General features: G+C 31.8%; 3 protein-coding genes and 2 pseudogenes across 3 annotated transcripts in view; 1 reads left to right on the top strand and 4 right to left on the bottom strand.

Annotated features, from left to right (window-relative positions):
• The window catches only part of LOC134691017 (gamma-tubulin complex component 5-like), a 36,518-nt gene extending 13,099 nt beyond the window's left edge, over positions 1–23,419 (bottom strand). The window contains exons 1-17 of the mRNA XM_063551204.1: positions 23,311–23,419; positions 21,683–21,789; positions 18,784–18,895; positions 17,298–17,397; positions 16,222–16,301; positions 15,239–15,528; positions 14,524–14,613; positions 12,968–13,061; positions 10,850–11,072; positions 10,096–10,298; positions 9,398–9,513; positions 8,679–8,812; positions 7,812–7,943; positions 7,108–7,363; positions 3,514–3,676; positions 2,926–2,988; positions 89–180 (exon numbers count right to left, since the gene is read on the bottom strand). Of these exons, the coding sequence (XP_063407274.1) occupies positions 89–180; positions 2,926–2,988; positions 3,514–3,676; positions 7,108–7,363; positions 7,812–7,943; positions 8,679–8,812; positions 9,398–9,513; positions 10,096–10,298; positions 10,850–11,072; positions 12,968–13,061; positions 14,524–14,613; positions 15,239–15,528; positions 16,222–16,301; positions 17,298–17,397; positions 18,784–18,895; positions 21,683–21,789; positions 23,311–23,379 (2,324 nt within the window). The 5' untranslated portion in view covers positions 23,380–23,419. The remainder of the gene's footprint in view (positions 1–88; positions 181–2,925; positions 2,989–3,513; positions 3,677–7,107; positions 7,364–7,811; positions 7,944–8,678; positions 8,813–9,397; positions 9,514–10,095; positions 10,299–10,849; positions 11,073–12,967; positions 13,062–14,523; positions 14,614–15,238; positions 15,529–16,221; positions 16,302–17,297; positions 17,398–18,783; positions 18,896–21,682; positions 21,790–23,310) is intronic.
• Positions 23,420–33,606: 10,187 nt separating this feature from the next.
• Positions 33,607–36,006, bottom strand: LOC134690331 (complement C1q tumor necrosis factor-related protein 3-like; annotated as a pseudogene).
• Positions 36,007–41,943: 5,937 nt separating this feature from the next.
• LOC134689990 (complement C1q-like protein 4) lies at positions 41,944–45,214 on the bottom strand (annotated as a pseudogene).
• Positions 45,215–50,366: 5,152 nt separating this feature from the next.
• On the top strand, positions 50,367–51,206 carry LOC134689989 (tripartite motif-containing protein 2-like). Its single transcript, XM_063549961.1, has one exon. It carries the CDS (start codon positions 50,367–50,369, stop codon positions 51,204–51,206), a length of 840 nt encoding a protein of 279 aa, XP_063406031.1.
• A 3,941-nt stretch (positions 51,207–55,147) lies between these two features.
• On the bottom strand, positions 55,148–115,480 carry LOC134689988 (MAM and LDL-receptor class A domain-containing protein 1-like). The gene is made up of 45 exons (XM_063549960.1): positions 115,366–115,480; positions 114,242–114,330; positions 112,955–113,221; positions 102,215–102,289; positions 101,267–101,341; positions 100,748–100,838; positions 99,864–100,008; positions 99,226–99,322; positions 97,525–97,716; positions 95,691–95,817; positions 94,622–94,735; positions 94,134–94,240; positions 92,773–92,891; positions 92,275–92,414; positions 91,629–91,742; positions 90,216–90,310; positions 89,574–89,703; positions 88,386–88,561; positions 84,797–84,881; positions 83,405–83,524; positions 82,060–82,154; positions 80,835–80,961; positions 80,034–80,215; positions 78,440–78,521; positions 77,451–77,753; positions 76,804–76,901; positions 75,765–75,891; positions 75,147–75,337; positions 74,371–74,452; positions 71,605–71,727; positions 70,588–70,688; positions 69,869–70,001; positions 68,859–69,031; positions 68,076–68,154; positions 67,517–67,645; positions 66,566–66,672; positions 65,650–65,782; positions 65,040–65,212; positions 63,852–63,930; positions 63,181–63,300; positions 59,305–59,411; positions 58,421–58,556; positions 57,055–57,227; positions 55,983–56,061; positions 55,148–55,171 (listed from the first exon to the last, which is right to left on the bottom strand). Exons 1-45 carry the CDS (start codon positions 115,430–115,432, stop codon positions 55,167–55,169), a joined length of 5,562 nt encoding a protein of 1,853 aa, XP_063406030.1. The 5' UTR covers positions 115,433–115,480; the 3' UTR covers positions 55,148–55,166.
• Positions 115,481–144,179: the final 28,699 nt, after the last annotated feature.

Genomic DNA, 144,179 nt, shown 5'->3' with positions numbered 1-144,179 from the left:
TACACTGTAGGAGAGAAAATACCACATCACAACGTTAACGCAGATAGTAAATTTTGAATAAAAAATTTATATTATCTCTCATGCAAACCTATTTATTTCTTCTGGAAATCTGGCTTGCAGAGCTTCATGTAAACATAAATTTAATACAGAAGCATCTCTCCAATGTTCATTTAGGCGTATCTACAAAATAATCAAAGTGAACATTAAGATTAAGATTAAGTTTTATTGAAAACAAGAATGTGTCATTAGTACACAGATGCCCCATTCGAATTATCAATTTCAAATTTCAGTTGACTGTGAAATTGGGGTAAAACTCTAATTTGGCATTTAAATTAGAAAGATCCTATCATAGGGAACAAGTGTACCAAGTTACAAGTTGATTGGACTTCAACTTCATCATAAACTGCCATGAAAAAAAATTATAACCTGAAACAGGACAGATAGACTGACAGATAGACCAAAAAACATAATGCCCTTAGGTGGGGCATAAAAAAAACACAAATAAATTGAATATAATTCTTCAATGAGGAAATAAACATATGTTATATATTCTAACATGATTTCCCTCAAACACTTCGAGTACACACCCATGATCAAATATGAATATATTGTTTGGGCTGTTCCAATCGATACTCCCACATCATATGCTTTTTTTATGAATGAGCTACCCAACATCACAGAACGATGATGTCAGAATATAAACATTTTATGGGAAAATACATGCTTGTGAAACCAATAATCATCACAACAAGGAAATGTAAAAAATCGATGGTAAAATGTGTTATGTAAGCCATTTTTTGTATACATATATAAGACATATAAGAACAATTATCATTTAGATTCATCCAAACCTATCTAAATATGTTATAGTAAATAGTTTAAACATGTCACTTATTCAGTTTGCTCCGTTCTTTTACATCAATTTAATAATATGTTCATTTATGAGAAGGACAAATAATGCCTATACCTAGAGCACTTCGATCCAAAAGAAATGCTGTATTTGTCCTATTATAATTGAAAAATTCATGGGGGCTTAAATATATCATGATTTTACCACAGGTTGTCCCTTTATGCCGATATTTTACCTCTCCCAATCGTTCAGGGTAAAATGTTGGAAATAAAGGGCCAACCCGTGGTAAAATCACGATATATTCAAGCCCCCATAAATTATTTCTTAATAAGTTTACACCTCTTGATGACTTTTACCTTTTTGGTTTGTTGGGTTGCTATCTCAATGATCGTATCCTAATGATAGGAAGTAGATGACAAATGAATTGTTGACTATGTGTATTTCAATTTTTTGACAAATCGTTTTATGGTGACAAAAAGTCTGCAGCATGCTCCATGATGCTTATCATTCTTTTATCATATAGCTTAAACCCTTTCAACGCTACACAAAAAAATAGAAAAATGGTTGCTGCTGCTGCATTTTTTGTGTGTTCATTCATTAGAACAGTATATTCCATTTCAGACTGCTGTATCTTTTTTATTATAAGAGATACAGAGAAAGTTATTGCATGAAAAATGCTCAGGAGAGTATGAACTGTAATGTTAGGCAGTTATTTCAGTAAAATTTTTATCAGGTTACCTGCATTTTCAGGTAATTAACAGGTAAAAGGTGTAATTTATTACATTTGTGTTGAATTTTGAATAAAAACTACTTTTAGTCTTCATCAATTTTGTTGTTTTATCTGCCATATAATAAAGAAGACATCAATTGCTCGATTTCGTAGCGCATTGCACCATACACAATGGATTATGTAATCGTGGCACAAATCAGTGGCTCCGTTCTCAAAAATTCAGTCAACCTCCGTTTTCCCCCCTTTTTCTACGTCTCGTAATGATCGATCAAATCATATTTCCCACACGAATTGAATGTAATGAACACGTTGAGGTAACAAGAAACCTTTTAACTAATCCTCGTTGTAAGTTTCCCCATAGAAATGCTGAAATATTTCCATATTTACAGCTTCGTTTCCGATTTCCGCCATTTGCATTTGTCAAAATATTTGTTTTTATTTTCCTTCAATTATCCTTCTACTGCATGATTTTACAATAAAAATTGCCGGGATTTCAAGCGCAAATGAGACCTTGTATATCCTCGATTCATACAAGGAAAAATTAGAGAGGATCCGAATGAAAACCGAATGGTTTAACAGTCCTTACGAAAAATCCGTTGTTATCGCGGCATATGCCGCGAATAGCAGTGGCGGACGGCGTATGTCATCGCGGCATATGCCGTGTATAGCGTTGAAAGGGTTAATAAACAAATAATTCCACTTAACATTAAAGGAGAAGTATTAATTTCGGCCTAAAATTAAAGTACATCTGATGAACAATTTTTGACATTTTTTTAACACTTAAGTATCTATTTCATTTGATTCAATAGACAACTTTCGAGTTCATCTGTCACTGGAAAAAACTCGTCAATTAGGCGCGCCTTTGTGAGGTCATTTACCAGATAGAGGGGGTTGCCTGTATCCCTGCACTATCAACGTTCATCAAGCGTCTTAGTGATCATCATTGTGCAGGATAAACTAGAAATAATTTATGTTTTGTAAGTACTTAATAACAATTCCCTAATGACAGCAGTGCTAATTGTCAACTTTGAGAATTTAGTTTGCCGAATAAATCCTGCAATATAGTATTATTATTTTCCAACCACTTGCTCAACATTGGAATGGAAGTGACGATGCCCATAAACGCACAAATGATGTTCACTAAAACCAGAGTTTTTGACGGAAATTCATCGAACTCGAAAGTTGTATATTGCATATTGGTTTTTGTAAAAAAAAAATTTGACTGACTTGGTCATCAAAAACTCTCCAATTCAAACTTAAATATGAAAAATCTATCAAATATTGGGTTGCTGTCTCATCTGAATTAACCCCCAATTTTTTTGTATTGATATATACATTTACTCACCATATCAAATATTTGAGTATAGAAGTCAAACATAGTATCCCCTGCCTCCATCAGAAAGAAATGCTGTAATAAAGATGCATACAAGTTATGTTTGCTGCCTATCACATTTTTTCATTTATTGTTTTGTACATAAGACAGACAGCTTGTTTTGCTGTTTAAATTGTTTGACATTTTGTCATATCTGTGTCTAATACTTTATGACATGGAATTTGATCATTAGGTCTCAGATGGATAGCTGTCTCACTGGCTATCGTATCACATCTTCTAATTTTTTAAATTATTTTCTCCTCATTTTCTTTTCTGATATTTGCTTTTGTACTTTATTGCAGTACTGACATGACTGGTGGTTTTTGTTGTCTGTCTGGCGGATCCAGGGGGGGGGGGGTTCCGGGGGTTGGAACCCCCCCTTTTTGGGCCGATCAATGCATTTGAATGGGGACATATAGTAGGAACCCCCCCTTTGTCCTGGGTTGGGAACCCCCCTTTTTAAAATGGCTGGATCTGCTCCTGTGTCTTGTATATGTTTTACTATTTCTACTCTTACAAAGGACAATAGACAGAAATATTAAGATAATGATATAACATTACCCTCATTGTAGCGAGATATTCCATAAGATGATATTCTTCTTTCAGGATCTGTACAAGTTTAGAACAGACATGTACATATTTGTGTTTGATGTGAGGATATAAACACTTCTGTAGTAACTGATCTATTGGCTGTAATCCATCTCTTACTAAAGAGACTGTTAACCTGAAAAATTAAAAATTGGAATTCTCATTTCCATTGGCTAAGGTCAACAATTGCAGGGCATCAATTTTGTAATTGATGCCCTGAAATTTTGTGTGCACGCATGATGTGTCGTGACAGACTTTACATGTATGATTCATCTTGTTTTCTTTCAGTTGTATTTGATTAAAGACAGTCTTTGAATTTAAAGATTTGGTGGCATATATTTTTTAGTTGATGGTCACCAACATCCTTTTACTGGCTCTACGAGCTATAGGCCAGTAAAGCTAATTTGAAACAATCAATTCCAAAATAGACCTCCACAAATCGTTTGGTTTTTGGATCAACCTATTTTCTTCAAAAGCAAAAAAAAAATCATTTTCTCCTATGTTCTATTTTAGCCATAAAAGCTATGTTTCTTGACATACAAGGAAATAAAATATAAAATTTATACTCGATACTATGAAACTCATTTAGCCTAAGTTTGGCTGAAATTGATACAGCAGTTTCAAAGGAGAAGATTTTTTTAAGTAAGTCAACATGATGAACAAATTGTGAAAAAAGTCTTTAAAGGGCAATAACTCCTTAAGGCGTCAATTGACAACTTTGGTCAGATAGACTTATTTGTAGATCTTACATTGCTGAACATTATTGCTCACTTTACAGCAGGGTTTCCCCTGGGTCAATTATTTTTTTCGCCACCTCTTTCGCCAAAACAATATATTTTTCGCCACTTTATTATTTTTTTCGCCAAGTTACACAAATACATTTTTCTTTTAAAATTTAACTCCCCCCCCTAAATAAGAAGTGATTTTTAAAACAAAACGAGGCATCTTATCACTTTGAATTGATCCCTCGTGTAAGGTGTAGTCATTACATTGAAGGGTTACTCTCATGTTAACCTTTTGAATAGATTTTCTACATAACGACAGTTTTCTTTTCTAGACCATCGTAAATAAGTAAAACTATATGCTTGAAACACGTGTGTAACTGAAACGACTTTGAAGTACCCACTCAAATCAATGATCTATATGAAAGTTAAATGATAAAGTTTTAAATCGGAGACTTTTCTTGCTTTTGGACATTTTTCGTCTTAACAAAAAATTTTCTTTTCTGGACTATCATTAAAAGAAGGAGAGGAAGCGTAAAAAATTTGCTTCAAACACGTGCTTCGCAAAGTGGTTAATAAATCCCCTTTGTGACACATGACAGAAGCCATTTAACTATATCATTTTGTCATATCATATAATTATTAACACCTTTATTAATTAGTCCTTTGATGTCGATAGCTATGAATGCAATCAGCTGATTATTGATTTTCTGTCAAAATCTTAACGAGTTTAAGGTAAATTCCGAGTATTGTCTGATCGGTAAAGTCCGAGAAACCCGAAAAAAGTAAATAAACAAGATGGCTGAAAATAAATCGTTATATATATTTCTTTCGCCAAATTCTTTCGCCAATGACGAATTTTAATCGCCACAATTATTATTTTTTCGCAAATTGCGAAAATGGCGACCGCCAGCGGAAACCCTGCTTTACAGTTTATCTCTATCTATAATAATATTCAAGATAATAACCAAAAACAGCAAAATTTCCTTAAGATTATCAATTCAGGGGCAGTAACCCAACAACAGGTTGTCTGATTCATCTGAAAATTTCAGGGCAGATAAATCTTGACCTGATAAACAATGTAACCCCATGTCAGATTTGCTCTAAATGCTTTGGTTTTTGAGTTATAAGCCAAAAACTGCATTTGACCCCTATGTTCTATTTTTAGCAATGGCGACCATGTTTGTTGATAGATCAAAACTTCGGATACAATTTATAAACTAGATACCCTAAGGAACATTCAGTTAAAGTTTGGAAGTATTTGGCCAAGTAGTTTCAGAGGAGAAGATTTTTGTAAAAGATTACTAAGATTTACGAAAAATGGTAAAAAATTGACTATAAAGGGCAATAACTCCTAAAGGGGTCAACTGACCATTTCGGTCATGTTGACTTATTTGTAAATCTTGCTTTGCTGAACATTATTTCTATTTACAATTTATCTCTATCTATAATAATATTCAAGATAATATCCAAAAACAGCAAAATTTCCTTAAAATTATCAATTCAGGGGCAGCAACCTAACAACAGGTTGTCTGATTCATCTGAAAATTTCAGGGCAGATAGATCTTGACCTGATTAACAATATAACCCCATGTCCGATTTGCTCTAAATGCTTTGGTTTTTGAGTTATAAGCCAAAAACTGCATTTGACCCCTATGTTCTATTTTTAGTAATGGCGACCTTGTTTGTTGATAGATCAAAACTTTGGATACAATTTATAAACTAGATACCCTAAGGAACATTCAGTTAAAGTTTGGAAGTATTTGGCCCAGTAGTTTCAGAGGAGAAGATTTTTGTAAAAGATAACTAAGATTTACGAAAAATGGTTAAAAATTGACTATAAAGGGCAATAACTCCAAAAGGGGTCAACTGACCATTTCGGTCATGTTGACTTATTTGTAAATCTTACTTTGCTGAGCATTATTGCTGTTTACAGTTTATCTCTATCTATAATAATATTCAAGATAATAACCAAAAACAGCAAAATTTCCTTAAAATTACCAATTCAGGGGCAGCAACCCAACAACGGGTTGTCTGATTCATCTGAAAATTTCAGGGCAGATAGATCTTGACCTGATAAACAATATTACCCCATGTCAGATTTGCTCTAAATGCTTTTGGTTTTAGAGTTATAAGCCAAAAACTGCATTTGACCCCTATGTTCTATTTTTAGCAATGGCGACCATGTTTGTTGATAAATCAAAACCTCGGATACAATTTATAAACTAGATACCCTAAGGAACATTCAGTTGAAGTTTGGAAGTATTTGGCCCAGTATTTTCAGAGGAGAAGATTCTTGAAATAGTTTACGACGACAGACTACGACAACAGACGACGACGACAGACGACGACGGACGCCAAGTGATGGCATAAGCTCACTTGGCCCTTCGGGCCAGGTGAGCTAAAAACTTTATTAACCAATTATATAAGAAAATGGTGGGTAAAAACCCCAATTTATGAATTCTTATCTGGAGCTCTGACTAAGTTTCAAGTTGATTGGACTTCAACTTCATCAAAAACTACCTTGACCAAAAACTTTAACCTGAAGCGGGACAGACGGACGAACAGACAGATGAACGGACGCACAGACCAGAAAACATAATGCCACTCTACTATCGTAGGTGGGGCATAAAAATTGCCTCCCATGAAGATTGGGGAATAAACAAACATTGATATTTAAGATGTGTGTCTTACAACAAATGGAAGTTTTTAACAACCTTGACTGGCTATACAGCCCTTGCACGGTCGGTATTTTGTGTCTTAGGAACATCTTCAATGTGTATTTTGATTGGTTTTAAAATTTTGATTGTGCTCATAATATCATAAATATAAGTGTATTACTCACCAATCATTATATGAGGTATCTCCCAAAGAACTTCTCTGCAAGTTATTCACACAGGCTGAAAATATGGCTTCAAAATTTATTCTTAGCAATGGATCATAAATGCCTTTGATTTTCATCTGCTGTTCTATGTGGGGTGAAAACAGAGTATATGATTGAGTTGTCTTTTCCTGTTGGAAATCTTTTGTATTGTTTTTTGTACCTAACATATCTTGGAGTGAGTCCAGGAACATTGTGTACAATGGAGTGGCTTTGTATGCTAAAATAGAAGATAAAAGTCAATGAAGGCTAAAATAAATGTGGTTCTAGAGTTGTCATAGTTTTTAAGTTTTGCACTTAGAAAATGGTTTAGAAAACTATTCAGTTTTGTTATTAAGATAACATTTCAAAGCTTTCAATTTCAAGATATACATATTATCCTCAGATATTGAAGGAAAGTTACATCAAGAGGTCAGACAGACCTCATCTTTACTTTTCAAACTATTTGATAGGCAAGGGGTGATAACTCTACCAATAATCCTTATTTTATGCCAATTAATAATTTCATGTATCAATTTTCTATTTCATACTTAATAGTAGATAATCATGACATTAATCATTTATTCAAATTGCCTGCTATCTACATGTAGCTCTTGAGAGCCCATCTTTTACTCTATCTATCAATTGTTGTATGCGACTCTAATATATATACAGATACATGCACTCACTTATGTCCCCTTTATGTCCAACAACTTCTGCTAATTTTCCTAAATCCTGTAGGAGTTCCATGGATTTTCCAGCTAAAATAATCTCTACCAAGACAGGCTGTAAAAATTGTGGTGCCCAGTGGCTAAAGAATTCTGTAAATAAAAAAAGTAAATGTACTCTGTGCAATAAGCATAAACAGTTCTAGTTTGTTTTGTTATATATTTCAAGCTTAGAATAAGAGAATAAATGCATGGAAGTTAATACTCAAAAGGCATATAAAGAAATACAGTTTTCAGGATTGTTTTATTGTTGTTTATCAATACTTCCATCACTATTCTGGTATTTGGTGGTGAAAGCTGGAGTGCCTGGAGAGAACCACCAACCTTAAGCTTTGATGGCAAAAGGGCCTGGAGAGAACCACCAACCTTAAGCTTTGATGGCAAAAGGGCCTGGAGAGAACCACCAACCTTAAGCTTTGATGGCAAAAGGGCCTGGAGAGAACCACCAACCTTAAGCTTTGATGGCAAAAGGGCCTGGAGAGAACCACCAACCTTAAGCTTTGATGGCAAAAGGGACAATCCTAGTCAATTTAGGTTCAAGTCAAGCACACCAGTTAGGTGTGGTATAAGAAATCACAACCAATGTTGACAGGCAAGTGTTACAGCTATTGCACTAGCTTAGACCACTCGGCAACAGAGACCTTGATATCAAAAACATGACATTTAATGAACTAGCTTTCATCTAATTATAAGCTGTGCAATATTACAAGTTATAACAAGTTGTCTTGCCCTGTGAATAAGTTCTCAATCGTCAAAATAACAGTTGGAGTTTGTTGCCGATATGTGATAATTGACTTAAGTACATGCTAGATCAATATAAATACTTACCAGAAAATGTAGATGTGTCATCCAATGTATCTGTCTGGTCCTGAATCTTACTCTTTGATGGGTCATCTTCAGGAACATGTATGGTAAAAGCTATTTCCCAAAATTTCTCATCAAGGGATTTTACACTTTCATTTCTAAAAGATATTATAAAGATGTACAATTTTAGCTAACCAAGCTATCTGGCATATTTTTTTTTACTATAAAAATTAACAAGATAGTAAACATGTAAAGTTGGACTGTGTAGATTTTTGTGCTTTACATTTACCACATAATCAAAATGATTAAGAGATCTACATGATCTAGAAAGGCAACAAAAGGTGACTTTATCCCACTACATACTGTTCATACACCATATCAGGCTATCTGTAGTCCGGTAAGGTTCATGATTCTTTTTTTATCCTGATATGTTAGGTTATTCCAATATCTGTATTATCAATTCTCAGAAAGAGATTTTCAGGGCAAACATGTTTCTAAATCATTTTTCTTTTAATTGTTGAACTGTTGGATTTTTTTTTTGCAAACCAACACATAGGGTTTTTATATTCTATGTGTCATATTATAGTTTCAGTCCCCAAATCTGTATAAACCAAATTTTTTTTTTTTTTTTAAATTGTATAGACTTCTACTTGGTATGTGTTTTGCTCTTGGTTGAAGGTTGCAGGGTGATCTATTGATGTTTACATCCATGTCTTTTGGTCTTTGGTGCAATCATGATATACCTTCTGACAATAAACTCCAGTCGTGGATCACACAATACACCATTGGTTATCCAATTATCTATTATATCTATATATGGTTTAGTGGTCTGTATCCAGAGAGGCAGTAACAGATCAACCTGAAAAATACAAAAAATCAGAAATGTTTGCGATGTTTTCATCATTTAAAAAATTCCTACAGGTTTAAGTTTTGTAATAATAAATTTTGACGGAACTTTTTGTTTGTAGGACCTACTGAAATTGTCAAAATTAATGTCTTTTAAATCTTTCTAAATCACAATTTATGTGACAGACAAACTTCTGTTCTAAAGTTAACCATGTTATTACCCGTAGTTTGGAGCAGTAATATAATAACAAGTCATGTAGTAGTTGAACAAACCAACCATGACCCTCATGAGTTGTCAGGGTTGTTAAACATCTTTAAAGTTGCAAGTCATGGCCATGAGGTTAAATATCTAACAGAATAATGTATTGAATTTCTTATCAAATTGTATGGTAAAGGCTGTGATAGAAAAAGAGATCCCACTACATGCATTTTGAAATAGATCTTACTGTTGTTATGGTATTGTCTTTGCAGTATAACAACAATAGGATCTTAGGATCTCAACATTTACAATTAACAAAGTCAATATTAGACTTGGGGTAGCTTGTAAGAGCATCCTGTATATTTCTTCTAGGTTTTATCCCTTATCTCAACTTACAACATCCTTTGAGAATTCTCCCAAAGCATCAAATTCTGTAATGGCTTCATATAAAACACTGATCAGATGTGATGATTTCTGGTAGTTGCTAGGCAACCATTCTGCTTCCTTTATACCCTTTACATACACAGAATACAAGATGTCTAGTTTGTGTAACCATGGTTTCAGTGTAGCATGAAGGGACGATAATGTTATTGTTTCCTCTGAAAAACAAAAAAATACATAAAGTTTAGGTTTATTTCATTTTCAAAAAGTTACAATATACTTCAAATAAATTGATGATAAGAAAAAAAGATAGTATTTTATTTTATTATCATTATTACATTGATCATCACCTCATTCAGGAGCTCAATGCATAGACCTCATAGCTGATAATGTCAGATTTAAAAAAAAAACATAAATTCTATAAATTAAAATACCTCATGAACCATTAAACCAGGCAATTTTAACGATCATGAAGCGTTCTAAAATCATTTACAAAAGTTTCAGCTTTTGTTTGATGATGGAAAACAGGTTTTTCCAAGAAAATACTGCAAACGACTGCACACGATTTGAAATTACTGGAGTTTCATTAGACCTTTTCTAACAGTTACAAAAAGTTTTTTTACCTGAAATTACTTGGGCAAAAGGGGTTGCAGACTATGTACGTACCAGTGCTAACTATACAAGCCTGAAAATGGTACTTCAATGATAAATTTCAGGAAATGTTCACGTGTAATATGTTTAGAAAGTTTCAAATATCTACAATACAAACCTTGCTTCACTATTATTTTTTCTATTCTAGTTATCTCTTTTTTGAATGAATCCAAAAAACCCAAGGCAACAGCACTTTGGAAAGACTGATATGTTTGACTAATTATGTTATCATCACTGTTGGCATGGTAACTACATGATGTCACTTCCTGTTCAAATTGCTCAAGTTTCTGAATGTATCCTCCATACTTTGTTAAATCATAAAGAACACTGTCTACCATTTTCTGTAGAATAAAAGCAAAATATACTTGATGATTGGTTATATATGGCTTTATAGAAGTTTTTCTGTAATGTTCAAGGCATACATGTACATAAAATGATAAAATTGAGAATGGAAATGGAGAATGTGTCAAAGAGACAACAACCTGACCAAAATGCTGATAACAGCTGAAGGCCACTAATGGGTCTTCAATGCAGTGAGAATTCCCACACCCGGAGGCCTGATAGACCCTAGCATTGCTGAATCTACCTATTTGCATTCATAAAAGTAAAGCTGTCTTCAATCTAAATTAACACTATTTATCATGTATGACAAAGCCAAAAGTAAGAAGCACAAGAGTGCACACACTGAAATGTCTAGCCTTCTTTACTAATCCTTGATACTATCTTGATAGACCTAAATATAAAGCTTTATTTCAACTGTCACATAAACTCAACATTAACCAAGAAAATGAAACATTGATCAATGACCCATGAAAATGAGGTCAAGGTCAGATGAACCATGCCAGGCAGACATGTACAGCTAACAATTCTTCAATACAACAAATATAGTTGACTTATTGCTTATAAATAAAGAAAAACAGACCAAAACACCAACACTTAAAACTTAGCAATGGACCGTGAAAATGAGGTCAAGGTCAAATAATACCTGTGCAACCCCCATATAGATCATAAAATATTTCCATACACCAAATATAGTTGACCTAATGCATAAAGTATTAGAAAAATAGACCAAAGACAAAAAAACTTAACTTTGACCACCTTTGGTTACCATGAAAATGAAGTCAAGGTCAGATGACACCTGTCAGCTAGACATGTACACCCTACAATCATTTCATACACCAATTATAGTAGACCTATTGCCTATAGTATAAGAAAAACAGACCAAAACCAAAAAACTTAACTTTGACCACTGAACCATGAAAATGAGGTCAAGGTCAGATGACACCTGCCAGTTGGACATGTACACCTTACAGTCCTTCCATACACCGAATATACTAGACCTATTGCTTATAGTATCTGAGAACTGGACTTGACCACGAAAACTTAACCTTGTTCACTGATCCATGAAATGAGGACGAGGTCAAGTGAAAAATGTCTGACAGGCATAAGGACCTTGCAAGGTACGCACATACCAAATATAGTTATCCAATTATTTATAATAAGAGAGAATTTAACATTACAAAAAATCTTATCTTTTTTTTCAAGTAGTCACTGAACCATGAAAGTGAGGTCAAGGACATTGGACATGTGACTGATGGAAAGTTCCTAACATGAGGCATCTATATACAAAGTATGAAGCATCCAGGTCTTCTACCTTCTAAAATATAAAGCTTTTAAGAAGTGAGCTAACACCGCCGCCGCCGCCGCAGCCGTAGCCGCCGCCGGATCACTATCCCTATGTCGAGCTTTCTGCAACAAAAGTTGCAGGCTTGACAAAAATTATCACAAATAAAATTGGGTGAAATAAAATAAGGATTAATAATAGAACTCCCCACAACCAACTTCAGTCAACCTCCCATAAATATTTCTTTTATAAGTTCGGTACAAGCTTAATGAATTGTATAAATCATATTTGTGTTTTGATTGATGATAAATAAATATGGTCACAAAAATAACTAATTTGGCACACGATTATTCCATTCACACTTAAGCATGTAAACATAACCCAATTTACTACAGTACTGTTGATTCATTTATTTACGTGGATACCAAATTTCGTTTCAAGAAACTTGAATGCTTTTGGACATTTAATTTCATAGTTTTGTCAAAGTCTGCATATATACAGGCCTTAGAAAATATGTCATGTGTTAAACATTGTTGTGGTTTACCTGTACCAACGAAATCCATGAAAATTTGTAGCCAGCAATTAATGAAGAATCCTTAGTAATGTGCTTACCTCTGTTAAATGTGATAGTACTATACTATCTCTAATTAGGAACTTTTCTCCAGTGTACACAAATATAAATGAATCTTTCACTCCAAACAACATCCTGGAAAATAAACAACTACAAAGTATAGGCTCTCTAAAGGACAAAAGAGTATGAATGTAAATACAAAAACAATGTAACAAAGAGCCTATACAGGTTGCACTTTGTAAATACAGCTGTTTCTCAAAACAAGTCTTTTAGGGAGATCTTGAATATTCATAGATAATTAACTTTGTTTACATACTGGTTCCCAGTTATACTCTCTGTGTTCCATCTCACAGAGACATAACTTGGGGATGTTACCAGTAAATACACATGTGCATATTGTTTACATTGAAATCTGTGGTAACCTTTCATTTGAGGTAGGGGTAGTTAAGAAAATGAGTGTTAGTTTAAACTCTGAGAAGTTCAGGTCATATAAACGTTGAAAATATGCTGCACAGTCCTATATTTTGATCTTTGAAAAAAATTGTGGTGCATATGAACTTTCAATTCTAGGATAAGATTTTTTAACAAACTTCATAGTAAAAGTGGTACAGTTTACGCCGTAAAAGGAGTTCCTATGGGAAATTGCATCAATTTTGTCAATATTTACAGAAATGCAACCTACGGCACATTTTTTAAAGTTTTGATATAAACTAAACTCTTCTGTTGTTGTATAAGATTGTAAAGCAACATTTATTAAACTTGTTTATGATGAGATTTAAAAAAAAATGGAATAAGCTATACCATGTATACTGGAATGTCTAATGTTTTCTTTTTGCACTACTAATGAGTGACGAGAACACCAATCATGCATTTACACAACAACCGGAGTGGATTTTGCTTTTTCCACCTGCCCACACGTGCCCACTCTAGCTATAATCTCTTTTTTTGTAAAAATATTGATTACAAATGCTTATCTGCTTTTTCAAGTGATTGTACTTGCAAGTCATTAGATTAAATAAAAGAAAGGTAGAAGTTTTGCCCACCCAATGCCCACTCCTATGGTTGGCCGGTGGACAAAGCAAAATCCACCCGAGCTGTAGTGTAATCTGAAATAACAGAATCTAAATCACTCTACACATCAGCCATTGAAATGATGTTTTGGCATGTTAAACAGTCTGCAACAATATGGCTGACTATGCAGCATGAGCTTTGCTCATTGTTGAAGGCCGTATGATGACTTATTTAGTTGTTTATTTCTGTGTCATTTGGTCTCTTGTGAAGAGTTGTCTCATTGGCAATCAAACCACATCTTCTTTTTTATATGCACCAAAATCTTTTCCAACTACTTGTCTGAAAACACATATTCAAACCTTTTCCTGATGTGTCTTAACAAAGTTTTGCCAAATTTTACCAGTCTGTTTAAAGATGTATTATGAAATTGGACTTCTGACTTGCGGTGCAGGCTGAATTTTTGTAAGAAGCTTAACACAGAACATTTCCATAAATTATAAGGACTCCTCTATACCATGTCTACTATTCGTATATTTTTCTGTTATAAGTACACAACACTCATATGTTTACATGCATTATAATTTACCATAAGACTTCTCTAATCAGCATGGTTTCTGTGATTAATACATGGCCTGGCTCACCATACAGGGGATTACTGGCTTGTTTGTAAGCTTCCCTGAAAATAAAAACAATAAATCAATGTATATAATGTATTGGTACAATTTAATGGTGTTGATTGTAACCACTATCTAGTAAAACAAATTAAAAACTTCACATGAAACTTGTCATTTTAATCCATTAATGGTGGGAGTTGGCATTTGTCATTTCTGACCCATGGGCATTTAATAGCTACTCAATATGGCATTGTTGAAGGCTTTATACCTACAGTAATTTCTTATTTTTATACAGAGTTGGGAAAAACTTCTGTCCCTGTGGACCTTTTGAAGTACAACTGTTATTTAGTTTTATTCATAAGCCATGAAGTTGATTATACAAAACTATGACAAAACAAGTTAAGTTTTTGTATCTAAATTTTTTTGAAATCAGAGATTGAATTTGAGGGGACAGGAATGGAATGCCAAATCTACATGTGAGTGAATGTATATTAAAAATTTATATATGTCTACAAAATAAACTTATTAAAAATGAGTCAAAAGAAATTAAAGATATGTCCTTTAAATTGTTAATTAAAGCATGTTTCAAATACAAGTTCTTATAGCAAGATACAATATTTGATCTTAACAATAGAAATATATGATTCAAATATCAATTTAGTCCTTTCCTATTTCAAGAAAACTAACCAATCACGTGTCAGATTACAGGAGTCATGACCTTCTGACCCCTCCTCAGTACAGCCATGACCTCTCCAATACTGTACAACCAGATTTTTCTGTAACCAAGCAAGTCCAGTATCTGATGGTTGTACATCTTCTATCTCATAAAATGTTGTGCTGTCTGCTGCTGCTATAGTTGACAAGGTCACATCTTGTTGGGTCACATGACCTGAAAAATCTCCAGAATCTTGATCTTTTGTGCTCTTTTTGTCTTGTTCATCTTCATCTTCTGTTAATGTTTCTTCTTCTGAATCTGACTAAATAACAAGAAATGTGTGTTTATAAATAAAGTATGATCTTGAAGAATTTGTTTTGTTTTGTAAATATTTTGTTTATTTTTAGGGTTTCTGTTTGGCTCTTTGAGATGTTCATGTTTAATTTTTGTAAATTAGCATGAGTCAACTTCCACATACAGATTCATGCCATCAAGACAAGTTTGTGGTAATACACATTGTATAAGTTTTATAGAATTTGGAAGAGTCAAACTAAAGGTAGAGAACAAAAACCAAATTCAGCAAGTTTTATGTTCATAAAGGGGCTTAATTCATGAACAGCAAAAGTGATGCCACAAAATTTTTAAATTGATTTTTGTTTTGTGGTATTTTAAGCATTGTGTATAAGTTTTATAGCATTTGGTTGAAGCAAACTCAAGTTTGAAAACGGAAACCAAATTCAGCATTTTTTATGTTTATAAAGGTGCTCAGCTCATAAACAGTAAAGATGATGCCATAATTTCAAACTTGATCTGTGTTTCGTGGTAATAACCATTGTTTATATGTTTCATAACATTTGGTAGAGGCAAACTAAGGTTAGAGAATGTAAACTATTTCTGGGGATGTTCAGGATGGATGTAACTGATAGGCCAAACAAGGGTAAAACTTATATACTTATAACCCCTCAAATATATATTTATTATTTATTTGTTTTAATTTCCTAAGCCTTTAACATACCTCCAAGTCATCATACACCTGTAATGGCCTGTATTCACCATCCAGTAGAAATGCTGTCCAATCAAAATCATCCTCTGGTTCTAATCAGAAACAAAAAGGTTTTATAATGATTGCATAAAGTATATCACTATTTTGGTTTTAAAATTGGCCCTGAATTTATACCTTGATATGTATTATCAAGTGAAAATAATAAACAGCTGCTAAAACAGATGATAATACTTCTGTCATCTTGTGTGTGAAGTTTTATGCAATAATAGTAAAAGTTTTTGAGTTACAGCGCAACCTGTTAAAAAACCCTCCCCCTTTTTGTTTTACAAAAAACTCAATAACTCTAAAATAAAAATTTTGAAACATCACCAAAAAGTATACAGATCTTTAGATTAATATAACTAAGAAGTGTGTAAAGTTTTAGCAATAATCATAAATCAATTTTGAGAATTGGCCAACATGTGAAAAAAACACACCTCTGTTTTAGTAACAAAGTCCTGAAAAAAAGTTTTAATCTTAATTTCACCAAAAAGTACACAGATCGTTTGTCATCAATGCCAAATGACCTAGGTCAACTGCTGTAACTTATTACATGTAATAAAATTAAAAAAAATTGATTGGTGTATAATCACTTCAATAAAACATTGCATTCTGTGTTTTCGTCTCTAAACAGCTATTTGTTTGGTTATAACAATTGACACACAAATATCAGTATTTTGCACAAATCAATTATTGGTGAAACATCTGGAATACATGGAATATATTTCATTATAGAACACTTAATATTTTGCATTTTGCTGGACTGGTTAATTTATGCTTGAATCCATTTATATGAGATACAACAATTCTTGAGAATCAAATTATTTACACTCATTTATAAGAAACAACAGAAATACTTTTTAACTTCATCTCAGAAGAATGTAATAGTCGGGAAAAACTAAAATTGTATTTGTATTTTTGTCTCCTTGAATGGCATTTAAGTATCTTTTTTACGTTAGTTTATTTATCTAAGTTGTCATCCTTTCAAAGGTGGGTGTCCTGGTTAGGAAATTTTGCAGGTCTTCATAGTAACTAGTTACTAGACCTACCTTCAGTTTGTAGAACTAAGTCAGATCCGTCATAACTGCAATGTGTTGGAGATTCAGCTAGATGTAGCAGTAAACTCAGTAAGCCATAGTGGGTATCTGTCTGAAAATTGTCAAATATTTGACAGTATACTAGAGACATGTAGTTTATTTCATAGTCCACAATCATGACAATGTTTCACTGATGATAATAAAAATACTTAACCCTTTCACCGATTGCTGCCCAGACCTGGCTACTATTACTCAAGTTGGAGATGTTCTTGTTTGTAGTTATTTGTGTATTTGTTTCATTGACTAACACCATGTTCACATTTTTATTCATCATCATGTTTTGATATTTTTTTCTTCATCAAATATTCAAATTTTCAAATTTTCGGCATTATCTTGGTGAAATTCTCAAAATTCTGCTCTTTGACCAGTAATCATAATTTTTTAACCCAAAACGGCAAAATTTTGAAAATTTTTACGAGTCTGTACAAATTCCTCACACTGAATGATGCTGATGTCCATTCCAAGTGTTTTGTACATAAAACGACATTCAATGTCAAAAAAGTATACTATGTTGGCTTCAATTCTTCCATATATTCTTTAAAAAAAATGTTCCCTCATTTCAAATTCTAGTAAATTCCTTAAATTTCCTCTGATTTTGACATGGTTTTCAATAAACGGAAGCGCCATGTTTACACTTTCATCTGGGTATTCATCAAAGAAAGATAACTCATGTTTGCACTGTTTTGAGCGGGAAATATAAAAGAGGTATTCCGATCCCGGTAAAACAGGACTCATCGGCGAAAGGGTTAATACAAATTATCTATTTCTTTTTTTGTGCAAATAAGTAGAAAAGAAATATGTAATCATTTAGAAATATCATTTATTGTCAAATTACCATTTCATTTCATTTCCTGTCTCCTTTTACCCTTTACATTTAAAAGACTTGTAGAAATATATGACTCTCGTCAAAAGACATTGTTTCATTAGATACATTTGTAAATATTGATTTTTAACTTGATTACAATTCTAGAAAATCAGAGCATTTTCAGTATCAAATTAACTTGCAGGATTCACTACTAAATAATAACATTAGATGGATGTTTCATCATAACACTTTATTCTGATTGGCTAACTACACATCACATGTTATTCCTAAAGCAATTGCATCACTCAATGAAACTTTTCATTCATGAAAACATGTGGTCCCACAATAAAGTGCACAGGTGAATTAAATAAAACAATTATAAAAATCGTGTTTTCATGATCATAGCTAAAAAATGTAATTATAAGTATTGAATTCTTCTTTTTAAGAATTGAATGTTTTTTTTTGTAACTTCATAGTGGTGTAAAAGCGTTGACCAAAGTACATTTTATATGAAGCGCGGAAGCGCTTTTACTATTAATGTGCGCATGGTCAACGCTTTTACAACCCTTTGAAGTTACAAAAAAAAAACCATTCAATTCTTAAAATAACTACAATAACAATATATACATGTACCTTTCCTTCTTTTTTTCCTTCAAACACTGGAGTTTCTAAAAATTCATCTGTTAATGTCTTAAGTGTGTTTGCTTTCCTCTGTTCAGAATGAATCGTACACTTGTCTATAACACTACAAAAAAAATCATAGTTACAACATGTAACTGAAAATATATTTTACTAGAAGTATGATATTTTGGATATAAGGCACTTCTTTCATGACTTTGAAAGATAATTTTTGCACCTGTTCCAAGTCAGGAGCCTCTGGCCTTTGAAGGTCTTGTATGTTTTTTAATTTTAGTTCTTCATGTGCTTTTAAGTTTAGGATGGCGTCCATTTTCACTGAACAGAATCAGAACTAGTACACATTTGTATCTAGGGGCCAGCTGTAGTCCACCTCTGAGAATGGGATTGTCTTGCTGCGTTGAAGGTCCATTGGTGGCCTTCAGCTGTTTTCTGTTTTTTGGTCAGGTTGTTGTCTTTTTTTAAATATTCCCCATGTCCATTCTCAATTTTATTTTGTAAGTGTTTTCTGGATGCCCAGGTTGTTTTTTTTTTATTTACTTTTAGCATGCATGGACAACATTGTTGATTGAAAACATTGAATAATTTTGTTTAGTCTGTGATTGACGATATGGATGTTATATTGAGCCATAGTTCTATCAGCCAAATACATTATAAGGCCACGGTTTTTTATTTTGTTGGTTTACGGATCCGCCGACCCGATTTTGCCGACTTTCAGAATAAAAATAAAATTGACTTTTCATGTTTTTTTTTATTCCCGCCGACCCTTATCAATGAAATATCCCTAAAAACATAATTAAAAGTTTCTTTTTTTATAAAATGAAATGCATTAATCATTAACAAAGTTGATAACACTTTCTGTTGTGAAAAATAAAACTTCCAATTTACGTTTCTAAAAATAGACAGATCAATTATAACTGACCTTGAAATGTCTTTTGCGCAAATAATTTTGCGGAACGAAACCTGTGTTGAAAACCTATTACAAAATAAGTTCGTTTCCCTTATTTGTCATCAGTCCGTAAGATGCATCATCTCAGAGAAATAGACCTGTCCAAATGTTGACAGGTGGAAAACACAATTAAAGAACTGAATATTTACCATTCTTATGAAATTTTCTTGTTTCATAAATATCAATCATTGAAAAAAAACGGATTGCAGGACAACTGATAAACCCGATATTGTTGTTTTTCCAGTGGACGAGTCTATTACGTTTTTCGACACGTGTGTTTAAACTTATTTTTGTACGACGTTTTTACATATTTTTTTTTATTAGTTTTTGTGATTGAAGATCATTATATTTATTTACCAATTTTTCTGGAATTGATTGAGAGCTACGCTAATCTGTTTTTCTTGTTTGTTAAATGACGATTTAATTTCGTCTTTGTCCGTGCAACCCCCCTTTTTTACAGGAAGTAATTAAACGATGTCATACGATGTTCATGATCACTGATTAATAATATTTCATTGAACTAAATGCTAAAAAATGATGACAAAACAGCAAATAAGACAAACATTTTGTTAGTAAGGTGAAATATATATTTATTTTGCATATTTTTCCGTTCTGAAAGATTTTTTTTTTCTTTTTTTTTCCGACCGACCGACCCGACTTTTTTAGGGGAAAAATCCGTAAACCAACAAATAAAAAAACCGTGGCCTAACATTAAGGAAGAGAGAAACTTATTCAATCAAATTATGAAATCTATTGTGTTTATCTTTAATCAGTCACTGTCAGTTGGCAACATTCATTGTTAACCTAGTATCAACAGGTCTACCTTATCATACAATGTATACTGTAAATTAAGAAATTATTGTGTGCATTTATTATTGTGATTTTGACATTTAAGACTAAATTACAATTATGTTAATTTTTGAGATATTGAGAAAAGTCCTGTTAAGGAGGCTCGCGGGGATAAGATTTTCAGAAAAAAATCAAACATTTATTTTTCTTTACAAATTTTATTAATTACCTTTAGTAGTTGTTACTTTATCTTATGGTACAAGAATTTTTCAAAAACATCAATACATATTGGCCCTAGGTGACTTTTAAAATTTAGATATCATTGAAAAAGCTCCAAATTATCTCCCTTTGGTGTAAAAATGCCATTTTTTTGGATAAAAAATTAAATATCTTTTTTAACTCATCGGTGACCTGTATTTTTTATTGTTGTTTTCGAAAAGACATTACATAAACTGAATAATAGTATAATCTAACCAATTTCTGTAATTTTGTTCTTTTTTTATTTCGATATTACCAATATTTCTCCTATTAGTTCAACAGAAAAAAAGGACATTAACAAAAATGTATGCTTTTTTCGAAGGCAAATTGTGAGCGTAAATGCACGGTGACCCCAATTTTTTAATTCATTTTTCTATTAGGTATAAGATAAAGTTAATTTATAGAAAAATATAGAGAAATCCTATATTAAATAAAAAAATTGATTTAGACCCGCGAGCCCCCTTAAATTGAAATAATTTCAAAATGAGAGTACAAATTCTTGCTAAATTTATAATCCTGTTGCATCTTTGCAGTAATTTCTGAATTTACAGTACTGTAAATCCTAAATCCAGAAATTATTGCAAGGTTTTCAATTGTGATTATCCCAGTAATAAGAACTTGTATTCTGATATCTTATCCAGATAGATCAGATATCAGCATGCATAGACTATGCAGGTTTCCCTGAAATCTCAATAATTAATGTAGAATATTCATGATATTGTTTATTTTTCAAAAATCACAAAAATTAATATATGGACGTACATTTTTGTAAGTTGACAATAATTTCTGAATTAACAGTACCTTCATACCAAATAACAATGTACCTACAAATTCATGTGCTTTATTTAAGGTCTGTCTATAGTGACCATATAAAACTAAGTACTTATAAAATATAATTACCCTTTTAATGATTGGGTGACTTTGTGGCTGTCAACACTGAGAAATCTGTGATATTTAATATTAGAATCAGCAAACTGAAAACAGATCTTAAAATTATCTTCTTCCTCCTGAAAAAAAAGATAGCAAATCACGTTATAATCATGATATATTTGAGAAGTTCTGATAAATAATCAGTTGACATGGTTGATTGCTGTTTCAATTTTTCTCAATATTTTTCTATATTTAAACATTTTTCACAGAGACCCATGATTTCTGCATTTTTTACCTTCACTTTCAAATGGACGTCAAGTTACGAGAGAGTTCGTGGCCTCGAGACTCAATTATGCAAATATTTATATTTTGTTACCTTCGGTATAGAAAAAGTAAAATCACAAAAATACTGAACTTAGGGGAAAATCAATTCGGAAGGTCCATAATCACATGGCAAAATCATATAACAAAACGCATCAAAAACGAATGGACAAGATCTGTCATATTCCTGACTTGGTACAGGCATTTTCAAATGTAGAAAATGGTGGATTAAACCTGGTTTTGTAGCGCTAACCCTCTCACTTTAATGACAGTTTCATCAAATTCCGTTTATTTACATTGATGCGTTAAACAAAATATTCAAAACATGGGTACATCAGTCATCATCGTATAACAATTTCAAAAGGAACAATTTAACAGAACACAAACACATCTACTATCTACAAATACATTAATTGATTTAAGTGTCTGACGTCAGAAATTTTTATACGTCACATAACTTTGTCGTTTAATGAATCACAAACAATTTTAAAATTTTAAATAGGCAATGTTAGCATGCAGTTTTAGGAGATCGATGTTCAACATTTAGAAGCAACCATGTTTTTTCACCTCCTTCACAGGAGTTCGGTAACAAGCATTTAGTTCCGACCATGATAACAATCGGAAGCTCTCGGACATTTAGGTAACTTGCATCGTAAATGAACGAGGTGTTACTGTACATTATGGTCATTTGCATTGTATCTCATGGTCACTGATAATCTTTGAAAATGAAAGGCAAATTGCGGAAATCATTGGTATCTGTGAAAAATGTTAAAATATAGAAAAAAAAAGGTTTGGCAGGTAGGTGAAACTTACATAAAGGAAGAAATAAATGAAAAATGAAGAGATTGAAGCCTGCTTTATATAATTCCAAGGCCCTCAGTCAGCTCCAGAAGCGACAAAGCAGTGCATCTATTTTGAGTGGGCAAATATCCACTTTTTGATATGGGACATGCTCAGACGCCCTATGGCCCCAGCTTGTCTGGCAAAACAGCTGTCAAAGTCAGAGTAATCTCGACTAGGCTATCAGTATCAAGCTGTTGTATGGTTGTGGCCAAACAGCCAAAGTGACTAGAATTCCCACATTTGACAAATCATACCATATTTATTTAAGATATAAATTGTAGTTTGGAAACAGTTAAGTGGTCGAAACAAGTTTCTTTACCGTTTTTAGTATAGCCATAGAGAATAAATATGGTATTTTTTTAGCAAGACAGTCAGTGTCGTGAAAATGTTTTGTTTATCTTAGAAACAGGTCGTTGTGGCCTACTGTACTTATGATCTATTTAATGCATCGTACATCGTTTTATCTGGTTTAACTAAGCTACTTAAAAACATACACTAAATCCTGAAAAAAGTGTGATTAAATTTTTGATATCAGGTTCAAAATTGTTTTTCCACCGCGCCATTCCATCGGGAGTTCTCTACTGTCTTTATAAAATCCAAGTAATTCCGAAAAAGATACAGACAGAAACACCAAAATAAATGTACAAAGAGATAAGACAACAACGTACAAATATGATAACACAAACAACAGAAACAGTGCATGGACATATTTTGTTTCATATCATTTGAATTATTTTCAATATTATCGGTATTAAACTTGATTATCGACACATGAAAGTTTGTCGATAACGTAGCTAATTTTGACGGTAAAGAAACATCAATTCTATCACTTCTCTGTTACGGGCTGTAGATCTTGAATTCTTCTTACGAATGATTTTGTACAAAAGCATACAGCCAAACTTTTCAAGATTGAAAGTATAAACGATGATATTTAACGAAAAAAATAACAAAACATAAAACAATTTGATAACGTATATTATGATATACTTTTTTTACCATTGTCGGATATGAGGGGAGATGAGAGTGTATTCTTCTCCATTTGATTGCAATATTTTTTTAATGTCATGTTTTCCCCTCGATAATTCATACATGTCTAGAAATAAGAATATGTAACCTAGCTTCGCTCGGCGCTATATCTAAAATTAATCTTTAATTGCCCCATCTCCTAAAACCTGTAAACGACTTAAAAAAAGGTTGGCGATAATTATAATGTCTCAACATTATAACTGATGACCAAAATATTTCAAAAAATTTCAGCACATTAATAAACTCATCATATACTCTAGGATTCAAAATTTATGTTTACGCCTGACGCGCGTTTAGTCTACAAAAGACTAATCAGTGATGATCGAATCAAAAATTGTTAAAAGGCTAAATAAAGTAAGAAGTTGAAGAGAATTTAGGACCAAACATTCCTTAAAGTTTTGCCAAATACATCTAGGGTAATCTATATAGTTATCAAAAGTACCAGGATTATAATTTTATACGCCAGACGCGCGTTTCGTCTGCATAAGACTCATCAGTGACGCGCAGATCAAAATAGTTAAAAAGCCAAATAAATGCAAAGTCGAAGAGCATTGAGGATCCAAAATTCCAAAAAGTTGTGCCAAATATGGCTAAGGTAATCTACTCCTGGGGTAAGAAAATCCTTAGTTTTTCGAAAAATTCAAAGTTTTGTAAATAGAAAATTTATAAAAATTACCATATAATTGATATTCATGTCAACACCGACAGCAATCTATACCTGAGGTAGAAAAGCCTTAGTATTAAAAAAATCAAATGTATGTTAACAGTTAATTTATAATTATGAATATATCAATAATTTGATGTGTTTTTTTGTTTCTTTGTTATAAAAATAATTACATCTAGTAAGATATAATATCGCTCATCTTGAGCTACAACACAAATAAACGCGATCAACAGTGGGTTTTTTATGGACTAAAGATTTGAAAACTAAATAACCTATATTCTAACAAAGCGTAAACTATAACTGATAATTTACTTACATTTACAAGATTGACAGTAATGAGCAAACATAATAAACATTTTACAAGGACAGCAGAAGTTGTTTTGATTGCTGTCATAATGACTTCTATCTAAAATAAACAAGGTTTCATTCAAATAATGTAATTGTCACTAGTTAATTAAATAAAAGTCGGTCAGATCGATCATACACATTTTTAAATAACTTGAATTTTTTTTTGTTAAGATATAAAAACAGTATACATACAAGCCCTTATGAAATTTTAGTCAAAGGTAGAAACAAACATTAAATTAAACATTGTAGACTAAAGATTGTTATTAACAATTGAAAACATAAATATTATACAATATTTGTCAAACAATTGGAGAAATGTTGTTCATACAAAACAGAAAGAGGAAAAGATACTACAAGGAAAATGACAACTAAAGATCTTAGAGAAGATATAATACATATGCAAATAATTGAAATAGACGAATAGACAAATAATGTATGTTGTAAAACCCTTTGACCAGGGCAATTCTAAAGTATTCGTCGCAATATTGATCTAATACATAATTTGAACGTTGTTTTTCTCCTGACAAAAAGATAAAAAGACCGTTGCCTAGAAAAAAGCTTTAATTGGATTATGATAAATACAGCACAGCAGATTAATAAAAAAAACAGCAACACGAATTCCTTTAGACAATCGGACTGATTTAAGATGTTTCAGAACTGTAAGCAATCTCTTAGCTACGCATTGGCCAGTACAGTAAAAATTTGTGATAAAACTCATTAACCACTCCAGGTTTATGATTTATAACGCAAGACGCGCTTTTTTTTAAACCCGAGTTTTTTTCTAATGTTGTAAGGATGGGTATTAACATGAGGACCAATATCTGCCATTCCTGTCAGACCACCTGAGATTAAACCAAGTTTTGATTGGGTTCGGGTTGCGCAGTCTTTAGCTTTCTATGTTGCATTTTTGAACAGTTGTTTTTCTTTATTTTTTTTCGTTTGCCATGGTATTTTCAGTTTCTTCATTGCTAATTTGAATGACTATTGATATATTTTGCTTCTCTCATATCAGCGAGTGAAAGACAAAGCTATTGTGTTCACAACCTAGATATTCAATAATGGTCTACCAAACAACGATTGATTACGAAAGCATATGTTTGTCAGATGTTAAGGTCTTTAAAATTGAATGAAAATTTTCAAAAGATCTAGATAAAAGTGGTAGAAAATATACAAATGTACACATCGGTACCATAGATAATCATTATATAATAGGATGACTGAAAAATCGGAATAATCGAGATTTATATATTGCAGTACCGCTGCATGTGGACTGGCACTTCCAAGAAATTATAGCAAACGAGAAAAATCAGTCCTTCTGTATGGACATGATTTGTCTGCAAATCTTCTGTAGATAATAATAGTTATCAAAGGTACCAGGAATATAATTAAGAACGCCAGACGCGGGTTACGTCTACATAAGACTTATCAGTGACGCTCTTATCAAAATATTTATAAAGCCAAACAGGTACAAAGTTTAATAGAATTGAGGATCCAAAATCCCATAATTATGAAACTATGACTAAAATTGAGAAAGGAAATGGTGAATATGTCAAAGCGACAACCATCCGACCATAGAGCAAACAACAGCCGAAGGCAACCAATGGGTCTTCAATGTAGCGAGAATTCCCGCACCCGTAGGAGTCCTTCAGCTGGCCCCTAAAATATGCATAATAGTACAGTGATAATGGACGTCATACTAAACTCCGAATTATACACAAGAAACTAAAATTTAAAAATCATACAAGACTAACAAAGGCCAGAGGCTCCTGACTTGGGACAGGCGCAAAATTGCGGCAGGGTAAAACATGTTTATGAGATCTCAACCCTCCCCCTATACCTCTAGCCAATGTAGAAAAGTAAAAGAATAACAATACGCACATTAAAATTCAGTTCAAGAGAAGTCCGAGTCCGATGTCAAAAGATGTAACAAAAGAAAATAAATAAAATGACAATAATACATAAATATCAACAGACTACTAGCAGTTAACTGACATGCCAGCTCCAGACCTCAATTAAACTGATTGAAAGATTATGTCTTCATCATATGAATATCATGTACAATCCCTCCCGTTAGGGGTTTAGTATCATACTATCATAAAATATATGAGAAGAACATAACCCGTGTCATGCCAACAACTGTTTTTTTTTAGAAATAAATGTGTTTAGTTCCGACGCAAAGACCCTATCAGTGAATCAATGTTAAAGCCAAAATATGCAATCTTTAATGACCTGACAACAGTATCGTAACTATATCCCCTTTTAATAAGTCTATTTAAAGGTTTTGTTAGTTTTTGAGGAGAATACTGACATTTTTGTGCTTTATAAAGAATATTTCCATAAAATTTTGGATATGAAATACCTGAACGTATAAGATGTCTGCATGTTGAGTTATATTTACGAATTATTTCCTTATACCGGTGATAAAATTTAGTAAATGTTTTTACAAGTTTGTGATATCGAAAACCCTGGTGTAATAATTTTTCAGTAATACATAAATTTCTCTCGCTAAAATCTAATACGTTGTTACATACACGAGCGAATCGTACAAGTTGAGATATATAAACACCATAATATGCAAACATATCTACCAAAATTTTGAACATTTTGATTAATGTTTTTCGTTTACTGATTTATTGGACATCATTGTGTGTATAATTTAGTAAAATTTCTTAATGTCTTTTCAATGATTTTTTTTCGTTCAATTTCTTTTCATCCGTAAAAATTCCATTGTTTTAATATCTAGTGCCTAACTGATAATGATAATAATTTCAAAGAAAAACAACGGTCTTCTTATTGTTTAAATGTAACAGAACATTTTGTTACTGTACCTGTATCGCTTTTGAATTAATTTGAAATATGACATTTTTTGTCTAGTTAATATATTTTATTTCATTAGCAAACACGTTGTAGCATATCTTTGACTTAATTATGAGGTAATAACATTGTATACAAATGATGTGAACTTACTGTGTGTTTAAAAAAATAAAGAGCAATTAATTTTTTGAGTGAAATTATGTTCTGCATATCAGGCAGGGTTATTTGCAAAAAGTATTGAAACATTTAATCACGCCAAAGCCTCGCCGTCTCCGCATTGCCTTAAATTCAATGCTGATTGTTAATAAGTGACTTACCTTAATTTGTTAACGTTAATTCTTTAAACAGTTTAAGGATGCATGTACGAGCTCACCAAAAGATACAGGTGAATGATTGTTTGAATAAATTTCTTATTTCTTAAATACCATGGTTTTCAGTTCATTGATTTTTTAATCGCCAAAAACAAACTTCCATTTTATTTATATTTAGCAAAACTAATAATAGTTCTTACGGAAAAGATTGATCGACTTCAGAAAAAAAATGATTCCATTATATTAGCTTGCGCGTGCGTTAGTATTGAACAGTTTGTTCTGATAATCTATGTTTATAATATTAGAAATACAAAACATGCATGTGATACGGTCGATAATCATCATTAACCTATATTTAAATTTTATAAATCTAACAAAGACTGGTGTGTATGCATAGGTATGTAAATTAAAGTTCCAGATCTGGCTAAACGCTACAATGAAGAAAAATATTACATAGTGTTTTATCTTCGTGTGAACCAATTTATGGACTCGAAATTCATTTTAGATTGTCTCGTAAACAAATCCAGCATTTTTCATAATTAATTAACATGATATGTTGTAAAATTCAAAAATACCTTTTGGATTTAACAGCAATACTAAGTAAACCATGTTGTTTGCTTGAATAAGTATCTGAAAGTATGCAATTATGCTCAAATATTGTGCCTAAACGTATGACATACCATATATATTGATTTTGATATAGTTTTAAAAATATCTATTCCCTTATGAAAAAATAAATTATTGCACTTTAAGCATTGTGCATGTTGTGTGGCTTTGTAACGATTTATGTGATCTGAAATATTTTTCTATTGCACGAATGAAACAGTTTCTGAAATAATTTTCCTCGTTTATGATAGACGTTCAACAGGTTAATGTATTCAATGTAAAAAATGAGAATTTTCGCATGCCAATTTAATTTACAAAATGAATCAGTGATCAGATCGACAGGTCGACAGTTTGCCTTATCGAAACAAACGGTCCTTAAGTACACCGTCTAGTTTAACTATAACTCAAATTGAAAATAATTGATTGGCAATTCGGTTTAACTTATTTAAAATCCTCTTTTTATTGTTAATGGCCAAATCATCTAATGATTTCAGCAAACTAATTTATAAAGGTAAACAGGATAGGGTGGATATGTACCGGAACAAATATCGCATGAAGCACAAAAAAATATTAATCTCAATCCGACATAAAAGGAATCAAGTTTTGATGTTTTTTTCACACTGAAATCCCCCTCCCAAAAATATAGTTATTTTTATATTGCTTTTTAAGATTATATTTATTAGTGAAATGGAAATTAGCATATTCCGATAAAATGGCAACGATCTTCTATACAGCCTTTTCTACGATGTTTATATTTCGTTATTTTAGATTTTTTATCTTTTGTATCCATTTCTGTATTTGGTGCAAGATCGAGGTAAATATAGAAATAAGAAGATATGGCATGATTGATAATGAGACAATTCTGCACCAGAGACTAAATGACAACGAAGTTACGGTACGGCCTTCAACATTGACAAAACCCCTATTACATAGTCACTATTTAAAGACACATGAAAAACAGTTCATAGGAGAAAGAACTAACAGTCTGAATAATATACAACAAATGAACGAAAAACAATTATAATATACAGCAAACAACTGAATTACAAGATCCTTAATTGTAACAGCCATTAAGAGAATGTTGCGAGGTAGGCATGTTTGAAGGCGCTGATACTTTCCATACCTTAGCAATGCAAAAATTTAGGTATCGACATATTGTAGAGTCATGTTTTTGTGTATTTGTATAGCAATACTATTTAGTTTGGTATTTACTTACTGATATCACATTTTTTATCTTAATAAAACACAATATTCAAATGTATACTTATAGTTTTGAATTTGTAACCTTTTAGAAAAAGTTTCTTTAAAGGATCGGTGAATATACCCGGATCGACAATGAAGAAAAGCGAGTTTTTTGTGCCTATCATTTATTATTCAAATTTGAAACTGTAAATCATGTCAACTAAATTTAAAAAATCGAAATTATGTAGATGTAAAAATTAAAAATATTTAAATGTGTAGTCAAACTATAAGATTTGACTAAGAATAAGTATAGTTATTCATCTTTAATTGAGACACATATACCCCATATGCTGGTGTCACTGGGATGTTGCTACACAGAAATGGAAAGTTGACTATAGAAAGTACGTTGATTTTGTTGAACGAGGAATATACTGCTTTCTCAAAAGTTGCTAAGACAGGGCTATGCATCAATCAAATTAAGGTCATCACTTAAAAAATATTAAGGTCGCCATCATGAGCTGATTAGCCATTATGACAAAAGTGTGTCAGAAACCATATCTGATATTCTTCCTCAGTCATAATAACCCTCCATCATTACCGAATTGAACAAAGAAATAAAACGTTGGGTGCCTTATACGGTGCAGAAAATGCTCACCCTTCCGAAGCACCTGATTTCACTCCCGGTTTTTAGTGGAGATCGTGTTGTTTCTTAATTATTATTTACAACTGTTGCTGTAAATGTCCTTTGGTTTTGTGAGTCTTTTACTTTAAATTTACATTTTATTCTGTAGTTGAATATGATTTTACAAAGCGAATGTAAAGTATTTAAAAATCCATGTACTATTAAAACTCCGGTATATTTTTAAACGTCTAATACTTTTGACACCAGGTTTTTTAACTATGGTAGTGTATATCTAACTAAATCAAGTTGCTTGTCAGGAACGTTTAAAATATTTTGGTTTTTGGCTAATAAAAAATGTTGTTTAATGTGAAAGAACAAATGAAACAAGTATGAAAAAATCAAATGTAACAAAACTTTTTTATTCTGTTTTTATCTCTTTCCCTTAAATGCTTCTTTAATACCTTGTAAGTTATCCCAAAACCTGTTATCTGATAAAAGAAAGTTAAACAAATAAATGCCTGTGTTTAAATATTGAACCAGTTAATGACGAGAACTTCGTTTATTATTTTGCTTTAGTTAAATTAAAATCCCAAGACAAATGAAAAAAATGCTTCATAAATTTTTTGGTATATCAAAATTACCATTTTAGTGATTGCCGTTAATTCCTCAAGTATGAGCATTATGTCATATATTACTTTAAGTTTAATCATTTACAAAATTTGGGATTGAAACTAGAGAAGGGACTTGAAAATATATAAAGTTTTGAAATTCATTCATGTGGAAAAATTTGGTGGCATTACAAATGAGTGCCTATAGGTCAAATCAACCTAATTAAACAAGCTATTTCAAAATATCATTATAATATTTGTTTACTAGTTATTAAAATCCGTCACACTTGGTAGCACACCATGATAAGAATAAACAAGTTTTGTTTTTTTCTTTCACTTTTTTAATACTATTTTCTGTGAACATTAGTATCACTAAAAGATGTTAATCTCAAAAATGGAACTTATATCGAAAATATGAAGCGGTTAATATGAAGGTCTTTTTAAATTCCGCGGAAAATTTACCATTTGAAAGGGTAGAGATAACGGTCAAGCATGTCATTCAACTTTGTTGTTGTTATTCGTCATGCCGGTTGCTATAGATTCTCAATGTCAGAATTTTCTATACAAAATCAGAATGACACTAATAAAAATACAGTTTAATCTAAAAATGAAAAATCACAAAAGTACTGAACTCAAAGGAAAAATCCAAACGGAAAGTCCATAATCAAATGGCAAAATCAAAAGCTCAAAATCATGAAACGAATGGATTACAACTGTCATATTTTCTGACTTTGTCCAGAAATTTTCTTTTGTAGTAAATAGTGGATTACTCCTGGTTTTATAGCTAGCTAAACCTGTCACTTGTATGACATTCGCATCAAGTTTCGTTATATTGACAAAGATTTGTGAATAAAACAAGCAGACAAAATAGGTGAAAATGTCACAAATAGTGGTAAAGCAGTCGAAATTGTGTTATAATCTTAATCACTTATCAATTATGTAACAAATTAAAGAGGCACAAAAATGCGTACAAATATTAACTGTAGCACAAAAACACAATGACGGAATGAAATGCACATTAATTCATATTTACCCGAAAAGAAAAAAAAAGAAAAATAGTATATTTTCTTTTTCTGATCTTTCTACACTTCATTATGATCTAAAGTGAAATAGGCAGAAATAAAACAAAGGAGACGATCTTCAAATACAATTTTCCGTCAATGATTACATTTTATAGTTAAAGTGTCTTTTAGTATTTGTATTTCTAACTTTGATTTACACTTCTGGTTTTTTTAAAATTATATTACGATGTGAATGTAAAGTATTTTGAAAGATACCTTTATAGTTTTGATAGTACATAAAATTACTATCAAAACAATTATGGTATCTTTATTAACGTTAAATAAAGTAAACTAACTAATTTTCGCGAACATATATCGTGGTGAATGTGTAAAATTTGAATCTTTTTAATTGAACTTTATCATTTAGATTTAGTGATGGTAAAATTGAAACGCCGCGAAGTTAAAGAGCGAATTGCGAACTATAAAATCCGCGAAAATCATTTGGTTTACAGTTCTGTTTTGACACAATCTTTTTGTACATCTCGAAAACAGTCACTATGTAACGATGATAGTATGGTTTTTAGCTCAATCGAGTTATCTGACAGAAATATTCGAAAAAACTAAGAAATACCAATTGATAGTAACAAAAATGCTACTACATTTCCCGTCGATACATTGATAAACTATAACTTGAATCAAAAATCCTTTTCTGGGTTTGTCTCCATTTAAAAAAAAAATTAAAATGCAATATCTTTTTTCTCCCAATTGCACTAAATTTATTTGTTTTTGTTTACAACTGTGAAAGTCAGAAATATAAAATTAATATTTCGAATAATTTATAAACAAAACTGATAGGGATTTAAATAGGAAAAATGTGAAATAAGTACTAATAAGTCCCTATCTAAGATTTAATTAACTTTTAACACGCTATTTCAAAATATTGTATAACCTTTGTGTACTTCATGTAGTTATTTAAATCCGTCACACCTGATAGTTGATCGGAAAAATATTGCAAATATTTCACACAACCTTCTCAAATACCTTTTTATAAAGAATAATTTCTTTAAAGTAGGTTATTTTTTTATGTCAAGACTAATGGAATCATAAAAAAAACATTTATTGTACAGGAGTGAACATATTCATGGTCAAATGTATTTAACGTGAAAACAATGAAATAGATCACTGTGACTTTAATTTTTCAATATACTGGTCAATAAAAATATCAATGAAAATGAATTGGACACTTTATAGGTTTCGTGCACCATATAAGTCGCAATCACCTACTTTGTACGTTTATATCTCATAGAAAATTGCTGTGGATAGGAAGACATATACTCAAAGTATTAGTTTTATCAAGTAATATAGGTGAAACTTATACTTTTTCATTTCTTTTTTGTTAGTTTACCCTCTTCTTCAGATACTAGTACAGTAGGTCTATATATAATTCTCTCTGCATTGAAATGGAACTAATCGTACCGACGTATTTTCAGACCAAGGATTGCCGATTGAAAAAAGCCAGATTCTTGAAAAGCATAATCAGTATAGGCGACGTCCTATGGCTATAGATGTGAATATGCAATGTTATTTTACAAATTCCTTTATTATTAATCAAAATAATCTCCAACCGGAGAATGACCATCTTCCATATTTGTCACTACTGAGAATCCCTTGAGGGTGTTCGAATGGTGCTGATCTTGTAAACACAACGTCTCCGGTAGATAAGGAGAGTATTACAAAAGCTGTTGAGACCGCGTCATCACGCTCGTTTTCAGTGTCAACATCAATTACGCCTCTGACGTCAGAGTTTCTCACTAGTTCAATGGTTATCTCCCCATTCATGTTGTTTATATGTCCAGCAGCGATTATTGTCCAACTAAAGGCATATATTCCGTCAGAGGGCGCTGTGAATATTCCGGTAAAATTATTGTACCCATTGCCAACATTCGTTTCTATGACATCATACTTAACGGTGTGACCAGTTCCAAAATTTGGTCCATTGAAATCAGTAGATAAATACGTTGTAAAAGCAACATGCTCAGTCTGCCTTCGTTTTCGGACAGAATTTGTTTCTGTTAAACCTACAATATTGAAAAATGCACATATAACTTGGAATAAAGCTTGGTAAGGTTATCAAAATTGTAACCCAGAGGCGTAATGTTGTTGAACACATTGTTAGTACCCGGGATGTAATTCAAAGAATTTATAAAATATTAAAAAAGGGGCAAACCTTTTCCACCTCAATAATGAGCTGTAAAAGACACAAATTACAGATCTGATAATACTCAAAGTTAATGACAGCTAGTTGAAATCCAATAACACCTAATATAAATCATCAATCAGTACACATCCAACATCCAATGGGTTTAGTGTAAAAACTTCATGAATAGTCAGAGAAAAAAACCATGACCTAGTGCTATGCCAAGATACAGGAGTCGACAAGTTAATTTTAATGATCGATAAGTTTCTAAATTTCCGAGAATGGTAAACAACATCTCCGTAAAAAGGAAGATGTGCTATCTCCTTTGAAATAAGTTTTCTACAGGTACAACCAAACTTAAAAACCAAATCTTTATATTTAAGGAACATTCCCCATTTCCATTCTCAATTTTTGTAAAAGTTTTAAATCTCCGACTTAATTATAATTTACCAGTAATACATAGCTTACGTTCTTTAAATCTAAGACGTCACAACAGACAAGGTCATGGCGAACGAGTTGTGAAATATACACACCGTAAGATGGTGCTAAAGGAACAAATTACTCCAAAAAGGGAAAATTAACAATAGGGAACGAAAAATCGTCATTTTTGCCGTAATATGTTAGTGTGGAGTTTCCCGTGTAAAATTGAAATATCTAAATCTAGGAAAGGGCAGTTATTAGCATTTACATTTGATTTATTTAAAGTTACTTTGGTTAAGTTTCGGCAGTATAGTAGAGTTTGGTTTTAAACAGTACAAAAACAAGTCTGCTATTACAGTTGCCCAATAAGTGTCTTTAAAAATACCTATCATCTGTCGATAAATTTTGTTGCCAAAACGTATATAATTATTATGAAGGACAAAATCAACAGCTTCAATCATCTCATCATACCTCATGTAAGTATGTTAATGTCACCTGTGTTTATATGTCTCTGGTGTATGTTCACTGAGTTTTATTGGGAAAGTGTATATTAAATTGTTGTCAGTTTTATCAATTAAATAAAAAAAAAAAGAAGATGTGGTATGATTGGCAACGAGACAACTGTCCGATTATGTCTGTTTGTGTCGTTCACTTAATTCCTTTAGTCTAAGACTTTGAAATTATAAATATTTTCAATGGAAGAGTAAAAGTGGTAAAGACAACCAAATCACGAAATATTCTTGAGAATTTTGCCCAAACTACTCTATTAAAAGTAGTCCCAGGTTAGGGAGAGGCTTACATGTTTTACCCCGCCACATTATGTATGTATTTGTCTGTCCAAAGTCAGGAGCCTGTTATTCAGTGGTTGCCGTTTGTTTGTGTGTTACATATTTGTTTTTCATTCTTTTTATGTGCATAAATAAGGCCGTTAGTTTTCTCGTTTGAATTGTTTTACACTGTCATTTCGTGGCCTTTAATAGCTGACTATGCGGGTTAGGCTTTGCTCATTTTAAAAGGCCGTACGGTGACCTATAGTTAATTGCTGTGTCATTTTGGTCTCTTGTGGAGAGTTGTCTCATTGGCAATCATACCACATCTTCTTTTTTTTTTCATATAAAGCTTGTTACGAATACACATTTCTAGCTATAATCTAAAATATTTTTCAATTTGAAACGATTTATTATGGTGAAGTTTACTTACCAAACTGATTTGCTGTGCTCTTTTGTTCAACCATTTTGCCAAGTCTCGACACTTCTTTCCTGAGTTCTTGAATTTCATGTTTATAGTTTTCTTCCCTGGCTTCCAGTCGCGTAAGGCGATTAGCTAGTATCAGATTCTGCAACGGACGCTGTAAAGATTGAAAATAAAATTAATGGTAATATCGCAAACATGTTAAGTTCACGAATGAGTGTTACATATATTCTCATTTACCGAACTGATAAGACAGGGATTTGACACGAGCTTTTGATTCCTGATTAACAAATTTTTGATTTCAACCTTTTATTCTAGTCCGAGGTTGTGGTTATCTTACCATGCGTCTGCCCACTGCTTAATATGTTGATCGACGAATTCTCAAAGTCAAATATTTCAAAAGATAAAAAATATCCCAAATTGAATTGTATTCGTTTTGAAGAGGTGACAAGTAGGACTACTGTTAAAAGAGTATATATTTGCATGGTATGAGAAAAAAAATCACAATATGAAAAAAAATTCCCCCCTTTCCACTCCCAAGAAAATCAAAAATAAAACCAACGATTTTTTTTTTTACATACAAATGAAATATTAAGAAGTGGAGCCATACGATTTGCAGTACACAATGGGTGGGGTTACATGATGCTGTTTTTAATTAATCAAAAATATTATTGGCGGCTGAATATTAAAGAAGTAGAATTTATACTGTTCGAATTAATTCGGTTCTTTACATCTAGCTAATGATACAAATTGTTATGAATTTTATAGCATAACAATGAATTTCGTTTGGTTTCCTAGTAGATTTGTGATTTAAAGAAATTACCGTTTTTTTCATTTTGCCGTTGATAGCCGAAAACTAAATAGACAGTAATAAATCAGCGAGGAACATGCGCTGAAAAATAAAACTTTCACAGAAAATGAGACTGAAACTAATGATCATACATATTTGGTGGGATAAATAATGGAAGGGTTAGCTATAGTGTTCGGCTATCAACGGCAGGATGAAAAACTGTAATGTTAGTATTTGAAATATAAAGAAGTGGAGTCATACATTTTGCTGTCTACAATGGGTTTACATGCTGAATTTGAGACGTTAGGGTTAACCTATATATCTCATTCTTACAGTCAGACAAAAACATATGCATGATATGATGAAAGTCTCGTTAACTGTACTTTTATAACCCAATCAACGAAGCCTAATGACATGGCAAGAGGATATCATTCAGCTATCACATGCTTATTTTCTGGCAATGTTTAGTATATGTCGTGCCTCATCTGATGAACATGTCAATGTGTTGCGAAATGCTTTGGGAACTTATTTATTTGAGTTAAAAAATTGTATTCAACACATTTATGTACACTTTTATTTGGGTTTAATTTTCAAGTTATTAATACAATTTGAAATCAAAATAACAACTAATTGAAATCAAAATAACAACTAATTGAACTCAAAATTGAATAGAAATTATTGATAGATTGTTAATAAAAAAAAAACCACCTTAATGTTGATAATGTGAAATGGTTGAATTATAATAATTTCCTTTAAATACCTGCCACAGTTTTTTTAAAATATTCTCAGTTGCATTTTAGCATTAACCAAGAGGATGGTATATTTTTTGGAATTTTGGATCCTCAATGCTCTTCAACTTTTTACTTGTTTGGCTTTAAAAATATTTTGATTTGAGCGTCACTGATGAGTCTTATATAGACGAAACGCGCGTCTGGCGTACTAAATTATAATCCTGGTACCTTTGATAACTATTTACACCACTGGGTCGATGCCACTGCTGGTGGACGTTTCGTCTTCGAGGGTATCACCAGCCCAGTAGTCAACACTTCGGTGTTGACATGAATATCAATAATGTGGTCATTTTTATAAATTTTCTGTTTACTAAACGTTGAATTTTTCGAAAAACTAAGGATTTTCTTATTCCAGGCATAGATTACCTTAGCCGTATTTGGCACAATTTTTTGGAATTTTGGATCCTCAATGCTCTTAAACTTTTTACTTGTTTGGCTTTATAAATATTTTGATTTGAGCGTCACTGATGAGTCTTATATAGACGAAACGCGCGTCTGGCGTACTAAATTATAATCCTGGTACCTTTGATAACTATATATGTTTTTTTCGTTTAGTAGATTGAATGTTGAAATGAGCTAAGATGTTTTTATCTATATTTAAGTACATTTCAGAAATGCATAAAACAAGCATGCAAAAAAGTCTTTACATGTTAGATGCTAAGTACAATTGTTAAAAAAATAACCCCAAAAAAACCAGTAACATTTAGCGTACTATGCTTAATATATGAATAAAGGCCATATATATATCTTATTTTGACAACAGCTATTTTAAAAGGATGAAAATGCAGGTAAAATAAATATGCAAACATGGCAATTTTTAAGCTTCATCTACAATTTATTTGCATATAGGTGAATTATAAACATTTGAAATGCCTTCTGTTTGTGAAATGTTGTGTACTGAGGAACATTGTCAGCTTTGAAAAGCATTGACCCTTTTAGTTTTTAAACGTAATTGCAATCGTAGTTATGTAATATTGATAATTGAAATAACCAAACTTCTGTAATATGCTCAGATTAACTTTAGTTTCAGTGAGACTTTTTCATTAAATATAGAAAAAAAACCCAAACAATATGGACATCTACCAAGACCGTCCAAATATTAAAAAAAAGTTAATAAGTTAAGAAAGAGGTATGGCCAATTTATCGATGATTTTTTTCACAGAAGGGCCAATTTCAAAAAGTGCCGAAAGAATAAAATTTACTATAAAAACAAAAAATAAAAATGCTTTTTGATCAATATCTCGATTTACATATATTATGACATGTGTGATCAAAAGTTCATTTGACCCTAAAAAAGGATGAAAGTCCAATATGCGGATTTTCAGGTGTTTTTAGGTGAGAAAAACATGGAATCCCCTAAGAAGGACATTTCAAACCAAAAATAAGTTATACTTTTTATGACTGTTGTTATTCATACAACTTGTTCACTCAAAATGAATTTGGTTTAGAGTGTCCTTATTACATAAAAAACAACTTTTTAAAGAAAAATTGTAACATCGATAAATTGTACCGATATAGATTCTTAATAAGAAAGATATGTATAAGCATCGCCGTAGCTCCATTGGTAGAGCACAGAACTACTAATAAAAGATGGTTTTAAAGAAAGGGTTCGAATCTCGCTCAGAATAATTGCATTTTTTGTATTGTTATATTAAATTTTAATGTTTCTATCATATTTTTTCGGATGTTTGCTTAGTTCATAGAGTCATTCTATCTCATTTTGACTATATAGTTTACTAGTTTATCATTTTACATGTATCAAAGAAAAAAAAATGTATTGCTTATTGTGTGCATTCCTAGACTATCCATACTCTTGACTTACTTTCTATTAATGTGGTTACATTTATTACATATATCCAAGGACCAACTGCCGTCAAACTGATAACCAATAACACGAGAATTAATTCTAAAGCAATGAAAACTACATGTTGCGGGGGTTATATACACATAACTTAAAATAAGGCCATTGTATACAAGTTTCAAAACAACACAAACTATTTTTCGAAACCTTTTTTGAACATGGTATCATATGTAACAAATGCAGTCAACAACAACTTTGTCGCCAATTCACAAACTGTTTAGATACTAGTTCTGAAATGTTTACCACCGTCCCTACAACGGTACTTCAGTCATCAGAAAATAAAACAACACAACAGAACAATCAATTACACTACAAATCGTGATTGTAGGTAAAACAACAAGAAGCTGTTGCATCTGTATCACAACGAAGGTCCGATTTGTTAAAATGACAGAAAAGGCAATATAACATGTGTCAGTAACACAGGGTGATCTATGACTTACTGACGGTATTAAAGATGTTCTCGGGTTAAAATATAAACATGTAGTATCTTATCTTATAGACGATAAAACCTTACAAGACCAGGAAAAGGAAGAGATATACATATATTTAGAACGAGACAATCAAGATTTGAATTTGTTCCGTGTTATTTGGCTCCTTGGCATGTTACGTGGTATGGCACCTTGCATAAAGGATGTTAATAATAAAATAAAATCAATATAAAAAAATCAATAGTCTTGGCCTTGTTTATGTAGGAATACCTGTTCAAGGTATGAAAATAGATGACGTGACGTATTATCATGTACTATAATTAACATCTATCGGGCTATTTAAAGCATGATTTACCTATCTAATCGAATGAAACAAATCGCTGGCAAATTGGCCATGACTCTTTACCCTTATTACTCATGTACTCGCCAACTGAAAGTCCTTTTCTACCTCTACAGTTTCCATCATGTTGATCTTGATTCGAGTCATTAACACTCACTTTTTGATAAAATTAAAATAAAAATCGTTTATTTGTCGACCCTGTTCATTAACAACGCTCAAAATTCGATCATGTGCTTTGGCACCAATGAACTTTTTTTCTCGTTCAATAATCGATACATATTTTCCAATAACAGGTATTGCCGTGTAAATTTTATCAGTATATCCAAATAATTTTGACTTATCTCACACTTTTCTGTAGATCTAATCGTTTGATCTCTATTATTTATATTTGATATACATGGAGTCTGTTTTCTGTTAAGCATGCATTTCTTCTTTTTATATTATTCTAGTTTCCATTTTTCACTACTATTTTCAAAAGATCTGATATTTTCAAAATCATAGTCTTTGTAGTTGTTCTCAATAATAATAATTTGACAAATCTCATCACTATATTTTTACAGTAACATCTTGTTTTTGTTGTTTGAAATATTAAAGTAATCTGATAAAGGTGTAAAGTCAGATTATACAAGTTTAGGTATCGCTCTCCAAATTTCAAACTGTTATATTTCCCAACCAAATCCTTCTATCTATGAAAAGATTTGACCACGTCGGGTCAAAATTGGTGACGTCAACTCTAATGTCTCGTGCACAATATCCTCGTAAGACTTGGTTGTTATATCATATTTTCAACAATGAGAACTCAACAACCAGGTGCAGCCAAATTTCATAATCAAATCTTCGTATGAAAGAATCGGCAGAGAGTGTGTCATGATTTCTGCAGATGAGGAACAACTTTTACCACAACTCTCTGAGGGGTTCGTAGTCTATATGTTGTCCTGTTCCTGCCACCTCACGCTGAACCTATATATTGTACGTATCTATTATACCTAAGAAAATACATAAGGAATATTTAGGTAAACACATTTAGGTGATATAGTTTAGCCAGGTTGTTCTTGCATTAGCGTAAATATTCCTACAAACATCTACCTTTTGAGGGATTGTTTTTTTGTATGCACTTTTGAAATTTTTACAACCATAGCATACCGGTATTTTACTTAGACTCCATACATATTCTTACTAGGTTCTAAGCAGTTAATCGTATCAATTTGTTATTGACTTTTGTTCAGTCTGCATTTATACCATCGTTATTCATTTGTATTCCGTGTCCCTCAGTCATACACTAAAGTATAGATTGTGTTTACACAATAGAGAATAAGGGACGAAAAGATGAATTCATTTAATGTTGAAAAGATACCATGAGAATACCCTTACCTCTGAATTCTGATACCTATGCTTGCGCGTGTTACTTTTTAATTGGTTGTCAGTTTTTTTTAATCATAGGTATGCAGAAAATAATTAACACTGGACATTAAGCACATTTTATTTTGACCTACAACCATATTATTTCAGAAAAATCTGAGCCAAATGATTAACTGGATATAGAAATAAGTGTTTCCCTAAGCTGCTCTTGTTCCGACAGTAAAACCTTTGATAGCGTGGAAAATTCGAACAAAAACCGGAAGGAACTGAGACGTTGATAGATCTTAATAAACTCTTGCTACAAATCCATGAGTAAAAGAGGGACAAAAGAGACTATATATATAGAGGGACAGTCAAACTCACTAATAAAGTGACATATTGTAATGCTATTGTTTTGTGCCTTTCCAACAACCCCTATTTTTCTAGGGCATCAAATTACCCGCACTTCACCGCGGTTTCTTTTCATGCAGAATCAACATATATTGCTCTAGATATTAATCATTTATCATCCTGAATATGAATATGCATTGAACTTCTTTCTATCCACCAATAAGAAGGAACATGCAAGTATTTTGCACTATTTATTTTTTATCAAAATAATCTCCAACCAGAGAATGTCCATCTACCGTACCCATCACTACTGAGAATCCCTTCTGGGTGTTGGAATGGTGCTGATCTTGTAAACACTACATCTCCGGCGGACAACGAGACTATAACTAAAGCTGTTGAACACGCATCCTCATAATCTTGTTCACTGTCAGAATTTATTACCCCTTTTACGACTGAGTTTTCACGAGTTCAACGGTTATCTCACCATGTTTAGCGTCACCTATTCTTCCAGCAGCTTTTATTGTCCAAGTAAAGGCATATATTCCGTCTGATGGCGCAGTGAATGTACCGGTAAACTTATTGTACCCATTGCCTTCGTTCGTTTACATCATACTTAACGGTATGACCAGTTCCAAAGTTTTCGCCATCGAAAGTAGCCGATACATATGCCGTAAAAGCAACAAGTTCACTCGCCCTTCGTTTTTGGTTGGCTTTGGTTTCAGTTAATTCTACAATATTTGAATAAATACAAACATGAAATCAAAGTCTGTATATATGATGAAGGAAAATATGAAATTTATTTGTATGAGCTGTAGAAAAAGGACGAAAAGCGTCGGGTAGCGAGTACAACTAAATCTTATATTTTCCGTAAATTTATATATATTATGTCTATTCTGAAATTACTCACAACACTTAGTTTTAAAAAAAAATGAAATATTTCTCTCATTTCTCAAAGAAATCGACATAGTTGAAATTCGGACCGCGAAGAGGACCCCAACATGAACTCGTCTGGAAACAGAAATATTCATATAACCGCTTGCTCAACATGGAAGTGGGATAACAGGAGACTTTATTTGATCAAGTCCAAATAAAGCAAAAATATATTTGCATGTTAAAACTGGTTAAAAATTTAATATGCCAGACGCGCGCTATTTAAAATAGCAACATAGCCATACGATTTGCCTTCTAACCTGGTTTCAGGTATCGCAGATAAATTTATTCGTTCATAGTGTGTTAATTTACGTTTTTTGATTGAGTTAAGCCTTCCAATTGAAATTTTATCGTGTGATTTTCTATGTTATAATGTTATGCTATTGTTTCAGAAAAAGGTAGAAGGTTTGGTACCATTAAAACGTTTAATTCCGCTGCAAATATTTGCATCTGTCCTTAGTCAGGAATCTGATGTACAGTAGTTGTCGTTTGTTTATGTAACTTATACGTGTTTCTCGTTTGTCGTTTTTTCTATATATTAGACCGTTGGTTTTCCCGTTTGAAATGGTTTCACACTAGTTATTTTGGGGTCTTTATAGATTTTTGTTCGGTGTATGTCAAGGCTACGTGTTGAAGGCCGTACATTGACCTATAATGGTGTACTTTTAGAAATTGTAATTTGTATGGAGAATTGTCTCATTGGCACTCGTACCACATCTTCCTATATCTATTGCATGCTGAATTGAATAAGTTTTATGTGGATATATTTCAATGTTATAGTCAGACGATAAGATACGACGAAAGTCTAGTTAATTGGTCATTTAAAACCCAATCACGAATTACTTGATAATTTGGTAAGATAATTTCATTAACATATTCCAAATGCTAATTTTCTTGAAATGTTGAATATTTGTGCACCTTCTGTTGATCTTGTTAATCATCTTAATGCGATATTTGTTTGGGCACTTACGACAGTGGATTTAGAACGTAAACTGTACATCTATACTCTTTTAAATGAGATAACTTCATTTTTTTGTGTCGCTTCTCTTCTTTCCACAATAAATGTTTCCGTAATCAGACATTTGAGTCATATAAAAGATTACCGTTAAGATTTTTTTTTAAACTACACATAATTTGCATATGTACTTGGGGAAAGGACCATTAGTTTTGCGTTTTTCTGTATACTATGATCATACGTACATGTATACTATAAATAAAGTGTATTTTCTATTTACTAATAATTCCAATAGTTTACTACCTACGGATATCACTGATATATTATATAGATAGTCTATATATAATATATCAGTGCCCGTTTATAATATAGTTATGTTCATATTATACAGAAAAACAGCCTCCCTCCAAAAAAAAGAATAGCGCACTTTGTAACTTAATAACATTTCCTGTCCCCGAGTACCTATGACATTTGATAGTGATACCTTTTCTGAAATTTTCAAGTTATAAATCTTTTTTACAAAAAAATATTCAACAACAGTTTACATACGCTCTAAATGTCCGCGATTTCGCGGGTGTGTTCTAGTATTTATGTATGCCATAGTTCTATTAAAATATTCTCAGTTGCGTTTACACATCAACCATGAACATGTTATCCTTTGGTACATATCGTTTACTTTTTGTATTTTGACGGTTTATATGAATTACAAAAAATCTACTATTTCTAACTTTTCATTCAGCTCAAGGTATTCTCAACTCTTTCATCAAATTCTATCCCTCGGATCTAGTTAATTTTATTTTATCATTATTTAAGTAAATGTCTGAAAAGCAAACAAGCATGCAGCACAGTCTTTACATGCGAAGAACAACCGTCAAAGACAAACGATTAAAACAACAGCAATATTTAGTTTGTTTAAATAATTAGCGGCCATATTTATCTTATTTTGACGACAACTATTTAAAAAGGATTAAACATACATGTAGGTAAAATAAGTATACAAACATGGCAGTTCTTAATATTCATCAACAATTCAGTCGCATATAGGTGAATTTTAAACGTTTGATATGCCTTCTGTTTGTGTACTGATGAACATTGTCAGCTTTGAAATCAAATGACCCTTTTTGTTTTAAAACGTAATTGCAATCGTAGTTATGTGATATTTCTACTTAAAATAAAAAAAAAAAAAAAAAATTGGAAATGCCAAATACAAAACACAACTAAAGTTTGCCCAATGTTTGCTTTTTTAAAAGTAAAACATTCAATCTAAAAAACAAAATCTGTTATGCATTATTTTCCAGTGCTGATAGTAAACGCTGTTTTTCTCTTAATTCGTAACAGATATATGATAGTATATCGATATATAAGCAAGCGGTTAAAAAGCAATGAATACATTTTTATAGTTGCCGCTGATGACAAACGAACATATTTTGAATATGAGTATAAATGCCCTTTTTCATCAAATATGTTCATATTAGCTTTAGTTTTAATGAGATCGAAACATTTTTTGAAATTAAATATAGAAAGAAAAAATACCTTATAATATCGACATGTTAAACAATGTTAAAGATAAATTAACAAGTTAGGAATTTAACAATCTCGTATTCATATTCTAACCTGGTATCATGACGAAATATTTTCGATTTTACAAGCTTGCATTAAAATATATATTCGAACAGAAAGTCCGATTACGGTATTGCTAATAATATGTTAGGTTCCCAGATAAATTGACGTTCTCGCTGTCTGAATGTTTTTTTTCTCGCCTTTTTATGTTTTGTTTCAAAGACTCATGGTTTCTTTTTTCTACTTTTTCCGATATCAACAGTTTTTCTATGTTCTTTCTGTCACGGTGGTTTTTACCCTGTTCATCAACATGATTCACCTTTTGATAAAATTAATAAAAAAATTACGCTTACACGCTGATCCTGTTCAACATTCACCTAGCTTTTGATAAAATTGATAACAACTATGCTTACATTCTGACCATGTTCATTAAAAACGCTCATGATTTGATATTTAATTATAATCCTGGTATCTTTGATACCTTTTTCTGATCCTGTGCATTGACACCAGTATCATTGTTATCTCGTTTATTAGATACACTAAAATTTAAAGCTGTTCGTGAACAGCCATTTACGAATTTACACTGTCCATGACTCACAGTATCTGTTTTGAATCAGTAACATATATTGATGGGTAAATATCATCAGTATATCAAACTAATTTTGATTGATCTCACAATTTTTCTTACTAGTACAAGCGGTCTATTTTTTGTTGAGCATGCATTTCTACTTTTAATACGAACCTATTTTTTTGTTCTACATCTTTTTTTTTTCAAAAGATCAAATATTTTGTAAATCAGTCTGTTCGGTGTGAGCCAAGTCTCCGTGTTGAAGGCCGTTCTTTAACATATAATGGTTTAATTTTTAAATTGTTATTTGGATGGAGAGTTGTCTCATTGGCACTCACACCACATCTTCCTATATCTATTTGCAGTTTTTTCAATAATAATATTTGTGCAAATCTCATTTCTACTTTTGATTATATTGTCTTATTCTTTGTTGTTTGAAAAATGTAACGTCATATCATCTGTTTAGGTATCGATCTCCATAGTTCAATCTGTTATACAAATGAGAGGTTTAGAGGCTAGAAAAAAGGTTTCAATATCAGGTAATGTCTATACCAACTGAGGAATACTACTGTAACAGTAATTTTCAATTTGTTTGATATGTTTGAGCTTTTTAGATGTTCTATGGAATTTGGTATGTTTGTTATTTTACATTTTTGATAATTTTTTCAATGTTGATCTTGCATTGTTCTTGTAAATGTGATAATTTATGTTAATATAACTTAAATATATTAAATGGCAGATTACCGTTATTAGTCATGTTAATCAAAACTTATTTTTTTTGTACGTACACTCAAAGACAGTAAACACATAGTCCACATACTGTGTATACAGCACACTGGCAAATTATGTGATATAGGTCATTTAGGTTCCATGAAGCCTCTGCTTAACAGTTGAGATACAACATGTACAATTTACAGCCCCTCATTCAGGTCAGCCTACAATATGCTTTACGTCCATGACCGATTCTTTAACTCTATATCGACCTGCATATTTATAAAATATTTGCCCCTGCACAGAACACTCAATCAATGTCTCCTCGTGCTTTTATCAGATAATGCACACAGGTCTACCATATTGTTATTATATTTACATTTGACAAAGATCTATAAACCAATAAATTTCCGACGAACAGCCCGCTGTTACTAGTTCTCTCATATATATACCTCAAATAACAACCATATCCTACCCTTACTAAAACTATTGCGCATATGTAAGAGGCAATTTTCAAGTTTTATTACATTAATGTATATATAACATGTATAGATTGAATAAGACTGTTTTTAAATTGAGATGTTAAATGTGAATTAAACGACCAGCGAGATTCAGCAGATTGAACATAGTTGTACGTATTTTTCTTTTAATGTTGTTTAATGTAAAATCAACACATACAAACATTGTTTCTATATTTAACTATTTAACTATTTGAAAATAGCTGCTTAATATATATTAATTTTTCACCACACTATTGATCTTTTATCCATGTTACATTTTTTGTCGTCGTGCAAATTGTTTGTATGACATTTGCACAAATACAAAGTTTTTTAAAACGTTGCCAAACAAATCTATTTAGAAAGGCAATGACTCATTTAGTTACTTAAATACGTATAATTTTTCAATAACCTTAACCTAAATTTGGGTGTTTATAGAAACTGCTTTTGTTTTGAATCAGTTTTATGTTGTTGATATTTGCAAATTGTTGAAGGTATGTAAATGCCTTTAATGTTTCTTAAATTGAAGTGTGATTATGATTTACGCTTTACTGACGTTTCTTGAACAACAGCAAAATAGCTTATTTCAAACAAAAAAATTCGAAAGCCATGCAATATTTGCCTTAAATAATAGTAAAAACCGTAAAACGTCCACTCTTTCTAGGCCCACATGAAAAGGACTGTGGTAAATATAATTATTTTATTCTTCTTTCTGTGATCAGCTGTTGAGCTTGGTGTATTAATGGGCATTCATGTTCAGTCCGAATTAAGCCTCATGTAGAGCAAGTGCAATACTCTTCGCATAATGAGAACTCTTGCAACAACTCATTTTCATTCAGTTCGACCCAACATTGGAACACATTCCTGGTGTGTATTTTCACACATCGTTGTCAATATAATGGAATTATTTGCAACTGTCATACAAGTGAGATGTTGAGCTAGCTATAAAACCAGGTTTATTTTATAATTATAAATATACATTTATAAATGTGCTGACCTAGATTAATTTACGTGTTCGTTTTTATTTTGTGGTAAGTCACTACTTCATGTATATCCATTATATGGTAATTTTCATAAATTTACTGTTTGCAAAAGTATGAATTATTCTAAATACTAAGGATATTCTGATCCCAGGCAGATAACCTAAGCCGTATTTGACAAAATTTTCCGAAATTTTGGGTCGGCAAAGCTCTTCATCTTTGTTTGGATTTCTTTACTATTGTGACCTGATCGTCACTAATGAGTCTAATGTAGACGAAACACGCGTCTGGCGTAATAAATTACAAGCCTGGTACCTTTTATTTATAACTATTAGCATGTCGTAATATTCGATTGTTTTGTTAGTTTGTGTATTTCTCTATCTTTAATGTTCTTCCATTTGATGTATTGTAGTCCTGTCATATAATGTCATTTATATAATTTAACATTGGCAAAAAGCTGGAGGTTTTGTTAATAAAACGTGATAGTGTACACAATTTTAATCCTGGTATCTCTGATAATTTTTTCATAATGCAAAAAAACAAGGGGTGATGTCAGATTCTCCGGAAGGGTAAACAAATTTCATTCCGATATCTTTTGCAAGCGAAGGGATGATATCGCCACTAAGTCAAATGTGTCAATTTCAATATGAGCATAACGTCTTTCATATTGTAAAATTATAACTGATATTTAGTTCCGAAAAACTATGCTCAATAAGTAAAAGACATAATAAATTTCAATGTTTTTACACGGTCTACCTTAATTGTTTTCTTAGTCCCCATTAATAAAATAACCACCAAAAAACAAACATACAAAATACATTGTTAATAAATTAATATAATAAGATAGTTAAAATGTTACTACTATATAAGTTGTTTGCAATCTGTCAATCTAATACTACGTTTCATTTTTTACAAAAAATACTTTTAATTAATACCAAGGTATAGTTATCATATACAATAATTATTGTTAATATTTGTCTGCGCTATTCATGCAATTGACATAACCAATAGATATACAAATCACATCTTAAGTTAAAATGTACTTCCATAAACCTTTCTTTTTCAATTTACGAATTCGATTTATAAGTTTCAATCTATCAAATTGTAGATAAGGATCAATTCAAATAAATGACATGGTTATGCAAATAGAAAATGACGTCATGTCACAAATTATTTCAGTAGTAAATATTTCAATTTTATACCCCAATAAAATAGTGTAACCACTTCCTAGTCTTATGTTATAAAATACTTCTCTGAGATACAACTAAACATAGAAAACCTTCTTATTTGGAGAGTGAAGAGTTTATAAAGCACCTTGTTATAAAATTCCTCCTGATATTTTTACGTTGAATTACGATTGGGTGTATCATCATCACGACAAATTGCATTCTGGTTTTATTTTATCATTTCAGATAAAGGCAGGTGGAAGATACCAAAAGGGATCAATCTTAGAAATCTTGAAACGTAAAAACCACCGAAAGACAAACAAGATCAATAAACAATTTTAAAAACACAATATAAAAAATAAATACTGAGCAATACAAACCCCACTAACAGGGGGCCATCTCAAGTGAGCAATAAATTTAATAATCTCAATTTCCAGAAGCAAACTATAAAAAAGGACGAAGAGTAGGAAGTACTCTTGTTTTTAAATAAAATTTTGTACGAATTATTTGACATCATAGATTACACTTTTATTTACTATATTGCAAGTTTTTTTTTTAAATGACTTAAAGTTTGTATGTTTGTTTTTATATTTACTCGTATGTTTTCTTTTAAAACAATATTTGTCTTAGGCCAACTACATCTTGATCACAGAATTTTTTATTTACATAAAGTAAATGTGAATTGTATTTAGTAATCAAGCTTATTTGAACTTCCACGGTGTGCGGGTGCATTCGACTCTAATCTTAATTCATGGGGATTGTCAGTTTTCCTAAAGAATGTCGGTGGTTTTCTCCTGGGACTCCGGCTTCTTTCGCTAATAAAGGCTGATCACCATAACAAAAAGTGTTGAAAGTAGTGTTGAACACCAATCATACATCCAACATGTCCAATCTTTTTTTCTAGGTCAGTCTACTCAATGTAAAGTGATTTAAAACTTGCATAGTTCTGAATACATTGGATTATTGTGTTAAAGTGCATACCTTTTTAATGCATTGATGAAAAATTATTTTGACATGAATTATACTTTGGGGTTTTGCTACAGTCTGCATACAAGTAGATATACATTTTCACATCATTTAAAAATCCGATGGTTACTTTGACCTATACGAAATCCATGAAAATTGATATTCCACGAAAACAAATTATGAATCTAGAGTATTGAGCAGTCATCCATGTTTAATAAGGCAATATGCGCTTGAGCTCACTGAATGGTATCTATCATATAAACGCGATAATAGATAATATAATAGTAAATGATTATAATTAAGTTCAATTATTATGTTTACAGTCACTATGTCTACAGCCTCAATGCCATTGTGCGACCAACATGGGCAAGAAGAAGTCCGATTTTACTGTAAAAATTGCAATATCTCGTTGTGTGACGATTGTATAACCGGGCCACATAAGAACCATGATTTCATAAAACTGAAGGAATTTGGTACACAGAAAAAAGACAGTTTATCAAAAATATTGAGCGCTGCGAAAGAATCCAAAATTCCTGAAACTCGTGCTGCGGTATTAAAGGCGGAGAAAGGAAAGATAGAAATTCAGAAATCAATAGAACAGCAAATTTTATTGATAAATTCTACGCAGGAAAACATAAATCTTGCATTAGATGAATTACAGAAACAGTTAGTTGAAAGTTTTCAGAATGAGAACAAAGCTGCCGTTGATGAATTTGAAAGATTTGTCACGAGGCAAAACAAACATATAGTAGAAATAGAGGCTATAATAGAAAATGTTGAATCCAAGGGAAATAATTTGCTAGATACAGATGTAGCTTTATATCATATGACTTTGCAAAAGCTTTGTAAAAATGATCCCTATTACGACACAGTCCCTAATATACAACATCCAGTCTACCAGTTTACTGAAGAAATTGCTACCAGGAACAAGTTACAACATATTATGGGTCATATGGACTGCGGAAAATATGAAGAACTACCGCCTATCAAGGAGGAAACGATCCATAAAACCGAAAAGCCATATGAAACAGAAACGAAAAATCCAATTGCACAGTTTGTTGAAGACAATTCAAGCGACTTCTATTGTTTGGCATCACAAGAGAATAAAAAAATCTTTCAAATATTGCGCACTGTCCCTACAGAAAAAACAATATCGTTTAAAGCATGAAAGGTTCACGGCATGGCTTATAAACAACAACGTCACAGAAATCGATTGTAGTGCTGAAAAAACAAAGTTTGAAATGGTTAAAACATTGAATGAAAAACCAGCCTCAGTGTGTTCAGATGGTAAAAGTAACCTCCTTTTAGGATTTAAACAAAAGAAAGCTTTAAAGCAATTGCAAGCAACAACATCGAAATTCCTTCGCAGATCATCATATAATTTTGTTGCAGACATAAACTATGGCGATTTAAAATTATGTTGCATATCACAAGCTGTAACGACAGATGAAATTATTTATGTCTTTATGACACAATGTCAAGTGATGCCGGCTCGTATGTAGTTCAATGGCATAGAAGCGGAAATAAAATTGCATCAAGAAAGCTCTCGTTATTATCCATAACAAGTGAAATTGTCAATCCTGTACAAATATGCGAACAAAAGGATGGACTGATTTGTGTGCTATGTCGTCCAGACAACGATTCGTGGGTACTTGTCGTGGACAAAACTGGACAGATTCAGACAAGATATCCGCCATTGGACATAACAGAAAGTTATAACATTGTCGGGTCTGGATTCTTGGTTGACGGTACAATCACCATTTCCTGTCAAAAAAGACATGAACAATGCATATTTAATTTGGAAGGCAAATGCGTCCAGATAGATAAACTTGACAAAAACCCAACGTGTTGTTCCGTAGATGAGCAGGACCATATTTTGATTGGATTTGAGGATGGGACTGTTCAAATTGCTAGTTATGTTAGCGGTTTAAGTTCATCGAGTGAAATCAAAACACAGCTGTAAATCTAATGTTCATTTTGTTCTGATTACTCTAATGCAAATTTTATCCATTTTTACTTATATATATTTATGAGCTTATGATAATTAATAGCTAAAAAATTTTCAATTTTTGAAATCTGATTATATCACGTGGAGAAATCCCCCTCCACCCAAAGAATTCAGAAGGAAAAATGTAACAGGTCAATTTGCCATGTTAGACTTGAATATTGTATGAACATTTGCTAAACATGGCATATAGCATTTATTAACCTTTGATACGGGTTAAAACAATATTGTCTTTATAACGATTGAATGGCAATTTTAAAGATTGACTTCGAATGGAAAGAAGCCGTAAGTTCATGATGAAGCAAAATATAAAATATAAATATATTGATTCTTTAATTACAGTAAAAATAATATTTTAATCCTATGAATAAAATCAACGGTACCAATTTTGTTGCACCAGATACGCATTTCGACAATACATGTCTCTTCAGTGTTAAAAATATAATTCTTAAAATTTAAATATTGAATATAATATTTGGATATGTATATTACCAAATGTCAGTACCGCAAGCATGCGTTATATTAGTGTCATTCCGTCAGTCAACAACAATGCCCCCCCACCCCCCCAAAAAAAGAAGAAAAAAATGCTTATCAGGTTTGATCATGGAAAATATCAGAAATCGAGTCATTAAGTGTATACAAACAAACCATACCAGTTTAGTCATATTTAATCGACCGAAGCTTCATATTTCGTTCATTCGATGTATTTTGCTTAATCAAGTAACAATAGCCAATATTTTCCATTTTTAGTTGTCATTTTTTTTATTGTTTTGATTCCATCAGCGACACAAGCGTAGCACAACGAGTGCTCTTTAAAATAAAGCAGGATCTTATTGTTTTCCAGAGCACATGATATCACCCTAAGTTATCAGTAGAGTTCGAGTTTCTTATACTTTGACTTCCTCTAATACATTTAAATGACTTTATATACTTATATGGAGTTATTTTCTTCAGAACGACAGGTCATTCTTTTTCAGAATCAACCCGGACGATACCATGTTTCAATGATATATGCTTCAAGGCATAAAATAATGACCAGCGTGAGGTCATTATTTTCCTTGATAAACATGCAATCTATGATTTACATCAAAACTTTATTCGTCTAATACGTTTTTTTGTCGATTTGGATTTTTTTTTTAATGTTCAATCGATGATAGGTTTAAAAAAAACCGTCATTGTAGTCCCGTATTTTAATTTTAGAAACAAGTAACGTGAAGTTTAGTTAATTTATCGCTACAATAAAGAATCATTATCATATATGTCAGATGAATTTTAATGTCGACATTCATCAAATAAATCTAGATTTAACATATTCGTATGTAAGATTTGAATAGGTTGATTGATTTTTGCTTGCTTGCTTTACATCCAGTGGCAAATATTACATGCATGTTCAGAACGATAAACACTGAATAGAAAATCATACTGTGACCTACATGTATTTATATTCGTCTTCGTGTCAGTTCTTAACTTTTTAAAATGTATGTATACCTTTTACTCTATCAAATGATCAACTAATAAGGTATTCTTATACTCTTTTGAATAACATTAACGTAACTCACGAAAGGGTCGGGTGCGGAGGGTATATGATTTTATCCTGGATATCTTTTAATAAAATGTATTGCTATTCAAAGGACAATCTTTCTGAATTATTCGTTCAAGTATAATTGTTAAAAAAAATAACCACTTTACCGCGAAAGAAATAACATAACAAATAGAAAAAAACCTCTCCCCTCCCCCTTTTCCATAAGCTAGGTGGTGCAATAAATTACTTACAATGTGTCTTGTATTTGTCATCGGATCGGTTTTCGGATGGTAACAATACATTTGTGTCTTACTTCATGCAGTTACAGTAATATTTTTTTTATTGTGAATGGATAATAAATTTTAATAGGTTTATATCTAAATTATTTAGTGAGTTTTATTCTTAATGAGCCGCAGGACGTATTAAAACCTGAACGCATTAGAAAGGCATATCCCACTCTAGTGTTGTCGGTAATATAGGATACTAAACTTTACAAATCTTTATAAAATTGATATTTTTGTGACGGTATTTAAGTCAGATAATGCATATTCTAAGGTTTTTCCTGTCGTAGAACACACCTCGGGGTGTCAAGATTGTTCAAAGAAATACCTCCCTCCGGTTTGTCTTTCATTTGATCAATCCTGACACCCCTCGGTGTGTTCTACGACAAGAAAAACCTTAAAATATGCATTATCTATAACAAAATTTGACATTTAATACATGTTATGTTGATATATATTGGCGGATGAGTGATTATAGTTAACCGGTACAATACCATCCGTTTTTTTTTACTCTACCGGAAAGAAAGTTAAAATATTGTAATTGATAGTTTTTTTTAATAGATATAGGAAGATGTGGTGTGAGTGCCAATGAGATAACTCTCCATCCAAATAATAATTTAAAAAGTAAACCACTATAGGTTAAAGCCCGTCATACTCAAAGTACTGTTGTCATTTTTAGTCATAAAAGATTAAAGTTTTTTTTTATATTTTTAGAAGCAAACAAACTTTTTTCTGGCGAGCGACTCTTGTTAGTCATTCCTCACTCTAATATATAATATTAAAAATACAAGAAGATGTGGTATGAGTGCCAATGAGACGACTCTCCATCCAAAAAAGTACGACTTTCAACACGGAGTATTGGCTAACACAGAACAGCAATATATACTGAGCCCCAAAATAACTAGTGCAAAATCATTCAAACAGGAAAGCTATAGGTCAAATCTAAACATAAATAAGAGAAATGAGAAACACTTAAGAACCACACCAACAAACGGCAATCACTAAACATTAGTTCTCTGACTACGGACAGGTGTAAACAAATGCAGCGGGTTTCAACTATATAACAAGATGTCACTATTAGCAATCAACAGTCAAGCAATCTTTCAAACACATATGTGAATAAAACTAATCGATGCATTGAAGAGTACAGCTTTAATCAGATTCTGAACAATTATTACTGTAAATATATTGTTAAAATCATAATTGACAATCATTCAAAAACACATAAAAAGTCATATCTATGTAAAGTTGCACAAATAAATTATTGTAAATTAAAAATGTCTTGGTTGTCCATCGTTCATGTTTTCTTCTTATATATAATTAACCTGAAAAATATAAGATAAACTATTCATGTTGATACACAAAATATATTACATTTGCACGCCAAAAGATAACAGATGATTCAAAAATGCAACACTCTCAGATAGATAAAGCATACCCTTTTGCAGAAGTGAAGGAGAAAGTCATGTATAAACACGTCTGCGCAAGAATTTGATATTTGGTTTTAGTTAAGTTCACTAAAAGTTTGAATACTGTGGATTCTTTATATTTCGTGTGGTACCATTTTTTGTAACCGCGAATCTAAATGGTCATAAACTTTCACATTTTCTTTAAGATTGTATGCAGACATTTTTTTCTCAATCCACGAAAATTGATACCAACGAAAATAAATAAATCCAAAGTAATAAGTTTCACTGGTTACCAGAAAAAAATCAGTTAATTTGGCATGAATGTTTTGGTTTATGTAGACGATTCAGTTGTTTATATTCAAAGTTCTGTTATTGTTATTATACATGTTATATCATCGGTTTGAAAATTGATGAAACAATAATCACATGCACTTCACCACATGTGAAACGATTTTAAAACCAATCAATAGTGAGCTGGATTTATATTATTTGATTTCACCATTTTATTCAAGGAACAGGATGTTGGAATACAAACCTCCAATGGTTTTAATAGAATAATTCAATTGAGAAATTTGCCTTTGTCCTGTAGTGCCCTAAACCACCTTCCATTACGTCAGCTTTATTCTATTTTTCCACTTAACATACGGATAAATCATTATCCCTTCTCATGTGACTCACAAATGTTGTTTTATCCTGTAAATAAATAATCAGTCACCAATATACTTACATTGTCCTTCTGTCAGTACCATATGATCAATTGCTATGTCTCCTTTAGAAGTGCTGCCTATATATCCTATTATTGAAATCTATAAAATATCATGACAACTTGAACATTTAACATACTGAAGTTAAATGATTAAACTAAAGTTCCTGTGAAAACAATACATTAGCAGAACATTCACTACTGACTTCAACATGGATTATAAGACTACAATTGAAACCTATAAAATTAAACAATAGCACAGGCATAATTACATGAAAAAGTAATTATGCTCTCAGATTTCAAAGCATGGTTATTATAATACAAAATAAATACACTCATCATAGGTACCAGGACTAAATTTTATATATACGCCAAACGCGCGTTTCGTCTACAAAAGACTCACCAGTGACGTTCGAATCCAAAAAAAGTTAAAAAAAGGCCAAATAAAGTACGAAGTTGAAAAGCATTGAGGACCAAAATTCCAAAAAGTTTTGCCAAATACAGCTAAGGTAATGTATGCCTGAGAAAACATCTTTATCTAAATAGTAGTATTGTGTCTGTCGTTTGTCTCAACCAATTCCTAATGTTGACCATACAACATATGAAGTGTTGATTTTGGTCGTAAATCAGGACATGTTAATTCGTTCGCATACTTGATGAATTTTATTCTAGACATTTTTGCAATCATTGAATTCGTATAAACATTCATAAACCTAAACATCTTCAGTCATGTCCTAGTATTAAATTATGATATAAAAACAATTATGAAACGTGCTTCGGACGAATGCAGGTAATACAGCATTATCTTTAATTACTAAACCAGACATATTTAAAAAAATAGTTCAGTAATCCAAATGCCTTCAATATTGAATCACAGAAAAGATCAATTTATTTATAATGAAAGAAAAAGTCTTCAGACACACAGTAACATGTTGTAGAGTTATAATGTTTTTTTCTTCAAATCATTCAATCTCCTTCAAAACAAAATTAGATAACTGGTATATCGCAGGGTGAACCATAAGATAATTTCGCATTATATACTCAACCAAAGATACAACATTGGAACATAATGTTTATAAACACAATATGTACTTACTACTGGGTCCGAAATCTGCGGTATATTGATATTGGCGTTAAACCAATCATCTCCTTGATATCCCAGATATGACGCCTCACCATACCAGCTACCAATACGTTCTTCAGCTGAAATGACTAATTCTCCAGGTTGTCCCCTCATATTGATAGACAACGAAAGACAATATGCAGAATCTAAAATAAAAAAAATGTGTATTTTTTGTATGCAACATTCATTATACAGTAAATATTATGCCACATGTGGAGCAGGATCTGTTTACTCTTCCGGAGCACCTGAGATCACTCCAAGTTTTTGGTGGGATTCGTGTTGCTTAGTCTTTAGTTTTCTATGTTGTGTCTTTTGTACTATTATTTGTCTTTTTATCTTTTTCTTTTAACCCATGGCGTTGTCTGTTTATTTTCTATCTATGAGTTTGACTCTCCCTCTGGTATCTTTCGTCCCTCTTTTATACGAGATAAAAAAAATTAATACGATACAATATGGGCAATAAATAGGCCATACAATATAGGCAACAATTGATTTAAGATGATCAAAACAGTAAATTGTAGTAGAAAAAACAAACAAGGTAATAGTGAAAAAAAACCTTGCGAATCAAAAGAGTGAGACCGGCTTTATTGAAAGGGCTAGCTTTTGCCTTATGCATACATCAATAATTCGATGCTCATTGGAAATGTCAAGTTACGTAGAAAGGACACAATCAATTACAAAGGATCCGTCTAGACCTATAGGTAAAGGTGGCTTATGGCGTTATTAAGACGAGGGACGAGACACAGACATAGAGTATTTGTCCAACAACTCGTAATGGGGATCGTAGATCTTCTGTAATTTCAATTTTAGTTTTTTATACTCCATTTATGGGCATTATGTTTTTTGGTCTGTGCGTCCGTCCGTTCGTCCCGTTTAAGGTTAAAGTTTTGGTTAAAGTTTTTGGTCGAGGTAGTAGATATATCCCCCCATTTTCACGGTCCACTGAACATAGAAAATGATAGTGCGGTTGGGACATCCGTGTACTGGGGACACATTCTTGTTTATTCTAAGTTGGAGGAGTTAAAGTGAGGGGCAGACTATTGTTATCGATGTCCTCATACTGTGGATATTTCCTAATTTTACAGAAAGTAAAAATTTAGTTTTCTACATACACAAACTTATTTACGAGGCTGTTTTCTTTTCACGAGGAAAATAAAATTTGTTGATAGATAATCCACCAAATGTTCTTCGTTGCACGTATTTTACCGGTTCAAAGCCGATTTAATTGATAAGGTTTTAAATCATGATTTGGTCCTCTAAACGATTTTAAATAAGACGTACTCAATGAACAAAATTACAGAAAAACATGTCATGCAAACTCAAATCCTATAAATATTACCTTTTAGTCTATATTTGATAGTATCCATAACTGCAAAATCACCTTCATTCCGAGGAGATGATGCCTCTGTATACATGTAGTAGGATCCAGATTCGGCCCCATTAATTGGTCCCGTATTAACACTTGAAGTCGTACCCTATTTATAGATTTAATCTTTATTGTGAAATTACAACCACAAGGGTCAAAGCAATATAAACAAACAATACAATGGAAATACTAAAGAACATATTTGAATAAAAAATTCATGTAAACAAACAATTATACACCTGTCTGACACGGGTCTAACCCCCTCATTTCTTTAAACTGCTTAATGAAGACTCCAATATGACAAACAAGTTGAGTGGTGGGGTTTAAAATGTGTTTTATTTTCTTAATGCATCGAGATGCTGACATAAAGAAATTGAACTGCAAGTCAGCTTTTCTTGTTGTTAATTAGACATACATTATTGTATGAACCAAAGCATATTATTTCAAATTGATGTCATTAGCGTCATATTGTGTTAACCAAGTATCATGGTTATATTGAAATTATATGGTTTTGTTTTCTTTTTAAAAAGTGTTTAGTAGGTTTTATTCTGTGTGCGCCAATTTTTTTATGTGATTTCTTCATAAAAAAATTTATCACATTCATTCCTGAAAGAAAATATGAGATTTAACTCGATAATCAATAAAAGTTTGTCTAAAACCTTTGACGTAAGTTAATATATTACGATAGCCAGAACACCTTCCATGACAAAAAAGAATGTAAATTCACTAAGATAACTTATAATAATATTTTCTTTCATTAAAGGATAGTTCCTCACTGTAAAAAAGAAGAAATAGTATGATTACACGCTAATTAGATGATGGTAGCATAAAACATATATGGATGAATTTTAACTCACTGTTCGTCTTCTCCAATCAAAAACATCGTAAGATAATGAATTTTCAAATATACAACCAACTTCATTGTCCTCGAAATCACATGCCATAGATGTCTCTAATCTTTTGTCTGCAATAAACATGATAAAAGAATGTAAACTTCAAAATTTTAAATAACAAATATAGTATATTCATAATAAATTCTTTCTATTCCCTGTAATATCATTTGATGAGTTGGGATTCTATGTTACAGTTTTCTATATATATGTTTGAGTTTGTTTTTGTAACAGTTCAGTATTACCGTTAATCTGTTGTTTTTCTTTTAAAGTGGATGTGTTTCACTCGGTTTTGGTTTATGACCTGTTTTTTTCTCTTGCTCAATCGATTATTGACTATTGAAGAGCAGTATACTACTGTTGCCTTTATTTATACAAGAATGTAATCCATATTGTTTTATAACTCTAATAGCATACTTTCTAATTGTCTGTTACTGTTCAATATACGTTTAATGTCAATTATGACAACACAACGGGTGTCACATGTGGAGCAGGATATGCTTACCCTTCCGGAGCAGGATATGCATACTCTTCCGGAGCAGCTGATAGCATCCCTAGTTTTTGGTGAGGTTCGTGTTGCTTATTCTTTAGTTTTTCATGTTGTGTCACGTGTACTAATGTTTGTTTGTCTTTTCTTAATTTTTAGCCAAGGCGTTGTCAGTTATTTTCGATTTTTGAGTTTGACTGTCCCTCTGGTAGCTTTAGTCGCTCTTTTATAGCATGCATTTCTGAACTGGAAAATCCTTAATATTGGGATTTACGTCAAATACATAGTATATCAACGACACAATAAAATAAAAGACATCCAGCATTTGATTTATCAGTCTGTACAATTTGCCATTTCAGAATCTAATGCATTCTGGGTAATATTTTAAAAAGGGTTCACCAAAACGTTGTGATTGGTTTAAATCGCTCTAAACAAGGAGACAGATTAATATAAGCACTCGATGCGTGTTTCTGAATCCTAATTGAGAATAGGTTAATAATTAAACTTGCATTATTCATAATAAAATATTGTTTACCCTAACGCTCTAAACAATGGAAATTAAACCAATGACGTAACATAATTTTCATTTTGATGTACGAACAATGAGATTACCTAGAGTCCTTTAGATTCTGAAACAGCGAATTCATAGCTGTTGATATAGTTAGTTGTAATATACGTTTATGAATACTGATGACGATAAGTTGCCATGTGCCCTTGATGTGCCAAGTCCAGGCAGTCATCTTGTTGTAGTCATTTGTGGAGTTAAACAGAAGAATTTACTTGTTTTCAGAATCCGTTGATTTATTTGCTAGAATCTCATAACCTCAGAAGATATCAATGTATGTTACTCGTTATTTTTGTTTGTTTCTTTAATTCTTCGTCATTTTATCCTTTTCTGCACCCATTGTATAAAAAAATTTAATCAATGTGTGGTTCGTTTGATCTCAGTTCTTCATTGGTTAAAATCAGATGATGACGCAGAATTTTCTTGTTTTCCTCTGAATGTCCAATTGTGACGACATGAAAAGGGCGACCATGTCTGATGATGTTGCATAGAAAGAACAAACCTTTTTGCAGATCAATCGCAAAGAAGAAATAACTTTGCTTACGTATTGTTTGAAAATCATTAGAGAAACAGATTCCACCACCGAATCTCGTGTAATGCGATATTTATCCACTCTCGACAGTTAAATTTCAAATATTTAAAAGCCACCCGTTTTAAAATTGAAATTTTAACTGTCTCGAGTGGATACATATCGCATCACACTCGACACAGTGATAGCATCTATATGTATCATGTTGGTGAGAGACTCTCATAAAGCACAACTCAAGCGACACTTTTTGTCGGGTTAACTCTAGTGAATTTCTTGTTCATTCACCAAGAAAATGTATTGAAAAAAATTTAAGCGGTACCGAAACGTGGAAAATGAACTCATAAGTTTTCCAATCGGATTCATCTTGAAATACGTTCGAAAGCTTAATAAACTGAAAATTAGAAAAAAAGTATTTGTAATGGAATCTAAGATAAAGATAATAAGGATTACTATAGAAGTGGCAAAACAATTTAATGTTAAGAAAAACAAACAAAGGAGTGAGAAAAAAGATTGGATAATACTACAGGAACCGGTCCTTGAAATAGTAAAAACGAATTGAATAATTACATAATTTCAAGGCTGAAATTCCAAATTTTTAAGACAAAAAAAGCCGAAGCAGACAGAATAAGGTCTAAGGTTGATTGGTAGAGACAAGTGATACATGTACAGAAACTTGGTAAAAAGAAGGGCGCGGAAAAACTAATCACTAGAATAAAGGCTTCAGATGGGAGGTATAAAGATGATATTGAATCTATTCTAGAAAATCTAGTAGCATTCTACAAACAATTAGTTTAGTTCGTGAGGTGCATTAGATGCTGCAAAAAAAACATAGCAAAATATATATGTTATATATTCTGCAAGCAGAATCACTTTCTGCATCAATATGAAACTTAGAAAACAAGAGTTATCGTTGATGCCCAAAATTGTTTCTAAAAGATACTCGATGCTTTAAGAAAAGTAATACAACTCCAAATAGTCAGTTTAATGGGGATTAACATATTGGGATGGAACTACTATGGAGAGAAACTTTGGACAATTTGAATAAGAATTAAGCTGACATGAAAGCAAAACAAGGGAAGTTTATTCATGATATATAATTCACACGACAGAAAAATACAAAAACAAATAATCGCTAAAACGAAAATTTTCAATTTTGTAATGAAAAATAATCACTATTTTACCTTTTTTATATACTGTAAAATGGTGGAACATGTTTGGCGGGAAATTTTTGAAATTTGTTTAGTTGAGTATCAGGTGTCATAAACGCAGAAATATGTTATTTTCAAATTGTATTTATATGGATTTAGGAACATTGCAAACTATCAAATGAACGGGATAACAAAATTGAGAATTGTGAATAAGAAAAAACATAAAAAGGATTTTTTTATTCAAATCTCTTAAATAACATACGAACAATGAAACATTCTTTGCTAAATGTGAGACATTTGGAAAAGAATGTATTATTTTTGCGTGATCAAGGTAGTGTAATTACCACTTAAATATTAAAAAAAAAAAAACCCATCATTAATATTGCTATCAACTCCCCCTTCAATCTATGCATTTTCCTATTGTGTATATAAGCCCCGGGATATAAGCTATGTCTATTGTATACTTATAACAAAAAGACAATTTATGTCAACATGTACATATCATAAGCAAGTATTTACTCACCATATCTTTTAATAACTCCTTTTCAGAAAACAAAATAATAAATCCTACTTTTTATGGATGAATTATATATTTCCTTTCAGATGAATTTTAACAAGAAACACGTTGCAAAAGATCACTCTACCGGAATGTAGTAAAATAATTAGCATATCAAAAGAACTAAATGAACTGCTATTACATTAAAACTGCTTAATTGTATTTATACAATGTTTATAAGTTGCTCCTGTGAAAAAAAAACCATATATAGGTATAATGAATGCGTTAAACAAATGAATATATATGGTGTGATGTGTAAATATATAGATATATTATAATCATATGGATACATGTTTAATATTTATATTTGGAGTTTAATGTTCCTCATTTGCATTTTCCCCGACACATGAGACTGAGAATGTTGGACCTTATTAGTGGCTTCCCTGGACAACTCAGGGATGACATTACAGGTAAACTATTAAAATATATAATAAAAAAAATAGAATACGCTCTAATTTTGTACCATAATGAAATGAGAAACATTGATAGATTATGTTGAACATATGTAACAATCACTGTTATAAAACCCTCACATCAATGTAAGAAGTTGACGTATACCTGTAAACTGACATTCAGAACCAGTAAATGCTGATTTACAACTACATTGATAAGTGCCGTCCTGGTTCCCTGTACATATACCACCATTTTGACAAGGAAAGCTGCCACATGGAGATGAACCTGATATTTGATTAAAAAAAAGTATGATTATAAAGGAACAATTGGCCGTTTCAGAATCTAAAGCATCATGGGTAATTTCATTGTTCGTACCCCAAAGTGAAAATAACGTTACGTCATTGGTTGAATTTCCATTGTTTATAACGTTTTAAACCAATTAAAACGCTTTGGTGTATGCTTTGGAAAATATTACCCAGGATGCATTAGCTTCTGAAACGGCGAATTGTTTGCACTGATCCCTTCCACCAATAAATTGTTTCCATTGCCATGATGAAGTAATATTTTGTTTTAAAGTGAAAAAGTCGTTTACATAAATATTCAAATTGATTTTACGAAACAATGTTTATTGTTAAAAGTTGCCATTTTTTGTATAACAGCTATTTCTCAAACCACGCCTATTTTGGGGAGAATTATATTATTCATAGAAAATAAATTTTGTTTACATACTGGTTCAAAGTTCTGATCTGTAGGATGCATCTCATAGAGACATACCTTGGGAAAGTTACCAGAAAATATACATGTGAATATTGTTATAGTTATTAACATGTACTTACAAAGTCCCTTCTGTAGAGTGATCAAGTCCAGCCCAATGTCTCCTTTACTGGTAGGTCCTCTTATACCTTGTATTGAGATCTACAATTTGGATAACACTTTAATTACATGAACAGACACGTGTAAACTGTAATCATAGGATGATTCATACAATTATAATAAAAGAGCAAAATTAAACTGAACTAACTCGTCACCATCAAGTCATTAAGTGACCGTAGTCAACTGTACTATGGATATAATATAATTCGTTGGAAGCCATTTTCCGTGAGTTTCGTTGTTAAAGATGAACCACGATTTCAAATGTTCAACAAATAACATAATTTCAACGGGCTTTGTATACAGAGATTGGCAAAAACCACGAAATTAAATATCCACAAAAATGCAAGTTTTCAGCAATCCACGAAAATTGATACCCACGAAAATAAACGAATCCACAGTATTTGACAAGAGTTTTATACCTTCATCCTGGACATCCCACTTTAAACATGCTACCTTTAATTTTGTTGGTTAATGTCATGATTACGCAGGACTTACTTGTATTTTATCTTTATTACCTTTAAGTCTTACAAACACAAAATAATATTCATGGGAAGTTTAATATCGTATAAGCGATAATGATTTTAGAGTTTAACCGTTTCCTTTAAAAATGTATTGTACAGACAAAAAGTAAAATCACAAAAATACTGAACTCAGAGGAAAATCAATTTGGAAAGTCCATAATCACATGGCAAAATCAAAAAAACAAAAAACAAAACGCATCAAAAACGAATGGACAAGAACTGTCATATTCCTGACTTGGTACAGGCATTTTCAAATGTAGAAAATGGTGGATTAAACCTGGTTCTATAGCGCTAACCCTCTCACTTTAATAACAGTCTCATCAAATTCCGTTACATTTACATGATGCGTTAAATAAACAGTCACAATCAATAAAATAGTCAAAATATGGGAACATCAGTCATCATCGTATAACAATTTAACAGGACACAACAACATCTACTATCTACGAACACATGGATTGATTTGAGTGTCTGACGTCAGAAAAATTATATACGTCACATAAATTTGTCGTGACAATAGATATAGATCATAGGAAATTATCAGTCATTAAGTGACTTCAAAGGAAAAGTTCGTAGAATCGCGATAAATTGCAATACAATATTAATGTGATTTTGTGAAATGACGCTTACAACTGCATCTGAAAATTGCGGTATCGGAACAATGCTCGAGTGCCACTGCTCCCCCTGGTTTCCTGTCCAAATTTCAATTTCATTTTCACTGTTTCCTCTTTCACCTGCAGTGATGACCAGGGAACCAGGATCACTATACATATGATAGTGATATTGCATACAGAATGGGGAATCTGAAGAAAAATAACAGGTGAGTTAACAGACAGAGTATGAAATTTATTTACTAAGATAAAAACTCATAAACCAATGTATTTTAATTTAAAAATATTTTTGTTGTCTAGGGGCAATTGATAATGTGATAATAGAAAAAAATTATATCGCGGATTTGTCATCATTTTTTTAAACGAATGTACTTAGTGCTTTTGCATTCTTAAAATTTGAGCAAAATAGGTTTTCATTCAAAACTCAATGATTTGTTTAGTCTGACATACATGTAATGCAAGCTTCTTATTTCTTATCAACCAATAATTTCCATCTTATAAGCAGCTTTAGCGTCCCGTATAGCGGATTATTTTTGGGGTTGTAAATTTTCTCGATTTTCCTTGAATAAGATAAATAAAAATATTTCGTGATTATTTATTTTTGCGGATTAAAAACCTTTCTACAATACCTGGCAGTTTGAATGTAGAGGAAGTAAAAGTTGCCACATGATTCGGCTGCCTGGGTGATGATGCTTCAGTGAAAGCGTAGTATTCTCCTGAATATGCAACATCAGGGCCTGTACTAGAGCTAGGAGTTTTGACCTAAAAATGTAAAACAAGCACATACATTAAGTTACAAAGAACAAATATATGTTAATTTAGGATAAAGTGTTTCGGGTACCAGGTATTATAAACATTTGGTTAGCCAAAGTTTTTGTCTAAATCAAAAAGTTGCAAAATTTAAACAATCATACATTTTTGTTGTTTATTAAGGGGGGGTGTCGTAATTTCGTAATGGTAATTGCTTTGTTCTGCTGAGTATCACGATTTGCAGCTTTTAATTTTATAAGATATTCACGCCAACTTGAAAATATAATTGGACAAATATAGTTTATCATTGGTTTCCTCATAATTTAGAAAGGATTCTATTGACACGAATGAAATAAAGACTTGGAAACATGTCCCGATTAACAGGGAAATAAAGTATGTGTATTCAGAACGATCTGATACCTCAGTAAAGTTTATTTTTTTGCAATTATTGGTTAACCGTTCTATGTCGTGTCAACTTTATACTGATTAAAAGGAGCAAATATTTAATTTATACTTATTGATAAATGAAAATAAATAAGATTGAATTAATGTTAAACTTACGTATGATTCGCATCTGGGCATTAGTTTCATTCAAAATTTATTGTTCAATTAGAATGAGATGTATAAAACGAAACATTTCCAGGAGAGAGGACAATATTAAAGATGAAGGAAGAAGGAGCAGTATGATGCACAAGCGGGTAAGAATTATTGCTTCATATTGATTCTGCGAGGAACTCCGTACCTTTTTAGAAAGGTTACATTTAATTGCAATTATGCATACTATAAAAATCTTACATTTGTTAGTGTCCAGTTAAAATTATCTCCAGATGGTGTATTAGTAAAAACACAATCATTTTCGCCTGGTGTAAATTCACATGTTAAGGTATCAGCCATCGTAACGTCTAAAATAAGATAATTTATTTAGATATCAAAAGGAAACTGTCACGTTGGTTATACAATTTTCAATAATTGACTAGCTACATGGGAATGAATATTAAAATTAAAGTTTTTCTTATTATGTACTTGACATGTGAGGTCAGTGATTAAAAACAAACTGGAACTGAATCTCAAAAAACAATAAGTGGTTGCAAAATATTATATATTATGATATATAATGTTTAACGTAGAAATGGTAGATAGATAATGGTTTTTATCTGAATTATTTTCAAATTATTGTCTTGTTTGTATAAAGCAATTTATCAAGTACTATCTTGAACGAAGACAAAACCAAATAAACCTCCAGTTTAAGTAACTAATTTCGCATTTTTCTAACATAGAAATAAGAAGGTGCGGTATAAATGCCAATGTTCGTTAAAATTTCTAATAAGACACTGAATCAGTTATAATGCTTAAATGACTGAATACATAAAAAAAAAAAAACTGAGAGTTTTTTCAATGATTTTGTTTCTTCACCTCTTTCTAAACTACTCTACTAAATAGTATTTTTTTTACATCGGAAATATTGTTGATAGAGACAAAATGACCGTCGAACAGACTAATCATGGATTTTATATCAACTACATACGAAAATTTATTTTCTAGCACTTAATGGACAAAGCTCGAATAGTGAGTAAATATTTATCATTGAATAGTAAAAAAAATATACAACACATTTTCTGAACACTTTACCAAGTTTGTCACATACAGTAAGTCAGCCTAGATGTATTATTTCACATTCTAGTATATACACATCTTGAACATACCAATAGAAACTATCTGAATCACAAAATATCTTTGATCCCTTACCTTGTAGTTGGCATGTTTCCCCTACCCATCCAGAGATACATGAACATGTAAATGTACCAACACTGTAGTTTGGGAAACACTGTCCGCCATTTACACAGGGTGATTGTCCACAGGGATCTATGTTTGAACCTGTACAAGATATTAATAAAACAAAATATAAACTTGAAAAAAAACCCCACATAATAGCACTGACCTAGAGAAATAGGAAGGCTACCTTCATGAACAATTCTTTAATTCATCACAAATTTAGCTCAGTTACATTTCAAAATAATTTGAACAATTGATCAAAAACTTTATCATATCAATATTCTAGTATTAACAGAGTGTTAATGGATCTATAGTAAACTGTCATACAAGCTAGAGGTTTATTTATTTCATCGAAACAAGGTTTACCCCACCATTTATATATTTTGCCATGTTAATGTACTGTGTATTCAAATTACCCGTTATTTTCTATGGTGTGTGTCAATTGTTTTGTAGGTTGATCCTATAACAAAATAAATTAAATCGTTTTAATTGGTTTTCAACATTCATTATTAGATCAATAAGTTTTACTTACAAGGCCCTCTCGTCAGTAAAATATTATCCACAGCTATATCCCCCTGCCAGCTTGTTCCTCTAACACCTCTAATTGAAATCTAAAAAATAAGGCTCCATATATGAATAATGTATTCTAAAAACAAGCAAGTGTTACAAGATCTTTGTAAAAAATCTCTAAAAGAATACACATAACTTAGATTTATAGTAGAATAAAAAAAAATAACAGTTGGGTAAGATCATATTGACAAAATTTATAAACACTATTACTGAAAGATAACCCCAATAAAACTATATTAAATACTACGGATAACATTAACATATTCAGTATGAATCGTTCGCTTTTGTTTAGTCTATACATATACCATTTGCTTAGATACGAGAGATATGACTAATGAAGTCATTTGAACTCATAAAGTGTTCCCCAAACTTTTGCATGATCACTTAAGCACTATTTCATGTCTATATCACTTTATAATAGTTATGTTTAAACCATATATATAGAATACGTTTGCAATGTTTATAATCTTAATATGATGCATATGACAACATGATATATAAATATTTTCACAAATAGAACAGTAAACCAAGCATGAACAATAAAATTAGATCTAAAAAGTACCAGGATTCCCAAAACGTTTCTGACTACAAATACTTTTTGTCAGAAAACAATAATACGACTGCACTTATTGTGCGAATGGCGACGTTTAATCACAGTATATATATGTAAACGAACACTTTTCAAATAAGTGGTTTAGTTGCCAATGAAGCAGCCATACACAGGATAACGAACATATTTACTGACCACGAGATCGTCATATGGGGTTATTGTTGTCTGTGACTGTTGCCACATATCACCTTGGTCACCATTTCGAGTCAGAATTGAATTCTTATTGCCATTTCTTTCACCAGCTGATACAACAAGGCTGCCAGGACTCCCCAACATGTGAATGGAAATTGACAAACAGAAAGCGCCACCTACAATAAAACGTTTTATACATAATTCAAGATAATAATAGCGCTATGTATATTACTGATATACATGTATAATGAGATGATAATTTGTTATGGAATTTACTGTTATTCTGATAAGGTTATGCATTCCTGATTTTATGTATCTATATGGTCTTATTCCTTATTGCTATATTTTGTCCGAGTGTTGGTTTGTATCGCAGTTGGTCTAAGGACACAGTTATCGTCCTTTGGTTTTTGTTGTCTACGAATATAGTCCCTTGTGTAAACAGTGTATAACTTGCATGTTTTATTTGATACACTTTTCCAATTTATTTCTTGATATTAAATGCATGAAATATTAGGTAGGGGGATGTTATTACATGTCAAAAAAATTTGGGTGCTGAATATTTATGTTAAGTAGTGAATTGGTCCAGTTCTAAAAGGTCAAATTTTATCACGACTGAAGCTGTCAAACTGACTTTTACACCCCCTTTACACAGAATTGTCAATATTTTGAGTTAGAGCTGGTAGGAATTTCTATAATTTTGATATTATTTGTCTCACTGGTAGTACACTACACTGTAAAAATCTTTTTCAGAAAGAGCAGGTGCAATTTTTTTGAATTTGAATTTATTTTCTAAAAGAAATGCACTACGAAATAACTGTGTTCTCGGGCCATTTGATGCATACATAGTAGGTAACGCTTATTCTTACACCACATACTTTTACACCACATACTTCAAAGTATGTGATGTAAGAATTATAAAATTATCTTTTAAAATATCCAGAATATAGTTTTTTTTTCTAATATTGATATCTTGTTTGTTTGTGTTTTTAGTTTCATTGTAAAAGACAACATACTTGGAAGTTTATATTTAGTTGTGTCCATGACTGCTACGTCATCTTTAGAACTAGGTAAAGAGGCTTCAAGATAAGTGTACATCGTCCCAGAGGCAGCGACAGTTGGCCCTGTGTCAGTACTTGGTGTAGGTCCCTGTGTTAAAAAACAAATCAATACAAACAAATTTGATATTTTCATCAGGTATAAGATTATGCAGATTCTTGCAAAACATCATTTCTCAACTGCTTCAAGTTTGTAATTTTTGGTTTTAAAAGTATGGATCCGAGCGTCACTTATTAGTTGTTTGTAGACGAGAATATCTCAATTGGTACTAACTAGCAATTTTTTTTTACTTAAATAAGGCCGTTAGTTTTCTCGTTTGAATTGTTTTACAGGGTCTTATCAGGACCTTTTATAGCTGAGTACGCGGTGTGTGCTTTGCTCATTGTGGTAGGCCGTACGGTGACCAATAGTTGTTAATGTCTGTGTCATTTTGGTCTTTTGTGGATAGTTGTCTCATTGGCAATCATACCACAGCTTCTTTTTTATAAGCTAGTTTCACAATATTTGTTAAACACATTCCGTCCTTAAAACTAAAAACAAACGAATAAAAAGTTCTTTTATCATCATTGATTTGTTATTAACGAGACCCCTCTTTAACTTTAAATTAGTATTTTTATAATTCATTCTTAAATTAAAGAAAAAAATTGAATAAAAAAAGGCAGTTGTTTTTACTTACTTCGATTGGACGCCAATCAAGATCATCCCCTTCCACGTTATTGAAAATGCAATTTGTATCTGCCTCAAAGTCACATAGAAAGTTGTCACTGTTAGACTTATCTGTAAATTGATAAAAATTATATTCATGTTTGATGAAAATAAAGTGAAACAAGTTCAAGTGATTCTCAACCGTCTACATGATTATATGATAACTGTCCTTCTTTGATTTTCATGACTGCCAAAATAGTAAAATCCGGTAATATTAGTTTCGTTTTCGATAAAAACATGATTGTCTTCATTCTATATTTGTTTTGTTATCATGTTACAGTGACAACGATGTGTGAATCGTGATATTTGTTTCTCTCTTTTGAAAGCTATTATTGCTTTAACGGCATGAAAATCACATACTTGCCTTCTAATGTACCTCGGTTGAGGACCTAAAAACAATCCTGTCTTTTGTATATTAATTGCTTTTATTTCCTAAAATTTTCTGATGAATTTTAAAATCAGACACACGCGTATTTCTGTTCGAAAGATAAACGATCACAAGCCACCCATACATCTTAGGAAATGGTTCGTTTAACATTGCCATAAAGCGCTCGGTTTGGCTAACCACAATACCAGGTTCAACCTGTCATTTTTCCTTATATGTCATGTACAAAGTAAGGAATAGCGCAGTTGTTATGTAATTGTTTTATGTATGTCGCACTATCGTTTGTATTTGTTGGGTTTCCATCGGTTTTAATTTGTAACCTTGATTTGTTTTCTCTCATTTGATTTATGACTTTAAAACAGCGGTATACTAGTGATATCGTTATTTTAAACGCGTACCGGAGTTTGCCTTTTCAGAATATTACGGACTGTGGGTAATTGGATTTTTCGTACCCCAAAATGAAAATGAAGTCACATCATTTGCGAGTGTTTATTTTTTAGTACATTTTAAACCAATTACCAAATCTTACATTATTCTGAAACGTCGAATTAAACCAAAAAAGGCAAACAATGTGTAAAAAGTATTATGATATCAATCACAAACCTATAACAGAACAGTCATTCTCTAGAAAACCCTGGTTACAGTCACATGAAAATGTACCACCAGTACTTGAGCAAATGCCACCCATGTTACAAGGCTGACTGTAACACGGATCTACATTGCTACCTGTAAATTTAAAGCATTTTTCATTATTTTTCTTTTTGTTGAATAAAAATAATCATCATAGATACCAGGATAACATTGTTGTACGCAAGACGCCCGTTTAGTGTACACAGGACTCACCAGTGACGCTCAAATAAAAAAGTTAAACCAAACAAAGTACGAAATTGAAGAGCATAGACCAACCGAAATTCTGAAAGGTTTTGCCAATTAAATCTGATGTTATCTATTCATGGGGGTAATTCATGTTTTTATAAGAAATATGTTTCAACACTTAAACACTTCATGCGTCCGAAGTTGAATTTCATCTTAATCATGTTAATGTATTTTCCCAAATCTAAAGTTCTAAACAGTTATGTACTTCTAAATTCAAAAGTTAAATCATATACCAGTAAATACGTTGTTGCCCAATCAGATCGATCAGATTAAAATGTTAAAAGCATAAAGATTAAAACTACTGGTTTTAATCAATGCATATCGTTATCTTTCTTTACTGCATACATATGACAGAGTTGTAAAGTCACAACTAGAAGTTTGAACATTTATAACTGGAGTATGGTCCTCCCAACTGGAGATTTTTTATTGACATGTTTATCGCCGTTAATACTAGTATCAGCGCTAAAGAATTACTCTTTTTTGAATAACATTGTCAAATGAAGGTTTATTTGTGTATTCTTTTAATCGCAATAGGTTTATTTTGTTCGTTTCCATATTCCATAATTACTTAAATGTTTTTGGTAAAAAATCTTTTGTGTCAAAACATCATTTATAAATACTTCTGTAGTTGACGAATTTCTGTTTACTTAGTCTCAGCATGACGGTGATCTATTTATTAGCAGGGGACGCTTCTTATTGATACAATCAATATCGATATTTTGAGAGTACATGCTTCTCAATCATTGGATTGCACTGGACATTGTTATTTATTCTATCTGTTTGTGTTGTTCATACAAAATTGTCAACATAATGGAATTTGACAAGTGAGAGGTTTAGCTAGCTGTAAAACCAGGTTCAATTCACCATTTTCCACATTTGAAATATGCCTTAACAAGTCAGGAATATGACAGTTGTTATCCATTCGTTTGATATGTTTGAATTTTTGATTTTGCCAATTGATAAGGGACTTTCCTGTTTGAATTTTTCTCGAAATTCAGTATTTCTGAGATTTTACTTTGATTTGATGATTAAATTTGCATTTTGGTATACTACTTTTGATATTTCTTTTGTAATCTAAATATTGATACGCCTGCGAGACAATATTTTCTTTTAAAATACAAAGATAACAGATGTAATTACCAAATGTGTTTTACAATTGTTTTAAGGAGGCTCGAGGGTATAAAAACTTTGAAAAAATTGAGCAGTTATTTTTCACTTCAAATTTTATTTATTACCTTTATGAGATGTTACTTTATCATGTGGTACATAAATGTACAAAATCATTCACAAGTTTCAATTTGTGTGGGCCCCAGATGACTTTTAAAATGTATATATCATTAAAAAAGCTCCAAATTATCTGCCTTTGGTGCAAAAATGCTATTTTGTGGCATTAACATTGAAGTATCTGTTTTAACTCATCGGTGACGTATATTTTTTATTATCATTTTGAAATAAGCTATACTTAAACTCAACTGTTATAAAAAATTATCGATTTCTGTAATTTAGTTCTTTTTTTGAATAGATATTACCTTTTTTTCTCCTATTAGTTCAACAGAAAAAATGTTACTTTACAAAAATGTATGCTTCTTTCGAAGGCAGATTCTGAGCGTTAATAAACGGTGACCCTATCTTTTTATTTTATTTTTCTATTACGTATAAGATAAAGTTATATTGTAGAAGAATATAGCCAAATGCTATATTGAAATAAAATTTCGGTTTAGGCCCGCGAGCCACCTTAATTAGAAAAACATGAACATCGTAAAACAAAAATTAATAGTACGGATTGCATTTTTATGATGATATATTTAATAATACATATCTTCTGTTTATGGTTGTGTATAAAACACGTATTTTAAAAGTTTTCAGGAAATATGGTAAAATTTCAGCTTATATTCCACAGTTTGTCTTTTTTCTTTCTGTTATAAAGAGGTTATGTCAACTGATCGGGCGGAGCTTATGTATTAATTTTCATAAGGACAGTCTATTTGAAGATGTGTGTGATATGGATGATTGCTGTTATAATACTGATGCAATTATCATCACTAATCAGTGTCACCAAACACATATACAAAAGAACTGATTGAATGATATGGAACGAATATCTGGACACTTCATTATTGAGCTTATACCAAAAACTACTGTCTATAGATGGACTGGTCTTAAATCAGCGAACTATTTAAACGCCGCCAAGTTCAGTGAAATAAATCTAGTAATGAATAAAATATTACTGATTTTTTTTATTGAAACCCTTAGCTTTGTCAGATGGCATGAAAACACAATCATTGGCAAGGGAGATTTTTTGGGGAATGAATAGCCATCTCTATTTATTTCTACACATGCGTATTTTTTGTAATTTTGCACACATTTACTTCTGGCATTTTGTCTTGCAGAAAATACATTTTATATCCAGTCGTTAAACTGAAGAAATATTAATTTGTTAATCTTCCTACCCATGTCATAAAAAAATACGTCCCCTTATTCCAGTAAACTTACTGCATGTCCCTTGATGAACAGTAATATCATCAATAGCTATATCACCGTGAAGAGTAAATCCCTTTGAAGCACTTATGATGAGCTGGAAGTTAATGTTAATAAATGATTAAATCTTGTATATTGAAAACACATTACAAATACAATTTTACAAAATAATGCAAGAAAATCAACAGCACATACACAATAGCGGAAATTTACACTTATTATATTTATACTCCTCGTGCAAGCTTTAATATAAACATTCATTTAAGTTCATGTTAAAGAAACATATTATTGAACTGATCTATATATTGAATGGTTGAATGTCCCCTAACGTATATTTAAACTTTACTTTTATCTTGATTTCATTACTTTAATGTTACCTGAACGGCAACGTGAATTCAACACATAATTAACTAATATACAGAAGCTATTGTTAGTCCTCTATAAACTTTGTAATATACATTGTAAATATAATTGCTATACTTTTATCTATCTTTTAATGATAAGTTGTAAGGTCTAAAACAGTCATTACCAATTTGAACGGCATGACAAAGGAAACTATCGCATTATCTTCAAGATACTGTAAACCATAATAAATATAAGTACATATCTCTAAACTAATATTTTTAATAATCATAGCAGTGAAAGGTAACATGTAATAATTCTAAATGATGTTCATGTTTAATGACGATTTGAATTTGAACGATTTTAAAGCTATTAAAAAAGGGCAAAAGACGGTCGACAAGAAAATGGAAGGACGGAAGGAAGCGACGGTCAAGGGTAACACTTCATACCTTTCGTCCTGTACTGCCAGAGAAGTCTATAGCAGCTGTATACCATACATTTCCTTTGTTGCCAGTCTTAGAAAACAACACATGATCTATGACACTACCAGTACTACTGGTTCCTGTCCCAACAATCAAGTCTCCCATATATCCTTCTTTACCATACATGTGATAGGCAAACGAAAAACAATATGCGGGACCTGCAAAATTAGCATTACAAGTATAGTGAAATAACATTAGCCATTTTAGAAGTCAAACCGACAAGGATTGAATTTAGTATAGAATCTTATTATGGTAAGTTTGGGTATGTTAAAGAATCATTGAAGCAACTCAGAGATTCATAAGTTTCCTTCCATAGTTGAATTTGTTTAAGGTGGAACTGTAAATCTTATCAATGTAAATCTCCACTGTTCCTCCTAATAATTATAAATATAATGTTTTGTTAGATAAATCAGAAAAGTCTGGATTACCATATTGTAATACGCTATGAACACCATAGAAAAACCCACACAAACGACAGTAGATGCTGTCTTAATTCAGGTGCGAATACAGTGACCATTTTACTACTGAATCTACTATTGCTATTTTACTAATAGCTATTACTCTACGGTTTGGTCAAACATTTACCTTCAAACGAAATATCTGATACCAAACTTGCTGTATCTTCATTTGATTGTCCTGACACCTCTATATAAGCATAGTTGGATCCTTCAAATGCTGAATTTGGTCCAGTATTAACAGACGAAGTAGATCCCTAAAACAAAATAACAGAAATCATGAAAGATATTTCACTTATAGTATATAAATATAAATTATTTTTCATCTCATAAAAAAATCATGACTTAAGTGCAAAGAAAAGTGCCTTAAAAACTAGTAAACTAATCAGTGCATCAAGATTTCTAAAATTCAATAATAGGAATAACGCAAGCCTAGCTCCATTCATGCCATTGGGACATGGATTATTTTAATGAATTTAAAATTGATTTGAATGTTGACACATCCAAAATCCAAACTGGGTTGGACGGAAAAGACATGTACGAAAGGAAACGCGCATCTCTATCGACACACCTGATTTTGCTCCAGTGTCTTCTTTTCTTGCAAATACTCTCTAGATTTCCGTTTGTATATGATCTTTCTTTGCATAAAACATGAATAATACATGGATGTTCAGTGGCGGATCCAAGAACTTAAGGGAGGGTGTCGACTGACATAAAAGGGGGCGCTCTCCAGTCATGCTTGAGTGATTCCCTATACAATCAACCAAAATCCCTCCAGCCTTTGATGTCGGAGTCTTTCCAACAGTTTTTAACGGAAGGGATTTCCCAACCCTATCATTCAATTAAGAAGGTAAAAATCAAGTATTCAAGCAAACGCTCTGGGATTCGCATAAGCTTCAACAATAAGCGAAACCTGATGCATCATCAATGTAAGCATCCCTCTTATACATGCATAATCCGTCAAAAACAGCCGTTGATAAACAAAAACTTTTTATAGGTTAGTTTACATTGTTATGTTTTGCTCTTGTTTTTTTAGTATGTGATAACATTTGGTATGTTCAAAAAAGTTTCAGTCGTTTATGAAATAGGATGGAATCTTGTTATATATAACCTAATTTGTTTTCAGTAAATGATAGACTATGCACTGTTAAAAAACATATCATACATACGGAGTTAATTGTAAAGTTCATTTGATCGTCAATGACATCATATAAACAACAGTCAGTCTCGTCAGCTTCGAAAGAACATCTGCATAAGGAATCAGGACCTGAATGACATTAAAACAAACTCTGTAAAGTGATTGTATAAATATTGTGTCCACTTATTTGATGATTGAAAATACACAAATGATGAAGAACACATGACAGCAATGCAATTTATATGATTAATGATATACAAAAAAACTGTCTATCCTGTTCGTCGTATACACAAATTAACAATACTTAGTATTTACTGAAAAACATCATTTTTACATCTTTCCATATTTGATCGATAAAACCACAAAAAAAATGAGAAATACATCAAATACATTTATTGAAATTAAACTTGAGAATTGTAGATAAAATTTTATTTTAAATAATAGTTTATTGGATTAAATACAACTATCTTAAAGCTTTTTTAAGTACCAACATATTTTCATAAATGAAGTAAAGCCGTTGCATAATATATCTACATGAATACATGAGCACCGTGTTGGAATAGTTGTTACCTCTAAAGATAGGCTTATATTGAGACCAGGAAAATGTGTCGGTCAAAACAGGATGTTGAAATACTCAAATGTCGGATTAGGCAGCTTACACTGTATTGGTAGACTTACCTGTAATAGTTGAAGTAGTTGTCGTCGTGGGTGTAGTGGTTGTCGTTGGTGTCGTTGTTGTGGTCGTCGGTGTAGTTGTCGTTGTCGGCGTAGTGGTTGTCGTCGGTGTCGTGGTCGTCGTCGGTGTAGTGGTTGTCGTCGGCGTAGTGGTTGTTGTTGGTGTGGTAGTTGTTGTCGGTGTCGTGGTTGTCGTCGGAGTAGTTGTTGTTGTCGGCGTAGTTGTTGTTGTGGGCGTAGTGGTGGTCGTCGGTGTAGGGGTGGTCGTTGTCGTAGTTGTTGTATCCGGTTCTGTAAGGGGATTCTCTGGAAATAAAAATAATATTAAAAGATTATCACTAACTCATTGATGACAGATTTACCTTTATACAACTTGTTGTGCTTCATGGGAAATGACAACTCTAATTGATCGATTACAAAGTCAATGCAATAACAGTTGCCCGTGCTTCCATCGCCTACTGTCGATGACAGATTTAGCTTGAACAAAATATTCTACGTGTTTCCATTGGAAAGTATATTACTTACCGATCGGTAACAGAGACAATACAATAACAACAGTTGACTGTATATGCATTCAAGTGGAGTTTACTTTAATAATAATAGCTATGGGTATCCTGTCGTATATTTTAAACTGTACAAATGCCATTTGGTTGGGGGGAAAGCTGCTAAAAAGGATATTTAACTTTGATATCTTAAATAACGCATACTAACTGAACCCAAACAGTAAACGGTTATCTAAACTACATGGACCTGAATAAAAATATTAAAAATCGGTAGTGTTTATATGCCATTGAAAAGTAACTGCAGCTTTGTATAATTGGTTGCTTTATACATTTTAAAATCATTCATTTGACTACTTAGATTTACAACATTCTCAATATTACAGTTAACCGTACGACAAACCCATTTTGTTGCTATACTAATTTGTATGGTAAACACAGTGCACTTTTGAATCTTTATTACAAACGAATTATTACATGACAAATACGTACCACATGTGCCAGGTATTAACTTTATGTCGTCTAAGGAAATATCTGATGCATAGCTGCTGCCACGAATTGCTTCAAAAATTACCTAAGATATAGATAAATGATATGTTCAGAAATTATATTAAATGAAACGTCACATCTAGGAAAGCTTAAAACAAGAGAAGCCACCAATTTAGGTAAGACAGTGTCATAACATTGCAGTTCATTTCATCCATGATTAAGATAGAATTAGATTACTAATTGTAGACTAGTTATGCTATGACTTTATTGTTCCTTCCCTACATAAAACCAGGAATCAATCGAAACACTCCCTCAGGGAAAGTTCACCTTAAATGGATATGGCTATCTAATAAGTTCCTTTTTTTTTATTATAATATAAAGCTCTTTAATTGTTTCGGTATCTATACAGCCTTGGCTTTCAAATATTCGGCTTCGGGCATTCCTGATGAAGGTAATTATAGACGCATTGGTAGAATGAAGTTTAAAACGTGTTGTTTTCATTTTATACATATTCAAATGACATCTGATTGAAAAACAACTTAAAGAGATTGAGTTTTTCCTATGCATAGGAAAAGATATGAGAAGATTTGGTATGAATGGCAATGAGACAAATCGCCGTGAATATTACAATGTGTAAAAGTAAACCAGTATAGGTAATTATACAGCCTTGGCTTACACCAAACAACAAGCTATCAAGGTCTCCATAAATTACTAGTGTAAAACCATTCAAAAAGAAAAACAACGGTCTTGTTTATATAAAAACCAAAAACACTGATGTACCACATCATCAAAAGACAATCAATGAACAACAAGTACAATTAAGGCTTCTTTAAACATTTGATAAATCTGCACAACTATTTTGTTGTTACGAGTTTATTTGTCAAAATTGTGTAGTTCGAACATTTCCTTAAATATTCAAAATGAATATGTTAGTCACTATAGCTAAAAATTCTAAACCAGATGGAATAAAAGTTTAAAATAAACAACCGCTGTTAACATACGGATGGTCTTCAACAGGTTGTGCCTGATTAATATCAGTTATACCAAAACAAAATGGTTTCAATTTGTGAATAAATAAACTCATCATAGATACCAGGACTAAATTTAGTATTTACGCGCGTTTCGTCTACAAAAGACTCGTGAGTGACGCTCGAATCCAAAAAAAGGCCAAACAAAGTACGAAGTTGAAGAGCACTGAGTACCAAAATCCTCAAAAGTTTTGCCAATTACAACTAAGGTAATCTATGCCTGAGGTAGAAAAGCCATAGTATTTCAAAAAATTCAAAAATTTGTAAACAGTAAATTTATAAATATAACCATATCAATGACAATTCATGTCAGCACAAAAAGTGCTGACTACTTGGCTTGTGATACCCTCGGGGAAATAAATCTTCACCAGCAGCGGCATTGACCCAGTGGTTGTAAATAAACTCATCATAGATACTTCACAAAAAATAATATTTATTTTTCATAACCACTTAATTTTTAAGCTAATATCAAAAAGAAGATGTGGTATGCTTGCCAATTCAACTTTCCACAAGAGACCAAAGGCTACCAGTTATATCATCTGTAATGCAACTCTTCAAAAATAATGTACCTTCAATCCATCCATTGCTGGAATAAAGACGGCTGTTTCATTCCATTGGTTTCCTTGATCACCCGACATTGTAAAGATCTGAGTTCGTGACGATGTACCCTGATCATTTTCTGTGTATACATTTAAGGTACCCATAGTTTGTCCGTACATATGATACCAAAAACGTAGACATCTATCTACCCCTGTAACATAAACAAAATGTTATAAACAATTTATTCAGTCATATAATTATATTTACTCATACTTCATGTAAAAAATTCTGATTTTGCTAAGTTTATAATTTCTCTTCAGCTTGTTTATCAATTTGCAGAATTAAGTATCTTTTTGATAATTGATTTTCTTAATCAGATCTTTTCATTTTTTTTTAAGGATAGAATAGGCTTTGATAAACAACCGTCATATTTCAGGAGGTCTAGCTATCTATAAAACCAGGTTTAACCAACCATTTTTTTTCTTTCTGAAAATACTTTTTCAAAAGCAGGAATATGTCATTTGCTTTTCACTTGTTCCGATCACTGATGACGTATGGGTTTGTATAGTATTGACGTACTTTTCGGTTTCGATTTGGCCAAGGAGTTCGGTACTTTTGTTATACTTTTTTGATTAATTGATTGTGAAATACGCCAATTTAAAATATTTACGCTTGAATTCAAAACATTGAAGAGAAATATAAAGTAATTTAGTATGATCAGATAATGTGTCTGATTATAACTGTTTGTATGAACTGTAGACAATGTTTGTATCTATATACACTATCAAAATTATCCTACTCAATTGGTGGGTATGGTGTGTAAAACATACTTGGTAAAGACATTTTAGTGACCATTACAGCCGTCTGATCATCACCCTGATCTGATGCTTCAATAAACATGAATACTTTTCCAACCTTTGCCTCCTCAGGGCCGGTGCCAGTAGAAGGTGTTCTGTCCTGTTTTAACAAATATATTGATAATTCCATCAGACATTCTTAATAATACAAGTTGAATAACGCACTTTGTTTAAGTCTACTTATAGCTATTGTGAAGTTGTTTACATTTACAAGATTGCTAAAACATAGCATCATTTACTATACTAATCACAAAAAAAGCGCCTGTTTTCTGGTCACTAACGACAAAGTCGAATTTGTACATACGTGGACATAACAGATTACATCTTTGTTTTTCTTTGGTGTTGCTTTGTTTAGTTTGTTTGATTCTAAAAAGCTTTGACAGAAAGGCTGTCCCTGAACATTTAAGTTAATGCATAATATAACATGTGCACAACTGTATTGTATTATGTAAGATGAGATAAATGACGATATAGTTGATGCTTATATTAAAAAGACATAACTTGAATGTTTCAGGTATAAAACCACTAATTCATAGACCATTGTATATGTTAAATTCTGCAATTTCACGCATAAATGGCTACTGTTTCAAATAAAGTGGTAGTCATTTCATGTCAAAACTAACTAGTATCCTGATGACTTGATGAAAAATACAACCTACCTTTAATTGCAGATTAGAGTGTGCTGGTAGCCAGAAGTTTTGATAGACGTACAATATCGGTTTACCTGTCCAAACAACTGGACACATGTGCCCTACTATTATAATTTTGTATACGTCTTTATGTTTAAAATAAACTTTCAACAAGGTTCTACAGTGATCTCAAGTCCCCAAACTTTCATTTAATACCAAAACTAGCCATATATTTCACCTAACGACAAAGACAGCTATGCACAGGAACTATTTTAATTGAAATATGGACTTTCTTGTACGTTCTTTCCGACTGGGTCTGAATAAGTTGTTCTACACCTTCTAATATCTCAATATAACTTAAAATGAAACTTTTAAATGAAGGTTATTTTTACATAATGGCACACTAATTGACAGTTTTGAAAGAAAAAAAAACCATGTTTTTAATGTTTATGATGCTCACACTTGTAAATATCCAATCAAAGTCATCAGTTTGTGCCTCCTGCTCTAACTCCAATCCAGAAATCTAAACACTACACTTAAAAAGCTTTTAACGTTTATGGTGTACTTACGTTTGTAAATATCCAATCAAAGTCATCAGTCAGTGTATCCTGTTCTAACACACAATACTCATTAGCTTCCCCATCACAGCCGATTGTTCCATATTCTACAAAAGTAATACTATAGTCACTCAATTTCGAGAGTTTAAAGGTCTGCTACATCAATAATAAAACAGGAGAAACTATCATCATGTTGAGTAATTTTAAAATTAAAAAAATAAATTAAATGCAACATGTTTTAAAATTGATAAGACATATAATTGTTTATTACTTCAAGCTTTGATTTCCCTTTCCAATAGTTCAAACTCAATATTAGTTAAGGAATGACTGTAATATTTTTCTCTCTATGAAGAAATAACATAAAAAATATAGTGCACACTGAATAACGCGCGTAGCGAGTTATTTAACAGTGTGCATTACATTTTTTATTTTATTTCGAATAGTCAGAAAACATATTACAGTCATTTCTTATAATTTAATTTTAAATTCCATTTTAAACCGTAGAAAACCATGAAAAAACGTCGATGACGTCACGGTCACATGACTAAATTATGTCTATGGGCTCATAACAAAATAACGTCAGCCAATCAGAAGACGCGTTACATCTAAAATTAAATTATTTGAAATTCGCTGCAATATTTAATTCAATACTAGTAGATTGATTTATGCGACCATTTACTGTAGAAACGGAAACACAATAGACAGAAGATACCAAAATGATGATCAACGGTCACACGCTTTAAGGCAAAGAAAAACAGAGGCAATAATAAAACGAAAAACATAAATAACAAACACCACACAGGCGATATCTCGAAAACAAACGATAGAAATACACTACAAAACTGGATGTGATCTCAAGTGCTCCAAAGGCTTAGAGGATTTTTTCCTAACTTTGGCACCCGTCGTTTTACTCATGAACATAGCAAATACAAATTCAATATGGCTATATCGAATTCAAATCAATGATGATGATGATGATGTTGATTTGTTTTGACTTTTGATCATTAAGTCAATGCCCCAAAGAACATTTATTATTAATATTTCATAATGAATAAAGTTTTCCTCTCTTAAGTGTTAACTACTAGTAGTCTCCTGATAATTTTTCAGGTCAACATCTCTTATGAACAAACACAAAAGAAAATTTCAAGATTATTGAATAAATATTCATGATGATAGAATCTTTAATAAAACGAAACAACACAAAAAAAAAAACAGTCGAAAGAAAGTAATTGACATATTTATCATCATGACATAACGTGAATGACAATATGTATTACCTAAATGAAATAATCATAACTGCGAATTAATGAAAGAAAACTATATTGTTCTTAGAGAAACAATAACCTGACTAATTTACCTGTTAGTATATCACAATTGGTTCCAGTAAATCCTTGATCACATGCGCATGTATATGTGTTACTGTTGAATTCACTGACACACGTTCCAAATGCACATGTGTTGTCACTGTCTGTACATCCTGTTGATAAAATAAGTGTATAAAATTCGCTGAAGAGTATGAATACAGTTCACATTACCACACACATTCTAGTTTACTTGTCCTTTTAAAGAAATATCGTATGCGTGTTAATTACATTTTGGAATTTAACAGGACACCGGACGAACTTATCCCTTTTAGATATAACGTGAATGTATCCAAATTGTAGTAGATTATAGAACAACAAATTATGAATATGTTAGCCTTGTATAATAACCATAAAAGAAATAGCATTTTATCAGGACATGAAATATTGGTTTATCGCAATTAAATATAGCAGTCAGAAGCAGCATACTGAAATCCCTGTAAACTTATATTTTTTATTTTGTGAAATTGATTTTGCACATATGAATTCGTTAATGTTGAAATATAAGATCTAGAGATCAACATTAAATCTTGTCAATGTGCAAATACTTCACACACTATTTTACATCTGTTCTACTTTGAAATAAGGGCGGGTAAAACCAAAGAGATAATGAAACTCATCAGTCAAAAACGAACTGACGAATTCCTTCTTTAAAAAAAAACAATTAAAAAACAAAACAAAAACATGGAAAACTAAGGATTGAGCAAATCGAACCCTGTCATAAACCGTGGATGATCTTTGGTGAGCAGTCTATATTGATGTTGATATTAATACCTATCAGATACTGGAGATTTCGGAATAGGAGAACTAGCTAAAGCTCAATATATCCTACTCTTCAATTTATATAAGAACCATGTAAGTAACGTGTTGTTTTCCATTTTTTAGTAAGCTTCGAACAGTTGATACCTTACAAGGTGACAGCATTTGAAATATCAACAAAATGACGTATATTTGTTTATTCAGTCCAATTATTGACGTGTTTCTTTATTTCGTATTTTAGGAAACACATTTTAATCATTGGCCACATTAATTTTGACATAAGTTCTCGACATAATTCCACAATTCAAATTGTTCGCATCGCTACCAATTTTCAAGGATAACTTTCAAGATATTATCTTTTCCATGTTTTGATTATATTGATAGGATTTAGGAAATCTGAAAAGGGTGTGTCTGAGTGATCAAATAAAAGTTGAAAGTTAAATTGAAGCACATAATAAAGGGTTAAGCGGACGTCTAACATTCACGTTGGTTTATGTACTGTTGCATTGGCATTATCAATTCTTTTGTTTGAATCTAGAGATAACCATCGGCGTTTAACAAATGAAAATTACAGACAAGTATATAAATAACATGAATAAGGAGATAAGTAACACATTGACCATACTCACCACAAACAGTCCATGGTTTTAGCCATACATCATCTAATGCCATGTCAGACCTACTCCCTGTTCCCATTACACCTTCAAATATTACCTGAAATGATATTGATAGAATGTCTAAAAGTACAAAAGTACAAAAATATAAAATCATGGTTATAATCCTAAGCAAAGGAGTAGGTCCGGTTAGGGCAGGTTAGGGCCTGAAACTTCAAGTTCATCTGGCGAAAGATTTTGGAAACTTTTTAAACACTTTAATGTCTATTTCAATTGATGAAATTATTTTTTTGTGAAAGATTTTAACTGATTCACTCATTAAAAACGCTCCAATTCTAGCTTAAATATGAAAAATATCAAATATGCCAAAAACTGTCACTTTTTATATGTTTTTGTCACAAATGAAAGTGGCCGCATCCGTGTTCATCCTCGAGCTTTATAAATGTTATGTACTATCATTAAACACAACTTACATTTCAATATCATGAATGAACACGAATGCGGCCACTTTCATTTAAGATGGAAACCGTCTAAAATTTTAATAAAATACTGAAATTGTGAAGATTTCAGTAATTTTACCATGACTTTATGATGCAAGTACGCAATATATGTGCATTGTAATGCCAAAAACAGCCCATAATTATGTAGCAGAGGCATTATACCTTCCAAAAATAACCAAAAGTTTACCTTTAAACTTTTTTGTAAAAATACTATTTTTCGGGGTCAAAAAGGGGTCTAACTGAACCTACTCCTTTGCAATATTTGAGTTGAAATCGACTTAACGCTACGCGGCATGGTGATCGTTTTCAAACTTTTAAATTGTGGAAGAAAATTATGAATGTGTCAAAACACAATCAAAGAGCAGAAAACAGCCTAAGGCAACTAATCGGTTTTCAACACAACGAGAAAAATCCAACATCCCGAGGCGTGCCTCAGCTGGCATCTAAACCAATGTCTGTATTATGTTTTGTACAATTTTTTATTGAGATATCGTTAAGTTATGAATAAGGTATTTCACTCTGTTGTTTTAATGATTAAGTCTCTTTATTTTTACCACTTAATTTTACAAAAACTTGTGCATTAGGGTATATAAATAATTCTTCAAAAATGAGAGAGAAGATATAAAGAGGGTATTCATAACTCATTAGGTTTTATAAAAACTAAAAGTAGTAACTGTTGAATTAAACAGGTCGAGAACTCTAGATTTTCTGACGTCAGAATATATTTGCATAGTAATTTCCAAAACACAAGGCCAATATGGCCTTGAAAAACTGACCAATCGACTCAATGAACTACAATGCATTGTGGGCTACTACGAGTAAAATACTACGTAAAACATGTGGAATTAGTGGGAAAACAGTCAACTAATATATTGTCTGGGACTCTCATTACCAAAGTTTTCATTCTGCAAATATATTTAATGTAAAATATATAACGTAATCTTCAATTTGCATGCTCAGATTAAAAAAATATTGTTTATTTGCTTCACAATTCGACTTTCTTTTTCGCCTTGCAAAAGTAGTTGAACCGGTTTTGTGCAGTGTTATGAATTAAACCTGCATTATTTTCACGACATGGCACAGTGAAATATCCAATGAAGTGACCACTGTCCAGTAAGAAAATCATTTGAGCTCTTTTAAACCTGTATAAAAGGGGAGGGGGTTCAAACTCCATGTCCCTATCCAAATGCACTGATCGTCCAAAAAAAGGGGTCCATCCCCCGAAACACCCGCCCCCCTCCCTGGATCCGCCACTGAGCGGGTACGGTATATAGCTCAATACATTTGTTATAGTTTCATCCATCGATAATATCCGTTTGTTGCTAATTTTATCACAAAATATACCTCAGAGGTTTCTTATCGTTCGGCTGCTGTCCTTTTGACATATGTAAAATATCTTCAATATTAAAAGTCTCTGGATCATAGTGGGTGCCATATTACCTATTATTTTTTTTTCTTCTAAAACGTGCTTTGTATAAAGAAATAAGATGATGAGGCATGAGTGCCAAATGAGACATCTTTCCAACAAAGACATAATTAAGTTAAGTAAGCAGTCATAGGTTTAATGCTGAAAAGTAAGCTCTTAAAATGACCCAAAAATTACTTGTGTAAATCAATCCAAACAAAAAACGGCACAATTAAATATATAAAAGGAGAAGAAATCTATCCCTTAAAAAAATTGTATAGGAGCCTGTATTTCAGTGGTTGTCGTTTGTTTATGTGTTACATATTTTTTTTTGTTCATTTTTTTTATATAACTAAGTTCGTTAGTTTTCTCGTTTGAAATGTATTACATTTTCATATCGGGGCCTTTTATAGCAGACTATGCTATATGGGCTTTGCTCATTGTTGAAGGCCGTACGGTGGTCTATAAATGTTAATTTCTGTGTCATTTTGGTCTCTAGTGGACAGCTGTCTCATTTGGCAATCATAACACATCTTCTTTTTTTATTATAGATCCAACGCAGCAATTTTAACAAAACATATCAAATGTTCCACCTTGTCGCACATACATATGGATACAATCATTACAGCTTATTTCCTAATGCATGTAGAGCAAAACTTTGGTTAGCTTGCTTGCTTTATTTGCATATTGTACAAAATATAAAATATACAAGTTAAACTATCCCTTTATATATATTGTTTAAAGATGTCAATCTTATTTTCAAAGCTTGTATATAAACAATTATACAAACAAAGCAAGCAAGCCAACCAAAGTTTTACTTTGCAGGTAAAAGAAATCAGCTGTAATGATTTTATTCAGTTTGGCAAATGTCCGAGCCCGTTAAAAAACGAACAAACTGAAACTACAGTTGCTGACTTCACTACCTTCAAAACAAAGGGAACAGTTTGGAAGTCCCATATACTGAAATGTGACCCCAAAAAAATACTTATAGATTTTTTTAACAGTTACACTGCCATGTATGTAAATATTTCTTCGCCTTTTTTACGAACACAAAATTCAAGGATCCCACATTTGCCTTTAATTATCTATACGTACATTGCTGTACTCGTGAATATCAGCACCGGCGTTTATCGACGGATTACTTTACACTAGCAAATTTGTCTCATGGGTAATTGTGTTTTTTTGCTGTTGTTTCGTTGCTGTCTGGTGAACAAATACATGAAATCTCTGTGCCCTCATCAAACATGTTAATGGCTATATATCGGGTAATTCAAACCCCTTTTTCTTCGCATAGAAACAACACTTTGTTAATCTGAGCATGGAAGTAATACTTTATATCACGAACTATAAATGAGGATACACAAAATGAAAAACTAAGCGAAATCGTGAATCCCGCATTGCACGAAAAAATGTGTTGTATTTCAGTAAATAACACGTGTTCTTGATTGATTGTAAACACGTAGTAGTCCATCATGCATTGTGACTCATTTAGTGGATTGGTCAAAAACCTAGGTAAAAATAAATTACATCACATGTAAATAAACAATTACATGTGCGAGTACATAAGTATTCTAATTTATGCATTTCCATATAAGGTAGTGGTCCTGACCTGTTAAAACATAGTCACGGAGAAAACAATTAGGTATTGTAATTCCTAAAACTCTTTCCTCAGCAACAAGCTTATACCGTCTTGTCTTACCTTAAGACCATCTGTTGCAGGGCTGACCATACTTTCTGAGAACCATTCGTTTCCTTGATTTCCTGTTTTCGTAAATACTGTCGATCTAGTTCCTTGTCCATCTTCGAAGTATACGTTTAAGGTGCCCATTTGTGACCCGTACATATGATACGAGAAATGGAAACATCTCTTTATACCTGTAAAACAGAGATCAGTTTGTCTTATTCATATTGATTTGTTTTATCCAAAATATTTATGTGTTCTGTATTCTATATAAGATAGAATGGATCAATGCACTTATACATTCAAGCAAACAAAAATAAATCCGGTTGCAGACCATGAGGAATAAAAATGTCAAACACACTTTTTTAGTAACAAGTTTTACATTATGTGTAATATGAAAACACCAATTGAAAGGTTTCGGTCCTTAAATAAAGTTAATTGTAAAGGTGGCATTCTTATTTTATTAATATGGTCTTTACTTTTACGGAAAACAAAGGAAAGGATGAACGCATCAGACGCCTGTTGAACCCTTTCTGTATACTGTTACAATTCATTCTCTGTAAGAAATAGCTGAATAAGATTGGGGGTTCTTATGTTTCGTTAAGAGATGGACCTATTGCAGAATGGAATTTAAATTGCTAATAATATTTGGTCACCAACTGCATTTCCCTAAACTGAGTTATTTTTGTTTATATATTCCAAATGAGATCAGAACACTAGTTTAATGGTGCCTCTTTTTTGAGTTTCAGAGGATAATGTTTGTTTTGTTTCAAGCGACGGTAATGCCTAACGTTCTTAAGCTAAAAAAAACCGATTTCTTGTTTCCTTAATCATTTGATGTGAATACTAAATAACTATTAGATGATACTAACTAATTCGTGTTATCTTTTAAAAAAATTGACACGCTCTTTATCGCCCCAAGTTTATAGAATTAACGAATATATTAACCAGTATTCAAGCATACATAAACACAAAAATATTATATAAATTTATATACTTGTAGTAACAGTCAACGTCTCATTTCAGTAACAGGGAATGTTTCATTGGAGCAACAGGTAACATGCATTAGTAGTATCAGAGAATGTTTCATTAGAGTAACAGGTATCGTTTCAATGGACTGAAGTATAAAATGTCATTGGAGTCACAGCAAGGGTTAGTAACTCGTAATGACGAAAACAATATACTAGTATATAAAACAATTCTTACTAGGCAATGATATGTTTGTGAACATAACAGCTTTTTCTCCGACTAGTCTTGGTGATGATGCCTCAGTATACAAGTAAACATATCCTTCAACAGCATTATCCGGGCCACTATATGTCGTTGGTGTATCACTCTGTACACATTGAGAGACAAAAGTCATTTAAAATATATTAAAATTATATTGTATTCTTTTTACTTCTGTTTCTCAAAATGAATAAAATTAACAAAATCAACCAGATCCTTGTTTAGTATCAAATACACAACCAGCTTCATATTTTATCATCTAGTTTTCACTATTTGTATCCTAGTTTAGAAAATATAGACGAATAATCTATGCTTGTAAGGCACAATTCGAATATATTCTTGAAAACCGAAGATAATGTTTGGGAAGAAAATGGGAAGAAAAGCTAACACTCATAATAGGAAAAGCATATTCGTTTCGTTTCGTTTCGTTTTGATTTCATTTTTTTTCTTTTTTTTTCTATATAATTTTTTATATATATGCTATTAAGAAACATGTTAAATGATGTTTCGTTTGTTTTGAATGGCATTTTGCTATCAAGTTACCAAACGGTTGTTTGTAAAATATTTTGTTAATCAACCATTAACAGCTAAAATAAATGCAGACAATGAATTTATAATCACCGTATAGGTAGTCCAATCAAAGTTGTCATTGGTTTCGTCCTGAACCAGCATACAATACTCTCCAATCTCGGCCGTACATCCCAGGGATGCAGTTTCTACAAGATTTTGTATTTAAAAAAGGTATGTAAGAAAAATTAGAGGCACGTGTCTTAACAAAAATGTAAACGAAGAAATGAAAAAAGGTGCTGATCAACTCAAAATTGATTATCAATACCTGACCTAAAAAATCCCTCTGAATATGATATTTGAATGATTGACTATTGTTTTCTTTATGTCAATGCTAAAAGGTCTGTGGATCATACTTATTAAAAGTGAGAGCAGTTAATTCAATAGGGTTTCTGTAAAGTTATAGATCGCGATAGAGTAAAGGAATTCCAACCTAGAAAATGAGAGTGACATATTAATGGTCACAATCCACCTATGAACTACTCAAAGAGTTTCAATGCATTTTCAACGTGCTGTTCTCAATAAATTAGGCATAGAACTAATGTACAAATTTTGATGGGATATGACTGCACGGTAAAACATTTCGCATATAGCCTAACTGTGCCCAACTTTACAATTATCTCACCTCCTAAATATTTCTATGAAAATGATTAGCTTAAAGCAACCGCGTGGAGACCGTGTCTATTCAATGCTAAGTTAGTAGGCGGGACTCATTTCAATACACGGTCAGCAGTGGTGTAACGTCTTTTTTTTTTTATAAAATCAACACGATGTTGAGGAAAAATCTTAAAGATATCAACAGACGAAGAAATTCATGATGGACAATTGAGATCAATTCATAAAACACATTTAAAGCTAACAATGTTTTATTGTTGGCATTTGTTTCTGCATAAACCAACGGAAGTAGGTTATTAATACTAACGATATTGAAGACTTGACTACTGATACATGTGATAGGTCATTGGTCTAAATACCACATGTTAAGATAGTTGGTAAGATGAATTTGTTACATAGTGTGTAAGTGACCTAATACGATATATAGGGGTCAGTAAATTCCATATGGGGATTCGAGCTTCGTTTTCATCCCATATGGAATGTGCTAAACCCATATATATCGTGGTCACTAGCACACTATGAAATTAAAAAGATTATTTTTGTCGGATTGGAATCGCCAAATTTCTACACCACTGTTAAACTTAGAAGTAATAAAGATGCATTATTTTCAAATTATAGTTGATATAAGAAAATGACTAAAGCTTTCCTTTAAGATCCTCGTTTATAAATAAAAATCACTTTTTAGTCCAAACGGTAAAAACGTGAATATATTTGAGCATTGTCTAAGGTCTATGAATATAGGAAGATGTGGTGTTAGTGCCAATGAGACAACTTTCCATCCAAATAACAATTTTAAAAAGTTAACCATTATAGGTCAATGTACGGCATACATCATAAATAAATAACGTTTACCTGTTAAAACTTCACAATTTGTTCCTGTAAATCCTTCGTTGCATGTGCATGTGTAGGTGTCTGTATTCAGAGGACTGTCACATGATCCAAATTTACATGGATAGTTTATACAACCTAAATAACAACATAAGCAAATTAAAAATACTCGAATTTTCACAAATGTTTAACATTACAGAAATAATGTGAGGTTGTAACTGCCATGTTCTTCAAGTAAACCAAGAATTTGTATAGTATACAATCCTTGAGTATACAAATCCATTTAATTTTACCAATTACACTGTATAAAACATTGACAAAATACCAAGCACAAAAGAATATATCATGATTTGTATTTATGTTTTATGAGTTATTGACCGACCCACTTTTAGTTGTTACAAATGTAGGATAGCCATCATATAGATTTTTAGGATATTTGTTTGACCCATCGATCCCAAAAAGATAAATTTAAAAGGAAATGGTTATTCAATATCCATCAATTTGTTTTATAAAAAAACTAAAATAAAATCGTTGTTCATAATGTTGTCTTTTAAAAGGTAACATATACCCTTTTTTATTATCTCTCATACATTACAGCCGTCACATAGATCCTTGATAAGTGAAAAGGCATTGCTAGATGTATGTTATCTTGTTATATAAACATGTGTACCTGTTCCGATAGATTTAAACTTCATTCGAAATCCTCTTGATGTTTGTTCATCGATATGACTGTCGAACTGGATAATCATTTTGTTCGGAAATTCATCTGGCGTAGCATTCCATTCTTCATTCGTGGTGGTACCACACCTCCTGGGAATGTACAAAAGAAGAAATAAAAATATGATATTCTTAATATGAACGGTACTGGTATGCTTTAAGGTGTTTGTTTGGCATAGAACTCCTTACTTTTGAATATTGAAAGTAAAATATATTCGATAGCATTTTTACTTATAGTTTTCCAAAACCTTATGATCATTTATGAAATTATGCTTTAGTTAACAGTTTTTTTAACTTTATCTTTAGATTCGAGCGTAACGTATGTGTCTTTTGTAGACGAAACGGGAGTCTGGCGTATACAATTTTGTTCATGATGAAGAAATGATGTGGGTCCCATAATCATATTGCTGATGGAGATCAAACTTTTTGTAAGGTATACATTTGTACTTACTTAGGTCCCGTTTGTCCTAGTAAATTGTATCTAAACTGTAACCAATGAAGGCACGTCTCTCCATTATTGCTGATATCCATATCTTCAATTGTCCCACGTAAAATATTATTTTCCACACCCTATAAAAAACTTAAGCTTTTCAACATTGATGGCTGAAACCTTATCCAAATACATTTATAAAAGAAACGACTTTAGCATGTGTCTTTTTTACATTTTCTAAATTTCCTTGATAATTTTTAACCACGATTCAGTTAACTCAGTTGAACATTCAAGTTTCCCTCTGAAAAATCAAGAGGTGTCTGGTTTCTGACTGAACACCTCTTATTTCAAATATTCGTACCATTGAAATAAGCTCCAAAGAACTGCTAAAATCTTAAAAACTTCTATTTGACTTCGAATTCTTTTAGGTTTACTGGTTTTCATTATTTTTGTTTTGTATAAATTGTCAGTTGTACAATGTTTGGAAATAAGTCATAAAAAAAGTTGAAATTGTTTGTTTTCTCACTCGAATGGCGTAGTCCTGTCATGTAATGATGTCATTTTAGTGTTATACCGTATAACGGGTTATTTTCGCGGGGTGTAAATTTTCGCTTATTTTCGCGGATAGAACAACATCGTCAAAATAAATTCCGCCAATTTAAAGTGTACATGCAAAGGTAATGTTAAAAATGTTGAATCCGCCAAAATAATAACCGCCAAAATTTTTCGTATACCTTATTCAATGAAAATCGCAAAATTTTACACCCGCGAAAATAACCCGCTATACGGTATTTATCATTGCAATAAAACCACGAGGTTTATCCCAGGCATATATTACCTTAACCGTATTTGGCACAACTTTTTGGAATTTTGGATTTTCAATGCTCTTTAACTTTGTACTTGTTTGGCTTTATAAATATTTTGATATGAGCGTCACTGATGAGTCTTATGTAGACGAAACGCGCGTCTGGCGTACTAAATTATAATCCTGGTACCTTTGATAACTATTTGACTATCCACATAACCAGGTTCAACCCACTACTTTTCTTAAAGTTTTCCGTTCCAAGTCAGGTTAATGTCTTATATTTCATTTCTCTGTGTGTTGAATTGTCGTTTTGGTTTTTTGTTGCACTTCAGTGTTTCTGTTGTTTCGTTTAGCTCAATTTTAGTTTGTTACCTGGATCGGTTTTTTCTCAATAGATTTATGAATTTCGAACAGCGGTATAATACTGTTGCCTTTATTTACTGTAACACGTGTACACGGAATTCCTTTTACTTGTCTATTTTATCCAGATATGTACTGCTATTATATTCTTGTCTTTTTAACTCTGAATCGCCGACATCTTTTCTGATGAAAGTAATCTTCTAGGCTCAGTACTTACCTGTATAAGCCAGGTACATACTAAACCTTCATCATAGTTGTTTGGATAGTTAGGCGAGTTGATATATATTTCCTCTCCTGGACCTACATTTACCACTCCACCACAGCCTAAACACATAATTATCATTTTCATTATTATGAACTTTTTTGTTTGCATTCTGTATAAATCAAATCATTTAAATGAAAACGATATATAATCATATACTATTACTGTAGGATAGTGACCAAAGTATGGTGACCAAAACTTGTTTATGTCTATGTCATTTTGTCTTTGCTGGATAGTTGTCTGATTGGTAATCATACCACATCTTCTAACTTTTATATGACATTAAAATTGTATTTTTTGTGAACATGTAGTGTAGAAAAAAGAGAACTCAGTTAAATAATTTAGTTTTTAGTTTCATGGTATACAGAAATTTTAGTGTGTTTTGTTTTTGGTAATACATTATATGATGTTAGATACTTGTAAGTAAAGCACATAGTACTCACTTCCAGTTGATATTGGTACTTCACATGTGTCACCGCCTAACACGTCAGGGCAATAACACTTGCACTCCCAATTCATAAACCCTCCATTCTGACATCCAAGATCGGTACATTGAGCTACAATAAATATAAAGAAATATATAAAAAAAATTATTTTACCTCCAAAAAGATACAATTCTCTGAATATGATTGTTAAAAGCAAAGGCGTAGACCCTGTATAGGCCATATCGGTGAAGTAGGCGGGGGACTTTAAATGACTCTGAGACTACTTTATCACATGTGATATAAAAGTCTCAGAATGAGTGTTAGATATTTTCTGTTTAAAAATGAAAAACATTAAAAATGTGGTGCACACTAAATTACTCGCGTAGTGTGTTATTAAATAGTGTGCACCACATTATTTAGGTTATTTCGAATAGACAGAAAAATTATAACAGTCATTCCAAATAGTTTAATTCTAAATTTCATTTTTAAGGAGTAAATTATAAAATAACTTTGATGATATCACGGTGACATGATAAAATTGTGTCTAAGAGCTTATAGACAAAATCATTTCAGTCAATCAGAAGACGTGTTACATTTTATATATATATATATATATACATTATAATTGTATTGCTTATCCTTGTTGTGTTATGTTACACTGTTGTTGGTAGTTTTCCAGTACTGGTTTCTATTGAATGATCCTTAAGATACGTTTATACTTCCATCGAGATAAGAGGAGTAGGGTTTGGATATCGAAAAACGTATTAGACCCAGCCACATATTCATTTGCAAGTCCCTAGTCAAGAACTTTGTCAATATTGTTTCAAGTTTATATTTTGATAATTTGGTGTAAATAACAACATCATAGCTATCCAGGGGGGAAGGTGTTCAGGAGATTGAAACCCCTATTTTTGACGATAAAATGCTTTTGAATAGGTAGATATGGTTAGAACCCCCTTTTAAAAATGACTGGATCAACCTCCTGCTGTATATTGCATTCTATATATGTTTCAGTTTTATTTTTCTCAAGGTTGCCGTTTTCTTTCATGTTGACCCCACATCCAAGTGTATGCATATCAGATATTACCAGAACATCCATAAGCATTGTCAACTTCTAGTACATCATAGAACATCAAACCATCAGCAATACTCGCAAGAAATTCTAATCTGTAGTCTTTAAATGGTATAGTCTTGCCACCGTTGGTCGAACTAGCCTGTAAATAAAGAGACCCCTCACAGGGGTGTCCAAATAATCACATAATCACATTTTAGGCCAACTTATTCACATAGTCATTAGTTATCTTTTAAATCAAGATAATTACATAATCAAAAATACAGTCCAAGATTATTAAATAATCAAATAATTATGAAATATTTGATCGGGTAATAAAATAATCACTATAAGAACGGCCAAGTAATCACATTATCAAAAACACATGAAGATGCTCAATAAACGATGTTTTAATTGACAATTTTAACGTTATAAGTATTATAAGTCTTCATTTCTGAATTGACATAAATTATAATGGATATTGTCGTAATTATAAATCAACTGTTTCAATACATTGAATATTTCGAGATACGACAGATATCTACCCCAGAAGTAAATTGTCTTAGCTGTACTAACCAAACTTTTCGGAAATTGGGGTCAAAATGCTTTTCTTATTCATATTTCATTTGAAGTTGTTTTTCCACCTTTTTATTTAAGCGTCACTGATGAGTCTTTTGAGGACGAAACACGCTTTTGATGTACAAACTACCAGGTATCTATGATGAGTTTATTTACGTACCAAATTTCAATAATTTTGATTAACAATCAAGCGCATTGTTATTACTCCTTTTTGTAAAGTAAAAACCAAAATGAATTAGATTACAATCAAAACATGGTAATCCATTATGATCGAATAGAATAAGTGTGGTAAAATTCAATGCTGCCACTCTGCTGAAATAAACATTGTTAGCTCACTGGCTACAACAAATAGATATAATTTGATTAATATTTCAAAATAATTTTGACCAGACGGTGACTAAAAGGTGTATGACTATGTTTACTTTAATAAGAATGCACCATCTACATTTACGTGTAAGAAAATGCATTGCTATAACAATATCTTTAAAACTCCTTAAAACTAACTTAGTATCAATACTGCCTTTATTTGTTGTTTTTATAGTGATTAAGATGATAACACAATATTGACTGCTGTACCCCTATTTTTGACATTTTTACTCTTTGAGTATGTTTGTTTTGTTCAGGCATCGTTGACAATGTAATGGAATTTGATGCGACTGTCATACAAGTTAGAGGTTTAGCTAGCTATAAAACCAGGTTCAATCCACCATTTTCTACATTAAAAAAATGCCTGTACCAAGTCAGGAATATGACAGTTGTTATCCATTCGTTCGATGTGTTTGGACTTTTGATTGTGCCATTTGATTTTGGACTTTCCTTTCTGAATTTTCCTCGGAGTTCAGTATTGTTGAAATCGTAAAATAAAGTGGTTTATATGAAGCGATCGAAGAGAGTGAAAAGTAAAATCACAAAAATACTATACTTAGATAAAAAAAACAATTCGGAAAGTCCGGTATCACATGGAAAAATCAAATAACAAAAGGCATTAGAACGAATGGACAAGAACTGTCATATTCCTGACTTGGTACAGTCTCATCAAATTCCGTTACATTTACAATGATGCGTTAACTAAACAGACACAATAAATAAAATAGTCAAAATATGGGTACAGCAGTCATCTTCGTGTATCAATTTTTACAGGAACAATTTAACAGAACACAAAAACATCTCTGTACAAACGCATTCATTGATTTGAGTGTCTGACGTCAGACACTTTTATATGTCACATATATTTTTCATTCAATGTACATACATATAACGACTGGATTATTCGGTTAACGTATCAACTTACGTATACACTGTATTGTAGATCTGATGAACCATCATATGAAACATCTGTTGCCACGGACTTGATATCAAAGTTCTTCCGTTTGTCTACTTTGATTTGTTGCCATTGCACATTTAAGTAACTATCTCTGTCTGGTCGGCTTTGTTCATGCTGCGCACCCAAAGCATGTAGCATCTCGTGAACTACTGTAGATCTCTGAAACAAATACAAATATTGAACATTTTTCAATGATATACAAACACAAGGTAGTAAACCTAAACTTATTAAAACATAATATGTAAAAAGTTAAATCACAAAAATACTGAACTTAGAGGAAAATCAATTCGGAAAATCCATAATCACATGGCAAACTCAAATAACAAAACGCATAAAAAACGAATAGACAAGAACTGTCATATTCCTGATTTGGAACAGGCAATTTCAAATATAGAAAATGGTGGATTAAACCTGGTTCTATAGCGCTAACCCTCTCACTTTAATGACATTCTCATCAAATTCCGTTATTTTTACATTGATGCGTTAAATAAACAACCACAATAAATAAAATAGTCAAAAAATGACTTTGACAATTTTTGAGAAATAAACAACACGTTTTCCCAAATGAAGTGAATATCAACCAGCCTGAAGCCTTGTAATAACTGTAAAGAATTTAAACATGATGTCTCATTAATATTTAAATTAAAAACATTCAACCGTCACAAACAAGTTTAGCCCACCTTTTCTTCGGAAAATGCTTATAGCAAGTCAGGAATATGGCAGACGTTTTTCACTTGTTCAATTGATTATAAGCGTTTGATTTTGCATTTTTTATGGATTTCTCCTTTTTAATTTTCCTTGGAGTTCGGGTTTTTTTTCATACTTTTTTACACACTTCATGTACATTTCGAAACATCAATGCGCCTCTAGCTGACATCATATTTCATAAACACAGAAGATTCTTCAGGAAATATACCTGTTAGCGCATTATAAACAATTATATACAATATCGAAAAATCCAAAAGCGCCAAACTAAATAAATTGACAAATCCCGAGAAATCAGACTACACCTGAACGAAAAGAAAAACGATTAAAAGACAATTAACCATAAATTATTATAAGGCGAGACGAAAGATACGAAGGAAACGAAAGAAACCAATCTTAAATGTCGAAAATAAAATCATAATGCTATATGACGTGATAGGTAATTATAATTTGCTCGTTCCTAAAAATGAAAATAACGTCACGTCATTGGTCTGATTTGAATAGATACAGTTTTTGTCATTTAAATTCTGAAACGGCTTATTATTCCGTTGTGTTGCTCGTGAAAGTTCCTGCGATAATTCTCATTACATAATGTCTTATGTAACTCTAGTATAACAAAATATGCAGTTCATATGTACAAAGAGTTCCTGTGTGTGACACAAAGATACTGTAAACCAACTTATTTTCGCAGATACTATATTTCGCGTTTAGCCTTTTCTATCCCAATTCCCGGCGAACTAATTTAGCGATTTTGAACTTTAGCTAAAGTGGTAAAACAAGGAAAGATCCAGCTTTTAAGTAATCGCGACGATTTATATTCGCGTTATTTTTCATCTCCCGAAAGTCGCAAAAATGAATCGCTCGCGAAAATTAGTTGGTTCACGGTAAATTTTGAATCTACTCACAAACATACAGTTATCCGGAGTAAGAGTAAGGGCCTGGTATGGATTTGAATCTACTCACCGACATACAGTTGCCTGGGGTAAGAGTAAGTGCTTGGTATGGATTTGTACCTAAAAGACTAGCTACTTTTCCAACGTATGATCTACATCCAGTATAACTATAAATATAATCGATAAGTTAAATACAATGTACATATTTTGAAACATGCTTTTAAAGGCAAAGGAACATAATGTTGATGTTAGCTGTTTATATTCGTCTAACCGATTTATAAGGTCAAACCATTTGAAATTGTTCTTCCTCTAAGTCATTTATTACCATGACGGATAAATGTGTTCTTTTTCTAATTAAATCTTTTTCACAACAAATAGGTGTGTTTGTACTCAAATGCCTTCATTATTTTGACGGATAGGTGTGTTATTACTCTTATCAATTTATTTTCATGATGAATAGGTGTGTTCCTACTCTTATTTATTCATTTCACGACATGAAGGTGTGTTCTATTTCTAATTAATTCATCTTCAAGTGGATAGGTGTTTTCTAACTCTAATTCATGAATTATGAATAAAAAGTGTGTTAATATTCTAATACAATCATTATTAGGACTTCTTCTCACTCCTATTCATTCAATATAATTACGGATAGGTGTGTTCTTATTGTGATTCATTTATTATCATAAAGGATATTATATGAGTTCTTACTCTACTTCTCGCATAATCCTGACAAACTCTACGTGGCCTAGATTGTCAAACGAAGCTAGAGGATCATCTCTTGGGACCCATCTGATACAAGTAAGGTCGTCAAACTGTTTTATGCCCTCATAAATTGCATTTTCTTCGTCTACAGCTGAAAAAAATTGTCATTGATATTTCATAAAATACTAAGACCTATTAATGAAGTAATATCGTTTTCCATAAAATAATTTCTTGATTATAACTTATTATAACATTGGTTGCAATGAAACAGCGTGATTTCCTGGAAAATAGATACGGTCCGATAACTTCATTATTTTGACGTCGTACACCAATGGCAATCGGCAATCCTCGGGTGATTCCGCTACTCTCCCGATGTGCCGAGTTCTGACGAATGAAACCAAAGGGTGTTGCCAGGACATGTCGACTACTTTGCATCAAATGCATTGACGATGAGTAAACAGACAAGGTTCCTTGCATGTTCTATTTTTATTTTTTTAGCAAATAAGATGATCCAAGAAAAATAAATAATTAATACTTATCTCATGACCGAACAGTGTGAATAATTCACATACGCATTCATGAATGTATGTGTTGTTCGGACATTCTTTTAATATTTTTTTATGTTAAAATTATTCGATTTGTCAGTAGTTTTTTTTTTTACTTGTTTTACACCTTCAATAAAATGTTTGGGAGAGAGTGTGCAGACAGTGTTGTCTCGATATCCCAATATTATGAGTTTGAATCCAGGCGAGAGAAGAACAAAAATCTGCTTCAGCAAATTTCCAGAATTAGCATTTTTGTGCTGATATTTAGAGTAATTATGAATAAGATATGTGTTTTCAGCCGTTTATCACCTTCACTTTAAAAAAAAAATTATAATATCTACATACTGTACGTATTTGGTGCTATTTCATAAGGTATAATTCCTTTTGGCCATATATACCATTGGTTTAAGACAAAATTCCTCTTTGTTCCACTAGGCTGAAAGATAGTAAGTATATTATAATGAAAATAAAGAAAATATCTTAGCTTTTCTTTTTAGAAGCAAAGAAGTAGCTATAAAACCTTTTTTAATTAACATTGATGACAAATAGATGAATGGAGTATACATCACAATGAAGCAAAATCACAACGATGCAGCTTCACAATGACGCATTACAATGACCGGCGCAGCATTACAATGAGACAGCATCCCAATGATGCAATACAATGACGCAGCATTACAATGACCCAATCTCACAATGACGTAGAATTATGTGCATATTATAAGTTTTTTTTCTGCTTTCATATTGCCATACCAAATTCAGAGGAGTTAACAAAAGAACTCAAGGAAAAAGATAACAAAAAGATATGTAAATATATTTGCAGTATCGATAGCCGATGATACGGTGTCTTCGTTTTATTCTTACCTTTTCGACTAGCAAGTGTTCATCGTTGTTATCTCCCTTGAGTTTCTCTTTCAGTCTCGGTTTAGCACCTTCAGCCTGTATTAAAAAACGTTTTTGATAATTATTCAGAAAATCCACATTTTTATATAATCGTACTTTGACTACCCAGCTGATGGTCTTCATGTGGGTCTTTCGACGTTAACAAACAAAAAATCAATTATCAGATTATGATTCAATGACAATTAAGTAAACTATTTTTCAATTAAACCATTGTGGTGACGTCAGCCTATTCAATTACCGTGGATTCTTTTTCTAAAATCAACGCTTCCTAAATTCGTCGCTGAAATGGACTCACCTAATTATATTGTATTGTTTTCTTTGTGTGTCTAATTTCATTAGCCTCCGGGCTCATGGTTTCTTTTTCAAGAATCAACGCTTATCCATTGTATCTATATCACTAAAATGATTTCAAGTTATTGGTGAATAGCTTTGCACAAATTGTACACTTTTCAATGAAATCAAAACGTTTATCACGGCTAAATATCAAAGTTGACTATATTTTTTTCTCGTAATAAAATTTGTTAAATGTGATTTATAAGATATATTTATTTTAGCATTTTTAGCGTTAGTTACTTATAAGTATACAAGAGACCTCTTTATGTCAGAAAACACTATCAAATCTATGAACGGTTGACACTGATTTAAATTAGTGTCTCCTCCATGACAGTCTTGAACATTAAATAAAATACACTGCTATTTTAGTGTTTGGTACAGTTTTGCTGTCACTGTGCACCACAGTTCAACATAGAACCCTATAGGAGAAAACCAAAGACCTCTTTATGTCAGAAAACACTATCAAACATCCAAACATACTATCCACACTGATTTGTGTCCACACTTTAACAAGTGTGGACACAAATCAGTGTGGACACAAATCAGTGTGGATAAGTAGACAAAATAACGACAAACCTGACGATACTTTCCGTTCTTCTCGATTTGCATGGCTTCAACATCTTTCTCGAAAGGGTTTTCAGCTGATATTTCCTGGAAATAGTAGAATTGATATGTTATATGGTATTTGGAATCTTCACATGGATACAGGCTCATAGTCCTCGTAAGTGTTTTATATCAAGCACTGAATCTGAACCCATATCTCCACTAATAAATAAATAAATAAATAAGCTTTATTTAGAGTCGGCATGATATATAAAACAAAGACTAACATAAGCTCTAATGAGCTTTTAACCGACATTATTAAAAGTTATAAAATATAACAATCATATTATTATTATACTGAAGTTCCTGATTTCAATATTAATTATCATAAGGCTTTTAATCTTCATCTTTCGTCTTATAGTTATGGTGCTTTATGTATGATACACTTATTGATCTCACTTCTGAGTTAAGGATGTTTGCTCCTCTTTTTTTAGAATTTTTGCCAGATTTTCGGAATCCTCTACTTTTATCCATGTATTAACAATAAAAAAAAAATTGCCCACTAACCCCTACTTTTCTTTTTTATATTTTATTACATATTGTTTAAAAAGCCATATTTCAAAATCTTATGAAATCCTTGTTATTTTTTCATAGTTTTTTAAACAAAAAAGGTGCCAATGTTAAGTGAATTATTTCCCGCCATATTTTCAATGGATTATATCTCGACCATTTTTTCGGCTTTTTCAGTATCTTTAATTATATACTATCATTTTATAACAGTCTTTTAAAAATCTTGTTATTTTTAAACAGAGAAGCAAACATCCTTAATACTTTATTTCAAGCAATTGATTTGAAAACGAGGAATAGTTTTCTTCTCCAGTTTTGTTTGACAGAAATGTTTTTCGTAGGAGTTTTTTTTAAACATGTATTCAGATTAATAATTCAGTACCGTCTAGTCATTTCACTTGCAGTTAACCTGTTGCTGTTTATGTATTGCTTTCCAGACAATTTAATATGTTATTCTTTTATATATGACAATTAAGCTACTAACCAACACGCAATGATACTGCGCATATCTTAATTAAATGCAAGCGAAATGTGTGAACAGTACTGACTTTACAGCAGAGGGAAGGTCTAAAATTTGACTGAAAACTGCATGTACTTATTTTTCGTTCAGTCGTTTAGGACCTAATCTTATAAAAATGGCCGTTTCAGTCCAAAATCGATTAGTTAGTGGCTCAATCAAACCACATATCCTTTTTCTATGTATCATATATATATACAAAGGTCTGCCTTAACAGTCAAATTATTAACAGTATGGAAACACCAAATTGTAGTGCGTACTGTTTGCCAAGACAGCTAGCCTCTGATCGTTGTACATCATTGAGTAGGCAATCCTCTTATTTAAAAAAAATAAACAGTTGGACAACAATCGGTAAATAAGAACACACATAAAGGTAATTTCGTTTTTGAATTGGTAGCGGTTAAACGGCAATTAATGCATTGGGGTATGTCGAGACTTTAAAGTCGTGCAATAGCACTCGAAATTTGTTTTTCTTTCTCAAATTAAAAATTCGGTAAGGATAACTATTAATGTGGTTTGATTTATTGATAAAACAAAAATTAATAGCTGCTTTAAATTGAAGTATGTTTGATAACTAGATATGTTATTGTTATGGTTCATATAACATTATAATCTGTGTTTATCAAATAATATGTTTACATATTTACGATTTATGAACGAAATAAATTTTTATAAATAATTAACTTAAAGTATCAAAATTGTGGTCAGATAACAATCCTTTTATTGATATTTCGATTCATCATATAATTTTCATCTTTATAGCGCCTTACATTTAATCGCACTCATTAAGTTGTTTTCATATAGATAAACAAACCTAGCACTAATAAGTGCGTATTAAAGTTCTACATGGCACAAACTCTTTTCCCTAGCTAGATTTTTTTTAATTACATTATTTTTACCGTTAACGCGTACGTTTCTATATCTAATAAATCCCAATGGTTACTAGGGAGTGAAAATATGATTAATATTTCTCGTTTTTTAAATAGATTAGACCGTTGGTTTTTCCATTTGAATGGTTTTACAGTGGTCATGTTTTGGGCCCTTTATGGCTTGCTGTTCGGCGTGAGCCAAGGCTCCGTGTTGAAAACCATACTTTGACCTATAATAGTTTACCTTTTAACAAATTGTGACTTAGATGGAGGGTTGTCTCATTGTCTCGTGTACAGAGATTTCAAAGTTCGCTGCACGTTAAGAACCTTTGTAGCAACTTTTAGAAGGACCCAAACGTGGCATCTTGCAAGATTAAATTTGATCCGTCTCTATATCCATAATATTCTCAATTCCCAGTGGTAGTCCAAATTTCCCGCCCTTTTCCCGGTCGGTATATATACTTATTTCAGTACAAACCTTCTGTAGATATCGTTAATTTGTTCTCTTCTTGAGAATGCTTGAGATATTGGCTACTGGAAGATAATCCATCAAATGTCAATCAATCTATATATAATAACACAAGTTCAGTATACTATTTTGACCTCTGTTCTTTCATAAACAAGTATCAATACAATGTATATATATACAGTTCCATGTACTAGACAAAGTTTACAAGAAATTCCGGAAACAAAGGCAGAGATTTGGAGCGATTTCTTTTTATTAGTGCCATAGTACATATTTGGATTTCATAACTCTCAAAAAAAGTATGTAAGCTTTTTGCATTTTGGTATATTGTATTCATGTATACAAAAAGAAGATGTGGTATGATTGCCAATGAGACAACTCTCCACAAGAGACCAAAATAACACAGAAATTAACAACTATAGGTCACCGTATGGCCTTCAACAATGAGCAAAGCCCATACCGCATAGTCAGCTATGTACGTCATTTCTATTTAACTTTATATATATATTTATTTATTTATTTTTAATTATAGTTCTTGAGTAATGTAGATGTAACATGCTTTTTTCCTTAAAAAAAGCGTTGAGATATAAACTTCAGAAAATAACGCAATAACACGAGTATAGAAACTCCTTACATAATGTCCTTGACCCCTCAGTGCGCAACTGCATAGTCACATGTTTTTTTCCTTTTGATCTAACACTTTCCTTACATGTATACTCAAAATTAAAAGCAATTAGTAGAATATTTCCTCACGTCTATATTTTCACAAGCCAGTAGTTTTCTCATGATTAAATCAACAAACAGTATTCAATAACCTTTTAAATGATTTGTCAGCTTTTTAATAGACACTTAAATATTTTCATCAGTTATTTAAAATGATACATATTAAGATTGAAATCTTTATATCTTTCAAAATATATTTAATTTGGATCTTTTAAATTTAAACAAAGCTCGAATGTTTACAAATGTCACTGTTTATAAGAGCAATGCTTTATTTTTGAAGATATGACACATATAGAACGGCAGTTTTACTTGCCTTCCCCTTTTACTTGATTAGTATATCTTGACCATATATCGTAAGGCTTACACGCACAAATACAGCCCGCAAAGCAAAGGAGTAGGCCCAGTAGGACCCCTTTTTGCCCCCATAAATATAGCAGTTTTACAAAAATTGTTCTGTAAACTTTTAGCTATTCATTGGAAAGTAGAATACTTCTGTTACATACATGTGGGCTGTTTTTGACAATACAATTCACATGTATCGGGTACTAGCATCAATAAGTCATGCTAAGTTACTGAAATCTTCACAATTTTAGCATTTGAAGTAATTAGACGGTTTTCGTCTTACATGGAAGTGGCAGTATTTGTGTGCATTCTTAACATTTAAATGTAAGATGCATTTGATAATAATACATAACATATATAAAGGTTGAGACTGAACACGTATTTTTTGGTGACGAGGTGCGCTATCAAATTCATTTGGTGAAATAAAAAGGCATTCTTTTGGACCGGTTTCATTTACCTTAAACGGTCTTTGATATGTATAAGGGACTATATTTCCGCCTCTGTTTTTTGTTATACCGATAGTATAAATTGCATAATTATAAGGGGGTGATCTTAGAGTGTCATACAGACAACTCTCCACCAAAGATCAAAGTTCAAAGATATGTAAACAACCATGCGGCTTTCAAACAAAAGCAAACCCCATACCAAACAGTAACTTACAAAAGTCCCTGGCATGACATAATGAATAGTTCAAAAGAAAAACGAGGCTTATTTAAGCTAAAGTTATTCACAGATTTTTTTTTTATTGCAGACAGCAACCAGGCACCGAAAACCATATAACTACCGGCTCCTGACTGGAAACAGGCACATACAACTATAGTGTATGTCTGAACTGATGTTTGTTATGTGTTTTATATATATGTATTAAAAAAAAAGATGTGGTATGATTGCCAATGAGACATCTATGTCTATTTTTCAATGTTTCACTTATAAAGTGCAAATTAAACTTGGATCTGGGCTGACAACTACGGCGCTTTTTTTTTATATATATTAATATAGCGTAATACAAGTGGATTCCAGTTCAAATACAAATGTGCTCTATCGAAATAAGACTTAGGAGAGTCAAATGTAAAAGAAACGATGTTTGTTAATGTACTTGAAATTAAGAAGACAGCTATCAAAATAATAATCATGAATGAGACTGTCCACTAGAGATAAAATGACATAGACGAATAGCAACTACTATATTATTGATTTTAGTATAGAGTAGTTAAATTCATGATGATTCATAAACATGCTTATGTTTTTTCATGAAAGAAACTGAAAGTGTCGAGAAATAAAATATAGGTAAAGCCATGGCCTCGCCTTCAAATTTGTAATGTCCTTTACACCTGAATTATTCGCACTCAAATATTTACACGTTTTTTTTAGTTTAGTTTTTAAGATCTTTAGATCAAAAACTTTAAGTTTCAACAAAATTAAATGCAATTAGTTTAATATTTATTCACTTCAATATTTTCACAAACCAGTAGGTTTCTCATGATTTTATCACAAACTAACAAATACATGTAACAGTATACAATGACCTGATAAATGATTTTCAACTTTTCATCAATCATTTAAATATATTCGTCAGTTATTAAAAATGATGTATTGGGATTTCAATCAAATTTTTATTTGAAAAAATAAGTCTGCACTATCGAATTTAAAAAGAGGAGAGTCAAATCCTTTAGCATCTAGAACTGTTTGTTTAATTGGACTTGGTTTCAGATTAAATCAAAATAGAAATCTAAATCTAAATTATCTATATTAACAAAAATCGTTAATGGGCATAGCGATTTAGCAGTTAGTATTTGGTTCACAGTTGTATATTAACTATAATGACCTCTAGATTACCTTTTAAAATTTTCATTTTGTATAGCTTGTTTACTGTTGACTTATACACCTATCCTCCTTTTATTCCTATTAATATACATTGTGTATTATCAAATAATCACTCACGAATTCTAAATGATAAATTTTACTCTTTTTTCTGAAAAACTGAAAAATGAAAGTCTTTTTAATTTCACAAGTTTGGATCTATATAAGTTTGGCAAATATTATGAAGGAAATAGTAAAAAAAAAACAAACTCAAGAACTCTAACAGTGATATTTTCCATTTTTAATTAGAGTTCTTGAGTAATGTAAATCCGAATGATGGTAGCAATGGAATATCTAGCATCATATTTTAATAAAAATTAATAGTAATTAAGCTTTATGATACTCCGATAATATAATTTAGACCTCACGAGAGAAGCTTTAATATCTACCCTATTCACCGATCCCGTACGTTTCATTACCAATATGGCATCTTGAATACACACATAAACCTTGTGAACAAGTTTTATTTACGATGTAAGATGGTTGAAAAAAAAAAACCTAAATAATTGCAATGCTATAAGGATTTGTCGCATTTTTCCAGAGTTTGTATTTGTTCTGTAAACCGGACCAAATCATTTACAAACTTTCGTACAAAAAAGTCATGTTGATTTAAAAGCTCTTCTAAATTTTCTTCGTCATTTGTTTATGATTTAATTGGTCCAGTTTATACATCAATAAACAACTGCAAATGTGTTTGATCTTATACTAATTATTAAATTAATTTATAACTTATAATTTATTTTTTTGTAATATTATTTATATGCCACAATTCTCTTTTATTGTTATATCTTTTGAAGAATATATCTATAAACATTAAAATGCCCATAAATCGTGTATAAAAGATAAATGTCAACACTTTGCGACATACAAAATGCAAATGATTAAATTAATGTCCATAACAAATGGAAGTTTTTAAGGACCTTGACTGGCTATACAGCCCTTGCACGGTCGGTAAATAACAAATGTATAAACAACCTTTAAATAAGATTCAAAAGTACACATTGATTTATTTTCTTAATTTTTTGCGCCAGTTGAAAACTATCATCGCGAATGAAAACTATCAGTGCAACTATATGCACTCTCAGTTTATTTTTTTAATTGTAATTCGCTTGTAGAATATTAATAAATACCAACTGCGATGCTAAATGGTTATTTGTAATTGGATTAATTTTATGAATTTGAATTAGTTTATTGAATTTCATATTCCATTTAAAAAGATAAAAAAGAGGAACATCACATTATAAAAATATTTTATTCGTAAGCAATACAGCTTATAAAATATAAATATTACAAATATTCAATTACATCAGTGAAATATATTTACATTTAAACAATTAGTCAAATAATCGTATAAGTAAGTATACTATAACCCATATAACAGTACTGTTATACCATGTAATCAAAAGTGCAAAAAGACTATGATTTTTACATTAGTTACAAAACAAACACATCCCAGTTTTAACATATTCAAAGGTCAAAGGTAATACTATCCTTGTATGTAGATATAGAAAGATATGGTATGAGTGCCAATGAGACAACTCTCCATCCAAGTCACAATTTATAAAGGTAAACCATTATAGGTAAAGGTACGGCCTTCAATACGGAGCTTTGGCTCACAACGAACAGCAAGCTATAAAGGGCCCCAAAATGACTAGTATATAAAACCATTCAAACAGGAAACCAACGGTCTAATCTATATAAAAACGAAAAACGAAAAACACATATGAACCACATACACAGACCACAACTGAACATCAGATTCCTGTACATGTTTATAACATTTAGGCCAACGTTGTGCTTTTTCCTGGTTTATCATGGTCAAATTCAATCAAAATACAATATTTTAAACAATTTGTTGAAAATGTGAAAATTTCGATATTCAAGGGGATACATGAATACGAACTATATGTCCTTCAGTTCTTAATCATTTATGGCTGAAAATTAAAACTATCTAAACTGATGTCTTTTCTGCTTTATATATATTTGATAGGAATTAAGATATATTATGTTAACATTTGGCGCCAAATAGTATACATGTTTCATGTATGTTTCAATTATTTAATTACAAATGTATGTAATATAGAAATAAGAAGATGTGATACATGTATGATTCCCAATGAGACAAATATCCATCAAAATCAAATAAAGTAAAAATGAACAATTATAGACAATTGTATGGTCTTTATCTATGAGAACACACAATATACCGTATAGTTAGCTATAAAAGACCCAAAGCATGCAAGATATAAAACAATTCATTGCGAACACAACAGGCCTAATTTATAACAAAACGTGCTTTCGCAATAACGCAACAATAATGCAAATTGGAAACAGACGAAAAATGTGATATTACTTATTATTGTATAGCAATAAGATATTTCCCACAGAAAGTAACCAAATGTTAGCCTGCAATAAATTCCAATATTGCACTAGTGCAATAAATCTTCAAAATTCATGATGTCATCAACGACAAAATATAAGTTTAAACCAATTTTTACTTTCAAATATTATATTGCTATACAATAAAAGGGTTCTTGCATGAATATTGTGAAATATTGTCCCTCGTAGAACATAAATTGCACTCGCATGCTCGTGCAATATAAAATTCTACTCGGGACAATATTCCCCAATATTCATGCAATAACCCTATATTATTTCACGGTTGTTAAAAAGACATTGGCACTCACACCACATCTTCCTATATCTATTGTAAGAAATCAATGGTTATTTTTGCATTTTAATAGGGTTGTAAAATCGGCGTACTCTGAAGCTCTTCTCAAACAAAATACTCTTTAATCAACGTTTTTACACCTCAATAAATTTTCAAAAAGGCATTGATTTTTTTATATATTTTCTTCGTGTCCCAGCGGTATATTTGAAAAAAACCCCAATACGGTTTATAGATATCAAAAGCACTGGACAAAGTCATAGGTATAAGGCATATATTTTGTATGTCTTTTTAGCTTTAAAGGTAGTCTATTCTCACGGTTGTACTTAAACCACCCTCACAGGTGACTGAGGAATAGAAATATAGTCACTTCATCTTTCAGCCGGACAGTAAAACGCTTGACAATTTAAAGTGGGTTGTCCGTGCGTTGGACGGGATTTAAAGGATTTAAAGGTTTTCAGTCAAGTCAGAATAAGGACGTTTGATCCGATGTCTCGCTTGAAGAGAGTGCCACGGTCTTCGCACGTAAAGAAACCTTTCAACAACTCTTTCACGTGGCCCATTGCAAGGCAAAATTTGTGTCTATCCAAATACACCAAGCCGATCTGGCTAACAGTGATCTATTATATATACTTTTAGTTTAAACATATTTATTGATATTTATTGATAGTGGATTGGGAAACAAGTTTTGCAACTTATATTAATCCTTTTCCACTTTGCGGGTGCGAGTGCTGCCTTGTAGCGGCATTAGCCTACTCTTTTTCGAAACGTACAAGGGTGTCTTTAACGTGCAAGAGATATGACTCTCTCTTAACACGGGTAAGCTATTTATCGTCCCCTTCCGACGGACTATCATCGTTTCCTCAAGAACATGCTCGCAAATGGTGTCAAAGGAGAGCCGAAAATTGAGTTACTGAAGTTTTAATCCCGAACGGGAATCAAACTAGGAACCTTTGTGTTAGTAGTCCGATGCACTAACCACTACACCACGGCTCTCATATAAGTATTATATATACTGCAGTCAAAAAGATATAAACACAGAAAAACATTCATAAACGAACCATTAATTGTGAAGAAAATTGACATAAAAGAAAAAGTCGCATGACTAGATTGTTGATAAGAAAAATCATTTCTTTACAACATTTTTCAGTTATCAAAAGACAACATGAGTGTATATAACGCTGTAGAATATACGGATGAAGGTAAAACCTGGATTCGATCCAGAAGGAGATTACATGTACATCCTTCGTGGGAGTAGGATCCAGATTTTAATTATCTTCCATTACAAACTTTTTACTACTCGTGATTCTGATCGCTCCGCGGTTTCGGATCGGGAAAACCGGTACGCACTTTTTTTTGTATTCAAGAACCCTGAAAGTTAAACCGGAAAAGCCATAAAAAAAACGGGACTTAGGAAATTTTATGCAAAATGCTGTCATTAAAAAATATCCAAACTGTCCACTCATTAATTTATGATTCCTTGACATGAAGTTCATAAGAATTATCTGTTTCTGTATGCATATAACCATTTCGAAATATATAAATATATATATTTTGCATGGTAACGTAAAACTGCCTGTACTTATCTGAGATGAATGAAATATCTGTGCTAGGAGTGTTTTGTTTATTCATTTCTTTCTTTTAAATTTTAGTTTATGTGTATCTATTAGGGGAGGAGTTCTTTGCAAATATTAACCAGCATGCTAAGATCCGTTTTCGGTGTATTTAGCGATAAACTAATAAGTTTCTTTGTATACTTTAAAAGTACAAAATGTAGTTCAGCTCATCCGGGTATTAATTAGTAGGGCTAGTTTTAAAGTACATGCAGTAAGTTTGAAAATATCATAGTGATACTATTGTACATCACCATTTCAGTAATTAAAGGATAATTGATTATCATTATTTGTATACCAAAATGAACATGTCGTCACATCGTGTGGTGAATCTCAATTGTTTAAGATGGTGTTAGTCAATCACAGCGCTTCGTTTTACACTTTTCGACAATATTACCAACAATACAATTGATTCTTAAACTGTGATTACAGACGAGATCATCCTGTTTAAGCAACAATTTGCAACTGTAACCAAACTTTAAATCAGGGGTGAAAGAAGTAAGTATTATACATCAATGAAACACCAACCCAACGACCCATGGTTATTATTTCAATCATTATTGTAACCCAATGACCAATGGTTATTATTTCGATCATTATTGTAACTCAATGACCCATGGTTATTATTTCGATCATTATTGTAACCCAACGACCCATGGTTATTATTTCGATCATTATTGTGAAAGTTTGATTCAATTTGACGTAAAATGTGTTATACATTCACGAAATAGCAACCAATCGGCACAGATACACAAACACATTCTGATAGTCAGCAAACTGTTTTTAACATTTACAGCTGCGTCAATAAATGTACCATTTGACGTACTACTTTGTCTGACAAAGGAATTCATATCGGACAAACACGTACAGTTACTATAGAATCCTAGTAACACAATTTTGATAGTCAGCAAACTGTTTTCAACATTTATAGCTGGTCCTATACAATGCGTCAATAAATGTACCATTTGACGTACTACTTTGTCTAACAAAGGAATTCATATCGGACATACATGTATAGTTACTATGGAATCCTAGTTACAGACAGGAAAGACTCAAAACAAAGATAATTTAAAATTATGAAAGAAGCTAGCGGACCGGAAGTTAAATAAGCTTGAAATTTAAATTTGCATGTTAAGAGTAATAGTTACCTTTGGGTTTTCTAAGTAATATTTTTCACTTTTACGTCCTTTATTTTTATCCTTCTTTGGTGGTTTTCGACGTTGATTATGTTGTAGCTTTTGGTGATCTTTTCTTTCTCTTAAAAGTCTACGTTTATGTTTTGGACTTTGTTGGAGCGTAAGGTTAAATTCTTTGATATTTTTCTCTTCAAGGTCAGACTTCGCTCTATGTAATACTTCTTTCAATCTACGTAGATCTTCACTTTCCAGATCTGATAAAGACGTCTGCTTTTCTGACTAGAAATAAAAATAAAAATACAGTCACATTGCACCCTCAGGTATTAGTTTTCATTATTGACTTTTTTTTCGGTAAACAAATTGATTTTAAAAGAAATAATTATCTGTATAATTTTAAAAGAGATTAGAACAGCAGTTACATGTAGTCTCTTTAAAGCACCCTCATTGCAATTTAACATAATACCGCATATGCAATGGATTGAAGAATCCAAACTTATTCGAAACTGTGTCACTTTCTGTTAAACTATATTTTTTAAATTTAATATCAGTACAGAAAACACATATTTGACAATGAAAACGCAACTTGTGAGGTATCTTCAAATCTAAACGAAAACATGTTAAAAAAATATACAGAGAATACAAACGGGGAATTAAATAAATGAGAAGTCGAAAAGACAAAAAAAATTCCAAAATAATAGCGACATCAGATCAGTAAAAGTCAACAAAAAGGGGTAATCAAAAACCACAAATGGGAGAACAAAAGATGACACTTTGGCCAAAAAAATAACGACGAAACGACGACCATCAGTTCACAATACACCACACAAAAAACTGAGTAAATCAAACCTAATGTACTCTGTAAGGGTAAGAAAAAGGGGGCGAAAGAAACCAAAAGAGACATTCAAACCCATTATTCAAACAGACCTGATAACGTCTTGGCTAAACAAGATAAAAAAGGGGCGAAAGAAACCGAAAGGGACATTCAAATTCATAATTCAAACAGACCTGATAACGTCTTGGCTAAACAAGATAAAAAGGTAAAAGAATTGGACATTTACACGTACACAAAAAATAACAGAGAAAACTAAAAACTGAACAACACGATTATCCGCAACAAAAAATGGGGATTACCGTAGGTGTTTAGGGAGGATAAGCAGATCCTGCTCCACATGTGACACATGTTGAGTGTTGCTCATGTTAGTGCAAAATCTGACAGAAGTTTCACTCCCTTAAAGGACATCACTATATTGAATTCCTTGTTTATTATAAAAACTACTAGTACATGTATATGTCGTTTACCTCCCCCTCTGCATTGTATCCTTCCCGCTCTTTCAGTCTTGAGACATCATGAAGAAGATTTCTAATCTCGTTTCTTCTGTCGAATTTTGCTAGAAATAAAGTGAAATGATAACTGAAACATAATGCACTTCATTTCTTGGTAATAAATGGTCGTTTGACGTACAGCGCGACTATGGAAGACGCTAGCATGATATCAATGTGATATGAATAAGGGAGTTACCATTTGATTATTATGGGGGAAAAAATGGGGGTTGGGGATTTGGGAGGTGGTGGCGGGGGCTAAAATGAAAAATGTTGTCCTGCATTTTTTAGTTGTAATCTCTGTCCTGCCTATTTATTTTTCACTCTACTCGGTTCTGCCTCTTTTTTTTGTTTTTTGTTTATCCGAACTTTTTTCATAAATTGTCACCCTGTCTTTTTTATTTTTGGCTAAGTGTCTCATCCTGCTTTTTTTACTCAAAACTCCTGTCCGGTCTATTGTTTTAAAATTTCAACCTAGCAATCCCCCCTTCCACCCAACCCTACCTCCCCCACCCCCGCATAAAAATCAATTGGTAGCTCCCCAAAACATCAGCAGGTTTCATTGGATTTATAATCGGTGCACTGAAACACAGTTATGCTGTCTGACCCATTGTTCTGAATCAGAACCGAACACAGTGTACACATTTTCCTATTGATCACAGAATTGTGGGGATATGTAATAATAAATCAATTATTTTATTAAAGTGTCACGTATTGGTTAACAGCTGAACAATATACAGGTTTACCAACATATACAATATTTAACATAATCAACACCCATAAGACAGCAATCAAACGAAGAAACTAAACTAACCATGAAACATAATTCGAGGACAGGATAAAACTCAAAGTACTTCCAATCCCATTAGTTTCTCCGAGATAGTGAATAACAGTATTGCTGTCTGAGATTTTTAAATTATTGCACCTTGTTATTTTTACGTATATTATAAAACAAAACAAAAAATAAAAAAATAATTAATTAATTTTAAAATTAATCTATTAATTATTATTTTTTTCAAAACATAAAAAAAAACATAAAAAAAATAATCAAACAAACAAATAATAAATTGCAACGCAGTGCCACAGTTAAACACATTGCCTACCTTCTTTCCATGGCAAAGCATTTGTCAGTGATGTAATTAAAAGACAACTCAGGTACAGAGCTAGCATCTTGATACTGTAGCCTAAAAGTACGCAAGATAAAAGTGGTATGTTAGAGTATCTTTATATATACATATGAATCCGCTATTGGTTGACCACAGTCGAGTAATTTTATAAAGTGTAATTTAACAAATTTAAAAGTTGGTCTCCATTCCAACTAATTAGATCATATAAATGAAGTTATAAAATAACTCAAAATTTACATTAAATTTCTTTTAACTTTTTGAAAATAATTTTTCAAGGCCATTAATTTCTGTCCTCAGTGATTTTCTTTTCGATACTTTGAACGACATGGGAAGTCGAAATTATTTGTTGTATACAATTAAATACATGCTGTTTCATGATTTAGGTAATTATTCAACGATAATTCTACTGGCGGGATATCGTACGTATTAGAGGGTCTGGGTTGGGTTGTCAGAATAGAAAATAATTGCCCCAAAAAAAAATCAATCAGAAAAAAGTGCTTAAAAATAAAGAAAAGAGGAAGAGAGGCGAAAACTTATAGAAAAGAGAATAATGAGGAGCTAAAATATAAACAACAGAAAAACAGGCATAAAAAAGCAAAGACACACATAAATGAATGAACCCTTTCCTGACCCTCCTATAAGAAAAAGATGGAACTTTCGTTTGAAAATCACATGAACTTTTAGAGTTTAGTGATATCTTCATGCATGTAATATCGTCCCATACAGTTTTACAATTTAATGTAAATAATTAAGATCCATGTTATTAATAAGAAAAGAACTTTTAATCATGCACACCTTAAAACGTCACATACAAATGCGTTAAATGTCACTTACGCTATTAAAAGTAAAATCATTATAGTAAGCAAAAGAGAACTTAAACCCCGTTAAGATATCCATGCTATAAATATTCTTATCATACCATTGCTTAAAGATGATTTATTCTTTTGAATTACAGGTCTCGGTTCTTATGCCTTCTGTTTTGTCCAGAAAGAATTGGGAGTGTCTATCTATTACGTCATCAATGACCTTGTGGCTATTTGTACTTGAATCAAGCGTAGATGTACACATGTACTCTGTATAATGTACTTTCAGTTTACATCGATTGATTGAAGGTCCAGTGGCAAATATTTCATTAGAATTCAGGGGAATATATTTCATGAATATTCTGCATAATCAGGATTCATGTCCAGTGGCAAGTATTTCGGAAACATTCAGAACGAATAACTAGTAATGATAGGTAGGTCTTCAAAACGTGTGTGTGTGGGGGAGGGAGAGCGATTGTGTTGCCTTAATGGTTTCGGTAAGGTAGACGGATGGACATTTGAACTACCACCGGAATATATTACAAAATATAATGAAAAGTGAGATGTACTTTTATATTTAAATAATTTGGTCTTCGCTTTTGTTGTTCAGTCTTGAGTTTTTGGTTAGAGGTATAGGGGGAGGGTTGAGATCTCACAAACATGTTTAACCCCGCCGCATTTTTGCGCCTGTCCCAAGTCAGGAGCCTCTAGCCTTTGTTAGTCTTGTATCATTTTTATATTAGTTTTTTGTGTACAATTTGGAAATTAGTATGGCGTTCATTATCACTGAACTAGTATATATTTATTTAGGGGCCAGCTGAAGGACGCCTCCGGGTGCGGGAATTTCTCGCTACATTGAAGACCTGTTGGTGACCTTCTGCTGTTGTTTTTTATTTGGTCGGGTTGTTGTCTCTTTGACACATTCCCCATTTCCATTCTCAATTTTATTGTCTTTGTTAGTTTTTGTGTACTGTTACTGGTGTGGTGGTCGGTAATTACCCTATTATAGCCATGGTGTTATCAGTTTATTTTCTTCTCATGACTTTGGGTGTCCCTTTGGCATCTTTTTATTTTTTTGATAAAAAGTTTTAATCTAAAACCTTTGATCACGATTTATACTTGAACGTACAAGAGGAATTGAGAGATTTTTAAAAGTATTCCAAACACTGCAGGTTTGAACCCTTGTTGTTCAAAAGTGATGTAAATTATGGTGTAACTGCTCCCATCTCGTAACACTGGTAGATATTTTCATTTCACTTTCAGTTTGACTACAACATCCGTACGTTAACCTAAAGGTTCTAATTTCTACATCATTTGGTCTGTGGTGAATAATCGCACAACAAGTTTTTTTTTTTTTATTAAAAAAAACCAGGGATCAACCATTTAACTTCCAGGAGTTGAGGGGGGGGGGGGGGGTGGGGGGTATGGTTTATTTAAATATATTGATCCCCAATTTAATTTAATGAGAAAAAAAGTAATGAATGCTAATTCACCCCCCCTCCCCCCCATACCTTATAGTGATAAATTTAAATAAAAAATATTCTGATTGATCGAGTTGAAAAGCTTAATAAATAAAAAAAAATCGTACTAAGAAAACAATAACGTAACACCGCCCCCTATTGAAGTTAAATGATTGCTTCCATAGTTCAAAACATAAAAATCTGAGATTGATTTCCGTTTCAATTTGTTGCAAGTTGTGTTCAAACTTATTAAACCATAAACAGAACACATGCATATATTTATAACTAGTTGAATTGCTCTGTAGATTGCCAAATCTATCCATCTGAGTTACATATAATTATGCTTCCATTTCGATTATTTATCTGTGTGACATTGGGTGTTCAAAACATTGAGTCATTGAATATCTTTATATCTATATTTCGTTTAGGCCAGGGTGTGGTTATTGTTTTAATTGATGCATTTTTTCCTCCATTTTCTGATTGAAAAATAACTTATATCCAGTTCGTCTCCAGCTTAACCCAATGAAACGAGTTTTAAAAAAAACAACGCATTCTCATCACGGAAAAAGTTGCTTTGGGTAATATCAATCTAAGAGAAACGTAAACAATTTGAATTGGATAACGATCTCGCATTTTTGGTGCTTATAGCAATCATGTATAAATCGATAATGAGTTCTAGGACGTACACACTCGTGCTAAACAGAATGGTGAATACTATTTACACAAATACCTCGCCGCATTCTTTTGCCTCATGTCCCAAGTTAGAAGTCTGTGATTCTGTGGTTGTCGTGGGTTACTGTCCGCCATATATGTTTTCCGTTTAACATTTTTGGCATAAGTTAGATTTCTCTATTCAATTGGTTCACATATGTATAGCTTACTTAACAATGAAATGTTTTCTCAGTGGCTGTTAAAGGCATTTCGGGACCTCTTATGGCTGCCTATGCAGTCTGGGCTTTTTTGTCATTGTTGTAGGCCGTACGGTGACCTAACGTTGTTAATTTATGTGTTATTTGGTTTCTTGTGAAGAGTTATCTCATTGGCAATCACATCCAAATTGAATCTTCATTTTTTAAAATAAATATTGATCATGAGCGCTTTAAAATTGAATGGAGTTATACCCTAATAATTTGTTCTTTTAATACATCATTGCCAGCTGAGAAACGCCTCCGGTTGCGGGAGTTTCTCGCTGCATTGAAGACCCATTGGTGGACATCGGCTGTTGTCTGGTCTATGGTCGGGTTATTGTCGCTTTGACACATTCCCCATTTCCATTCTCAATTTTATCATATAGTGCTCGTTTCGCGTACTGCCAATTGCTGGTAAAGAACAGTTTGAACTGGATAACATGTGGTGCGGGATGTTGTTGATTGGGAGTTTGTTCTGCCCAGCATAGGTTTAATAACGAGTTTACTTACAAAAGATATCATGATATTATGAGTAGTTATATAATTATATAATCTACTATAAGTAAAAGCTACAGTAGTATAATGCTGTTAACAAGTCATAACTCGATTAAGAGAAAACAAATCCGGGTAACACAACTGCAAGACCACACAACGGAAGAACAGAAACATGGAAATGCAACAAAAGAGTTGCAAATGCCACATACATAAAACTAGGTAATTGAAAACAACTGCAATATTCCTGAATTGGTACTCGACATTTAAAAAAAATATGGTGGGTTGAACCTGGTTTTATAGCTAGCCAAACATCTCATTCATTTGATCATGTCAAAAATACTGTTAAAATGACAGCATTATGTGACAGGAAAATAGTACAAATAAATGCAAGAAAAATCAGGATAGAGAACTACATAAATAAATAAAATATTAGTATATTTCCACATACATGTATAAACCACGTGCACAGAATAACAACAAATATCTGAAATTAATTAACAAAATACACAAAGACAGCAAAAATATTATAGAATTATTAACTGTGGAATTAACTTGAACACCAGACATCCATTCGTTAAATAAATGCTTAAATGCTCCTTACAAATTTGAGATAAGGCGGTCTATAAAATATAAGATCACGTACCAGATGAGTTTGTAAATGTAACAATTTTGTGATATGCCATACGCGACATTTTATGTGAGATGTGAGTCAAGATTGTCATGTAGATGCCTCACGCATAGAAGATCACGCATACCGTGTCGATACATCCGGGATCCGTCATTAAACGATCATGTGATTCCTTTGTTTGTCATGTTCAAAATTCATTCTTCAGATTCCATATCAATGGATAATATTTAACGGGTTTGTAATAACACGAGCAACACGACGGGTGCCACATGTGGAGCAGAATATGCTTACCCTTCCGGAGCATCTTTGTTCAACCCCAGTTTTTGGTGGAGTTCGTGTTGCTTATTCTTTAGTTTTATATGTTGTGTCATGTGTACCATTATTTGTCTGTTTGTCTTTTTTATTTTTTTGCCATGGTGTTGTCGGTTTATTTTCGATTTCGATTTTCTGATTTTTTTGTCGGGTTGTCGTCTCTTTGACACACTAACAATTTCGAATATCTGTCTATTTTGCTGATGTTTCAAAGAGTTTGTGTTATTTGACGATCGGCTTCTGATAAGGATAAACGATGCCATCGTTCATTAAAGAAAATTCTACTCTTTGACAAAATGAATATTCACGAAAAATCAAAAACACCTATTTTATAAGATAAGATTTTTATTTATAATAAGCAAAACAGGTCACTGTACAAGTGTATACTTAAACATACAGTTTTTGTAGCACGATAATATCACGATAAGGGCAATACAATATAAAAAAAATGTATTTTATGTTGTACAAAATTAAATGTTAATATTTTAGATTATATTGATAGAAAATTTAGATTCAGCAAACACAAATGGCTTGATTCAATTTATAAATTCCCGTTTGAATGGTTTAACACTAGCATGCTGTTCGGTATGAGCCACGACTCCGTGTTGAAGGACTTAACTTGACTTATAAGGGTTTACCTTTATTAATTGGATGGACAGTTGTCTCATTTGCACTCATAACACATCTTCCTATATCTATATAAATATTTTTTTTTAAAGCTACAGTGTAATAAGGTGAGACCGATGCATCTTCGAATTGAAGATGACATTGATTTCAATGAGATTTAACAACTTGAAAGCAAAACAAGAAAATATAATTACAAACAAGTATACAAAAAAACTTCTTATAGATACCAACATAGTTCTTATTCATTTGAAATATTTGATTTATCAATGGTACATTTTGTCAGCATTGAAGTGAAGTGAGCTATTTGTTCAAAACTAAACTTACATAATAGACAAATCTGGTGGAATAAAACTGCAGAAAAAAAATTAAATAAATAGGTGTTATTGTGTATTTTCTATTTTTAATTTACAACTGTGTTTTTATAGCTGTAGGTTTCAAAGTTATATAAAAGTATCGCTATACGGTATGATTAACGAGGAGACAAAAGAGGGACGAAAGATACCTGAGGGACAACCAAACTCATGAATCAAAATTAATCTGACAATGTTAAGGCTAAAATAAAAAAGACAAACAGAAAACCAATTGTACACATGACACAACATAGAAAACTAAAGAATTAGCAACATGAACCCAACCAAACACTCGGGGTGATATCAGGTGCTCCGGAAGGGTAAGCAGATCCTGCTCCACATGAAATAAGTATACATCAGAGAATGAGAAGAAAAAGATGTAAACAACTGCAGGTTACAATTATAAAAGTTTTAAAATAACACATGTGAAATACTATGGATTCATTAATATTCTTTGGATACCAACTTTCGTGTATTTCGTGGGAACAGGGAAACCACAAATTCACATGTTCAACGAGCTACTAATTTTCTAAAGGAATGCATGTAGAATTTGCCAAAACCACGAAATTAAATATCCACGAATATACAAAATTTCCACAAACCACAAAATTTGGTATCCACGAAAAAAAAAATGAATCCATAGTGATGTGATATCGAAGCCATCGGCCTTATCTGAAACAAAACTAATAGTATATATAAAAAAAACCAAAAACACAACATAATTTATGACGAAAATCATTTAACAATAACAGCTGGACTACAGACGGTTGCCTTTTGATAAAGACATAATTAACTAATATTACGGGGTTCAAAATGTTCATTGAACCAAAATGTCCCCTCAAATGATTAAATGCTGTAAAATGTGAGTAAACTGTAAAAATTAGTTGAGAAAAGCGTTAATCATCTGATTAGTATGAAACACGTAAAGAATAATTTACTAATATGTCGGAAAATAATTATTCACGAAGCGACTAAATTGGGAAAAATGATGTTAAACATTGAGAACTTGCAGCTACAAAAATATAAATCAGAGGAAAATATTCAACGAAGACATACATTATGGCACGCCAGTCTCAACCATTTTTGAACAGCTTACACCCATATATCAAAAGTTGATAATGTACAAAAAATTCAAAATGAATGAGACATTTTTTCTTTTATATGCGATTAAACAAATGCGATTTTGACAGTTACAACCAATCTGTTCTGTTTATTTAATGTTTCGTTGTGTCCACGGAATATGAAACAATAGCTATTGATTTGTGATACAAATAACTTCAACATTAAGTTTCAATTTATTTTTCAAATATAGACTCAAAGAGAAAAATGTAAAATATGAAAATAAAATTCCGTTATTTATCTCTATATGAGATCACTTTCTTAAAGGTTAGACAAAACTTGAGAGATGTATGTGGTTTGATTTCTAATGAAACAACCATTCATTAGACCAGAAAAATTATCCAAATTTTATCGTCTAACCGTTCCTTTAACTTTAATTTACTATTTACTCTTTCATTTTTTTTTAAATCCTCGAAACCTGTCTCATTTCAATTTTAGATATCAACGGTGACTTTTTGTTTTAGCATTTTTCAAAGTATTCATTGTCACTACTACCTCTATCAGTGCTACTATCACTGGGTAGATATTTGCTTGTTTGAAACAGAGAACATGTTCCATCTGACGTTATTGTGAAACCGAGGCAGCTATCAATATTTCTGCAGCTCATGGCACATCGTGCAACTGTAAAATTTGTCAAATTCGTTTGAACCCTCATCATTGGCTGTTTGTATAACTGCTTGCAGTAAAATCCTGTAAAGATGTTAAAAATCAGTTAACATCCTGTTTAATTCAATGCAAATAGTGTGTTTCGATATGCAAAATAAAAAGATTATCAAAGCGACATTTTTGGAATTTTTTGACTATCCTCACCTAAAGACTATTATTCATCAGATTTTTTTCCAATCATTTTGATTTGAGCGCCAATGATGAGAATGCTACAGACAAAAAAAATGTATGGCGTACATCAGTGTAATTCTTGTATCTTTTACGAGTGTATACATGCAACCACTGAGTTGAAGGCATTGCTATTGGACGTTTCATCCCGAGTATCATCAGACTAATAGTAAGCACACTTTTGTGATTAATTGCACTTTCAAACATTGTTTTTACTGTTCGTTGATTAATTATGATCAAATTCTATTTGCAGATTGTGAATACGTTTTCCTTCCAAAGGCATCTAGGCATAACCAAATATGGGAGAGCTATTTCAGATTTCTTTTGTTTTATTATATCTTTATTGACTTGATTATTGATTAAAACACCGCTGACAGCCATACAGTTTAGAACTAAGATCAAAGTGTACTACATTTTCAGTTTGTTACTTTAATGACTCCTGATGAAATAGAGAAATTGTGTTAAGCGTCTTCATGAACAACTTACTAACACCTTTACTTGGAGACATGCCTCAATGGAAATTCTGATACAGTTTCGTATCTTTATGATAAAAGCATATTTATCGTTGTTGGTTAAATAAGGACAATTTCAACGTAAAATAAATGAATTATATATTTAATACACATAGTAGATAAATCATATTGTTGTAGAGAATTTTACTCTAAATTTGACAACCTTAAGTTATTTTCTTTGGGGTGTTGATTCTTTGAACCGCCAGTCGTAGTCTGTTTTGGCGAGCTAGACATGGGACGTTCAGTTTTCAGGTTGCTGTTCAATCAGATTTATAATTCTATTCCTTTTTGCAAATAATATTCAATGCTCCTAGTTGAGGCGAACTCGGACTGAACTGTCTAAATAATTGATTTATATATGTTCAAACACAGTAAACAGAATAAACTTAAGGTGTTTTTTAAAGGCTGATTAATGTAATTTGCTATTATTTCGTATGGTAACCAACGTTATTTACAAATTTATTTTTGTTTGTTTTGGGAATGGTTAGTTGATGCTTCAGAGGAATACATATATGTTTTTTGGAGTATGCTATAGTTACAGCCCTTGATGGTGTAAACTTTAAGAAAAAAACGTGTATGGTGTATACGTAATGGTGTATGGCAAATGGTGTAATGGTGTATTGCTTAATGGTGTAACGTGCACGTGATCGAGAATGGTTTAAATGGATGGTGTTTATACATTTATTTACAATATTGTGATCAAAATTCGTTTTTTAGAATAAATAAATAATTGTATAGTCGCACTCTTACTTTGAACTTACATTGCACTATGATGTTATTTGTGAGGTGTATGATGTTTAGGTATAACTCGCATGGTGCAATGACACGAGTGTATGGTGTAATGCATCAGGTGGATGGTGTATGGTGTATGGTGTAATGGCACAGGTTGTATAGTGTAACGGTATATGGTGAATGGTGTATGGTGTATGGTGTAATGGCACAGGGTGGATGGTTTTGATGGTGTATGGTTTTAGTGGATAGTTTACAGCATCCAAGGACTGTATTTTAGTTGCAAAAACAGCATTGCAATACAACCGGAGTTGTAAAAAAATAAACATACAAATTGTTACAATCTGAAAGAAAAAACGATTCTTGCTAAGTGCAAAATTAAATAACTTAATTTAAGAAAGAGGCTAAAAATACCTTCTTTAGGATTTTGGTCAGCAAAAACTTCCACTTCACACAAAGATAATGTGTCTTTATAAGGAGAGTAATGACGCTTCTTATATATTTTGATATATCTTCCACGACAAATCCGATTGCAAGCAATACTAAGTACACTTGGAGCCGCTCCTTCGTGTAGGAAACATAGTTGTTCTTGCTCTTGATCAAAACTCGTCCAATTGCTAAGGCTCGGATTGTAGATGAATATTTCAAAATCAGTCAAACGAAAATCTGAAATTGTAAACGAAGCCATGATAGGTATTACAGAGACACATGTTATGATTTATACATCAATGTCTGACAAGTTTGTAGCACATAATAATGTATTGTGATTAATCCAGCTATGACGAAAGTATTACACATGTTTAATAAACATATGAAATGGCTTCTGAGGTAATACCAAGATTAGGGTTTTAAAGTGTTTATGTTTTGGCTAGTGCGGTGTGCATGCATGATTTGTTCACAAAGTAATCACATGAAAACAAGTATTTTAGAATACAATTATCTTTGAAATAGGGTCCCAATATTTTAAAGACCTGATTTGGTAACACTCATGATTCTGATCATAATTATGTAGTTCCTTACATTGTGAAGATAAAATATGACATTTGTTGATATTGTCTTATCAGTGTGAATTATCGTTTTCCTGGTGATTGGATGCACTTTATAATAAAAAAATGTTACATCTAGTACTAAATGTATTTGTTTCCTCCAATGTTCAAGTTATAACAACTTGGTACATCTTATGCATGTTATAACACGTGCTCCTCGTTATAAATTCAATTCAAAATGAATATATTCAGGAAAGTCTAGCAATATAATCATTGGCTTAAATATATGAAAATAAGATATTCATTTTATTATTATTATCATAATTATAGGTTGCATTTATTTAGAACATGAACAGTGCTAATAATATGTAGCCAACGGTCTCATTAATCGAGGAAAACCATACCTAATAGAAATTTGTATTTACCAATTTTGTTCTCTGTCAGGTCATTTTAAAGATACTTTATTCCCCAAAGCAACGACAAAATGATCATACATTTATTGATTCAATATTAAGGACGTTTATCCAATGATCCAAATGGCGTTTTAATGTTTGTGTTAATGATATTCGCTACTCTGATTCAAAATATCAAGCTATTCAAACTATAGTTATAAATTGATTGTACATAAAGAACGGAACTTAATAAGAAAAAAAAACAATTATTAGTCTGAGGGTTTGGTTTAAGATAAAAGCAATTGAAAACTTAGCGACAAATAATTTTCTTTTTTTTTTTTTTTTATTAGGTATTTTTCTTTTTAACAAAACCTAACAAGGATTTTATAAGATTTAGAAATTTAGTTGTTTACGTTTATTATAATGAAACTGTGAAAAGAAAAGTAGTCGTTAGTGTGCACCAATAGGTCGGATATGTTTCTTATGTCGTAACAACAATCCCCGTCCTTTTTCATGAATGTGACCTACCGAATTAGACTATCTAACGCGTTTGTAATAACATGAGCAACACGGAGTGCCACTAAGGGGCAGGATCTGCTTACAATTTCGGAGCACCTAATACCACCCAAGTTGTTGGCGGGATTCGTGTTGCTCAGTCTTAAGTTATCTATGTGGTTTCTTGTGTACTATTATTTGTCTGTTTGTCCGTTTGTCGTTTTTCGGTATTAGCCACTGCGTTTTCAGTTTATTTTCGATTTAAGAGTTTGACTGTTCCTTTGGATTCTTTCGCCCCCTTTTATTAATTTTTAAAGTATTTTTTTGTTCAAGGTTAAAGTTGTCTTTTTGATAATATTTTATCTCTCCCGCTTTTCTTTCTTATCAATTTCATATTTACATTGTCATGAGTGTGTCGTACATCAAATTATTGAATTCAGTGTATGCTTACTTGTTTTTGTTAGGAACTAATACATAACAGATTGGTTAAGCAGTGATTAGATGAATAAATATATAAGTGTTAGTTTTATGCAGTTTAACATGTTTGTAAACATGAAGAAATTTTTAATTCTGAATTATTTTTTCAAATACAAAAAAACCCGATAAAAGGTATGATTGCAATTGAAACATTTATCCGACACGTTCAAATGAAGCGGGTTTAGTGATATGCAGTTTTATCATTTTGTAAATATAAAGAAATCTTTAATTCTGAATTGTTTCCAATACATTAAAAGGGAAATCAGGTATGATTGCAAATAAGACATTTATCCGTCAACGTTAAAATGAAGCGGATTTTAAGCAATTATTACCAACTGTACGAACTTCATAAAGGTTACTTTCGTTAAAGAAGACTAAATATGAAAATTTGAATCAGATCACATTTTTTCGATATGATGACAGTATGTAAGGATATTTTACCTCACAGTAAAACCGACAGATAGATGCAATACAAAAAGGCTTGTTTATTTTTACAATAACTCGACAAGGAAAAAAAGGCAACAGTAGTATATCGTTGTACGAAAGTAAAAAAACGATTGAGATAAAACAAATCCAGGTTATAAATCAAATCAGAGGGAAACACGTTATCTCTAAGATGAAAACAATGGAACAACAGGAAAACCGAAGTGCAAGAAAAACAGACACCAACACACGAAGAAACGGTTTACTTTATTACAACTTCGACATTCCGGACTTGTGTCTTATTTAGAAAATACATCGAGGATTTTGAATCTATGTATGAAAAGAGGATTGTTAAAATATATATGTGAGATTATTAATTGAAATACATCATGGCAATATGCGAACATGTCTCTATTATGTAAGATATTTCATAGCATGTCACATGTGAATTAAAAGAAAACCGATTAAGCAATTGTCAGTATGACAACAAATAAATTTGATAAAGTTGAATAATGCATTAATCTATACATTGATTTTAGAACATAAAAGACCAGGACATAAAGGTGTTAAATTAGAGAAAAAGACTGTTTACCTGTTACTTGTGAGGATTAACAAATAAAAGTAAATTGTAAGGTATGAATAATGAAATCTTATGACGATTATCAATCAAATGTTAATACAGACTTAATGATGCGCATATTTGAGAAACAATGTATTAATCTGATCCGTAGCATGAACAGTCTTTACTTTAATATGTATGAACATAAACCAGTTGAAACTCATAGAAATGATAGTATTGTAATAAATGAATATCAAAAGAAGGAACTGTAAACTATTTGAATCTGGAATATGTAGGACGTTGAAAGTGATTTGGAATCATCAAGATAAACTAGTGCAGCAGAATTTAATATTTTCAAAATGTGTTTAGACAAAATTTATATGGATCAGAAATATATTAAGATTCTTCATACATCTTTCTAAGAAACGATTTACGTAACATTCATTAATGCTTTATTATGAACTTACAACATTGTGTTTCTTGTTTTTATCATTGAATATTTTGACGGTATCTAAACACAAAGTAATGGTATCATTAATTTTAGAAATCAAATAAGCTTTAAAATTAAACAAATGGATTTAACAGTAAACCAAATGTAGTTAATGCTATTTCTAGTCACCCCTTTATTTAATTTTTGAAAACATTTTTTTATTATTGAAAGCATGGCATTTTATATTTATTAACGAATAATAACTAAAAATGGTGTAATTTTATTAATATGCATACATCATATTGCCACAAACAACCGCGCATGTTTGTTTTAAATTTTATTATTGAAATTTCCGTAAACGTAACTTTTGGGGGTTTACTTAAATTGACTCTGTAAAAACCGATCAGTTAATCGTTTCTTTTGTGTGCGAAACTCGCGTCTGGTTTAATATAAAATTTAATCCGGGTATCTATGATGAGTTTATTTTTCACTAATTGTCACCTCAGATGAGAATATTCGGATTAAAAACATAAGAGTAGAATACGTTACCATCGATAATATAATGTCAAAATCTTTGAGATTATTTATAATAGAGTTAGTCAGCTTATTGAAAATTTCTTTTTATCAAAAAAAGGTCTTTCCTATGATAAGCTCACAACGACTGATATTAATTTCTGGTCGTCATGTTATTAAAACCGAGAAAAAATTGTTCACGGAACGATCGTCAGATTGTGTGAATTAAGGTATATCATAAGTATAGACTTTTTGAGACAGAATTTTCTTATAATTTGCCAAAATGAAGATTTTTTTATGCTTTTTAAAAAATATAATAAAAAGTTTGGGTCATCATGCTATTTTTCAAGCTTTGAATCGTTGAAACTTGCCTAAATTTGGTTAGAATGTTCATAAATTTTTTTTTCTATGAGATAGAATTTTGAAATAAATTATGAGAAGATAGGTTTTATTAAATGTTTGAAGAAAATAAAAATTAAAAATGGTTTCATCAATCTTGTTCTCTTGCTACAATACAAATAAAAAAATCCCTATATTAAGTCCAGTATATTTTTTTTCCTAAAACAATGTAAAAGAGTTATTTCCCCTTAAATGGCTCATTTGAAAAAAATATTCTAAAAACAAACAAAAATGATATGTGTTTAAATATTTTGCAAAATACAATACATCACAAAGTTTTCTTTATATAAATAAACCGTTTTACCATTAAATAGCAAATCTGTCTCCAGATTTGCAGATTTGGGCAAATAACTACACCAATTTTGTACTGTGATTGTTCAATCCAGGATGGCGGTATACCATGAATCTACATTAAACGCAATGTGTTTACCATACTGTAAATTTTCATGGCGAAATACTGAGTATAATAAATTGCTGTAAAGATTAAAATATATAGCTGGAGGACGCCTCCGGGTGCGGGAATTTCTCGCTACATTGAAGACCTGTTGGTGACCTTCTGCTGTTGTTTTTTTATTTGATCGGGTTGTAGTCTCTTTGACACATTCCCCATTTCCATTCTCAATTTTATGATTAATTATAAAGTAAAATCAGGTGCCGACTTAGACCATATGTGTGCATTGTGGAAAACTATTGAATCAATTATTTTAATCATTAAACAAAAGTGTAAAGTAAGGACGGAGGTCTTTAAAGTTACTGAAATCCTGTATTAACATACCTGCGTATTTGTTCTTGCAAAAATGCATTGCTATGACCAATAAATACCAAATGAAAACACTGAAGTTAAAGCTCAATTTGTAAACTGATAATAGTTCAACATTGTTCAATATGCATACTTAATTTAGCATGATCTCTAACGCATTGAACACATTGTATACAGTCAAAAAGGGTGCTTACTGTATTGTAACTAACACTTCTTTACACTCAGACATACTTTTTTCATAAGAATGTCGGTGAAGATTTGATTATTCACTGTGGTTTGTCTTAATTATTATTTATGACTGTTGATGTAAATATCCTTTAGTTTTGTGAGTCTTTGTTTACTCCTTGGTTTTGATTGTTATTGTCTTAGTGTATTATTTACATAAACATTCAAACAGGAAAGCCTACATTAAAATTAACTGTAGCTAACATTATTCATGTTCACTCTAACCAGTAATAGTATCATAACATCACAACATATAAAGACCCACTATAAAATATCAATTAAAATTGATAAAATCAAAGAAAAGACGTATCAACATAAATAGTGGGAATATAAAATAATATCAGAAATACAAATATAACCTACTTAAAATTTACATCGCGTTTAATACATATGATGAAATGTTGTAAGGAATACAAAGGAGTAAGAACATATTTTACAAAATAAATACATTTGTTGTATAGGCGCTTATTTGTATCGCCTTGGTATTGTGCACGAAACATGTACACTCCCTTCTCTTATCTATGTACTTGCCAAAAGTCATAATGTTTGTCAGTGGTTGTCTAATGACATTTGAAAATGAATTTTGGCTACATGTTAAGGTGGTATGGGTGTCTTTCGCCATCTTGGATTGTAAAAAACAGAGAATCTAAGGTCCTTATTTTCTATCAAGTTAGCAAAATTTGATGCAGGAATGCAGATATTTATGTGAATTTTCATTTAAAAGAACCAATTTATAAGAATGTAACTTAGAAATATTAATATTTTTACAAGTGTATATTATTTTTGGTTATTTTTGAATATTTTCAAATTTACATTTTAAGTGGAGGTAACTCTAAAACAGTGCCTTTTCTGAAGGACTCTACATGAAAGTTTCCTATTTTGTCTTTTAGCCGGAAAAAACGCACGGTGACCCTATCTTTTCTTTTGATATTCTCAAAGAATTGTCTGAAAGCTATCTTTTCCTAATTTATTTTACAATTCTATCATTTCGTTTAGTTTCTAATCACAAAATATTGGTTTTTCCTGTATAATCCATACAAAATTTGTCATTTTGTCACAACCTGTAACTTGAGAAAATGCGCGGTGACCTATCATTTTTATAATATTTTTGAACATGTATCAATAGATACTACATTTTGACAAAGTATGAACAAATTCTATCATTTTTATTATAGACTCCCATACCACCTTAATAGTAGATCTTTGATAACAATCTCCTTTCGTCCATACAATTAATTTTGAAAATGGAACTGCATCAGAAAAGTATTTTTTTGGATAAGAGTATTCGCTACCTCTTTTTTTACTGTCCCGCAAACACTTCTGACAAGTATACAGAAAAACTTATTCAAACCTTTTTCGGCTTACATATTTCAGGGTACATTAAAGATTACCAATAAAATGACAAACGTACCTCGACGTATGCACGTAACGGGACCGGTTATTGCTAACCTATTAATTTTGTTAAATGCATCATTTAAGTTTTAACTTAAGAAACCCTAATTTATTAAACCCATTCAAGATAAATTTGATCAATATCAAGTATTTTTAAGAATATGACAACCGAAAGAAATCATGAGTTTAATATATCACGTGATTATTGTGATTCCCGCCAAAACTTTGGTGTCATAACACCACGTTTATACACGTATCCTTACTGAGTGGTTTTGACCATGACTGTTTTTGGTATACAAATGAACCTTCTATTATTTAATATGTGCCATGCTTTTATTTGTCGTTATCAGATTAGTGTTCTTTTTTTTCGTCTCTTAATGTTCTAAGATATTAAATTTCCGAAAGGAATTTTGTTCTAAATTTTTATTTCTGGCAATTTCAGGAATATCAATTTCAAAATGTTAGCCAAAATTTGTCACTGTTAAAGTTGGGATTGTATCCTACTTTAGTGAGCATCATTTCAAACGTTCTCTTCTTCTACAGTTAATTTTGTTTATTAATAAACACCGATCTTTTCCCCCGTGAAAAGGTACGGCAAAGGGATGTGTATAATTAAAAAAATAATGATATAAATCTTGTTCTACTGCTTTCATTTAAAAAAAAGAATGTTGTAAATAATAATGTAGATGTAAATAAGTTTGTACACCAACTCGCTATATAGATTGTAATTTGGAAGGTGTACTTGATTATCAATTGATAACTATTCTGTATATATACATTGACCGTGGTGAATAGAAAACTATCAATTCATAGTACATAGTTCTTGGCAAAAAAATGTCATGTCCCAAAATATCTTTGATTAAAAGTGGATGAGAATGCTAATTAAGGAGCTTTCCGGTACTAAGGGAGATAACAACATTGAATTGATGTAAAATTGGTTCCCGTTAACAAAAATTAGGATATATCGCCTGTAAATATAGGTCACGTTAACAGTTCCGCTGTCGTCTGTTGACAACGTGTGTAAACAACTTCCAAGTTACAGTTCATCGCTCAGAAGAAAGGAAGGTTTACCATACAGGATAAATGCATGCGTTCTTTTAAAGTAAAGATTATGAATAGCTTCAGCCTGCAAGTTCACACAGTTTTAAATTATTTTCAACTTATAAGATCATATGATATACGTTTTTGGAAGTTGGAGAAATTCGGCGTCCGATCACATACAGTGATCTTTCGTTTGAAGAAACCTGGAAAAATGGGCGACGGCTAGTTCTGGCTGATCACGTAGCGCAGAATATGTTCGTTAAGATGTAAAACTGTCCCCTGCGAATACAGCCTTTGAACAGAAAAACGACCTTCAAGGCTTGGACCAGGAGGTGGAGGCTGTAGGGCATTTTGTCCATACCATATCGTTGAAGCTGCAGTGCATGTAATCTGCATATCATACATGTGTAACAGTGTATAAACGAGAAAAAAAAGTGGGACTGGTGAAGTTGTTATCAATTCAAAAGCTGAACATGGTAAGAAAGTTTAATTTCTCTTTATTATACATGTATATTCTCTTTACACATTTTACTGGGTGAAGAAGGTGTATGGTTTCATGTCTTGAATAAATGAACCTGCCCCACACCTTTCTTTTTCTTTCTTCAATTCTCTCTATTAGGGTCTGGGGTTCATGTGGTTTGAGGGTAAAAAGCTTTATTTTGAGGGGAAGTGCTGCCCAAATTTTGTATGAAGCTGGACTTCGTAATTTCTCTGGAATTTTGCCCCTGAAAGTTATTTATCATTTTTGCAATGAACACAAAGACATCTATACATACAAATATAAGGGGCTTTTTAATTTTGCATCCAAAAGGGTTGGTTTTTGTAAAGTTTGGTAGCAATTATATTACCATAAATAAAATAAGAATCAAAAAAGTAAACAAATGCAAATGATATACATCGATACATATAGGAATTTGTGCCACATATTTCAACAATTTCCTTAATGGATTGAATGTACTTTCTGTGAATTCATCAGCCATACTAAAAGAAAAAGAAGAATGAAACTAGAAAGAAAATAATTGCAGTTGCAAAAGAATCCAGTAAATAAATTCAAAAGAAGAATCAGTTTTAAACATGGTTAATATAATGAATAATAGGAAGGTAATTAAACCTTTAGTTATATAATTTCAAAGTATTTTTTTTTTATAATTTTCCTAAGTAGATATAAAGTATAGTGAGGACCATAATTATATTCATATTTGCACTTTAGCAGTCATAAACATGAATTAACAGATCTTGGTAATAATTTCAAGTAAAGGGTCAATATTTCAAATCAATTTTGTGGTAAAGCATTGTTATGTTTACTTCAAGACTTTCATGTATAGAACATGACATATTTTGTTTCAACAAAAATATTAAACTAGAATTAGTTACATTTGTATTTTTAAATGAAATCTATATAAATGTATAATTTCAACAAATTTAATGAAACCTATTTGGTTTTGAAAGTCTTTATACATATTATTATTATAATTTCATTGTTAACAGCCTGAGTTTCCAGTTAATTTTAAATGTAATATGTTTTAGCTATAGTATTGGAACACTGCGTGCACTTTCATTTATATATATTTGTTACTATTTTTTTCATTAGGTTGAAGCTAGTTTTGTTGCAGAATGGCAAATGTTTGGTACTGGTTGAAACTATGAAAGTAATACAGGTAAATTTAAAGAATTTAGGCTTTAACTTAATTAATAGAAAAGATATTCCCAAATGTCAAGGTGAAAGTAGACACTGTAAATTCTAAACACCATGTGAAAGCAACAGTCGTCTATGGTAAGAGGATGCCAAACTTAGCAATGCTCTTGTTATTATATGGAATATGATTTTTTTTCTCAGTTTCGATGTGAGTGGTTTTATAGTTTTTTTTTTATTAAGGTGTAATACCACCAAATCATGGTTCGTCGCATCCTGTTGCATACGAAAGTAGGCCTAAAAAAATATTCCCTTAAATTTGACAGTTGTAGAAAATTAAACCTGCATTTCAATGTTTCAATGCTCTAAAAAAAATTTGAGTCTTAAATATGTATGTTGGAAGTCTGAAAGCATCATTCTTTTTTTATTTGATGGTCTTATAAAATATTTTGGAACGTTAAGGTTACATAGCTAACAAAGCAGGTAACCAGTAAATAACAGTGTAAAAATTGGGTTGTTTACTTCCCGTGTTGGTTACTTTCTTATATGCAATGAAATGTAGTGTGAAATTTTCACTGTATCACTGGAAAGGATTAAACTTTATACATGCAAAGTATTTCTTTGGTTGAAATAAAGGTAAATACTGTACATTTTTTTTAAAAGTGCCAATTTAACAAAGACAAATAGGGAAAAATCAATGGTGGTATTACACCTTAAAAGAAATAGCTTTTTTATCATTATTTTGAGAACATAATAAATAATAGGCTTGTTTGCCCAAACGCTACCTACCCAGAAAAAAGCTGCCTACTCAAATTCTTTTATTGTCCTGATTTGTAGAAGTTTTTTTAATCAGATAGTCATGAAGACTAATAAACATTTGATACTTCAATTTCTTTTTTTTTTAAAGTTATAATTTTATCATTTTTTGGTTATGTTACTATGACAACTGAAATATATTATGCATTATCATTATGCTTCTTCAAACTTAAATCATTAATTGAGGAAAAGGTGACAAAGTTTTTTTTTAATCCATTTACTTGCATGACTGTTATTTATGAATCGATAATAAAAAAAATATTTGGTAATTTTTGCTAACTTCTGAGTAATTTATTTTGCTCATTTTAGACCACAGTAATGCTAATATAAGCTGCATTACAATGTTTCATAATATTTATTTACATTTACATACAAGTCATGTGTTGTTGCTTTGAAATCATGGTATTTGAACTCTTATGGTCTGTTAGGTTGTAACTCTTGCACATCAGAAATTGCAAAAACTTGAATTTTCCAACTTTTTTGTCCTGTTGCCATGGTAACCGTTGTTCATAGAAACCGAAAAATTGTTCTCATTTGATTGCCTTGTGAAACTGTATTATTCTGTGTTAGGTTAACAAAGGATATGACAACTTATGTCTCACTTTGATCACCGATTATGAAAGATATACAAAAGAAACTGCTGTTGATCACTGTTTCGTTAGGGTCACAAAAACGTTTTTGATTTCTTTTTAAAGCTCATCGTTATGACCATCTTATGTCAAATTTAAAAAAATATTCATTGGACCATTTTTTGGAAATTTAAGAAAAATAGAAATTTTTAACAAAGTCTGTGTTTTTTTGTGGAGCAGTGCTGATGAAATTGGAGCCGAAATCAATGAAAATGAATAAAACTGCCATTAATTGTGTTTTATTTAAATTTTAAATAATAATTTTGTAATAAATGAAAAACAAATTTTCAAAATACTTTCAAAGGCTTGAAAAAAATTCAGAGTTTCTACATCAGGTATGTATTTATGCATACACATGATGTTCCAACTTTGGTGACCGTTACCATGGAAACGAGTCTGGTGACATACTATTATTAAGAAAAATTCAATGGTGAAAAAAAATTGCTATATCTGTAGGGATCCACCTTTACCATGTTCACATACCTACTTCATTTTTAAGAAAACTATAATACCACTTCAGTCTTTACAGTAATTCTTTTTTAAAATGTACTTTTACTTAGGCTTGATACTGGTATAGTTGTTTTTGGATTAAGACAACTCTTAATAATACAATCAGAATAGACATCACACATTGATTAAACAGGTTTTGAATTCCATTTTTTTTGTCTCGCCTTAGATGTATATATTTGTATATAGAGTTAAACTGTACGAAATATGCATGCATGATATCAGCAGTGAAGGTGTCTCTCATCCTATTTGTTTATTGTTTTGGGATTAATTCAAATTTTATTACTTGAGCTATATGTCAAACTGAATTTTACAGGTTTTTTCTTCTTATATCAAGAGGGTTGAGCGCTGTTAAACGCATTTAATCAAACCAAATTCTGGACGTTTTAATACTAACAATTTGCTAAATTATTTGGCGATCGAAACGGAGGAGTACCCCCTCTTCTGCTGTATCTTCGAATGCATGTTTTTTTTTTAGGTCTACAAATACCCTCGTCCCATGCATGTTTTTAGTTAAACACGAAACAGTAGTGTTATTTATAAATGTATAAATAACATGAATTTCTGTCAACGTCAAATTATCATGAAATAAAATCTACCAAAATAATTATAAAAAAAAGTTAGTCGCGTACACCTTTTTCATTCGTGTTTGTTGGAATCTACTTTTAAACGTTCAAACTTATAAAAACAAAACAAAAAGATAACCTTGTTTCGGATTTCATAATTCTAATATTTTCATGCTAAATTTTCACTTGCTGGTTTTTTAAATTCAAATTTTTAGAAGAACTGAAATATGGGTCAAGTTAAATGACAAGAAATGATGGGGGCATTTTATTATAATTTGCTAGCCTACTTATTCCATTAAAATAGCTGTGTCATAAAATCATTCAAAATTTTATTTCAAGATATCTAAAGATTAAAAAAAGTATTTGTGGTTTATTTTTACATCACGTCTATACGAGCAAAACATGCCTGTGAAAAGTGCTAAAAATGCATGCAGTGTGTGCTCCTCTCCGTCTTGCTTCAATGCAATAGGACGAAATACGTTGGTTATGTCGGTTATGTCGACTAAGTCTTTTCATTTGAAATCTCTATTTTGACTTTTGCCAGGGAACGAAAATTGGGGGTACGATACTGTTAAGGTACGAAATGACTATAATTCGGAAATATAATAACATCAATCAAACATTACTTACAACAGTCTTCTTCTTTGTATAAGTATATTGTAATGGTGTTAATATTAAACACTTGTCCAAGGTCTACTGCCCACCAATATTCGGTTTGATTCTCCAACGTTTCGCTGCAGAAAGAGAAATACCAAGCTGATCGGCATGAATGGAAGTCATTTTCCGAGAAACCATCATTAGCTAGAGAAGAACCCGTAAACGAACTTCTGTTCGAGCTTTGCCTTGTGTCTTTATTCAGCGCTATGTTTTCCTTTGATGCTGCTCAAAGATAAAAAGGAATGAGAACACTTTATACATTACATGCTTCCGAATGTCTTTTGGGGTTACTTTCATTAGAAACGCCCAAAGTCGATTTTTTTTTACAGTCAATGATGTGTTAGGACCGAAAAGATTGAAGAACTATAAACCAGAAATGACATAAAATAAAGCCAAATCAAACTTATTTCAAATACAACATGTATAATATCAGCTTTTTTAAAAGTTGTTCTCACTTGATAGGGTCTCTGTAATAGAGATATCACAATCAGAACCAATTTGCAAATTTGAAATAAATCAAACAAGTAGGGAGATATTTCTGTGAAATCTTTCGGAAAACAATTATATTGGTTTAATTTAAATGATAGATTTCAAATTCTGACAAATTACTATTAAGATATGTTTTGCTTACCAAAAGGGTGTACAAGACCCCCAAAAATAATCCAGTAGGTTAGAATCCGCATAGCTGAATTTCCAGAAATTTCAAAGCAAATAGCAATATAACCATGAAGACAGTATTTGAATACTGGCATTGTATTTTTGATCAGCCGTCAATTATCACACGGCAATCAGTGAGGATTTAAAAAATAGAACACAGGTTTTAACCTGTTTAATGTTTCAGCGAATGAACAGGATTGGTATTGAATGATTTCCTGGTCTTTTATCTATACATTCAATAAATAAGTTATTACATAATGAAGAGATTACATCGTATTACAGACCGAAAAAAATTACATATTCATAACTTAACAGATAAAGTCATAGAACAATGTAAAAAAGTCTATGAACAGCCTACGAATCATTTTTGAAAGCACTGATAACAAAAGTAAAGATCTTATTTTAGGAATGGAATATTTATGCACTTACTATTAACAATAACGTATAGGTAAAACGAAGAAATTTGATAAAAGAATAAAAATGCTCGATCACATCAAAAAGGAATGTTGTAATACCATAGTATTACTTCTAGGTTCTTTTTCCCCGCATGTATATAAAAAAGGGACGAAAGATACCAAAGGGACAGTCAAACTCATAAATCTAAAACAAACTGACAACTCCAAGGCTAAAAATGCAAAAGACAAACAGAAAACAATAGTACACACGACACAACAAAGAAAACTAAAAAATAAACAACACGAACCCCACTAAAAAATAGGGATGATCTTAGGTGCTCCGAAAGGGTAAGCAGATCCTGCTCCACATGTGGCACCCGTCGTGTTGCTTATGTGATTACAATCCGGTAAATAGTCTCATTCGGTAGATCACATTCACGAAAGGGAAGGGAATTGTAGTTACGACGTAAGGAACATATCCGATATCATTTGTGAAACGGTTATTCCATAACGGTCAACCAACTCATGATGGCGTCCGTAAAATTTACAAAGGGATGATTTCAACTTCACCATTTGGAACTCTTGGTTTAATAGCTTCCTTGTGAGCAGTAACCCTCTATCAAGAAAATCATGATAGGAAATGCAAGCACGGGAATATCGTATCAATTGGGAGATATATACCCCGTATGCAGGTGCTGCTGGAATGTTTCTACTTAGAAATGGAAAGTTCACAATTGGAAAGCTGAAATCATCTCTTTTGTCGTTAAGTTTTGTTTTCAACCGACCCTCATTGTCAATTTCTAGATGTAAGTCAAGATATGAGGCTGTCTTAACTGTATCTGTAGTATCCTTTATCTCCAATTCGATGGAATAGATGCGTTCCACATAGTCACAAAATTTTGAATTGTTGCGTGAAAGAACGTCATCTATATAGCGGAAAGTAGAGTTAAAGGATATTGCTAACTTCTTATTTTCTTCCTAAGAAGTTCCTGCATGAAATCAGCCTCATAATAATAAAGGAACAAGTCGGCAAGTAGAGGAGCACAGTTTGTTCCCCATTGGGATGGCGACAGTCTGGTGAAAAACATGTCCTCCGAACGTAACAAATATGTTGTCAATCAAAAAATCAAGCATCTTGATAATATCGGTTTCAGAGATTTTTTTGTATATAATATTGTGTGAATCTGCCATTAACCAACGCAAGAGGGTCAAAATGCAATATTATTATTTTGACTTGAACTTTTGTAAACTTTATACCTTTATGGCAACTACTTTTTTGCAAAATATGCTTTGGTTAAAAATATTCAATGGTGTGTTTATGAAGCGCCATCTTCATATAGCTATTTATATTCAAAACATAGCTAAAAATTATGCAAGTTTATTAATTTAGATGATATATATCAGTGTTTATCATAATGCTACTGTTAAGACAGTGCTTAAATTGTGTATTGCAGCTGTCAAAATATATTATTGACCTGAGGTAAAAATATTCCCTACATTTTTCCGAAAATGCTTAAATGATGAAATTTGCTTATATTTAATATACTATTTTAATTAAAGGGCAACCATACTTTTATGTCATTTTCTCTGTCAAATCCTTATTACATAACTACAGGAAAGAAAAAAACCCAGATTTCTGCAAATGATTATAGTGCTCATTGTTAAATTATAAATTTGAAAAGTATTTTTGTTTAGCAATTGTTATAATGTATTCAATGATTTTTGACGAATTTGGACCCATCATTTTCCCCTTTCGAGTGCCTAACCATGTAAAAAATGAATATATGAGGCACAGCTTAATGTCAAATCCGCATCTTATACTGTTTTCACATTAAACTCTTTGCTGCTTGCGTATGAGTTATGGATCATATGTACTCCATATATTGTTACACAACCCTACTACTGTTTTATCCTGTTAGGTCCAAAGATTCTCCAATAAATCCGCAACAAAGAACATATGGTGCATAATGTCACACACAACCTTCATAAGACATGTTATCGAGGTATTTGAAAACAACCTTTGATACCTATTTAGTATTGTTTTTTTTTAAACACAGCGATCGTTTAGAAAGAATTTTAAAATCTGATATTTGCATTTAAAGGTAACACAATACAACAATTTTAATTGATAAGATTCAATTCATCCGTCTTTAATTTGTTTAAACTTAGGTACCAAAAGAAAGGAGAAAGATTAATCTTTCAGATATGATAATTTCATTATGACATGATTAATTGTAATGCAATTAGCTGCTATATTGTGATGTCCACACTTGAACGAATTTAGCTTCTTTGCTATACATGGCATTCCACAATATTTTATAAATGCTAGTACAACACAGTTCGACATCAAAATCTGTGTCTCAGATTCCCCAAAACATCAATAGAACATAGTATATACCCTATTAAATGTAATGATCTCGTATGAATTGATGTCACAAACTTCATAGGAGGCTTATTAGAGAATATAATACAATAGAAAAAAATTACCGTTGTTCGTTTTCGGGATAAAAAATTGTTACACAATCTTCACGTGGCAATTGTTTATTTACAATTGATACATTTACTCGTGGTTATCGTAGATGTGTTGTTTGATTGGATGTAGCTAGTTACAACTGCAACCAATAGAAATCAATATCTATCTCAATCTGCCAAGGATAGAGAGAAAGGTACTAGATCGTAACCCTCGTCTAGCGAAGATGATGCTTTGACGTTTTTATATATGTATTCGACCGACGTTGAACATGTATCAGGTTTTTAAATTGTTTTATGTATTTCAATCCTCCCCCTTTAGACATGATTAATACCATAACAAACAATAATATGTTAGAATAAGGATCGAATAAATACCCTTTATGACGATTAAGGATGCTCTCTCCTTTTTAGCTCACCTGGCCCAAAGGGCCAAGTGAGCTTTTCTCATCACTTGGCGTCCGTCGTCCGTCGTCGTTAACTTTTACAAAAATCTTCTCCTCTGAAACTACCAGGCCAAACTAAACCAAACTAAGCCACAATCATCATTGGGGTATCTAGTTTAAAAAATGTGTGGCGTGACCCGGCTAACCAACCAAGATGGCCGCCATTGCTAAAAAAGAACATAGGGGTAAAATACAGTTTTTGACTTATAACTCAAAAACCAAAGCATTTAGAGCAAATCTGACATGAGGCAAATTTGTTAATCAGGTCAAAATCTATCTGCCCTGAAATTTTCAGATGAATCGGACAACCCGTTGTTGGGTTGCTGCCCCTGAATTGGTAATTTTAGGGAAATTTTGCTGTTTTTGGTTATTTTCTTGAATATTATTATAGATAGAGATAAACTGTAAACAGCAATAATGTTCAGCAAAGTAAGATCTACAAACAAGTCAACATAACCAAAATGGTCAGTTGACCCCTTTAGGAGTTATTGCCCTTTGTAGTCAATTTTTAACCATTTTTCGTAAATCTTAGTAATCTTTTACAAAAATCGTCACCTCTGAAACTGCCAGGCCAAATTAATACAAATTGGCCACAATCATCATTTGGGTATCCAGTTTAAAAATGTGTGGCGTGACCCAGCCAACCAACCAAGATGGCCGCCAAAAGATGGCTAAAAATAGAACATAGGGGTAAAATGCAGTTTTTTGCTTATAACTAAAAAATCAAAGCATTAAGAGCAAATCTGACAAGGAATAAAGTTGTCTATCAGGTCAAGATCAATCTGCCATGAAATTTGCAGATAGATCGGACAACCTGCTGTTAGGTTGCTGTCCCTGAATTAGTCATTTTAAGGAAATGTTGCCGTTTTTTGTTATTATCTTGAATATTATTATAGAAAGAGAGAAACTGTAAACAGCAACAATGTACAGCAGTGTTAGACCTAAAACTAAGTTAACATGGCCAAAATGGTCAATGACCCCATAGGGAGTTATTGTCCTTTATAGTACATTTTTAACAATTTTCATAAAATTTGTAAATTTTATTTAACATTTTCGACTGAAACTCTTAGGCCAAGTTCAATATAGATAGAAATAATTGTAAGCAGCAAGAATGTTCAGTACAGTAAGATGTACAAACACATCACCTTCACCAAAACACAATTTTGTCATGAGTTCAAATGCGTCCTTTGTTTAATATTAAAAAAGACCAGGGTGAGCGACACAGGCTCTTTGGAGCCTCTAGTTTTATAACATTACATATATTTGAATTTAGCTAATTATAACGACAATGTATCATTTTAATGTGCCTGTTTTTCCCTCTATTTTGACAGGTAAACACCACATAGCTAGTTAAAAATATTTGCAATCTAAATAAAACCAGAACATTGACAATAGGATGAGACATACATTTGGGAACTTAGACATATAAGAACATGTACAGTCTGATGTACAGTAGTTGTCGTTTGTTTATGTAATATATATGTGTTTCTCGTTTCTCGTTTTGTTAATATAGATTAGACCGTTGGTTTTCCCATTTGAATGGTTTTACACTAGTAATTTGGGGACCCTTTATAGCTCGTTGTTTGGTGTGAGCCAAGGCTCCGTGTGGAAGGCCGTACTTTAACCTATAATGGTTTAATTTTTAAATTGTTATTTAGATGGAGGGTTGTCTCATTCGCACTCACACCACATCTTCCTATATCTATGTAGAACGTCTTCTCCGTAAAATACAAATTATCAATAACCAAACAAACTTAAACAAACTTAACATATTATTTATGTATGTGCCTGTCCCAAGTCAGGCGCCTATAATTCAGTGGTTGTCGTTTGATTATGTGTTACACATTTGTTTTTCGTTATTTTTTTTACACAAATAAGGCCGTTAGTTTTCTCATTTGAATTTTTTTACATTGTCTTATCGGGGCCTTTTATATCTGACTATGCGGTATAAGCTTTGCTCATTGTTGAAGGCCGTACGGTGACCTATTATAGTTGTTAATGTTTGTGTCATTTTGGTCTTCTGTGGATAGGTGTCTCATTGGCAATTATACCACATCTTCTTTTTTATATATAAACTTAAACAAACTCAAATACATATTAATAACAGTGTATACACTATTAATATGGAGAAGTAAAAATAAACAAGAATATTGATTTCTAGAAGTCGAGTTTACCGTATTTAACATGTTTAAGATAAACCAAGTACGCTTTTTTGAACTGGGAATACATGTTCACTCTAAGGGTTAGTTTTTGTTTTAAAGCAACTTGATTAAATCATATTTGTCAATAGACATGACGGATAGGATATTATCAATATAAAATCAAATTAAATGATCCATGTCTTTTGATAAATTGGAACAATTTCACTCGCGGTAAACAACAAGTTAATACGCTATAAATCTGTATACAGTAAACCATACTGTCTATATACTATGAAAAGCAATTAGTACCTTAAATTCAATTATGAACTTTTGTGAAAATTAACATATTAAACATGTTATAACCGTACATTAAGGTTTCCAAATCAGAAGGTACATTTTCTTTTCAAAGTTCAAGCAATAAGGTTATAATTTGAGCAGTACTAGTATATTTTTTTACACGAGAGGAAATAATGTTGAGTATTTTCATATTAATAACTTCATTGAAACATCGGGGTGGGTTTAATATTAGCATACTACAGATCCATGTTAAAAGCACTGCATTAATCTCTTCAGCCTGCTTGCAAAACATTTACAATTTTTTTGTAAATATCTGTCTAGAATTGTAAATATGTGTAAATGATATTTTTTATAATATTTCTGCTAGTTTTTAGTTTTAACCGATTTTAAGGGAGTTTATTTCTAACAGTTATATCGAGCGAATTCAAATTTGATACTCGATGTTTCAAACAGTTTGAAAAAATAAATAAATTTCAAAATGTATTAAAATCTTTTTTTTAATTTTTTTATTGGTTCAGAAAAAATAAAGGTTAACATATAAACCATTTAAAATCAAGAGGGTATAAGATCAAGGAAAATTACCAAGGCTTATATTTAAAAAAAAAACACAATTCTTATATTTTTAAACTCTATTGTTCAGAAACTGTCTTTTTTGTATAATCTTATTGTTTTTAAACAAACATCCTTAAAGATAAAATTACTAAAAAA

Source organism: Mytilus trossulus, chromosome 11 (genome assembly GCF_036588685.1).
Source record: "Mytilus trossulus isolate FHL-02 chromosome 11, PNRI_Mtr1.1.1.hap1, whole genome shotgun sequence".
NCBI classification, from domain to species: Eukaryota; Metazoa; Mollusca; class Bivalvia; order Mytilida; family Mytilidae; genus Mytilus; species Mytilus trossulus.
Note: the sequence above shows the minus strand (reverse complement) of the source record. Positions and strands in the feature narration are given on the sequence as shown.

Excerpts from the sequence above, each read along its gene's own strand:
- LOC134689989 (XM_063549961.1), top strand. The coding sequence starts at position 50,367 with ATGTCTACAGCCTCAATGCCATTGTGCGACCAACATGGGCAAGAAGAA.
- LOC134689988 (XM_063549960.1), bottom strand. The coding sequence starts at position 115,432 with ATGCTAGCTCTGTACCTGAGTTGTCTTTTAATTACATCACTGACAAAT. Across the intron at positions 94,736-95,690 it reads CAATGCTTATGGATGTTCTG|CTCAATGTACCGATCTTGGA; the intron begins GTAATATCTGAT and ends TATTTATTGTAG. Across the intron at positions 94,241-94,621 it reads AGTACCAATATCAACTGGAA|GCTGTGGTGGAGTGGTAAAT; the intron begins GTGAGTACTATG and ends TTATGTGTTTAG.